Source organism: Rhea pennata, chromosome 6 (genome assembly GCF_028389875.1).
Source record: "Rhea pennata isolate bPtePen1 chromosome 6, bPtePen1.pri, whole genome shotgun sequence".
In the NCBI taxonomy this organism is placed as follows: domain Eukaryota; kingdom Metazoa; phylum Chordata; class Aves; order Rheiformes; family Rheidae; genus Rhea; species Rhea pennata.
The window spans coordinates 38,954,059-39,055,127 of NC_084668.1; the positions used below are offsets into that span (position 1 = coordinate 38,954,059).

The 101,069-nt window shown below is 42.4% G+C and overlaps 1 protein-coding gene across 1 annotated transcript; it reads right to left on the reverse strand.

Moving 5' to 3' along the window:
- Nucleotides 1–6,025: 6,025 nt before the first annotated feature.
- Nucleotides 6,026–94,423, reverse strand: ABCA12 (ATP binding cassette subfamily A member 12). The gene is made up of 54 exons (XM_062578362.1): nt 94,355–94,423; nt 90,040–90,133; nt 75,647–75,794; nt 72,910–72,998; nt 71,409–71,518; nt 70,430–70,615; nt 69,455–69,633; nt 66,385–66,497; nt 65,527–65,623; nt 61,261–65,412; nt 60,502–60,617; nt 59,705–59,811; nt 57,978–58,231; nt 57,744–57,856; nt 57,136–57,260; nt 56,158–56,331; nt 55,077–55,241; nt 53,856–54,057; nt 53,148–53,287; nt 52,449–52,568; nt 51,191–51,281; nt 49,685–49,864; nt 47,905–48,220; nt 45,191–45,305; nt 43,520–43,849; nt 42,379–42,448; nt 42,147–42,281; nt 41,326–41,481; nt 40,345–40,522; nt 38,650–38,868; nt 37,811–38,007; nt 37,244–37,404; nt 34,773–34,997; nt 33,182–33,329; nt 31,591–31,843; nt 30,169–30,255; nt 28,876–28,969; nt 27,198–27,325; nt 26,009–26,096; nt 24,467–24,572; nt 20,836–20,890; nt 19,709–19,886; nt 17,663–17,778; nt 16,854–17,013; nt 15,147–15,415; nt 14,264–14,474; nt 12,483–12,592; nt 11,736–11,880; nt 11,177–11,311; nt 9,724–9,827; nt 9,342–9,434; nt 8,801–8,906; nt 7,972–8,109; nt 6,026–6,755 (listed from the first exon to the last, which is right to left on the reverse strand). Exons 1-54 carry the CDS (start codon nt 94,421–94,423, stop codon nt 6,636–6,638), a joined length of 11,970 nt encoding a protein of 3,989 aa, XP_062434346.1. The 3' UTR covers nt 6,026–6,635.
- Between the last annotated feature and the right edge of the window lie 6,646 nt (nt 94,424–101,069).

Below are 101,069 nucleotides of genomic sequence, written 5' to 3' on the forward strand. Positions count from 1 at the left end.
ATTTTTTTCCTGACTCCTTTCCTAGCAGGAGAAACACAAGAAAAAACACCATACACATCTCTGTATATTTATGGGGAAAAGTCCCCCTCCTTCTCCCCCCCCCCTTTTTTTTTAAGCAGGTAAGGATGGTTTTCATTCTGTGGAAATCCATACTAAATCCAAAGAAATCCATGCTAAATCCATATTAACACCAAAACGGTTCCTGTTGATTTATGTTGTTATAATAAATAAGAGCAGCTGCATACCACTTAGCTTGTGATTAATGATCCTTATTTACAGTGCGCTCGGTTCGGGCCTGCAGTTTACAATTACAAGCATCAAAGGAGAGTTCAGCTTTTCTTTCCTCCTGGATTTTGAGGCCACATCATCAATCCTGCCCGAGCAGCTTGGACGGCTGCATTTCAACTCGCAGATAGGATTTGCCCTAATGCCAGGAGCCGTGCGAGTGTGACCCCAGAGCCACAGGAGAGGGGGTTTTCTCCCCAAGTGGGGCACGTCCACGGGTGACCGAGTCCCATCACCCCATGGCTCGGTCCCCAGGGGCACCCCAAAATACAGGGAGGGCAGGAAGGGAGACGGCTTGTGAACATCTCCCCCAAAACCTGCCTCTGCCCCCTAAAAGTGCAGGGCAGACCAAAAAGGATTTTTTTGAGGAATGTTTTTTTTTTCCTTTTTTTTTTAAGGAAACACCATGTCCCTAATTAAAGCTAAAGTTTGCTAGCAAAACAGTGCAAAAGTAGCATGGTGAGTCTATAACGAGGACGGTCCAGGGCTGAAGGAGGCATCTGCGGCCGCAGGTTCCTGCGGGGGCTCGGCGCCACGTGAAGCACCAGCCTGCGAGTAAATGCTGCTTTTGGGATGCCGCCCTCCCCACGGACACTTGATAATTTCTAGGCAGGTGCTGAAGACTAATAATAATAATAATAATAACATTAAAAGGGGAACTCAGCCCAAACAATCACTCTCCTCCTTTTTTATTCCAAAACTGTCCCGCTGGCCCATTCCAGATGCGGCGCTGCCAGGGCCGGTTCCCGGAGCAGAACCGACTTGGTGACACTGCGCTCGGCTTTGCAGGAGTAGATGGGAACGATTATAACTGGTGTGCAACCTGATTAAGCCTGCAGACCCAATTTTGGTGTGGTTCGTTAACACCGAAGGTACTTAAAGGAGCACTGCAGAAGATGCGCATGAAGGTTTGTGAGACACGAGCTTCTAGGCACCTCTCGGTAGCAACCTGCAGACCCGGCCCGGAGCAGCGTGGTAGGATTAAAAGCCAAGCCTTGGGTTATCACACACCTTCTCCTTCTCCCAGGCTGTGAGGCAGTGGGCAAATGATTCCCCTTCAGCTTTGCTTTCTCTCTTTAGCAGTGTTTTAGCTAGGAGGCTTGCAGAGCAAGATGTGGACTCACTGCCCGTTGCAGGGTAGACTTAAGTAGGTTTTGTGCTACAGCTCCAAACCTGGTCTGTGCTCCTGACTCACCTCTGCTTGGTCTAGTCCAGCTGTTTTTGGGGAGTTTTTTAGGCCAGAAAAGCATCTGAAGCTCCTCCTACATCTGCATAACACCCAACAGCTGCTAGAGAGGGACAAGGATCACCTAAAACATCTGGGGCACAGCTCTCTAAGGGCAGTGGGAGCATAGCTTTTCATTTGCTCTGCTGATTTATTCCAGATGAGGCCCTGGCCTATAGCAAAACAAATAGTACCACTTTGCTGCAGAACTATTAGTCCTGTTGGGTTGGGCTGGGTTGAGTGGAGTTGAGCTGAGCTGGGTTGGGTTGGATTTGGAGCGGATTGGTTTTAAACTGGATCGGATTTGGATTTGGTTTGCGGCCGCATCCCCCAGCATGGTGCCCGCCTGGTGATGCAGCAAAGCCCCAGGGCCCCAGGTGCTGCCAGCTCAGGGTAAACTTCTGCAATCGGCCTGGCAACTCTTTCAGCATGGTGAGCCCCTCTGGAAGGGCTAACGTTTCCTTTAGCTAGAAAGCAGCTTCTGCTCTAATGAGGCCCTAAAAGATGCTCTAACTTGCTGAATTTCACCCTGGGTGTCTCCAGGCCTGCCTGGTTTGGTCACCAGTTTGTTTGTGCCTTGGAAGATGCAGCAAATGGGAGGGTTGTTGCCTCCAACCACCATAAGACCCAGATGTGGGCGCAGCAGTATAGCCCAGAAAGCGTTAAATCTTGCTGATCAGGCTCTTGACGTGCTTTGGCTGCCCGCTGCGAAGCCCACGTCCTGCGGGGCTGCGCAACGGCTGTGCTAAAGCCAATGCTGCGTGACCCATTGCATAGGTGGCTGCGGGCGCCAGAGCCAGCGACCCCGTGGGAGACCCACCGCTTATTTCCCTCGTCTGGCAGCATGTGCCCTCCGAGCTGCCCTCACCAGCAAAGCCCTGCTTCCGAAAATCCCCTCGTTTCCAAAGATCACTTAAAGCAGCAATTGCGCCCTGCGCCCAGGGGTGTTGGAAGGCACCAGCGGGACCCCTCGGGTTCCCCCACGTTTTGGGGTGTTTCCTGGAGGCAGGCGAGCCGATGGGAGCAAGGTCTGGCCTGAAACGGGCTCTGCTCCCCGGGTGCCTCCGGCTGCCAGTGCAGGCACACAAACAGCACGAGGAGTGAAGTCGGCAGTGAGTCAGCGCCGGGCGCCTTCCATACTAATGTTGTTCTTGCTGTCTCAGAGCCATCTTCCTCGTTTCCACCCTCTCCCCGAACAACTAAATTAATTAGAGCAGGTTTTTCTTTTTTAATTTAAATACTGTTGTAGCATAGTAATCTGGCAACTCACTTTTGATGCTCCCCACTGCTTCCTTTCTCTGCCGCTCTCCCCTCTAATGCGCTGCTGATATTTCATTATAGCTATGCAAGATCACAGTTGTCAGCTGCAAAATAAATAAATAAATAAATAAAAGCACGCTACGTGCTGCTCCCATCCAACCACCACTTTTTTTTTAAAATTTCACTAGCTTACAGAAAACATTTGCCCTATGAAGTGCGGGAGCTTACATTTTTCTCTGCTGGTAAAAAAAAGACAAAAGAAAAAAAAACTTGCAACAACTTCAGTGAAACTGTACAAATTCCAGGAGGCTCGGACCCCAACCTGAGCCTCTCTTCTCTTTCCTTGGGCATGTTTGTTTGATCTAAGCTCCGTACTTTTTTTACAGCTTTCTTAAATTAAGCTCAACTGAGGTCCATGCACTTCCAGTTAACATGCACAGACTGCACGATCCCTCCAACAGCGTCTGCCCAGTGCCGCAGCTGCCTATTGCCTTGAGCACGTTGTTAGGATGGCTCCAGTGAGATTGTACTAGAGAACTGGAGTGAAAAGCTTGTTTTCCCACCGGACCGCAGCATTCGTGCCATGCCTGCAGAGAGCTGATGCGTGCGGGCAAGCCAAGTGCACCTCCGGCCTTTCCAATGAGCTTAGCTCCCTGCTCGGGGACTGACACGCGGAGCTGTGTTGGTGGTCGGGTGACTTGGAGGACTCTGGGTGGACGTACGTTGGACGCTAGGACATGCTGAGGTTTGCATTTACGCCTCCTAAAAATCCCACTGTGAAACTGCTTCATCCTGCAACCCTCTTTGAGGCCAGCACGTCCTCCCACCTCTGATTCTGCCCGTACATCGGCAGTGCGAGGATTGCTGCAAGCCCCGAACACGGGGCAGCGTCCCTGCCCACCCCCTGATGCGTAAAGGCTAGTCGTAGTTCTAGCAGTCGGTTTCTTGGTACGTGCTATTCCCAGCTGGCCCTGGAGGCAGAGCGCAGCCTCCTCCGGGAAGACGGAGGGGAGGCTGAGAAACCTGGCGCAGGCTCTCTAAGGCAGCGTTCAAGGTCCTGGAAGCAGGGCTGGGGCATGTCCTACCTCAGAAAAGGACGTGCTGAACTATAAGGCTCTGCAGGGAGTAGAGACGTTTGTGATATGCCAAAAAGATAATACAGCCTCTGGTGGTATCTGTTGCATACAACGCACTTGCCAGATGCGTCAGTCCTCTAAATGGTTGTAACTACTTCTCCATGGGTTTCAATTAAATTCCCTTAAGTATGTAAACTTTTGCTTGTTTGGACCAATATCTACAGACTTGATTGCAATAACAGATGTTTTATTTTTACCTGCAAGTATAAATGGAGAGCATATATCATGGCCATGACACGTTTTGTACGGAGCAGATGTTTCTATTAATGCTACAATTGGGTGGAAATTCAGAGGATGCTTTTGCTTTTTTTAAAAAAAAATTAATTTTACCCAATTAAACTACAACTTGAAGTGTTCCAATGAACCATTTCCTGTCTTTTGATTAGTAGACTCTAAAGAGACAAAAGAATAGCTTTGTATCACAGTTCCCCTCAATTAAATGTAAAGTACATCTGGACAGAGTCTGAAGATCCATCTTTCACTGGCAGTTGCAAAGCCATCGACATAATAAAATAATACTCTGATTGGTATTACAAGACTGCATTTAAATCATTGGCATTCATGCTCTGAGTCCTTTGCAGGGAGCACAAGCCCTCCATTAGAGGAAAGCTTAATTTTATACTGTGATCTGTTTCAAGATATTCAATGAAAATGAGAGAAAAAAGGAGCTTTTGCAGAGCTGGAGACATAATAATAGAAGCTATACTGAAAGTCTGGGCAGCGCTTTCAGTTACTTATAAATGGCAGCTGTCAAATGCATTCTGGAAAGCAGCTGAATTCCAGTTTTAATTACAGTCAGCAGGTTGAGGCATAATTCAACAGTTGGTAATACCTTCCACCTGTAACAAAACTCCTCCTGCTGAAGTTTACACCAAGATCACAGAGAAAACGTGACCTCCTTGCAGTAGCTCAACTCTGAACTTCTGAATCCCACTGTAAAGTCCTGAACACGCTTGGTATTTAAAGTACCTATTCCTGGCATGGTTATCTTGGTGAGCCTTAGCATCAAATGTGAACTGAACTAGTAAAGCTCCTTTGATGATGAGGGTGAGAAAGGCCTGCCTGTCATTGTAGCTTTCATCTAAAGTTTCCTTGGCTCAAATTAGCTTTGGAAAAAATAAATAAATAAATAAATAAAGCCTGCTCTGGTTGGAATTGCATATGGGAATCAAAAAATCAGTGTCACATGTGCCTTTCCAGGTCTCACGTAAGTGTGAACTGGCTTTATTAGCAGCTTCTCCTTTTACCAGCAACAGTAACTTTGTCGAACTCAAGACTAGGTTTGTTATGTGCTATAGATAGCTCTACATAGCCACATATACCAATATCTGAGACCAAAACTGAGTCCTTGAGGCCTTACACTGATAAAAATAAAGAGCAATATAAAACTCTCTTGTTTACTAACTCTTCTGGGAAAAAAAAGCAGGATGTGTATCCCACCAGTATGCTGCTCAACAGTAAGCAGTGATCTTATTTAGGCCAGTAGGCAGAGTCTTCAAAGAAAAAAAAGAAATCACACCTTATTACATGGGAAAACACAGCTACAGAGTTACAAGGGTGGTCAAGAGCCTGGGGTGGAGAATGAAGGGGTAGAGCCTCTTGGTAGAGGGAGGCTGAGCAGATATAAGGATTTTCCAAGGGAAACACTGCTCAGGGAGATAACACCTTTCAGAGCAAACTTCTTTATATAAGAGGTTTCCACAAATACACTTGCCTTGCACTATGCTTCCGCTGGAAGGCAGAGGCTCTGAACATCAGTCAAAAGGATGAAGAGAAGCCAGTTGGCAAAACAGCGTCCCTGGGTTGGTTGGGTCTCAGAAGCTCTGTCCTTGTCTGCTCCAGCCTGCGCTATGGCCCGGGACTAGCCAGTCTGCCACAAGGAGACTGACTGGCAGTCAAAGAACAGGACACTGCATTTGCGAACGACAGATTAGTTCTCCAAGGTCAAATGCTCTCTTGAGGTATTACTGAACTGAGGTACCAAATGCCAGCAACTGTCTGGAACTTCAGGGGCTTATTCCAGGAATTGCATAGAGCTGGTATAAACTAAAGGAACAAACCAAAACAACTGAGAGCACCAATTTTAAAATAATTATATTTATACTGACAAAACCCACATGTACGGATAAGTTTTATGTCATTACCAAAGGTGGCCCCCACCAACGGCATATGCAACTCAGTACGTAACACCTACATCCTCACAACACCCCTGTGAGGTAGGGCAGCAACAGGAACCCTATTCTACTGGTGGATAAGTCAAAACTGACCGACTTTCTCACGGTTAGCCAGCAAGTCCGTCACCAAGCAAGGAGCAGAGTGTGGGTTTTCAGAGAAGGCAACTGTGGCGCTACCTTTGTCAAACACCCTGCACTGTCAACAGCTCTTCTGCTCCATCACGCCCATTCCTACTGCAAGCAAACAGTCGCCAGCAGTAAGAGCAGGTGATTTAAAGTAAGTCCTCACAGGCATAAAAGCAATCCTAAAATAAAAACTAGGAGGAAAAAAAAGAACCTGTGGAAAGACCAATCCAATTTGTAACCAAACGTCAATTTTAACTGTTTACCATGCTCCTAGTAACAAAATACGTGCATATCCAAAAGAAAAAGTACTTTAAGAAAACATGACTTTTTATTCCCATCATCCTAGAATCACCCAAATCAGGGCAGGAAGAACTCCCTGGGGTCATCACATCTATTCTCCAGCCTTTGATACCCTGTGGTTGGGTCCCTTCAATAGATGGAGCTTATGGTGCTGTCTTGGCTACTTGTGTCACAGCTGTCCGATGCCACATCGGGACCAGCATCCGCGCTGTCAGGATCTGCTTGTTCTTTAGCAAAGTTGATGAAAACCTGGAAGTTTAAAGGAAAATATTCAGCAGGTGACAGTCTAAAGAATTAATAATATAAATGAATAAAAGAGGGAGGGCTGTTCACTTGACTGTGAGCCTGGAGAGAGTTCTCAGAAATTAATTCATGCTGGAGTCTGGAATTACAAATGTTGGGCTTCTTTGGTCTAATGTAAATACATGAATGCATACTCCTATACCCTTATGTCTGCACTCAACTGAAGATAAACCTAGGGATGTGAAGTTAAAGGTCCTGTATAAAACCTTATTGTCCTGCAACTCATGTTTCAAAAGTATAGTGTGATATACTGCTGCATAGCAGTTTTTATTCACTGTATAATATATCTATATTCTTATTTTACACATCTATCTATATGTACTCAGCATCCACACTCACATATTATAGATACATATAATCACACAGTTTCCATTTGAACAGTATCTCACGAATGCACATTCTTTCTAGATCACTCTGTGACCACATTTCCACATATACAAACCTACACTGTCTTCTCAGAAAACATTACCTGGGGCTTCCTGCTGTATGTCTGCCTGTTTCTCTCACAACCCCAGCTCCCCAAACAATATTGAGGATCTCCTTACCCCCTCCTGCAGACCTCTGTTCAACAGTTCACAGCATTACAGGGCTACATTTTTGCTCCTATCTCTGGGACCGACCTAATGCTCCAAACAATGCTGCTCAACAGGATGCTTTCCCTTTCGGTAGTCTTTATAGTTGAGGTTTTTCCTAGAAAATTTTGACGCCAGTGGGAATGCTCTTCCAAGAGAAAATGGAAGGAGCATATCCACAAAGCTAAGTTTGAAGTAATGCTAAATGAACTTGCAATCCAAATACAGTACAAAAAAGAGAAAAAGCAGAAATTTTCCAGGATCAGTGGATGAAGTCTACTGTCAGGAAGCCTAGCACTGGGTGATCCACAATTCTGCCCTTCAGGAAACTGCTGAAACAACAGTTGCACAAACGTGCCAAAAGGAGGAGCAGATCCTTTACGCTACATGCAGTTTTCTACGTGCATTTTCCTAGCACCAGCACAGGCATCTGGAGGGAGTAGTACTGATAAAGTGCCCCCAGGAGGATTATGGATAGAAATCCCTTTCAAAATACAGTCTATTGTGTGCAACAGTCCATTACAGTAACCATCAGTCTGCTCCCCTGTTTACAGTTTCAAACGGATGGCCACACATCTTTAATTCCTTACCTCCTCTAATGTTGTCTGACTCACTGAGAAGTGCCTGATTTTGAAAGCTGCTTTGTTGGTTTCCAGAAGATCAAATATGTTTGCTACTCCTCCTGCAGAGACTGGTACGTGATACTCCACCATGTTGAAATGCCGATCCTGTGAGAGCAGGAATGAGGGGTAAAGTCAAGAGACTACCACCTATAAAGGTCAACAGAACTGATGGCTGTTTGGCTGAATATGAAAGTAAAAAGGAGGTGAATCATGGGAGAATGAAGGGAAGGAGGGAGAATTCCCTCCTTCTGGCTTCTAAAGGTGGAGAAAGTTGTTGTCCAGTATTGCCTAAGGTTTCCCCGTTGGGTCATTCTGTGCTTTTTGTAACTGTGGGATGATAAATAAGCCCCAGAGTCCGAAGCTTTAAGGAAGCCACAGCATTTCGAACTCCCAATCTGGTGTTTTGATTAATGCACGGAGTGGGTTATGGGACTGGGGTGATGGGTGGGATTCATGGCTCAGTTACTCTGGTTTTACACTGGTTCTGTTATCAGAAGCACTTGACCAACAAATTTCCCACTAAATATGAAGCGAATGTCCATGCAGCCCCGGGCTTCTTTGGAACCAGTCATAGGAACAGAAATTCACTTGGCTGAGATTAAGTCACCAAGGAACTCCGGTGCTCCAGCTCTCAGGCAGTGCTGCTGACAGGACTGTCAAGTATCTGTGTATGAATCCCTTACACTTTGAGAACATGGATCTATGTGTACAATATGTTACCAGCATCTTACAAGATACTCTTGGTTAACATGAAGAGACTGAGAGAGCATCCCTTGATTCCATTTGCCCTACTTACCTTCAGGCATGTATTTGGAAAGTGTGACTTCATGAACTGTGTCAGAGTCTCTGTGCTAACTGTGTTGCTATTTAAGTGCATCTTCACAGTGAATCCTCTTCCAAACCTAGAGGAGAAAATAAAATAAAACATGATAAACAGACAAACACAGCAGGAAAGAAAAACAGAGGAAATGGTTTGAGAGCTGCACACACTTGGGTGAGTCTAATCCAGGCAGAGCACAACATGAGTGGTGTCAGGGATTTTAGCTTGGGGTGGATCTTAATAAGGAACTGAGCTAACATGATACTAATAAAATTGAAGCTCAACCCCCCTACGTACTTTCCAGATTACTCTAAGTTGGAAAAAAGGCTGCACGTGAGCAGGAAACACATTATTTAACACAGAATTTCAAGGGTGTAGTACAAAAAACTGAAACAAAACAACGCTTTACTGTGATGCCTTATTAAAAAAGGCCTCATGAACTGAGCCCTCAAAGCTATCATGCGTCAGCAATTCTGTACGCCATTCAATAAAAGTGAAATAGGTACATTTTACTGACCTGCTCTTGATATGCTGCAGTGAGCCAATGCACTGAAAACTTCCGTTCACCATAATAGCCAGCCTGGTACAGAGGGCTTCACATTCTTCCATGCTGAAAAAACAACCGAGAAACTCTAGTAAGTCATTGCGAAGGTATAAAAAAAATATAATAATCAGAGAACGTTCCTGGTTTCCCATAAAGCATTAAGGTGTGGGTCTATGGGGGCACCTTAATAGTGTTGAGTTCCCAAACTCAGCCACAACAAAATCCCAGATCTGCCGAAGCTCAGTGCTCTGAAGCTCTGTGAGAAGCAGCGGGGAGTTTGAAGGATGGGCCTCTGCATACATCTGCATATACCTTGCAGACCCTGAAACCAGAGACAAAGCCATACCAGCCCTACCTGTGGGATGTGAGTATAACCGAGCATTTGTTCTGTACTTCCTCACTGATGATTTTCCAGAGGTGGCGTTTAGCATTTGGATCCATTCCAGAGCTTGGTTCATCCTGTAGGGAAAGACAGGACTGAAGGCAAACTTTCACACAAAATCTGATCTTCCTAACCCTCACATTCTTTCAGGACTCATCGTTATGTTATATTTGCTTGCAATGACCAATAATCAGCTTCCATTGGTACAGATCTGTGAGAAAGGCCCTATTCTTATTCACATTATGAGTTTGATCCCAGGATCCCTTCATGCAGAGGCAAGTCAGCCTGCCCAAGACCTCCTTCCCTACCGCCCTTTGGAGCTTCTCCACTCCCCTACTGACTACAGTGGTCACCAGGGTCCCAGCCTCAGATGGACTCCTTTGAGGATTTGTGGTAATGCCATGTAAGATCAACCCTGCTCTGCATTTTATACCACACTGTTTTAAATTCTCAATAAGCACTGCAGGTGCAATCTCAAATGAAAAATTTGACCGGCACATGGTTCCCACATGCACTTGCTTTGTGCATCTCTCATGCTGACGAAGCAAGTGAGACAATAAGCTAAAGATGAAAGACGGTATGTGATCCCCTATTTTTGCATTGATAAAACCGTTAGCCAATTTGAGTGCTAAATTGTTATTGTTGAGGATAACACACTATATTAGGCAGAAATAAAACAATCTGGGTTCTGGCAGTAGTCAATACCAAGGATATTTCCCCACCTTCCATTTTTATTGGGATTTTGTACGCAGCAAAACCAGCTAAAAGGCTGGTGTTTGTGGTCAGAAGCGAAGGCAGAAGTACTAGACTGGATGCAAGCTGAGGCAAGCGAGATCTGTACCTGCTAGGGATCAAACATAACGCTGAGAAACCTGGTCACATATCACTGTACCTATTCAAAACTCAGCAAGTGAAAAACTGCTTCAAAGGGAGTATTTTAGAAATGGCATACTTCACAAGAAGAACAGGGAAGAGAGGGCAGAGAGGGGACAGAGAGGACAGACAAATCTAGAAGATACTATTTTATGTTCTAATCTTGAGGGAAGTTGCTCTTTCACCTTCCTACAGGTTTGGAGTCTTGGATGCTGCTCTTCTGCAGAGACTGTGCAAAGCAGTCGAGAGCTCTTTGAATTTACAAGATCAAGAAACAAGCAGGAACTAGGAAAATTCAAATGGCAAATACAGAATCTCTTTTTGACCTCTAGAAGATACTAGTAGTAGCAGAGTCACCATTCTGTTAGGCCCCAAAGCAAGTTTTGGTGCATACTGGAATCTAAGCTTTACACTCACGCACGTTAGGCTAAGTGCAGGCATGTGAAGAGCTCCCTGTGGGCTGTTTCAGAGGAGGTTTCACCAGACTGTCAGAGTACCCTTGCCAGGTCAGAGTTAGGCTCATCTTTCACCCAACAAGTCCCCAATTTCTTACCAGCAGCAGAATTGACGGATTCCCAATGAGAGCCAGAGCGGTTGACAATTTTCTGTTGGTTCCGTAACTGCACATAGAGGTGACTCTGTCTTTGTAGGCCATCAGATTTAGTCTGTGGAGAAGCTGGAGTACAATCTATGGGAGAAAGTATTGATTTTGAAATAGTGCCCATGAATAAATTACCAGGTGGACGCTTATTACAAAACTTTTTGCAATCTTTTGTTCTACTCCACCATTTAGGAGCTGGCTCAGGGAACTTGTAAATGCAGCACCTGCAATCCTGCTTCCTTTGAAGTTTTTCCATGGTTTCTACAAATCTGCTTTTAATGTCAGACCATTAAGCAATATCAAACTCACTGTGTGCCATACCCCGACTCCACAGTACAGGGGAGATCTACTTCACACAACACCCATCTGGCTGCTGAGCAAGAGCACCCCAAGCTAGGATTTCAAATTTTGCCAGCATTGTACTTTACTTTTTATTAAAGGACTTACTAATTCAAAGTAAAAGCTCCCCACAACTGAAGTGTGCCTTCAGTTAAGCCCCAGTGTTACTCACTCCTTTGATCTCTCTCTCGGGGATGCCATGAAGCCTAGCATAGTAATACATGTGCTCTTCCACCGTCAGTAGGTCATCCAAGGCATCCTCTTGAGGACAGTATCCAAAGAGAGACCAGTGTGCCTCACCAATGTCATTCAAGGACCTGTGTAAGGAAGTTGGCAAGTCATTTTAGACGCACTGAATTGCCAATGCCTTCTGTGAAACAGACGGCAGAGAGAAAGACATGCCCCTTCTTCCTTCTCTCCTTCCCCAACTCTTGAAAGAAAACGTGAAGACCGCTGGCCTTTAGGCCCTCAGTTCTGCAACAGAACTGTGTTTGCAAGAGCAGTTAGCCATGCTGTCTGGTACCTAACTCTCCAATGACTTCCAGGACTTTAAATGGCACAGCTGCCACCAAGCCTACTCCATCCCAAAGAGCACTTTGGGATGAGTTCTACAGGTCTTCAAATACTAGCTCAGAAGCGTAATCATACTCAGCTAAGGATCTGATTCTGACCCTATTTGTAATAGAACAAATTAGAAAAAATACCTCCGAAAACAGCAGAGAGAGAATAGCAAAATACAAACCCCAGGGAAGCAACTCAAAGGGCCAGATTCCCTGCCTTGTTCCTTTTTCACTCCCCTTTTAAAATGTTTTATATTGTTCCAGACTCTACATTTCTTTTTCTTTGCCATTCAACCTTATAAACTGTTCTCCAGGCTGCTTTGCTCATGTGCCTTCCCTAGAAATCACATCCTCCATACCCAGAATGGTCCTGGACCCGCAACCTTCCACTGGAAGCTCCAATATCGCCTGTCAGCATCTTAAAGATGGTTGTCTTCCCAGCACCGTTCACACCAAGTAGGCCAAAGCACTGGGTTGCAGGAAAGAAACACAGAAATGTAACCACACTGTATTTATAACACAGAAGTATCCCTCTGAGACGAGTACTCAGTGCAACTTGTCACTTCTTTTCTCTGGGCCCTTGAGCAAGATGAATTAAACAAGAGGCAGAGATACTCAGAGCATACGAACATTACAACAGAGGTTGTTTATGGTGCAATATACTGCAGCTTATATTAGGACTGTTTGTTTAGTATGATGAAGGATCAAGGACGTGTCTCCAACAGAACCATTCCTTTTACTGCAAGATGCATTTTCATAGCAAGCCCATCTGACAGGCCAAATCCTGATCTAGTTTGTGCAAAGCCTCCCATTGACAGGAACAGAGCTATTCATAGGAGTGAGGGGAGTGAGGTTTGTCCTGTCATTGGTAAAACCTTAATGCAACACTAGATTTTCATCAAATAATCTCACTAATGCACTACATTAATGAGATTAAGAACTTGCTCCCTGTAGTATAGTTTAGTATCTCACGCTAAAATCCATGTTTTATTGCTAAGGTTGGAGACATGCAGCTCTGTGTTGCATGAGCAACCACCATTGTGCTGATAATTACTATCACTTTGATATCATTTATAGGGAGTGGTTGATCTAAAAATTGCATGCTGGGCCCAGTGCAGCTTTGATCCAAGGCTCTTTCCTACCGCGTGCGCAGGGCCCACGCACAAGGTATACTGCAGGGCCAGGGTGTCTGCTGACAGATGGAGTAGGATGCCCAAAATTCAACTGGAAGTGGGCTGACTTCTACAAGGAGTTGTAAGTCTCAGTGCCAGTTGTGGCCCTGAAAGACTCTCTGCCAGAAAAATCAGTGCCACATTCTCCATGCATGTGTGCTCTCCTCCTGCCTAGCACCCGATGTCCTTTCATAGGCTCAGTATCACAATGGAATCCAAGCAGTTGAAAAAAATCTGATACCAAGGCTGGTTTTCAAGCTTCCCCACAAGTTAGCTGCAAAGCCTGAGATAGGGCCTGGTTTCTAGAGGCTCTGAGAACTTTCCTCTGGGTCTCAGAGCTGCCCTGCGTGCGCCTGTCATTTCTTTTCTCATGGGTTAGTATTCTTACAGGTAATTGAACTGACATGGCCAAAGAATACTGCTGCTTTGAAGTCAGTTTTAATTCCTGATTCATGAAAGTGTCTGTCTATCTGAACTGATTAGACTTATCCTGATGGAGAAATGCAAGCAGATAAACCTTACTTGCTCCATTTCACACGCAGTTTAGTTTAACAGATCATTGCAACTGGACAAATACTGCTGTCTTCATTTACCGTATAGCAGTAGATTCCACAGTGACCTGCCATACACCCACCAGGTTAGGTGCTGGACAACCACAGCACAGACACACATTGCTCTAAGTATACCCTCACCACCGTCCCACTTGCTCTCTCTCTCTTTTTGGGGTATTCAGACTGTCATTTGGTGTCCTAAACCCACCAGGAGCCTTTGGTCACTACTGGGAATCAATGAATAAACAGTAAGTGCGAAGCAAAGGAATACAGAAGGAAGAGGTCAGTGCAAAACAAACTGTTAGAGTTGTGCTGGGGCTGAGGCAAGGACTGTGAGCGAAGGTAGCAGGACTCTGTGGATCTGTTCCAGTTTCCCTCCCTGGGGCAGGAGGCGCTGCAGCTTTCACCCTGGCTTACCTCTCCAGCAGGAATCCCAACGCTGATGTTTTTCACAGCCATGATGCGTTTGTGAGGGAGATGGTAGATCTTTGTGAGATTCTGGAGCTGCACCACATCAAAATCGGCTTTGCCAGACTCCACTCGGTTCCTCTCTGCCTGGACGTCCTCATCCTCATTGGCCACGGGTGGCGGAAGCGACGCTTTGCCATGCACTCTGTCAAACAGGCATCTAGGGGAAGGGCAGAGGGGCCCTTACCTTCTAGCAAGTGCAGCCAGTAATGGCCACACATGCTTGGGATACTAAGGAGCCTTCATGTGAAATCCCAGGGCATGCAAGTACACACAATGCAGGCAGTTTCAATTCTCTCTGATTATCTGCCTCATTAAGGGAGTTTAAAAACACTCATGTTCTCTTTCTACCTAAGCTTTTTCTGTTGTTCCGCAAATATGCTAAGATGGAACAGGTCCTGCCTTGCGGCAACGCTTGCAATGCAGATGACAGGACTGGTGATCAACAGCTCTGGTGACCAGCACTCCCTCCTCCCTGTGAGGGTCCCAGGTTGGGGGCAGGGGGAAGCAAACAGTGGCAAACAGTGACTCTCAGTGGACTTACTCCTCTTTCCAACTATCAATCCACTGAACCCAGAGTCCTGAAAGGAAACAACAGTTCAAGCCAGCAGGGACTACTGAGGGGCTCCAGTAACCTGTATCTCCATTAGTTCATACTCTAATGAGTGGTAGGTACTGGGACTGCTGTCAGAGAAAACTTACTCTGTGTTTGCAAAGTATCTTGACAACACATGGACTTCATTATTGACAATGAAGGTGTGAGAGCTCAAAATCAAACTACCGAGAACCACCTTAGTCTATTTTCACTGTGAGAATCCAGATGGCTACTTACTCTAATATATTACTCCAGACTTTCTGAATCATCCCGTCGTGAACGATGAGACGAATGGCAAAGAACACGGTGCCCTGGATAAACATGGCAAGCAGCTTGGATGTGGTCTTGTCCAGCTCAAAGGTTTTGTCAGGGTAGTCCACCCCATAGGCTTTTAAGAAGCCCAGCAGTGCCTGGTCCTGTGACAGTTCAATCAAGCCATAGCCAAAGCAAAATTGTGGGAACAGAAGGAACACATGCCTCAAGTTTTCGGCGAGGTCGTGCAAGCCCTAAAAAAGAGCAACACAGTCACTGCCATTTTTATTCATGGAATAAATTCATGGCTTTCATTGTGGGGCTGAAGTGTAACAATTACAATGGGATTTGCTAGTGTCTCAGAGCGAAGATAAATTGAGAGTAAAGAGCTCCGGAGACAGCTCATTTCACAGGTACAAGGTCAGGAAAAAAAAAAAAAAAAAAAAACAGGCAGCTCTGAGGCTGTGAACAGTTCACCCATAGCAAACAGCACCTAGTTCATGGGACTGCCCCTCACTGCTGTTCTGGCTGCGTTACCCAGTGCCCACAGCAGCCAGAAACCTGCCCAGGAGCTTGGGCTGAATATTGCCTGCTGAGCTGCACAGCTACATTGTGGCACTGTGCTTCCCTACAGCTAGTAGTGGTGACACCAGACTGCTGCAGAGCACTGCTCTCTGGAGGAGCACGGGCTGCTCCCCTAGTCCTGCTCCTCCATAGCCCAAGTCCTATCAGTTCTCTTTGGGCAACCATTTCCAGAAACACAGGAATTAGCTCTAATAGACACAGAAGTGCTTTTCCAGTTAATTCAAGACAAAACAGCCAAGTATGTGGTCTAGCAGTTATGAACTCTCTATGCAGGTATTTGGTACGTTTCTAACTAAAGTAGCACGGATTAGCATGCACAGCAAAACAGAGAGGCAATAAATTAGAATGGAGAGACTCTCTGCCACAGAGGCACAGAAGGATAGAAGAACATAACTGTACACTCTGAAATCCAGGGGTTCGTTCCACTATCAAGCTGGAAAGCAAATTCCAATCCAACTATTGTTTTATCAAGTAATTACCCTTTAAAAAAAAACAAAACCAAATACAAAACATACATTTCAGCCCACTGATTCCCAGGAAAATCTCTGTTTAAGAGATGGCTTGACTTCAGGGAAACATCAATGTCTCCAAGTCATTTTTCATCCTTGCAGGGAGAAGATGATTGCATTACAGATCTAGATGACAGACAGCTGGTGCTGTGCGTAACACAGAACACTTTAGACTTGGGGCAATGAAATCTAGTTGTCACTCTTCACAATTTGTGCTGCAAGAACTTAGCAACAGTTAAGCCCCCATCAACCCTGTATCAAGCACCCATACTCACTTCCTGACCTTCTCTGCTTGGCAAGCTTTTATTTTTTTCCCCTTTTATATACATACAATCTTCCCTATCTCAACATCACTTCTTCTCTAGCAGAGCAGATTTATACAGACAAGAAAATCTTATTTGCCCCACATTCTATCTATAGAGAATCCCCTTAAATCCCGAGACTAGCATCCTCTGCTTGGCCTGCCTCAAAAATCTTGAAACCAAGCACCTGATTCAAACCCACCAAACTCAACAAGACGACTCCTGTTGCTTTACTCAGTTACTGGTGGAGACTCCAAAGCATCAACTGAGGAACTGAAGCATCAGCAGACACCTACCTGGTCTGTGGCCTTTTCCTGGGAGAGCAGAAACACAACCGAGTGTGTAATGATGGTATTTATGCCAAAACACAAGTTGACACAGACATAAACGATGAATGCCATTCCTGTTTCTTTGAAGAACCCAGCCAGCAGGTACATCCACGAAAACGTTGCATATCTATAAATCATCAACAGTGCAGAGAATACTACAGTAACTCAAAGAGTAGCTGAAAACTAACAACTAAAGACAGCTCAGAAATCCTTACCTCAGACACTACATAAGCAGTGCTCTTTTAGCATGTTACTAGATTTTCATATTATAGGAGCTTAAGGGAGGAAAAATGGCTTCTAGTGGAAAAATTCCACTAGAATTTGGACAAAATGTTTATGATGTATGTTTTCAATGTGTAGTCCAGACTGAAAAGACAAGACAGACTGGGAGTACAGTATTCAAAGCCATAGAGAGAGTTTCGCTCAATTTTCCTGTTTCATCTAAATTTTTTACCCCTCTTTCTGATTTTGAAATGCTTCTGTATCCCAAACTTTGCAATAGTTCAATAAGCATGTGTTTACAGCCTGGACTGTCACTGTGACCTTGAATATTTTATACCCTCACTTAGAATTTGCTTTGAATAAAACAGGCATGACAACAGCAATTCACCTCACTGCTCCTTGAAGGAGCAACTGGTCACTTTTTCTCAAGTATATACAGAGCTATACAGAAACCAAGCCCATGTATTTCTCCTTAAGATTCCAAATCACAGCAGCCTGCAATACAGTTGCTCAATCTGCGCAACGATATTTAAATAACTAAGCTCCATACTCACCCAAACAGTAACAGCAGAAGAAATACAGCCAGTAAGTTATTGTTGTTGCAGAAAGCTGGTATCTGAAAGGCTGAAATAACTCCTATTGAGAGTCCAATAGGGACCATAAAAAGTACCTGTAAAATGATATTAAAAACATGTTATTAGGATGATAATTCTTAAATATTTTTCTACAGCTATACAGAAGCAGAAATGCCAGGTCTGAATTGCATCCCACAAGCGCTGTTTGGGTTTTCTAAGGGAAACCTAATGCAGGTGGGACCCCAGCCTTCCTCAAATTTTGTTAAGACTTGCATATGAATTCCCTTAAAGCCTGTTTGAATAGGCTAAGCTTCAACACTCAGGACTGTGGGCAGAAAGTGCCTTAAAAAAAAAAAAAAAAAAAAAGATGCAAATTAAAATACCCCTTTGGGTTTCTCTGTTAGCCTTGTGGTCAGACAACTTCATTGTGCCCTGTAAATCTGCTCTTTAGAACATTGTGTCAAGCCAGTGACCTACCAAACCTCTGCCTCGAGAGGTTCCTCTTTTCCCCAGCTTTGGGATTTCACAGAATTTACTGGCAGGGATTCACAGAGAAATATCAAGTTGCCGAGAGCACTGGATTAGTTTCAGCCTGCTGAATACTGATTGTGGCAAGGACTCTGGGGATTTTTCCACAGACAGATTTACAAATATGCAGTGCTAGAATGATGGCCCAGAACAGACATGCAGAAACAGTCCTGCTGCATCGCTGGGCTTCTGCAGAGTGACTTGGGGCTGCTTTGCCAAGCCAGTCAGCAGCTGCACTGCCTTCAGACCCCTTTCAGATTCCTTATGCAAAGCAGGAGGTATTTGTGCTGTTGCCCAACTATGCAACCTCCTATAAAGAGGCAGTTTAGGATATTTAGTGGGGAGTACCCCATTGCTAGGGCTGCTTTGTTAGCAGGCATTGGTGTTATTGTAACACCTAGAAGCCTAAGCTGTGCTGGGTGCTGTGCAGAAAGAGCAAGGTACTCACTTCCTAAAGATTTTTCAGTCCTCAGCTCTTATTGGATCAAACAAGGGCTGGCCACCTAAATGCCCTTGAAGACTTCATATTTTCAAGAACTGGTAACGTTACTGGGATTTTAGACACTAGCAGAAATGCACCAGTGGAAATTTGTAGGATATGTAGAGTCGATCGCCGTTACGGCATAGCTGGCGATGTCAAAGCTCGCAAGCAGAGATAGCCTGCACGTGCAGAACTCTAGCTAAGAGTGGGTTTGACATTGTGCACTGTAGGTAATTCATAAGACACAAAGCACTTCAGCCTACGGACACCATGCATATTTATCTTCATAGCCCAGCGATGCTTTGCAGCAGTGCTATTAACCCTCTTTATCATGAGGGAACTACAACTTCAGGGAGTATAACGGCATACCCACACCTCATCATGCAGCACTGTGCTAGGGAGCCCAACTATCTATAGGAACAAGGTGGTAAATCTATGCAGCGCAGTGCAGCGCTGTAGTAGGGAACTTGCTCAGGTCCTCGAAGACATATAGCTGCATTAGTAGCTTTCCTTGGCTTGGAAACTTTGACAATATAAAATCTTAAAGTGAGCATTCAACCTAGCCAAGGATTTTTTCCCAGTACAGGACTATCAGCTGTGAGCTCTTTGCCAATGTAGCACCCCGCATTCTCAGGATTTCCAAAACGGCTGTAGCCTCAAGCCTCAAATCCTTACCCAGACGCATAATGCCTGCATGAGAACTAATCCAGCCCTGCAAGCTAACAGAAAAGTAGCTAAAATTTAAATCAAGCTCTAGCCTGTTCTATGTTGCTTTCATACAAACGTGCTGAGTGTTTTGCATGTACTTGAGAGAGAAGGAATGCTTTGGCTTAGCAAAATCCAATCTTACGGTTCATATTTAATAGTCTTCAATGCCTTTGAGAACAATTACTACATAACACTCTTGAAAGTGATAAAACTAATAAGTCTAGGTAACCAACATTAAATAAAGAACCTTTTCCCCACCCAGCTACTGAATACCATTCTTGGTGCATTTAAGAATGTGAATTATTTACCAGGTCATAAACGAAGTTAGTCACCCAATAACTTGTCATTCCGATGCCTGAAATATGCTGCAGTTGTTTGGCTTTAGTTTGATGCTCTTTTACCACATACAGCACAAAACTGGCTGTTGTGATAGAGTAGCCAACCAGAACAGACATTGAAACTATGATATCAAGCAAACTGTTCAGCCTGGGGAGAAAAAGCAGAGAAAGATGTACATAGTGAGTCAAAGTGATAGATTTCCCTTAGTGCAAAGTCACTGTTCGGAGGTCACAAGCAAGAAGGTCCTGATTCTGCACCAGCATTTCTTGCTGAACATAGTGACCACTGATGGCAATGGGTACTATATTCGCCAGAGTAAGGCTATGAAGACGATTAGGGGACTGGAGCATCTCCCTTAGGGGAAAAGGCTGAGAGAGCTGGGCCTGTTCAGCCTGGAAAAAAGACGACTGAAAGTGCACATTATCAATGTACACAAACATCTTAAGACAGAGCGTCAAGGGGACGGGGCCGAACTCTTTTCAGTGGTGCCCAGCAACAGGACAAGAGGCAATAGGCACAAACACAGAAGTTCTGCCTGAACATGAGGAAAAACTTCTTTACTGTGAGGGTGACAGAGCACTGGAACAGGTTGCACAGAGAGGCTGTGAAGTCTCCTTCTCTGGAGATAGTCAAAACCTGCCTGGATGCGATCTTGTGCAATGTGCTCTAGGTGACCCTGCTTGAGCAGGACTAGATGATCTTCAGAGGTCCCTTCCAACCTCAACCATTCTGTGATCCTGTGATTATGCCTAACAAGAAGCACTGACAGCAGTGAGTCATAACATTGTAGCGTAATATTGATTAGAAAAGTCAAGAGAAAAAATTGTGTAATTATTATTGTTGTGGCCAAGTAGAACAACATGTGATGCTGTAACTGCGACCTTCAGATTTATATGTGATTCTGTGTAGCAATCCTAACAGGAATCTCTGTGGCATGAAGGATGCTACTCGTGGGTAGTGGGAATGAAGGGAGGAAACAGAACAGTTTCATCATTTAAAGGAAGTTATATAGTAATTTAGGTTGCTTATGATTTCCAGGAAGTAAGTTGCTTCTGTTGCATCTAAATAATTCAAGCATCAGTCAAATGAATCTTACATCACTTGTTCTTGACTCTGTCCTCCAGGATATGGGTGAGCTGATAAGAAAATACCTACAAAAAAGAAAAGAAAAAAAGAAAAAAATTAAAAGTGTGGCTAGCTTAAACTCCCCTTTACCAGTTCTTGCGATTGATAGTAGTATAGAAAGCTAAGGCTAGAGAAGAAAAGCATACAAAAAGCTGGGTTTTTTGCTCTGTCGTCTTGGTATGATCTTGGGCAGGATTGTGAGTGTCTCTACTAGGGCTCACTTTCCACATGCACCAAGTACCTGACTTCACTTAGGGGCTCAGCAGATCTGAAACCCAGACCCTAGCATCTGTCTGACTTTAAAGGCTACTCTGCTCACTTCAGTAAGAGCATTTCTATGCCTAAAATTAGGCGCATACACAGACTCACGTATTTCTCGTTGTATTCCTCAACACTGACTCATTCCAGATTGGTGAATATGTTTAAAGCTGCTGCCTGATGATCCTGCTGCATTTTATTAATTCCTTTATCCTAAGAAAGAAATCCTTCCCAAAGCCCTTCTCCACAACTATTATTTTCCTATTGTATATGCTTTTCTCAACATGGGCATCTGTCGAGATGTTAGCATAAAAGCAAGTAAACTTCAGGCAGTTTCATCTCAGTTTGGCAATGACTTAATTCTGAACAAGTCTTATGCAGCTAGAAAAAAACAAACAAACAAACAAACAAAAAAAAACTTTATCCAAAAGAATTACCTAAAATCCAGTTACTGGGCCCTTTAGCCTAGTGTGACATGCATGTCTTTTCCAAAAAGATCTTTTAAAAATGGGTTTGTATCAGTCATAAGCAGCAAGAGACAAAATGTTCTGCTCATGTGTGGACACCTCAGAAGATCTGCTTTAATTATTATTATTATTTTATTATTTTTTACAAAGGAGAACTTACAGCCCAAAATACAGTGGTATCATAGTTATCATTCACCACAGTGCATTTGCTTTGTTCAGAGGCAATTTGTGTCTACAAAAACAGTCTTGTAACAGTAAGAGGAACTTTGTGGGGCTCTCTTGGGCCAGTCCCAAGCTCCAGCAAAGCTCTGTGCAACTACAGCTCAGTCTCCAAACCTCTGCCATCTGAAAAAAAAGTTTTAGACTAAGATATCTATATGCCTAAAAATGAGGTTCTAAATCCATATTTAGGCACTCAAATAAATGCCTCCATTCTCAGAGAGAGACGGAGAACCTCTAGCTGCTATTAAATCAAAAAGATTTGCTAGAACACACCATCTCTGAAATTTGAGCTCCATACCGCCAGGTACATGACTTTCAGTAGTTATATGAGGCAGAAGAACTATTCTGAGCTATCTTCCCTAAGAACAAGCACTCCAACATATGGGTAGAAGGAGGAGACGGCAGGTTTATACTGAGCATATACATTTGAAAGAAAAGATTTCACATAAAATTCATTTTTGTGGGTGAACAACCACCTTGTTGTCAGTGAGCAAAATGGAATTAAAAACTCAGGCTGCCGATAAAGACATGCAACAGCCAGGAAATGTTTCCCTTCTCTAAAAAGGAGAGAGAAAAGGAGATACAGTCTGTCTAATCTGTTAATGCTTCACTATAAAGCCATTTTTCTTTACTGAAGCTTAGGCTAGAAGTCAAAATTTCCATTTCAATGCTTTCTCTTTTTTGTTGGTCAGGATTGAGAGAAGAAAAAGCACAATATACATAAGCCAAAAGCTATTATGATTTGCTTAGTGACAGGGTAAAAAGCTCTTTATGTGTTTTTTTTTTTTTAATATATATATATACGCAGTCTAAGTCAAACGTCTAAAGCAGGACTGGCACCTCTTTTAAACTGCTGAAATGACAACATACTTTTATCTGGCCATTTCAATGGTTCTTAAACTGTCATTTATTTGTCATAACAACAAACAGATCTAGCTGCCAGAAACATACCACACAGAACGTCTGTTCAATTGTATTTCAAAGTAGATTTACACTACCCTGGGGGAGCTATCCTCTTCCATTCACTTTATTTTCCCCATTCTATGGATGGGATCATTAGTGATAAGTGGAGAATTATCTGTCTGGTCATTTACTACTATTCATTTTTTTTCCAAAAAACACATAAGCAGTAGGACAGATGGAATAAAAAATGGTGCTATACTTTTTCACTGAAAATTGTTATTTTGCTGGTATAAAACTATCCCCAGGAAAACTTTCTGCCTGTTCACACAAGCTTTTTGCCTTTGCTCTCACTGCAGCATGTGCTGGGAATACAGAGACAGAGCAAACTTCACCGCTTAATAATTCAGGTGCTCTGGGACGTTTGTGCCGCTAGAAGTGCTCCGCTCGGGTCTGCTCTCTCCCCACAGGGGCAGAGGCTGCAGCTTTGCAATATGCTCTTCCAGCGCATACCAAAGAGTTTGACTGTTCTGACCTCAAGGGCATGCTGCAGATTTCAAGTGCATGAGCCAGTGGGTATTTCTGGACGGCGGTGAGGCGGAGGCACTGGTTTTGCTTGTTGTGAGCTAAGCTTGTTGGGAGAGGAGTTTCAGAGCATCAGTATGTGGAGGTGGGAAGAGAGACATGCTGTTTTGACTTTGTAATCAGCATTCTGCTGTGTCTTTAATTCATGGCATGACACGCAAAGCTTCAGACTAGATGCTTTATTCCATTATATTTAAATTCATATGCATCACTGGGGAAAAGCCTTATGAGCAAAGAGACCTTGTCACCTATTTCACTCGCACGTGGAACTGCAGCCAGCTCAGCTGAGTAGGACTAGGTATGACTAGGTATGGCTCAAAGGCCAGCATTCAAAGAAAATTTATCAGCAGAGCATTTCTGCACACAATCAGTAGTCCTGTCACAGCCCACAGATCTCTATATAAGATCTCTCAAAATGCCATCAACATAATTTTTTCCTCTCTTTGTACCCTCCTTCCACTGCTAGAGACGTATACATACACATAAATATTTGTGTCCACATTGCACCTTTAATGTAGTCTGAATGGCAGCCAGTGTGATAGGGTGCTCTGGTTTATCAGTGGGAATTTGGGTTGCTGCATCACATTAGTAAGGAGAAGCTACAAGAACTGATAACCCCAAACGGGCCAGCAACACTTTTTGGAGTCTGTGTATGTCATGTGTCAGAGGAAAAATATAGCTGAAAATTGTTTCTCACTTAATCTCACATTAATCTCCCTCATTCACATTCCAAACATATGCATACACACCTCCCGAGTTCCTCTCGGCAGAAGGGTGAAATACTAAAATTAACTAATCTAAACCACCCCCTGGAGATGACCTAAAGTAGTTTTTCTGTGCATAACTAATGGGCATGGCTTAAAAGGCAGCTATTCCAGTACAATGGTGAAAGGCAGCAAGACAAATAGCAACCGTCACCAACCGCGGGATAAAGAAAGTATTTCAGGTAGGAGCTACGGGCTTCCTTGTTGAGCTTCACTGAGTCTTTGAGGAAGATTTTATACGATTTATTAATGTTCTTCGATTGATGTTTTTAAAAACATCCATGTATTTGGGAACACAGAAATGGCCTCACTGAAGTCAAGATAAGCATTGTCACCTATCTCAAGAGTACCAAGATAATTTCTCCCCGTTGTGGGGAATATCTGCCCATGTAAAGGAGGCACCTACCATATCTGGAAGTCTCATTTTTTGGCAGGTTAGCTCGAAGAATGAAGTTGTTCAAGCTGTTCAGATAGGCTGGAAGGCTGTGATAGCCTTCTGGATTGTACCACACCTGCACACAATTGAGATATTAAAACAAATTGGGAGAGAAATCATTAGGGATAATATTTTGCTTTTTTGCTGCTTGCACAGAAGAATCTTTCCATAGTGGTTATGTAAAGTCATACACTCTACAAGTTTAAGTCCAAGTTTAAGCACCAAATGAGTATAAATGTACATTGCATTTTCAATATGAGTGGTTCCACCAGCTTCATTAAGACTTAATTCCTTTGCCTCTTGGGAGAGAAGAGAGAAATGCTAGCTGGATATGTACATAAAGCATACTGATACCTGGTTACTATGTATTGAATTGCTCATACCTTAGCAATATCAGGAGTGGAGACTTCCAAAAAAAAAGGCTAAAGCAGTTAAAGAACAAACTCCCCTTGAAAGCTGGTAAGAAGAGTTGCTTTAGGACAGAAAATAGCCATATAACATCAACATCCTCTTTGGTCAGCAACAACCATTCCCCTTACCGTGATGAATTTTCTTGCTTATGCCACAATAAAACTTGAGTACTGAAGGGGAAAATAGAACACAGGACATGCACTTTGCAGGGATTCTCCATCATCTACTTTGGGCACAACGCACAGGCCCTGCATCAAAGATGTAAATTATCTACCCAAGGACATCACAAGGCATGAGCTATTAAGGTTTGAGGCTTAAACACTGCCCGTAGAACTGCCTTTGCCTATTCCAAGCCCTCAGTGATTTTATTCTCATTGACATAGCAGAGCAAGCACTGCTAGGGGAAAAGAAGGCTGGAAGTTTGCCCTCCGTTCCAACACTATCGAGGTTCCTAGGTATAAATCTAACAAGCAGTAAGCTAATAGAAATAGCCTTCAAATCTAGAATGAGTCTAAGATGGGAGATGTGAAAACATCTGCAAACTGAGCACATGAGCTCTGTATGTTAGCAAAACAAACTCTGTGATTCCCTTCCAGTGGAGCCACCTCCGAAGAGAGCACTGGAACAGGAACCACAGGAACACTCCCATGGTAGTCAGGTTTTGCAATGAGATAACTGGATCTTGTCAACTCTCTTGCCTTTCCTGCTATTTCAGATTTCAGCCTTGGTGCTTTTAACACGGATATATTACAACATTTTCACTGAGCAGAAACAGAGAAACCAGTAAATCAGAATGTACAAGCCAGCTCTAGTTAATGTATATACGTTCCCTCATGAGAAAAAGATGCCACTAACGTACCTTTTCACTTCTCTATAATAAAGTTATAAGAGCAGAAAAATTGTTTCCTGCTAGCAAGAGCAGGCAAACCAATAAAGAAGAATGGGGAGAGGAAAGGAAATGACATGCAAGTCATCTCCTCCCTGCCAAGCTGCAGCTTTCAGAGGGATTCGTTTTTATCTCCTGAAATAGCTCTGTATCCACAGCACTCCTTCCTTGGTCCCATGTTTCTGTGCCACGATGAGCAGGAAGAGTTTAGTTACCTTAGTCAATGTCCTGTTGGGGGGCACAGGCCTGATATCAAACTGGAGATCAGCTGTCAAAGGCAGCCCAAAGCTCCAGCCACCATATCTAAGTGAAAACAAAGGAAAATGTGTTATTACCTTCACCTGGAAGTGTTAAAGCTTTGTCTGGTGTCAGTAAGCATTGGGCTCTTCTGAGGCATTCATGTAGTGCACGACACTGTCACCTCAATTGATCCTAGCTCAACTTAAAACAGACAATACAGAAGAAAAGAGCTTGTTGCAGTATGTGCTGTGAGACCCAGACAACACTACTGCAGGAGCCCTTTTGTGGGGAGAAAGGGAAATAAACTTGGCAACTCTGTCACAAACCTGTGCTGAGAGTCTCTATCTGAAAAACACTTCAGAGCCACATAGACTCCTAACCTGCTTGGCTACCGCGCTGGAATAAGAGGAGTGCATTTGCCCAGATGAGCAGCTTAGCTGAAATCAGTGGACAGATGAACACATTCTTTGACTGCCTTAATGGCAGGATTTTTCTGCCCCAGACACATTGTGCAGCAATCTGTAGCAGAGTCAGGACACTGATAGCTCTAGTTTTTCTTGCACCTCATGGCACAAGAAAACACTCAACTCCTAGCTTCACTGGAACGGAGGCACTTGAAGTGAAGCACACAGACTCTTCAGAGAATCAAACTTTGACAAAAATCTCTCCCTGAGGGTTTACTTCAGGACAGGCTGTGTCAGAGCTTCCTCTTTTTTAATATTTCTGAGCCAGACAAAGGCTTGTCTGCAGATCCAGCCATCAGCCTATCAGGTGACTGACAAGTTATCCCTAGGCTATCTCTGCTATGATGAAGCAGCGCACTTGCAAGAACCTTTACTGTAACTCTGTCATTGCAGTACATTTTATCTCCTTTGATCAGATTCACAAAAACCAAAAGCAGGGAGGCCCTTCTCTTCCCCCTCCCGCACTGTCACCTCTTAAAGCACAGCAGAGGCTGCTGTAATCTGGAGGAGAAAGAGGAGAGGGGAATAACACCCCCAATATTCACCCCCCCAATCCTTTTCTACTTCTAGCCATCAGTACTGCAAGACACAAACACAAAATAGCTGCTTAACTGAAATACCATACAATGGAATAATATGCACGAGAAGCTGCTGCCTCCAAAACAATTCAGAGGAGAGGGACTGGAGACTGGTGCTGTACCGTTTTTGCAGGAAGTCTTTGGTAGTTGCCAGAAGGTAGGTCTCCACATTGTGCCCAGTGAGGTTATAAAGCGCCCGTGTGGAGAAGGTTCTTCTGTGAGGGGGAGAAGAGTTCATCGATGGGCATGTCTGAGAGGAAACAAATGAACAAAATTGTTTGTGTCACTGTTTTAGTTAAAACTTGGTATTTCAGGACAAGATCGAGTGCAGGCAACGACTACACTCTGATCCTGGCACCGATTCCTACAGAAGCTAGTGATCTACAAATCAGGGTGCTAAGACAGCCAGCATGCATCCTTGTGCGCTGAACTGAACGTGTTTAGCAAGGTGCTTACACAGATATCTTGGCTCGAATCTACAGTTCTACTGACAACAGCGAGACCCTGAAATACGCTTTGCGCTAAGTAGGAAGATCTTTGCTGAATTCAGACCTGTCCTGTTCAGCAGCGCCTGAGAGCAACTGCACAGACAACAACAGAGGGCAGAACAGCTCACAGAGCAGCAGTCTCAAACTCTCATCTTCCATTAATCAACAACCACACTGTATGCTTTCGCTATATTGTCAGTCATTGGGAACATTACCCAGAGCCGCAGAGAAACCTTGGGTTAGTCCCAAATATGTAATTTAAGATGCTGAGGGTCAATCTTGCATCGACTGCTTCATAAGGTTGAAATGTCTTATCAGACAGCACGCTGGCTGCTCCTTTCAGCTCATACATAACAAAAACCCTAGCCTCCCCATCACGTATCTGTTCATAACTTTGCATCAGAATAGACAGAATAGCTTCTTTCATGCTGAGGAACACCTGCCTGTGCCTTCTGGAGGCGGGAATCAGCTTCAAATATTACCCTGACTTACTGGAAGAATGATGCCATACTTTTAATGATGTGAAATTAAGACTATGTCCAGAAAACTACATAAAATAGCTGCATTTTAGGGCATGAATACCAATATTCAACCAAGTACATGCTTTGTCTTACAAACAGCATCACATTGTGCCTTGGGTCTTATTTCCTACTGGAAAAAAGCTGAAGACTGGTGAACAGCACTGACGGGAGATCAGCTGGATTCCTAGAACAACATATTAAACTGTAAGGTCCTTAGGGCAGCATCTGCCTTTTCCTTAAGGGCATATAAAGACACTAAGCACAGCAAGGCCCATATCTGGTTCTGTATGTACCACTGTAATGCAAATTATTACTATTAATCATTCCTATTTATAATACTCAAAGTAAAAGCAGATGGACCTACACTTTGCTGTTTGCTCTTCAGAATTTAACTTTGTACAATAACAGCTGTGCTTTCATATAATGACAGTGCTGTATAAAATGCAATTTTCCTCTTGAGTATGTGCTCACCTCTGCTAAATGGGACAATCATACAACAGTCAAAAATACCATTAAACCTTCTCCCAAAGGGAACTAGGCATACAGATATATCAGCATGTGAATCTTCTGAGGATGACATTTCCCTCCTTCCTCCAAACTGATGCATCAATGCTTAGCCAGGCTTGTCTGCAGACAAGCCAGGTTACAAAACCAACAAGGCCATAAAAGAGACAGATCTGAACACCAGGGTTCTCCTTAGCATCGTGCCAGCCCACAAAATCACACACACCCTGTCAGGCCTCCCAATGTCCCGTGTTCATTCTGTCTCTTCTGAGTTTATTCAAAGTTACCTGGATGCCATCTGTGCAGTTGCAGGCAGAATACTTAGCTCTTTTGTTTCCATTGGTAATCCACTGGCCAAGCATGTCCTCCGTTAAACACCGTCTGAAAACGAGCACATTTTCCCCTGAGGTTCTCTATGTTCAGGTGTGCAAATGACACTAATGGCTGTCATGTTTAATGACAGCAAGGATGGCAGTGCATAGCTTAAGCAAAAGAGCAGACTTTTTTGTCAGCCCTGGGTGCTCCAGAAAACGCCCTTCCTACCATTGTGTTCAGCAGCTCCCAGCAGACAGCCTGCACTACTGCTCTCCATGTCTAGACTCCTTCTGTTGATCAGCAAGAACCAAGACACTGCCTAACTCCCACAGCAGAGAGCATGAGGAGTTAGCATGCAAGGGCCAAAATCATCTTACAGTTCAAAACTAGGGGCTACTCTCACAGAAGTAATTGGAGAGTCCTGTGATGGTTCAAGAGTCGTGTCTAGTCAGTATAATTATTTGTGTCCAGGTATGCAACGCACTTGGCCATGTCAGTCTGCCTGGGGTTTACTACTAACTACTTCAAAATTTATCTGCAGAGCTCTAGATGAGCCAGCCTTTATGGCACAGTTTTTAGATGCAGATAAAAACAGCTATGCTGGGAACATTATGGGTGGGTTCAGTGCTACAACTGAGATTACTGGCAAGGGAAGGATTGCATATGAGAATAGCCTGCTCTGGTCCTGGCATCCTGTCACCAAAGCTGCTCCTTTACTACTGTGAGTATTCAAGGAGCCCTCTTACAGTGGTAAAGACTTCTGCAGGCAAGAAAAATCACTGGTTTCAAGGAGCCGCAACTGTATAATTCCCAGCTTCAGTCTTAAAGCACAGTATAGTTTGCTGTCTTCAAAGATATTTAACAGTTTGCACTGGCAGATATGAGCCTTCTCTGCAAGCTAAGCAGGAGCCATGGAGACCTTTGGCAGGGCTGAGTTCTACTTCACACCAGCTGTGACTGTGCAGCTCCTGGTTCAGAACTGACTTGCATTCCCCCCAGCTCAGCCTGTGAGTACAGCAAATTTGTGCCTGCCTGCAAAAGGCCAGTTAGACAGCGCAACGAGCTGACTCTGGAATTTCCAAACATCTCAGGGTGATGCAAGTCCATCTGAAGAGAGGCTGAAGATTTTTTTCTCTGCATATAGCACCAACATATGAAAATTTTGTAGATTATCAAATATTGTTATTAAGGTCATATAGCTATTAATTTTAGGGCAGTTCCTCTTGCAGATCAGGAATTCAAATGGAAGACCAAGAACTACTTACGAGTTGCTTTCATTCATGCACGTGTTATCTGTTCCAGGGAAAGAAAGCATCGAAGCAACTAAAGCATTTGTGGTTTCATTAAAATTCCTAAGATATAGCAAAAGAAAAAAGAGAGAAAGAGAGAAACGTTAAAGGTACTTCACTGAGCAGAGAAAAACTGTGCCTGAATAAAACACGATTTATTTAGGATGCTAAATATTTATGTTAGGTGCAAACCCTGCAAACAATTTAAATACACGCAACACATTAAGGCAGTGACACAAGTTTAAAAGGACTGCTCTCTGTTTAGAGCTGCACACCTACTCCAGTGCTTTGCTGCTTCCAGAACTAAGCAAGATCTTGACCTTCTGCACAATCAAAATTCTGTTTCCAGTGACAACCACCTACTGCAATTTTCAGGACCATGAAGGACTAGCACTAGTTCCATTCTTGTCTCAATCAGCTCTCACATCTGTGAGGTCCATGCATTCTAGGTCATTCAAAAAGGTGTTTCTCCCTTCCAATTCAATCCAGCAATCACCCATCAAGAGAAATAGAGAACATGAGGAATAGAGGACTCAAAGAGACAAGTAGTTCTGGCTCCTCCTCCCATCTAGCCTTACTGGAGCAGAAAGGAATGAGCAGTCCTGGGGAAAAATGTCTTAGAGTGGACGTGCATGACTTGTAATGATGTTTAAGCTTAGCTTTATACTTGTGACTTAAAGCTGAGAACTACTGGAAAAAGACAGGATTTCATATCACGGAATCAGAATGATACAAATTATACTACTTTGGTAAATGCTTTTTTTAAGCACAATGAAATCATTCGGGGTGAAGTTTTAATGACACTGAAAAAGTGCAAGCCTTTCAAACGACTGCGTGCCCCGGACAAGCAAGGTCTGGGCAGGAGTGCATATCCTTTAAGGAGTGCATATCCTTTATTGGCAGAGGTGAGGGTGATGCAGACAGTTCATAATACAGACAGAATTTGGTCCCAGACTTTAATTTTGGAGCCAACTGATGTGGGCGCTTACATTCCTAATTAGAGGAAGAGATCACATATTTTTAAAAAATCCTTTTGGGGAAAAAATGGCTGTCACATAGCCAGAGGTCTCCAAAAGCAAACACAGTATTCTCACAAATTTCACAGTTCACTCCAACTGAGAGGTTGTTTTTCTAGGCGACCCTGCTTGAGCAGGGGGGTGGACTAGATGATTTCCAGAGGTCCCTTCCAACCTTAGCAATTCTATGATTCTGTAAAACTCTCTGATTGCTGGGCTGAGCAAAGCTGTCTTCCCAAGAAACTCACCAGGGACAAAATTTTATCATTTCAGGGTTATCTGCATAACGTTTTTCCACTGGATTTGCTTAGAAATAAGTCTGATGGTACAACTGGCTCTTTACAAACCAATTGGTACAACAATCAGAAAGAACATCACTCACTCGAAGAAGTCTGTCTGGTCAGATGTGCCATACAAGGACGGGGAAAGAATCAGTTCTGGATATTCAGTCTCTTTAGTTCTCACTGTCCCAAGTCCCATCGCAGCCATCACAAAGAGGACTGGGAGGATGACCTGAGCAATGAAGCCTCTGACATCCCGTCGAGTGTGGTGGAATCTCTTAAGGAACATAGCTGATGTTTTCTTGAGCAGCAATGGCAAACCCTTCAGGCTTTTTGATCTAATCAGGAGTTGATCTGGGTACAGAAGAAAAATGCATTTTGTCAAGGATCAGCACTTGTGAAATGCAAGGAACCAAAGCTAAGTTTAGCTTACTGCTCTCCTTTACAGATGGAAAATGAAAACCACAGAGTTGGAACATATGCAAGTGTGCTTCAATATCAGATGTAGGAGAGAACTCAGGTTTTGGCTCCAGAGTCATGTGCCCAAGTAACGTTAATTTTCTGCTTGATTTCAAATATGTGTGTGTAGCTTCTGTATGCTGACATCTTGCAAGAGGAACACAGACTTCCAGATGCTACAAGTCATGTACCTCCTACCTACCTAGATGTAGCTTACCAGGGAAACGTATTATTCTTTTATATTTGCAAACTGAAAATTCTCATCATTTAGAAAGCAGTTCCTCAGACACAAATCAATAACAGAATTCATTTTGAAACAAGAAAACAAGGCACATAAACTAATTGATCATTTGCATGGACAAAGTTGTGGCATACTAAAAACAGCCAAACCCTGTTTCTTTATGAAATATTCATCTATGTAACAGAACACGAAGCAAATCATCTTCAGTGCTCTCATTAGGGGAGGCATAAAACACTTCTCTACATATTTGAGCTACTGTTTATGGTGCTGCACATTTAAAGTGCAGGTCAGCTCTGAGAAGCAAGTATGAAAATACCTCTGCTGTCCCTGTGCTGCTTCCTTATCTATAAATGATATACTCATAAGTAAAAAATATGTTTCTACTCCATGAGAAAGAAGATGCACCCAGCTATTTGATCATTTTTAGGCAGTGTTACCTTCTGGAGCCCTCAAACCCTCAGAGACGCCAGTAAAGCTTGACACTCGTCTGAACACGATCTTACCCCACTTTCTGGCCCTTTGAGCTGCTGACCATACTGGAATGGCTGGGACAAAGCAAAAAACAGGGGAGAGGACCCAGCTCAGAGCTATGCTGCTTTTGCAGCAGACTAAGGGGATTCCACAAAGTTTCTCTCAAATCATGGTAATTGTATGGAATTAATCCTCTACATCAATTACAGCTATTATTTTCAGAGGTATACATTTGCTCTTTCACCCCACACTGTATTTGATTAGATTAAAACCTGAATGAATTAAAAGAGAGGCGGATGCAAACAGAAACCCTCTGTAATTTATTCTGTGATTTAGACTATTCCAAACCAGTGGATCTAACAACTGCCAAGCACTGTATTTTCATTGATTTATTGTCTCATGACTCCTGGTTGGGTGATACTTGGTCTTCAACAAAGAGGACAACGGAGTCTGAATCAGTGCATTTGTCACTGTTTGCATCTTGGTCAAATCTGGAACAAAACCTGGAGTTAAATTAGTACCGTCTCTTTCCGTGAAGGTATCCGAGCTCACAGACATTTTGTCACTGCCAGTTTGACCATTGGATCCAGGCAGCTGTTGGGACAATTTAGCACCTTCTTGGTGGTCCTGCTGGTCCTTCCCTAGTTCTTTTGTCAGATTGAGAAACACCTAGGGAGCAAGAAAACATAAGAGACGACTGGTCCAAACAACTCCATTTACTGAAATGATAATCAGAATCCACTCTCCTACACAATTCTGTGGCTTCTATTCCTACTCTGTAATGCAGTTGTTGGGGCAGTTGTTTCCTTTCTACTCTGACAGCAAAATGCACTTTATTTTCAGTATAAAATTTCTGTTAGAAGCAAACAGGGTCTTTAAACCTTTTGTCCCCGACCCTTCTCAACTCCTGTTTCCCTTTCCTCTGTTGCAGCTGTGGAAATCTAAACGTTTGCTGCTACCTTTGTGACTTACCTTAGCCTAATACCATTTCATACTGTGACTAATGAGTAGGAGTAAACCAAGCTAGATTTCAGCTCAGGCCCTCGATTATTACTTCTCACTGGGTGAGTGTAGGAGGAGTAGTTAACACATGACTCTCCCCACAAGTGGGTTTATCTCCCTGAGATATTTTTCTCCCTAGCCTCTGACAATCCTGACTGCTTCCACACTGTGGCTGAGTGCACTCATGAAGTTCAGCACATGGGAGAACACTGGCAAAGTGGCTAAGCATGCACAAAAGGCACCTGAGTTACACATAGCACGTACAATACAATTTGTGTTCTTGCATAAAACAGGCAAGAAATTCCAGGCAGAGTGTAGATACAGACTCCCTGCCTCCTTTTCTAGAAGACATGAACTGTGCTCATCACTGAAAGCTCCTTTTTTGTTTCTGGTGTAGTTAAAGGTTTGCATTTATTTGACAAGAGGTTTCCAGTGTTCAAAACAGTGTTTGCGGTAAGAAGGGATGCTTGATAGAATCAGTCACCTTAGACTCTGAACAAGCACAAGAATGAGTGTGGTCCTTATACCAGCATCTACCACTTTCCAAAGAATCGACTCTTTCCATTCTTCCACTGGGACAAACACTTCTAATTATAAGCAGAAGCAAGACAACCTTCTCAGACTGAGCAGCCAGCCAGCATGAATTACCTTGAGACACACCAAGTGACTTGTACAATACAGCACTCACACAGAAGTTTACCATTCAGACTGTTTGCTAACTCCCTCCCTGCTGATTGTGTTTGCAGATAAAACCCAAATTCTTGGAATTCAAACACAATACACATAGTACAATTCAAACAGAAATTCACCATTCCTCTCTTTCTGTAGTCTAACTCCAGCCTCTTATTTTCTGGGTAAAATACTGAAAAGCACTTAGCAAGGTGAGACAGGGTTACACTGGGCAGGAGTATACGTATGGGTTTATGTAAATATCTATGCATTCACACCATGTTTATAAATTAAGACAATGAACCAACCAAACTACATCTTCCCTGCCCAACTCTCACATCCAACGCATGGCACCATCTAGCCCAGGAAACAGAGTTACACAGTGCCATGAAGCCAATCTCCGCAGCGTTTCACTAAATTGAGTGGACCCAGAGCTCTTACCTCTTCCACGGTTGTGTTTGAAATCCCATAGCAACCAAGGTGGAGATCGTTCAGACTGGCATCAAGGGCTCTGAGAAGTGCCTGGTAGGCCCCAGAGACTGTCGACTTGAAGGGTGGAAGCACGTACACAAGCTCTCCACCAATATCTTCCTTGAGATAAGCCTCTGGGAGGTGTGACTGGATCAGGGAAGTCACTGCTGCTGTGTCACACTCCTCTATCACGTTCTGAAAAATGAGAAAAACACTCTGTGGTCACCAAGAGGGCCCTGAGGTTGAGCTTCCAAACACAGGACTCAACTGAAATTCTGTCTCACAGCATAACCATGTAGGTGAGCTCTCGGTCTAGGCATACAACACTTCAGTTTAAACATCAAGGAGAGAGAAAACTGGATTTATGACCCTTGAAGGAGACACAGGAGGTTTAATGTCAACTTGTGGTATAGACTTTCTCAGGCTCCACACTGCTAAGTAAAAGCTGAGTTCTGGAAACTTTGGGGACCATGCTGGATGCAGCTGGGGTCCATCCAGCCTTACACGTTTGTGGTTGAGCTCCTTCTGTCCAGAGATGTGCTGACACTGGGCTCCTTCTACCTGCTGAAAAGCTTATAGTAAGACAGAGAAAAAGCCTTGCTACAATAGAGAGCAGACACCCGCACTTGGCTGCAAGCACAAGCACACCCTTTTTCCCATTAAAAATGAGGCCTGCACATGGGTCCTTTTTATTTTTCTCCATCTATACTGCCAGCAATTTGGAAGAGAAGGTGATTTCTGTCTGTATCTGCACATAAGACCATGTGCTGGGTCTGCAAATGGTATCATAATAAATAAGATCAGAGTTCCCCCCCTCCCTGCATGTCGTAGAACACTTTGCCTCAGGTGATATAACACCTACAAACATTCCTACTGGCATTATTTCTCTGCACTCTTAGATATTCCTTGTGCCTTTAACCCTCAATGAGACCCTGTTCCTTCCTCACAAAGCAGCACACTGACATTTCTGCTTCCGGAGGGCCAAAGAGACTGGTGTGGTGGCCTTGCTGGAGAGCCTCCCTCTGCTTTGAGGGGAAGTGAGGGTGATAGGCTTTGCTGGCATTTCTCTGAGAAGCGCTGTTCACACATCCAGACCTTCAGTAATTCTTTGGTGCCTCTCTGTATATAACACAGCCACCTAGTTTCCGCTCCATCCTCAGACCTGCCACCCAGCTCCTGCTGACAGCCATATGTGCCTGCATCCTTTGACAAGCCCTAACGATCCCCCTCTGCAAATAAGCTGCTGAGAGCTCTAACTTCGCAGAATGTGGGTCTGTAAACCAAGCAAATCTCTACCTCTCCCCCAGCAGTGCCGGCTGCATTCACAGGACATCAAAAGGAAGCTATAGCCCAGTGGGAAGAGAGGACAAAAAGGACCATGTCACTCACCTGGCATGTGGCTCAGGTTCAGAGCTCTGCCTCATCTTTTAGAGCAATGCTCTGTGTAGAGGGGCTGAAGCTAAGTCTCCCAGCTTTGGGGGAATGCTCCGTATAGCCTATCTTTCTGAAGGAAACTTATTTATAAAAGGTGGGTGAAGACCAGCACACGGCAGGCAGAGCAAGACAAGGAGCAGAGCACATCCTAACCCTAATTAGGGTCTCAGTGGTTGGGCCTTATGAAAAAAGAACAGCCCAGAGAAACAGTCCAGCATACTCTTGAACCTCTGTGGCCAAAAAAAATTTCAACCAAAATTCTAAAAAACCTCCCACTGACTTTCACTTGGGCCTTCTCATGATACTGAGAGTCTCTCCTCTCACTAGTCACCCAAAACTAAGCACATGTGGGTGCTGCTGCCTCATTGTACCAGCCAGAGAAAGGCAATAAAGCTGCCAGTACTCATTTTTAGAGTTCTCTTTTCAGGACTTGTCTTACTGTCTAGAAACCAGAAAGCAAACCAACTGAGAAATAGCAGGCAAATGTTCCCAAAGGTTTTCTGTGCTTTTGGTAACCAAAAAGAGCAATGACACTCTTTTCCCCAGTCACTGCATTGGGTGAACATCTACCCAGTCCCTCAGTTCCTGCTCAGCCTTGAACTCTCATGCAGCAAACAGAGCCCATTTGCAGCCCACACTGCCTTTTTCTTGTCACAGCACACTGTTCCAAACCAGATTATTCTAGCCCTGGTCCAGACACTTTCATCCTGGAATGAAGTGGTCACATAGAGAAGTTATTCCATAAAAGTGAAATTATACTGGAACACCCATTCCACCACAGAATGCAAGGCTGAGACGAATCTTCTGTAACATGCTTTATGTCTATAGGACTCTATGACTTGGCTCTTTCCTTCCTGTCACTTGATTGACTAGACTTCCCACACAAGATATCTATCATAAAAACAAACATTTCTCTTCATATGAGCCTGAAAATTTAGGATGAACTCTGACATAAACCTTCATACACAAACTTCTATGCATTCTTACATAAACCTTCTTACACAAACCTTCTTTTTGGTGAGAGTCAGGTGGTATCCATCACCAAATGTTTCCTTGAGATAGAATGGTGACCCACAGCATTTGAGCCCTCCGTGCTCTAGGAAGGCAATTCGGTCACTCAGAACTTCTGCTTCATCCAAGTGATGTGTGGAGAGAATAATGGTTCTGCCTGGAAAACACAGAGCTGACGTTAGCCAGAGCAGAATAAATACACATAATGATGAGAAACAGATGAACGCTGCACTGAATTGGAAGACACAAAGTATCAGATAAAAATACACAGTATTCTTTTGGAATTAATAGTAAAACTGGATGAAAGGCAACAGCACAGAGAAACTGAAAGTCAGCATAATATAATCTGCCTATTATGGCAAACTTACTTTTCCAGTGACACTCTGAATTTACAAGAATCACCCAAGATTCCCTAGAGGAATCTGCAAAGTCCCAGTCCCCCACAGACAGTTCTCTGTGGTCTCAAAAACCCGGAGTTCAAAGTCACTGATGAAGACATCAAAAACTTTCAAAAGTGACACACCGTCTTTGCCACTGGGTGGCATCTTGTCTTATCACAGTACCTTTTTTATTCTTGGAGATAATTTCCCAAATACTCCTCCGAGAGCATGGATCCACCCCTGTGGTTGGTTCATCCAATATCACAACCCTTGATCCACCCAGGAGAGCAATAGCTATGGACAACTTCCTCTTCGTCCCTCCAGACAGGGAACCAGCTAGTTTATGACGATGGCCATATAGTCCAGTCTCCTTCAAAGTCCTTGAAAACAAAGGAAAAAAAATCCCAAAGGCTGCACTTCAAGAATCTTTTAAAAAAGTAGGGAATCTGAAAGCAGCAAACAACATAACTGCAGATGAAAAACTGCTCAGATGTGGACTGCTCTGCTAAATGGTAATAGAGCTGAGAGATGATTCATCCTGCAGCTCAGACACTGGGATTTTAATTTTAACATTTTTTAGGGTGTCTTCTGACAAGCCAAGGTTAAAGGCTCAACCCCATGAACCGAGAACATCAAAATCCAAATTCCCTGGGATGGTCTGGCTGCATCATGTCTTTGCAGAATCAATAAAGTTGGCATCAGAAAGACTGGTTAATTAAATCTCTTTCTGGGGAAAATTGTAGAGAAGCAAGGACTAGACCTGAGGCCCATAATTCATCTCCAAAGAATTGCCACAGAAGCTTGTCAGCCCCCTGGAGAAGAGACCTTGTTTTCTAACAGTCACAGATTTCAACACTCAATATAGTCCTCTAGTCAGGCCTCCTGCATTACTCTGACTTTAGGCTGGGCCAACAGCAGAGCTCAAAACCATGTATCTGAGCTTTGCAGTGGCAATAGCATGACCACACAATGAGTAATTCTGGTAGCCCTCTCCCTTCTCCAACCCTGCTATTTCCATATACCTCTTCACTTCTTGGTAGAGTTCCTCTTTACTCCAGTGAGGGACTTTGATGTACCCATAGAGCAGCAGGTGTTCCTTTGTGGTAAGGTAATTGAACAGCACATTGTGTTGCATACACACACCCATGTTTTTCCTGATAACTTCCTGGTCAGTCTTGATGTCTTTGCCATAGACAAAGATAGTCCCTGATGATGTAGGGAACAGTCCGGTCAAAATAGATCTGAAAGGGAAAAATAAATACGAAAGGAACTGAAAAAGGACAAAGTCGCAAGAAATCTTTCATGGTCTTGTACCCACCATCACTTGCAAAGTTTCCCTGCATAACCATCACGCTCCTTACAGCTTCTTCTGGTGTCTGTCAATGCTTTGGTAGAGTGGTGGCCAGCTAACATCAAAGGGCAATCTCCTCCACCTCTGTGAGGACGCAGTGGGAAGTACTGAGCTCAGACACTGAACTCTCGCTACTTTTAACATGTACTTTATCAGTCTCCCCCTTCCCAAGTCAGACATGGGATATGTGCAGTGGTCTTAGTACACATGAATCCCCTTGGCTTCCAATTTAGTCACTGGAAATTCATATAATACCAGCTACTCTTCATTCTTTGAGATTTGGCTGCAGTATCCAGACAGCTTTATGTTGCTAACCACATCAGAGCATGGAAATCCAATTTCACTGCCATTATTGTCAAGAAATGGGAGAGGACTTTCAGACAAGACACCTCATGGAGGGCAGCACTTTCATCTGGTTCAAGCAAATAATTACCTATCTAGCAATGCATAAGAGACCTGAGTCAAACGCCTTCTCTCCAGAATAACTACTTGCACAATATAGTTCATTTTTATTGCTGTCCTGTAGGGACTGAAGAGAGAAGATGCATCTCAGACTGCCCTTCACCTTCCCAGAGCTTTCCTCTCTTAGGACTTTTAACCATCATTAAAAAGAAAAGGAGCGGTGACTTGTGACCTTGCTCAGGATCTGAAGTCTGCATTAAGTTTCTAGAAGCCATTATACTCTTCTGTATAACAGCTTTGCCTACACTTTGCAAAGAGGGCAGGAGATGAATTTATAATTAGCTGAGATGAAGCACACACCTGTCTTAGTGTTTTTGGCTCTTCTGGAGCTTCTACTTATCAGCTTAATGTGGCTTTCCCAGCAATGCATATACCTATTTCACCTATCAGTGGTGAAATCAAGGTCTACAGGTCTGTTTTAGTGCTGTTATCTAACAATTCAAATAATAATTTATAAAAGGCAAGGCTGGAAAGACTGAAAGATCAACGGATTAACTCACTGTTCTCCTTGCCAAGCAAACAGGCATGTTTGTACAGCTGAAATATACCATTACTAAGTTTTCCTGTTAATATCACTTTGGTGTGTGCACAAGCTACTGACAGCTTTCCAAGCAACCTAACCCCAGGCACTAAAGCATCATAGAAGAGAATGCTGGAACAGTTGCTGTGCTGTGTATTACAGGAATCCTGCAGATTAAGCAGCATATTCCTAATCAGAAAAGGACACCTATTTCTAAAAGGAAGGCACTGCTTAGGTTGTGAAAGAGCAAGGTTAAACTACAGAAGAGATCTGGCCTAAGAAAGCATCTTAATCAGCCTCAAAAGACAGTGCAGCACCACTTGCTCTCTTGTTCACCCACCATGCCCTACCAGATAAAATAACCCTGCTCTAAAGGAGACATACATGGTCGTAGTTTTCCCAGCTCCATTGTGTCCCAGCAGGGAAGTGATATTCCCTTCATAGAAGTTCAGGTTGAGGTTCTCCACTGCAGCTTTAGATCCGTAAATCTTTGTTATGCCATGGAGGGAGACTCCTAAGGTGAGATCAGTGGGCTCCGGTTCCAGGTGAGGAGGGGGTGCACCTTCAACACCAAAGAGAAGGATCAGGGGACAGTTATTGAACTGAAACAGATGTTTGTGCTGCTTTTTTCATCTCAGAGATAATCAGGGCTTTTAAAAAATAAAACCTAGCAAAAGTGTATTTCAGCAGGGAATTTAGAGAACATTTTGTAGGATCTGTATCATTTTATGCTCTTCAGGATTTCTCCCTTTCACTCCTGCAACTTCTAATAACTCCTGACAATAAGCATTAATCACTTTCAGAAAGGTCTCATATTTAGATGTTTCAGGGCACCTAACTTAATCTCTGCTAAGCAAGCAAAGAAAAGCAGAGGGCATAAAGCAAAACTACTGATGCATTTTATGTTAGGTAGCTTCAGCAAGATCTTACCTGTGATCTCACAATATTTTACAGATTAAATATTTACAGAGATAAAAACAGAAGCACATATCCCTGTTCCCAAATGGAAACTTGTATTTGCTTGTACAAATAAAAGTGTATTTCTATACAAAGTACTGTAGTGTGAGATAGATATATTCAAGTAACTGCCCACCTAGAGCATACACATACACAAATTCACATACAACATCAGTACAGGATTTCCACACCAAATAGGAAGTAAAATTTAAAAGCTAAATCTCCTTTCAGATAAATAACAGCTTCAAAGCTTTCCTGTGCTACAAAATGAGAATCAACACAGGAATGTGCTTTCTGAGTGTGTCCACTGCACTAATGACTACAAATAAAATGGTGCCCCTTTGCACATTTGGATTCATTTACCCAAGACATAAGTTAGCATCGTTACCCCATCTAGCATTCACATACATATCTTATTGTTGAGGGTGGCTTCTTTCCTTAACACCAGCTTCGTGAAGAGAAGGGCTCTTCGTTTCTCATTCCAGAAGGGGATATAACCATTGTATTCAATCCAGTAAGATGGAAGCAACGGAAAATACCAGGGAGCAGCCATACCATATCTCCCTGCATTGAGAAGATGATCATATTCAAGTATCTGCTTCTACAGGACACACCACTATATGGGTATGCTCTAAAAAGATTTTCAGAGATCTCTCTCCTCTCTTGGTGTGCTCACGAACTACGGACGCTATTGACATAGTAGGACGCGTTAGCTGGTATATTATTCTGAGTAACTTCATAACTGGAGGGCTGGAGTACTTCACTCCAGAAGACTGCTGTGTGCCTGTGGACTACTTCATTAGATGGTGAAGAAAAGCAAAAGACAAATGTACTTCTCTTGCCCACAGCAGGAATTACTTTTTGAAATCAAATGATAAGTAATGCAACACAAAATCACTTGCCTGACAAATGCAGGCTAACATGCTCTGTTCTCATTTTCACCAACCATTTGCACACATCCTCCCTTGTCCTTGGTCCCAGTTTATTCAGGGGTCCCAACTACCCATGTGATAAGCAAGGGAACCTTAATGCTTCCCTGCTCTGCCCTGTTCCAGGATCCATTAATACTCTCAGATATCCACCAAGACATGCCCCTTTTGATCCAGAAATGGAGGCATCCTGTGTGTGCAGACTGCCTTACTGCCTTAATCCTGGAATCGGCCAGCGTTACATTCACTGTTTTCTACAGGAGACGGTACTGCACCTCCCTCAAAGCTTCACATCCTTACCTGGGAAAACATTCCTTATATACCATCCCAAAATAAAGTAAATGAAGGAGTCTATCAGGATGAGCCAGCACATCCAGCCAAAGGAAGTGTTATCTCCAATCATTGGTGATTTATACATGTTGTCCCACTGCAGACCTGGAAAAAGGAATTTAGAAACACAAATAGAATCCATGTTAATGAAACGTCACAATCATGATGGCTTAAAGCACAGTTTTATCTACGATAAACATACCTACACCTTGGGCCTCATATCGAGCAATGTATTGACTTGCATAACTGAACGCAGTTGGAGACAACAGGCTCTTTGGAATAAGAAAAAATGAAAACAAAGAGTTTATGAGTCAATCGCAAAGAGAAATCAAGATAGTCAACAACTAGATACCTCACTGACTTGATCCAAGAGCCAGAAATATTAATGAGATTTTTTTCCATTGGTCACTGTGAGCACTGGACTAGGTCGACACTTCCAGTGACTGGCTATCATGCTGTCCTGAGCAGCATTCCTTCCTTTTGTTTCCCATACTCAGGGCCCGACCTCCTTCCTCACACAGGACACTGATCTTCCATGAGAAAACATATACTGAGAGGTAAGGAACATGAGTAATTAGCTGCCTTAGGTAGAGTCACACAAATAGACGGTGAAGAGCTTAAAAGCAGAGCGGATCTGTTTTTGAGAAATTCAGCTTAGGTTTATGCAATTAAGTAGTGCTTGAGAATGATGTGACACGTGGCTAATAATTTTACTGCTTGCTTTAATGGGTGTCACTTCTTGAATTTGGTGAACTTAAAGGAAACAAATCTGGCTTCTGGAACCTAAGTATCTAGGTGACAGCTACATAATTTCTTTGACAAGAAATAATCTACCTGCTTCTACCTGTGGCAAGAGGCACGGCTTTACATCTCTTCATGGTTAGGAATTTGAGATACACTAACTAAAAGATGAGCAGAGCCAGCTATGAGAGAAATAGGCACTGCGCAGCCTTCGTTCACAGCCCTGCTACTTAGACCCCTTACCGAACACAGCCTTGCTGTTCACTGTGGCTGGAGCTAACCCATTTTGCTTTGTGACTGGCAAAGGCAAAGTACATAGCTCAAACTACTACGACTCGGCTGACAGGTTGGAATTAAAATGTCACAAGTATTGCTTTCAGTCATAGGACACAACTAATTCCAAGTTTGCCTCGAGCAGTCCCCCGACAACTTTCCTCTTGTCACATGTTGTAGCGTTTGTCAATGCCCACTAGTAGAGTTTAGAAAGGCACCAAACTCATGCGCATTTGTGATATAAGCCAGATCAGATATAAGCCTCACTTACGGAAGGTTAGTGTCCATTTTCACACATGTGATCCTTCTTACTGAAAAACAGAACTTACCAGTAGGCTCTTCACAGAGAAGCTCAAATGATTCTCAATGACAAGCAACACAATGAAGGGGAAGAAGGTGAGGATGTATACGAGACTGCCCACCAAGGCTGCTATGTTGGTGTTGTTGAAGAAAACACTGATGAAGTAGCTCATGGCTATGATGGAGAGGCTGTAGTCCATAAGGTACAGGAACAGGAGCGCAGTGTTTGTTTTTGGAAGGATGTCACCCACTTTCAGCACAATGATGAGGAAGGTGACAGTGATTAAAAGGAAGATAGTGCACTCTATGAACCAGGCGATGAAATGGCTGCTGGCATTAACGCCCATCATTTTCATGTACTGCACAGAGAAAGGAGAAAGAATGAACCACAAACAACTCCTTAAGGGATCTTTTTGCTGATATTGATCTGTTTCATTTTTCTCTTTTCAATGTCTCGACAGAGTATAAAATCAAAACATGCTCTTTCACATTTTGGCACACTGCCATCTTGCTAACCAGGGAGAAACCAAGCACTCACGTTTCTGGAACGCCCTATGTTTGCAAAACAGTCCACTGCAAAGGGTAAGACAGATGGGATCTACGAGTATGAACTGTTGCAGCCCCAAAGCCCCAAAGCAACTGCTACCTTAGATTTGTTGCTTTTTTAAAGCATTTTCCTTACTTTCAAAAACAGGACCATGGAACTGTGGGTGGCTAGAGCGTAAAAACTCTTTCTCAAAGCATCTTTAAAACAAAAACATTTAATCCTCCCCAAAAGACACTGATGGGCAAATTAGCATGGTTATAATGAAGCAACATTCATTTATATTATCTGATGAACAAGTTGATAAGACTCATGTAGAACTGTAAATTTATATTACAAAATCCCAAAGAAACAATAACTGCTGACATCTTGCTGTAGATTATTATACACCTAGAAGGACTACTGACACCCAGGTTCTTAGAGACCATGAAACTGGATTCCCAAAACTAGGGTAAGGGACTGTCAGCTAGTCCCTGGGGTTCATTCATTTTAATCTCATTACAGTTCATAGAGTGTCTTTTCTTCAGAATGTTTTTGGGTAAACCAGCATTTGTTTCCATGGTACCAGATGAAGAACAAATCTGCTCAAGCTTTTGTGGCTTGCTGAAGCTTAGTTCTGTAAAAGTTCTTTGCTGTTCATCTCTGTTGACTTTGTTCACAGTGAAAACCTGAATTAAGTAAATTCCCTTTGTCTCAATGTCATTTCTTTTCCAATAGGCAACCTGAATCAAGAACTCCATTTCAGAGGAGCTGATATAAGATGCAGCACCTTCTGAAATATTTAGTAATTTGAAGGATAGGAAATGAGTTCACTTTTCATATCTGCATCCCCACCAGGTATGATTCAAGATAGGTTTTTAGAGAGCCTTTTTTAATCTTCAGAAGCTTGTAATTTTGTGACATCCCAAAGTTTCTAGTATTCAGAACTAAAAAGTAACATTCTCACCACTTTAAGGGCAAATATCCTGCATTTTTACAGTTTTGAACTTGGTTACAATGTCAGAATTCAAGCAGTGCAGGTCAAACAATAGGTATTTAAAGTATCATTTTCCTTAATACTCATTTTGCTCCATTTAATACTGCACATGAGATGTACTACTCACTAATAAGGAAAATCTCTTTATAATTTTGCATGCCACAGAAAGCTTCAACGTACCTCATAAAGCCTCAGATCTTTCTCTTGAACAAGTGTTTTAACAAAATCAGCTATAAACAGTACCCAGGCAGCCATCAGAGCAAATGGAAGAGAGTAGGTCACGCTGGTTAAAAACCTGTAAAAGGCAAATGTAGGCTTCAGCTGAATACAAAATGTTCTGAGGATTAAGGATTTATACTGAATATATTTTTCAGAATAATACTTTGGCGCAGGAAAAGACATGCTTATATTTCAAAACACGGAATATAATTAATAATCATAAAAATGCTATTTTTCCATGAAACTCCTGACTGTTTCAATTTTTTTTTAATATTTATTTATTTAACCATAAGGATATTTCTAGCCAGATTCTGGAAGCAATTTTCCACAGAAGCATCACTAGCAGGAGCAGAAACTGCCACCAGCAGGAACATCTAACTCTGAAGGAGAGCATCCCTCTTTTTGAGAAGTCACAGCAGCCAGCCACAACTCTCAGCTCTGTCAATAATGGCCAAATTTTCTGACTAGCCATATAACTTGTTACTTGAGTTTGGATTTAGGCACTTCCCAGAAGAGAGACGTATCTGCCCCACTAACGCACAGGCAGGTGCTGCAGACCCAGGCCTGCAACGCGGTCTTCACAATTCTCTGCTCCTGGCTTTAATCAAAATCTTCCTTCCATGCCAAATGTGCTCAGAAAAAAAGAAGTAACAATGGCCAACAATAAAATCCTCCTTCTGTGACGGAAAGTGTGCTTTTATAGCAGGGGATTCACTTCATTGTGTCTATAGGGCTCATGCTTTCCTCCTTTATTTCTAGACCTGGCTTTAAACAAATATCAGTGTTATTCCTGGGAAAAGTTTAATGTACAGTAACAGTAAAAAAAATGAACTTTAGAGTTTCATAATTTTCTCCCTGAAAAACTGAAAATTTCCCCCAAAGCAGTGCTTTCAGGAAAGGCTTCTGTACAATGAGCCCATATTTATAACAAACAGTAAAAAGGCATTTCAGAACTCTACTTTTTCTTTCTTTTTTGGCGGGGGGGCTAACACCTTGTGCATGATCTCCAGGCTATTAAAAATTCAGCATTTCCCCACACCTTCTGTACAGTGGTGTACAGACTTCTCTCCATTTCCCTAGAGGGAACTATGCGACAACAATCAATACATATTCATTTTATAATGATTTCTCCTGGATGCAATTCCAAAGCCTTTAGGTATTTTAATAATTGAGCAAACTCATGTCCCTCTGAACCTGGGGAGGGAATCCCAAAGGCAAGCTGTTCTTTGGCAGCCTAACAACAGGAAAGGGAGCAGATAACCCTGTACTAACCCTGCCCCCCAGCAGCCGTTCAATCACGGTCTAGAAGTATCTCACAACAATAACCCATATCTTTGCTGCAAGAAGTTGATGTTTCCTTTGAATGCTTACTGCCTGTGTACTTACAGGAACAAATAAGTGGCGGGCACTTTGCATGCAGTTACCTTAACAGGAGATTATAGATCCCTAGCTCCCCTAAGTGACAAGGCAATACAAGGTTAATGCATGTCCTACAGCTCCCACCGTCCTTCAGCTCACGCCGGAGAGATGCAGGCTTTTCAGTAGGAAAAGCTCCTGGTTTAGTCTGCACTCTTGGTCTAAGCGAGAAATCTGTACTGTCAGTCATGGCATGACCATCTCCCCTGCCACTAATATTTGCTGAACATCCTTCACTGCTTTGTAATGGACATGAAATTCCTTCCTTGTGCGTTTTCCACCCACTTCAGTCACCAGCTGCGGTCAGGGTAGTAACTCCGAGGAAGTACCACGCTGCCAGGTTTCCAATGCCAACCAAAATTGTCTTGCCAGAGGGGCAGGTCCTCAGCTGTGAGAAATTGGCTTCTCTGCATTGCATTTGGCAGAGTTACAGTTTATACTAGCTGCAGATCTGGCTCAAGATGAGTGGAAATGAAGATAATCCAAAACTTTTTGATCCGTTTTATCATTCAAAACTTATTCTGGTCCACAAACCGCTAACACTGCAGTGCTCTATATAATAGGCTGTTAACCCTGACAACTCAGTGCATCAAAAGCTCCTCTGTCTTCCTTCATTATTGTGGAGATGAATGGTACAATTTCCTCTTCCCTCTTACTATTTTTAACATATCTGTGAGAGAGATGCTTGCATTGAGAACTATTCACTATGCACTGAATACTAGCCAGAATTGCTGAAATGAATAACAAACATGACAGCTAGATAGCAAAATTGAAGAATGGAGCTCATAAACTTAGGGACTCTTTTTTTGCCCTCAAAATACATTTTCTTATTCTGTTGTAGCGCCTGTGTGTAAACATGTGCAGAACAAGCCAACAGTCATATCCTTTAACACAAGCCCTACCAATTCAAATCTCAGTTCCACTGCATGTGAAACAGGGACAGCACATTTCACCTGCTGTAGAGCTTGAAGTTATTATGACAATTCAGGTACATACAGAGCATTGAAAATACAAGACTGGGGAAAGTAATTAGATGACATTAATACCAGAGTGCAAAACTCCCTCTTTTCTGACCCTTGGAAAATCCCCAAAAGAAACTTTTGATTTCTGTCCCATGAGAATACAGTGTAAAGGAAATCAGTGCAACAGGTGAACTCCAGTCAGGTCAGATGAACTAACACAAAACACAAAGATTAAAAAAAAAAAAAACAAAAACAAAAAAAAAACAAAACAAAAAAAAAAACCACACATAAACTTACATATCCTTATTATAGCAGGGGTAAGGCATGGCCTGGACTTGAACAGCTACATCATCTGGACTCTTCCCAGTCTGTAATTCAATAATAGCTCTTTCAATGCTGTCCTGGATATAGATGAACGCCCGGCTGTAAATCTGGCTCTGTGAGGTTGAATTGTGCGGGCCCACTGTCCAAATGCGCTCCCTTATTCTGTTGGTAGTTTGAGTAATCCTGCTGCTCATCCGGATGGTGTAATTGAGCATAGGAGGGAGAGCCAGAGCCCCACGAACAGCATGCTGATGGGTGCGATGACTTGAAGGCAGCTTGAAAATGATACCTTAGAAAAGAAAGGGAAAACGCTTTCCTTCACTCAGAGCAAATAGCAGGTGAGCAGTACACACAGATACATAAAAACTTCTATTTTCTATTAGTCTTTTATACAACAGTCCCTTCACCTAGTTTCTCTGCTACACAAGAAATACTCAGACAGGTAGGCTGCTTATGGTCACTACTGAGGGTCTGGAAGCAGAAAGCACACATCATTGCAGCCACTTGTACTTTCAATATGACTGATGATCCTGAATGCTAAATACTCCCCCAGAGCTTAAAATGCTTTTCCCATCAAGTATTCAGAAAAAACAAAGGCTCTCAAAATAACCAGCTGTGTTCAGAAAAATCTTAGTGTTAACACAGACTGTCATATCTATTGTGTATGTCACTCAGCATGTGCACTGTTTGTAAATGCACCCAAACGTTCTCTATCAACAGATCTTGCATAGCAATGCTTTAACCTAAAAACACAGACATTGTTTTAAAGAAGGTCATGTTCATGGCCTATATTTTTCTGCACAAAAGATCTCCTACAAAGCTGAGAAATGTCTTAGAATCTAAAAGCTTGGTAAGTTCCTGTTAGGCAATGGCATGCGGTAAAAATAGTCTGATTGACAGGTTACCTTTTTGTTTTAAAATGCCTATTTGAAGAGAGGTAATGCCATAGAGGTTTCTCTTTCCAGAATATTTCGCATAATTATTCCACATATAAACTATGAAACTGAATGGAGGACAAACACAGAGGAAACTTGTCTTTTCCCACTGAAGCATTATTATTATCATGGTCTGATGTTTGTAGAAAAGTTTATGTCAATACTTCAAATATGAGATGTAAAACCAAACAGGTCAAGGGATTTGTAAGTAAATCCTAACTGAGAAGATATTGTGTATTTTTTTTAAATTAAGCTAGGTGTTTATCATTCAAATTTAGATAATCTCCTTTCTTGCCCCCATCTCATTCTGTGGTTTAACTCGAAGCTTCAATCCACTCCTACAAATGTTAAGGCTGTGACCATGAAGAGACACTGCAGTATTGATGCGTTTGGCTGGAAAATCTAAAGAGTTTAATATCTTCTAACAGAGTGGACGGCCTTGTATCTTTCTTGAGTAAAAGACTTTCTTTTCCTTTATAGGGTAGCCAGAGGGAAGGCAGCTTTGTCATGAAGATCTACCAGGGGAACTGAAACTTTGTTCAGCTGAGAACTAACCTGGAGAACAGACAAGCCTACCAAAGGCTTTCTATACGAATAGTGAAGGTATAAAAACACGTAGGTTTAAAAAGGAGAGTGTAAAACAGTGCCATGAGGAAGTTTGAGTGTGCTGCTACCACATCCACTGGGTAAAAACCCCACTGTTGCATGGTTGGAGCCATGACCACAACAGTCACTGATGGAAAGTCAAATCTGTTGCACTGGACTCTCACTCTGTAGGCTAATTCTAATCAACAGGGAAATTCAAGACTGTCACGTACTTGCAAAAAGCTCATTCCTCAGAAAGAGCTCTTTGGCCACCATTTCCATTTCCTCTACGTTTTTGGCTGCTTGAATGCGATTAAATGAGACACAGGAGGACACATTCACAGCAAGAGTAGCTAATGTATTCAGCTGACTGACAATGTCAGCGTTGTTCTGTAATTCCAGCCGAATATTATCTGTAATAAAAATAAAAATCAGTAGCATCACCACACACAACAGAAGAAGCATCAAATCATTTCGCTCTTTACACAAAATGACACCAGGAAGGAAGAAAAAGCATCACAGTAAACATTAAGTGTAAAATAACATTGCTGCACTTAACAGGGCAATGAAGGCATGTTGTTGACCCAATTTTTATGTTAATCACTTGTAATATACTCGTGAGTTTGCCCTTGGGAAAATGCCAGCAATGAAATGTGACAGCCATCCCAAATCAGAAGTCGCTACTAACCTGCTGGGTTTTTAGACTCGCGTGTGATGCTCGCCATTCATTCTACATCTAATGGCTTTTGATGTAATCAGCACATCTGCTATCTACTCTGTCTCAGGGGAGAACGTGCTTTTTTCCAAGCACGTCAACCAAAAGTTAGGTCTGTTGTGCTGATGTGTGTACTAAACCTGATAATGCAGTTTAATAAAGATACTGGTGTTTCCTGTCTGTTTTAAAAAGTGACTGCATAATGCAGTGTAACTAATACGGAACAGCTGCTGCAGGAACGATGATTTTACTGGGAGCGCAGACAGAGGTACTACTCGTGAGATGACTAATACGCAGGGTTCACTGTAAACAGTAGGTTGATATCCTTTAGACTGTAATGGACTAAAGCCACCCCTGGCTTATGCTGAGTTTTCCTTGCACAAGCTAAATTTGTGTTACAGCTATGACCATCCACTGAAAAAACAGGAAGGGGCTACACAGCCAGCTAGGAGGGGCTGTGATCACTGTGCTGCACACTAACATGGTACATCCCCCCTCTGTTAGCTGACGACTCTCAACGCAGATCAGGAACTCACTGTGAATGACCATGCAAGACTTCTGAAGAACAACAAATCCTGGCAGAGCATCTTACCAATGTCCTTGACTTGATCAGCCTGGGTTCTTTTATTTTATTCCTTCCTTTTCTGTTCTGGGAGACTTTCAAGCTAAACCCTGATGGTGATGTGAGTTCTCTACATTTCCCATCAGAGTCCTAGGAAGCTCATTTAAAGTTGTAATTATGGCTAAACAGTGTCCTCCAGTGGCCACAATCAGCTGCAGAGATTCCCATCCTGCTATTCCTGCAGTGTTCCCAAGCAACTTCCCTTCAAACAGGCCCTTTGCTTTCTGGGAGACTTTGCCCATAGACTACTAGGTTTTTAAATGACAGCTGAGATTGCCTTGTGTTAAAGATCAGACACCGGCCAGAGGAAGAGCGGTACCAGAGGATGGATGCAATATGGTGACTCTGGAACTGCCAGGCCTTTAGTACAAACAGGAGGGCAGGATACATGGAACAACTTACCCAACTCATTTATTTGACTCAGAAGTTCAACTGCATCCAAATCCACCATTAGCTTGATAAAAACCTGCACAAAGGGATTCTGCAGGGCATTCTATCAACAAGTAAAGAAGGAAAGCATCAGTTTAACCACAAACTCTGTGAGCTTACTCAGTGTATTTCTAAAATAGACTTGCTTCCTTCACAGAGCATTTGTACAACCTCCTCTTACTCCTTTCTTGACCTTCCACTTTTCACTCTGTATGGCATGATGGGGAAATGTTAGCAATGAAAAGGTCTTACAAAACCCTGTGAGTCCAAGCTACTGTTTTCTTGGAATCAACAGAGGACACCTACTGACACCTCTAGGCATTAGACTTCCACGGAAAAATTTTGGGCCTGAAATCTTAGTAAATGTCACTTCTGTTTGTTTTAGAGTCCTGTGAATACAGGCAGAATGCAATGGATGGAGTCCAACGTGTAGCTTAGGAGACCAGCTGTCACATTTTTGTTTGAATTGTACATTATTCCACAAAAAAGTGCAGTCAGCAGAGAGTATTTCATTTCATTTTTACATACTCCACCCTGGATTTTCTCACTGTTCCATGGATATTGCAATGCACTCTAGCCACTGAAATTAACTTATAATGTTTTAGGGTTCCAGAGATCTCATTTCTATAAAAAGCCACAATAGTTTTGTAAGAAAAGGAGACAATTTTTACAGTTTTGGAGAACACAAAACAAGTATATGAAACACTACAGCATTACTGCTTTCTGCATCCAAGCAAAGACAGGCTCCTTAGGAGGGGAAAGGGAAATTCTATTTAGATTCACTGAGGTACAAAGACATCTTCTAGTTCTTATGTGTGTACCCAGAACTACATGCTTATTATAGATACTTTTTCATTTTCTGAAAAAGTCATTTCTTGTCTGGTCTCGGCTGGCTGGATCACTCCATCAAGCAGAAAGTTAATTTACAAACTGCAGAGTGTTCCCCACTCATCTTAGCCTTCCAGCAGGCCTCAGCATGGCCAAAGTGTCAGGGAGCATATTATAGACAATCATTTCAGAAAGAGCATTTGCATGGCAGGGTGCTTTGGGAGTATTTTTATTAAGAAAACAGGCAGGCATGGCTGGGAACTGAAAGACAGAAACCTGAGAATGGCTTCCCTAGTAGAGTAAGGTCTCCCTGGACACACTGGAACCCCAATTTATTTCAGTGAAGAAATCACCCTCCCAAATCACTCTTGCAAGAGGCACAATGGAGATGAAACCCTCATACCTTGATAATCGGAACTGTTTGGTTCAATTTAGTCAGTGAATTCATGATGACAGGAGACTTGTCCAGCCACTCCTGGGACTTCAGGGATAGGTCAGCCATCTGCTTCAAGGTTGTATTAGACTACAAAAGAAACCCGTAACGCCACATAAGGATCCATTTAGTCATTGTCTTAAAGCTTTTTTTTTAAAAAAAATAAAAGGCCCAAGACCAAATTTGGGTTCTTTAGGATTTTTCTTAGCATCCTATCGCTGTTTGGCTAAATACCACCTTAGCACATGTTGAAATTGGATGTAAAGCTCATATGCAATGTCTAGAGCACAGAGCATGTCTTGTATGCCAGCTTTCCTTCTATCATTATCCTGCTTGCCAGCAAGTGCTGGTTAGCATTTGTCCTAGGAGACATCTTTCTATTATTGCCTGAAAATACTGGGGTGAAACTTCATGAACTGAAGGGCTTAAGAAAATCATATCATAGATATAAGACCAACAGCAATTGTTTGGCAGCAAGATTTATATAAAGACAAAGGCTGGAATAAAGGATGGAACAGCAGTGGAACTAGGAAAAAAAATACTTTGATTAATACTCCAAATAGGCAGAAAATAGACTTTGCTTCTCAAAAAAAAAGCCAGCCTGTGTTGGACACAAACTAAAATCCCTTTGAGTAGGCATATCCTGGTGAACTATAAACAAAGTCATACCTTCTCCATGATTGCTCGAGTTTCTGGAGTATCTGGTGTATAAAGGATCTTCCCAAGCACCATTGGTTTTAAGAAAGACCAAATTAAAGCTCCAGTAGGGGTCTTGACCAAGTCCAGGTAAAAGGATAAACAGAATGGTGCTGCAAGGGGAGAAAAATCAAACAAATTGTCCAGAGCACAAGTAGACCAGACACAAGAAAGCTACCAGCGTGTTCTTTCCGTCTGCTCAGTTTGTTGCTGTGTCCAAATTACTTCAGAGCTCTTTTCTAAGACTCCCGTGTCTTGACAAAAGTAATCCACCATCATCTCCTGTTGCTGAATCCAAAGCAACAGGAGTCTCACTGTTTAAGCTAAGATTCTCTCCTTGAAGGTTAAATTGAGTTTTTGTGAACTCAGAGGAGCCAATAATGTCAGTGCAGTCAGAAAAACTATAAATCAAGAAAAAGCAGTGACCTGTCAAGCCCTAAAACCAAATCATCAGCAACTGGGAAATACTGCACCATCAAGTACTGTTCCTCTACAGATGCTGTTTTCCTTTTAACTTTTACGAAAATAAGCCACCAATAAACAGAGCAGTGCAGATTCTCAGCTAGCGTAAATCACCGGCTCTCCAGAAGCATTTTGGGAAACAACTTACTGCTGAACCTCTCTGGAAACATTTTGGTTTAGCTCTAAAATATCTTTGCTTCAAGGTAAAGCCAAGCTTACTGGAATCATGAGGAATGCCATATTTCCTCATCTTCTTTTGGACATGGGCATCCTCCACGGAAGAACTGTTGCCTACAGGGTCTTCAAAATCAGGAAGCAAAGACTCAAAAAACAGGGGTGTGATTTCCTGGTTGCAGAGAACTTTTGACATGGACTTAAATGTGCCTTGCGTTATCCCAAAGTTGTTTGATTTCAGTAAGGTCTGCAGAAGACAGAAAAAAAAATGCCAATGAATCCTATATGTTAAAAGCATCCCATTCTGAGGGGAAAGAAGGATGGCAGAATTAGAGAATTCTAATTCTTACTAGAATTAGACAGCAGGTATTAAACATTTTTATAGATTTATTTTCTTCTCTCTACAAAACAAGGGGCTTTCCTTGGAAAGCCTGAAACTATCTGCATATTTTTTTGTACCCTTACTGGAATACATGAACATAAAATGTGCCCTTACGGCTAACCTCTCCTATAACAGATGTGGGAAATTTACTTCAAGGCATGAGATACAATGCAGAAATTGCTTGTAATGCGTGTAATGAAGGTGCCTGGCAACACTTATGCATCCTGGGTTACAAAAGAGAGTTTATCACATAGATGTGCACATCCCTTATCCCCATGCAGTCCATGACTACATATGGTCCTGCTATGACTGGGCAAAGTGATTACCAGTGCTACCTGGGCTGCCATTCACTGCAGATCAGAGGAGGGGATCCAGAACTGGATGAATTTAGTAAAACCTTTCGAACAGGTAACAGCTGTCAGAACAGGACTAGGCTCATATTGAATGGTCTGGGCAGTGCTGAGGGTGCCCAAAACCTGACCTGATCTAGTTTATGCCTAAGCTGGGGCTGATTTTTGCTGTTGACTTGAATGGCTTTGGATAGCCTTTAATAGGCAGTTCAGTTCTCCAGTTGTTTCCATCTGTCCCCTTCCACTGCACCTGTACATTTTCTCGAAAGCCAACCCTGTTTCGAGACAGTTGTTCATCCCCCTGTCCCTTAACCATGTCAGGCACATGACCATTGCACTGCTCCAAATCAAAACATGCACCAGAAGGGAACATGAGAGTTTGGCAGAAACTCTTCTTAGGACACTGCTGCTTTAAAATAGATTTTGATTCAGTAACCTATAATTTAAGGCACCTGCAGCTTCTAGAATAAGAGATTTCTGTGCAAACAGTTCCAAAAGTGTATTCTCTCCAAAACAAATGCACACTACACATACCTTAGTCAGAGGCACATTTCTAGACTGTCGGAGCTTTTTGAGTGAATGAATAGCTTGTAGCAATGGATGCATGCCAGATTCTACCTGGTGTCTGAAGTATTTTATTTCTGTCAGAAGGCCTAACATCTTGTCCACAGGTTTCTGAAGATCCTTAGGGAAAAACATCTACAAACAACACCAAGGAAATCAATTACGATTAGCAGGAATCTCTGTGTGCACATACACAGACACCCATATTCTTGTGTTGATTCTAAGGCAGAGATTGTGGCTTTTCCAAACAGCTAGGAGGCTTAGAGAACAGAAGTCCCACAGGAAATGAGTAAGATTCGTATTTCTAAATCCTCAAGTGCTTTCGCAAACCCCTTCTCTGAATATTACATAGTCTCAATAGAGCATCTTTCCAAACACCTACAATTGGGAAACGTTCATCAGAAATTGGCTCAGATACAATCCGAGTCTCTTAAAGGTAGTATATTGTACAACATAAAGGTCAGACACTACAAGTGGTTTTTGAGTCAAATTCATTGGCATTCTCATTTAATAATCTGTTTTCCCCAGGACCTCCTCTGTAGCATTTTAAAACATGCATTGAATATGTACTTCTTAGTGAATGTATTTTGGTATGTCACTTATGTAGTTATACATGTGGGGTATTTGAATCATGTAACTACCTGGCAGTGACAACTGGGTTAGGGAAATCTATTTTTCTGGACTTGCTTCAGGGCTTTTCTTTTCAAATGATTAAAAAAAATAGCCCAGTGTTTTATTTTGGGGAAGCCTGAACCCAGCTGGGAATGTTCGAGAGGTTGTGACAGCATATAAATGATACTAGCACAGAGGGAGACATTTAGAGCAAGTCCAGTGCCTTTAAATAAGGTCTGCTGGTTTACAGCAGCTGGGATCTTCATTTATATCCACACTGTTACAACACAGATATCCAATAAAAAATACTGCATTAGCAAAGCCTGATCTTTGGCTTGTGTAAATCAGCATAGCTTCTGGCCACCGCAATATTTTATGACCTTTCAGTCACTACATGCAGCAAGGACTACAGAAAGTAGTCTACAAACTCAGCACTAACCTTGTATAGGAAATTGTAAATGTCTAAGTGTCGCAAGAGAGTGACTCCCAGGATGTATGTCTTACGTGTCCTTTCTGAAAGGGAGAGACTGCAGAACTCCTCTGCTACTGTTTGCAGCTGTGGGTCAGCAGGATGGCCAGTACAAGACTCTAGCTGGAGGATCAGAGAAATGAGCTATGGAAGAAAAGGAAGAAAAGATTTGTTAGGGGCCAGACTGCTTCAGTATGCACAGATTAATCTTGTCTTGCTGCTGCTCTTTCCAGAATGTCCTATTTCAGCCAGAAAATGTCTACCCATTACTCCTGCTTCAAGGAGCAAATCTTAAGGATTGTACTTCTATGTCAGCTTGCACATCAGTAAAGGCTTTTCCTGTTGACTGACATGTGCAATTTCCTATTGACTGATGCATGCAAAGTTTGGAAAAGCATGTGCTGTTTGGGGCTTGGTCCAGACTAGGTGTTTGGGAAGAGGAAAAGCATCTGGAGCTCTGCTGGCACACAAGGCTGAGAAAACTAAACCCATCTCTCATTACAGAGATCTGTGTCCTGGGAGGCTGTTTTTGGATCCCCGACTGCTCTCATGAATCCCGGTTAGAATTGTGCTTTTCCATCTGGACTGCAACAAATCCTTATCACTGAGGACCCCACTTAGTCCTCATTAGTCTGTTACAGTGAACTGTGCCCTTGCCACGGATCTGAGCAATCGCTCACCAAGCAGTGCGTGGCTGCTTACCAGCTACTGGTGACAGTCAAACCATATGGCTCTCAGTCTGCAGCAGCTGAACTGACATTAGTGACTTCTACTCCATACCTGATGGCCACTTTAACACACACTGCTGTCTGTCCCTGTGGGATCATACTCCTCTGTCTTCTGTCATGTGTTCTGTGATCTGCTCAGCTGTATTCACCAACAAATCATGGATTTAACAGTCAGAGGTAAAATCAAGAGGACCTTCCACCAGAATGACAGTGAACTTACCTGAGTGCTGTTTTCTGGCAGAGATGCTTCCAAGAGAGCATCAATGCTGGCTGTGGACATTCCTGTTGTGTTTCTGAGATCCTCTTTGAGCCGGTCCACATTTTTAAACATTTCTCTTAACTTTTCTGTAAAGCAAATAAAAACCCCCTAATTTATATTACAGTTTTCTCCAGACATGCAGCAGTCTGAAGCACAGAGGACTTTGTGTTTAAGCCAACTTTGCTCAATGTTACACCCAGGGGCATAGCTCCCACTACGCCTAGACCTGTCACCTTGAGGTCACAGTGGACGATTTGACTGTAAAACCTAGCACTTAAGACTGCAAACTTTTTAATCGGCAGGAATGTACAGCACTTCCATCCTTTACCCAAGTTAAAGGCTTTCATCACATAGGGAGTTTCTGGGCAATGTAGAAAACAACAGGCAGTCTAGAATTGGCTCTAGAATTATTCTAAATCCCAAGGAAATCCAAAGGAAACAGTGTACGCTTATTTCATCAAGACAGCTTTTTCCTGACAGTTAAATGAGTCCTAGGATTGCCAGCAGAAATTATAGTATTAGTGATGATGTTCATAAACCAACATTGTAAAGTAAATATGGGAAACTACCTTGTTCACTATTATCTCTTAAATTCTCAGTGATGTTCAGCATGGAATTCAAAGTAGTCATATACTGAGGAATATCTTGAAAGAAAGCAATCTCTGGTACATTTTCTTGAAACCTAAATTGGAAGACAACAATAACAAACAAGAAGTAAAAGGGGGAATATGAAAAGAAGGCAAGAAGCCTTTCAATCATTTCATAAACAGAGTATTTCGGAAGCATAACTCAGAGAACCTCACCACTTTATTTGCGACTGGATGTTTGTGGCATCCCCAATTAGAATATCTCGAAGCTCTTGGGAGACTCTTCTATGATTCAGTACATTGGTCACAATTTGATTGCTAAGTTCAATAGTGCGGTGGAGCTGCTCATGAGATTGACTCTGTTCACACAGTTCTTCAAAGCTAACATTAGGGAGATGGCAAATGTGCTGTATTGACTTAAAACTCCTGTAGTCACAAAGAAGTGTTGTCAGATCCCAGAGGTGAGATATCTTTAAATGAGATTTTGAAAAGGAAGAGAAATAAACAGAAACAGTCATATGATAGCATTATAAAGGGCAAGTTTTTAATAGCTGCTCCTTTGCATTTTTCATTAGGATTAAGTATTTTTATGTATTTAGTTCTTTCAGAACAAGGTTCTGAAGGTCTCAGATAGAACAGTTCACAGCAACTATTTCTGCAAGAGTTTGTGGCAGACCTGGTTACATAACATTGCGCAGGATACAACAAACCTTGCAAGCCTTACCGTACCATTTCCTCTGTTTAATGCACAAACACAGTAATACCCAACTTGGACTCACCTGTTGACCAATTAATCTTCCCAGCAACCACACAAATCTACCCTGTGCAACAGATTCAGCCTATTGGGCACCATATGGTCTTACCTACTACAGTAGATGAAAAGGAGTTGGCTATAAGTCAGGACTTCCACCTCTGGCAGCCTGCTGTGTATAACTGCAATCCTTTGCCTACTTTTCATACCCAGACTTCCCTCTCATCTGTCATCACTATTTAGATTTTCAGTCTTTCATGGCAAGAATAGTCTTCTGCTTGCTGCCTACAAGTACACGGCATACTGAGACTCGTGGTATTACTGCTATGGAAATATTAAGCAGCAACAGCAAGGCAAGCCAATGCCTTTAAAAGACAGGTCTGAATGAGAGAAGTAGAATACTATAGGGTTAAATATATATACTCTATATGGAGGAATGGTGTAAGCAGCATTTTATCCAAACAAGGCATTGCTAAATCCAAAGCTGATGGAAAAAATCCATGAATGAGTACTGCTTAGGTGCTTAATATCAGATACTGTCACAGTATTTTCAGGTATCTACTGCTAAGGGAGCATGCCAGGGAACATGGACTTTGGCCACGCTGCAGTTGGTGTAGCTCAGTAGGCATAGTGGTAACTGACTTAGTGGTACTTTTGGTACTGCCAGTTCCACTAATTTTCAACATGCCAGAGGTATCTAACTGCTGTTTGTGCCTTTGAAAACTCCTCCCTACATATTTCTCAAAGGAAGCTAGGCAGCTAGGAAATGGTACTATCAGCCTCAGCTCTGCAAGGTGTTTTGCTAACTCTAAACCTACTAAATTTCAAAGCTACTGGTGTACTGATTTATGAGGAACATGCTGCCACTGGCAATCTGTGCTCATGCTTTTGGGATGTATGACAGAAAATAGAAGCCATTCTATAAAAAAGGCTGGGAGGACAGGACTACCTCTACCTTCTCTGAAACCTGGGGGAACACAGGGTAGGGGCTGGTATAGGAGACAAGTTTCTCAGCCTAGATTAATGGCAACCTTTAAGTACAGGCAGCAGACACAAAACAGATTTTCAGTCCTGCCTTCTATCAGCTGTTTTTCTAAAACATCATTTTCCATATCTGTTTTCCAAAACCTCCACTGCATATTTGTGTGTCACTGTGGGATGTCCTTCAAGTCAGCATTTTAAGCAGGCTCACTTTTAGCTTCAGGAGTTCTGGTATAGATGAATGTTTCTCAACAGTAATATTTTGCATGAAAGGGTCCTTTTTCAAATGAGTTTGCTTCAAAAGCAGTGTGATGTTTTCTGTGGGAGTTAAAAAAAAAAAAAAAGATAATTTAGACAAAACCCACCAAATTTGCAGAAACCTCACACATGGCAATGTCTGCACTTTGTCTCTGAGGTCTACTGAGCATATCTATTTTCCACCATATTCACATGGCTCTGGACCTAGAAAATCACACTCAGAGACCTGGATTGTAAACTTTTGATTCTGTCTGAGCTCTGCTCCCATGAAGAAATCTACCCCACACTAAAAACAGGACTTGTGACTATGCCTGACCCTTCAGACACATTCAGTATCTCTGTGAGCAGAAAAACCTCTCCAATTTTACAATCAGCATATACAATGAACATCTATGTGAAATATGTTAACTCTCAAAATAACTGCTGTCATCTTAAGGGCACATAAAACTGTGAAGGGAATATAGGTTTCTATTTTTAAGGATTCTTTATCTGAGTGTCAGCAAACTGTCATCACATAGCAATGAGTACACATGTTTTTTGGACATAGTTGGATAGAAAATTTATATCCATAATGTGACATAACTCAAACAAAAAGGAACTTGCCTTCCTGAGGCCTCACAGCTCCAGTTAATTTCAAGCAAGTGAAAATATGTGGCACCTTTCTTTCCCATCATTAGATAAAACACTTTGAAAGACAAGCACAACCACACTCCAGCTAAGGTCCCACTACATTAATGAAATCATGATTACCTGTCAATTTGCTGTCTTCAATTTCAGTGGCATTTATTAAACACATCAGGTAAGGATTGTAGCTGTTATTCACTGTCACCTGTAAGATGGTGTTTTCAAATTCTAAAAACAGAAATCTGAAAAATAAGATGGAGCTTAAATGAGATTCTCTTTCAGAAACAGACATATTACTGTGTGACCTGTCAGCTACATAGATGCTGCTCCTTGGCAGTTGTAAATAAAAAATCCAGATAAAGCCATGTGTCTCATGACATTTCCTAAGTGGGTACCCTCCCAATTTTATCAATTACTTTTTTTGTTATCACCCCAGTTGTCATTCACTCTCAAACCATACAGATAAGAAAACAGGTTTGAAAGGTTCACTTTAGATGAGATACAGTTGTAAAGTCATACCTTTGTGAGATTGAGGAAAAAAAACTAAAGAGTCATACCACAACGAAGGGCCTTCCAAAGAGCTTACCACTGGTGTAACCTGGCTTCCAGTGGGGCGTACTGCCTAAAGGACCTCACTTCTGCTGTGAGCTCAGACGGACCAACACTGAGCATTTTTTAATTCTGAAGCCACAGAACGGAATAGGCAGATAAGATAAATTTCTTGTCCAGGTCTAGCACGGGTTGAAGCAAAGGAATCCTAAATTATGGTGTTAGATTTCAGGCTAGAATTGCTCCACTGGAAGAAGTTAAAATACTCTCCCTGCCAGAAGTAAATGGTAATCACTACACATAATTGCAGTTATGATATACAAAAACCAAACTCACCGTGTGATCAAACTGGTTGGAGACAGGATTTGGTCACTTTGAGTCCAAGGTAGGGTCTTGTTGAACAGGGTTTCTGCCCTAACCATGAAGTGATGAGCGACAGTGTCGATCACACTGTCAAAAGCAGTTTTGCTGGAGAGAGAAGCTGAGTTGGAACCTATATTCAATTCATTTAGCAGCTCAGAGGATTTCAGGCTCTTGAGAATGGAGCGACTGGCTTCTACGATTTCTAGAACTGATACATCGTTGGCAGGACTGTTCACCATTGCTTCCAACAGCTTCACGTAAGAAGCCACTTCTGTTAGATTCCACTTGGTGTTTAGCACACTGTCATCCACATCCCAGATGCTGGAAAAATATCTCCTTTCAGTGAGATTGAAGGCACTCTGGAGTCTCTGCAGCAAGCCATTCACGTGGAGTTCATTCTGTGCCGTACTGAAGAGTATGGACAAGCTATCCCAGTCTGCAGGGCTGCCAGAGAAATTCAGAGAATTCAAGCCCGTTTCGTTTAGCATGAAAGGAACAAGGATGTTCAAAAGCTGCGATGGAAGCACGTCACCCACGTCCTGCAGAACGGGAATAGGGCAGGATGCATTACTCAACAGCAGCCCCTCCGTGAGGGCAGTCAGAGCTTTCATCTTCTCCTGTATCCAAGAGCTATGGAGCTCAGAGACAAGGTCTAACTTTGAAAGGAAACTCAGAGAAAACTGCAAAGACTGGACAATGCACGACAGCTCCTTGGAAAAACTTTCACTGCTGTTCTTGAAGACAACATCAAACTCTGGCGACAGCCTCAGGTTCATTATGGCTAGCTGAAACATTTTTGTAAAGGTTTCATTGTGCTTTGTTCCTCTCTCCACGTCCATGGAAGCAAAGAGGGGCTCGCAGCGGCTCCTTGCCAGGGACTCGCTTAGAGTGGCATTTTCAAACAGCATCTGAAGTGCTATGTGGAGAACGTCTTGAGCAGAGCAGTTTTCGGGTGTCTTGTAATCGCTGTTGTTATTACCAAAGAAAGGAATCAAGGCCAAATGCAAGAAGTCCCAAATTTTTGCCTCTAATGAAGTATTGTGCTGTAAGGAAGACTCATTGAACTCCTTTTGCAGTAGCCAATGCGAAAAATAATGGATAATGTTCATTTTTTCTTCCAGTGTTTTGTTTAAGTTGGTATTAGGAAGGATTTTCATTCCTACTTTCCATATTTCAAACAGCCTCTGGGTATATTTACTATAAAAATTAAGTAATAGATTGATAGCTTTGAACTCACTGATATTATAACTTTTCTGGAGATCTTTTAAAAAGAATATACTCCTTTGTATAGCTTGTGAATATATGGAGATGTTGGCTCCTCTGGAATCTTCTTCACCATACACCTCAAATATGGCAGATAAAAAATTTATCAGCTGCTTAATTTCTTCACTGAAAGGAAGATTGGAATCATTTTTCATGGTTTTCAACCGATTTTGCAGTATGCCTAGAAGTGATTGGGAAGTGAGACTGTCCATGCTGCCCCAGTCCATGGACTGGAGTATTTCAGCAATCTGCCAGAAATGAAGAAGTTCATTTCCCTTGCTTCCGTAAGAGGAACTCTGGAGACCCTGCATTAGTTTAGATAAAGAAGAGATCAGCAGATGATGATCACTGGTGTTCACTTTTGCCATGGCCGCAAGAAGCTGCTCAAGGACCAAAAGCTGTTCTGCAAAGTTTTCAGAGTTTATGGGGGTCAACAAGAAATCAGAAAATAATGATGGCACTTCATTTGTGCTGAGATAATTCTGTACATCTTCAAGTGGGACTGCATGAAGTGCTAACATTTTGATAATCTCCCATGTTTTCTCTGTATTAAAATGAGTCCTATTTAAAATGATCTGATTCCAAATTGCTACAGCCATAGTTAGAACATCTTGGTTTTCTTTCCCATAGGGATTAGGATAGAACAATCTTCCACCAGCAATCTCATACAGTGGGGCAATTTCTTGGAATATTCTTTCCAAGTCCACTGTGCTGTTTGCAGCAGAAGTTAAATTGAAAAGGAGTTTTAATGAAGTATATGAATCCTTCAGATCTGACAATTTCATTCCTCCACTAGTATTATGAAGGATTTGAAATACTTCTGTTTTCCTGGGAGCTACCCCAATGTCAACAAGGATTAGAGCTTTATTCATAATTTCCAGGAGTCTCACGTATTCATCTACTTCTGTTAAGTTCCATTTGGTAGTCAACACATTGCCAGTGGCATTCCACAGCTGGGAGAAATGTCTCCATTCAGACTGATCAGAAGCATTTCCACGCATCTGTAGCGGTTCATATATACTACTGTTCCAAATGGAAAAAGCCGGTAACAGATGGGAAACCTGAGGCAGCCTATGCCAGTCTGCAGGACTGCCAGAGAAATTCAGAGAATTCAAGCCCGTTTCGTTTAGCATGAAAGGAACAAGGATGTTCAAAAGCTGCGATGGAAGCACGTCACCCACGTCCTGCAGAACGGGAATAGGGCAGGATGCATTACTCAACAGCAGCCCCTCCGTGAGGGCAGTCAGAGCTTTCATCTTCTCCTGTATCCAAGAGCTATGGAGCTCAGAGACAAGGTCTAACTTTGAAAGGAAACTCAGAGAAAACTGCAAAGACTGGACAATGCACGACAGCTCCTTGGAAAAACTTTCACTGCTGTTCTTGAAGACAACATCAAACTCTGGCGACAGCCTCAGGTTCATTATGGCTAGCTGAAACATTTTTGTAAAGGTTTCATTGTGCTTTGTTCCTCTCTCCACGTCCATGGAAGCAAAGAAGGGCTCGCAGCGGCTCCTCGCCAGGGACTCGCTTAGAGTGGCATTTTCAAACAGCATCTGAAGTGCTATGTGGAGAACGTCTTGAGCAGAGCAGTTTTCGGGTGTCTTGTAATCGCTGTTGTTATTACCAAAGAAAGGAATCAAGGCCAAATGCAAGAAGTCCCAAATTTTTGCCTCTAATGAAGTATTGTGCTGTAAGGAAGACTCATTGAACTCCTGCAGTAGAAGACGTGTTATATTATAGACAGGGTTAGCTTTTTCTCCACTGGAATCTTCACTTGCAATTGTAAAATGAAGGATTTTCATACCTAACCTCAGTAGCTCAGACAAGCTGTCAAAGGTTTGATTGTCAAAATTAAAGAACATATCTATAGATTCTAATTTACTGACATTATAGTGCAACTGTAAGTCTTTTAATACGTACAAGGTCTTTTGTATGGCTTGAGTGACCAGTGAGATATTGGCTACTTCAGAGTTTTCTCCAAACTCTTTAAACACGGCTGTTACAAATTCTGACAGTCGATCTATTTGTTCACTGAGGAAACTATTTGAATTATTATTCAGTTTATGTAAATGGCTGTTTAGTACGTCTAAAAATTGCCCATAAGCTATTATGCCTGTGATATTCCAGTTCATTGATCTCAGTTTTTCCCCAATGCGCCAGTAGACATTCAACTCATCCCACCGGGCTTCACCCATGGAGCTTTGTACTTTCCGCATCAGTTCAAACACAGGCATCAGTAGGTACTGATAGCCTACGTTTGTATTTGTCATTAAAAAAAACATCTTCTGGAGAGCTAGGAGTTGGTCTGGAAAGTTTTTGTAGGACACAGGTTTAAGCAAATAGTCAGAAAACAAAGATGGTATTTCTTGCATTTCATTTAAATGATCTCTTAAATCTTCCAAAAATGGTGGCATGTTAGTGGAGAATAACATTTTGAGAGTATCCTTAGTTTGCTCTGTACTAAAATTAGAATTATTTAACAAATCTGGATTCCAAACCATTGCAGCTAATTTTAAAGCACTCTGAATTTCTTGCCATTGAGTCATTGTATTGAAAATGGAAGTCCCATTAAAATCGCTCGGTAATTGCAGTGAGGTGAAGTTATAGATTTCATCAATTATTTCCTTATTATATTGTTCCTTTAATTTATAATCACGATGTGGATTCATTCCCAGTTCAAGAATTGCATATAGTTTCTGTAATGTTTCATTCTTTAAATTTCTGAATAGATTTAAGCTTTTTAATTCACTTCTATTTATTTTTTTCTCAAAGTCTTTTAGAGACTTTTGTATGGCTTCTAAATCATTTGAATTAATGGACCTCTTGGAATCTTTTCCATCAATCTCTGGTAACTTTAATTTTCTAGGGGGGAAAAAAAAGCATTTTAGAGAATACAAAATCAGTGCAAGTGACTTAGAGCAAAGATCACAGATTTGAATTATACTGTTAGTAATATCCCTTCATATAGCATCTTACCTCAGAACTTCCTCCATATCAGATACTAAAGTCTGATTGTCTTTCCAGTTAACAAAGAGATTACAAATTTCTCTGGTCACCAAATCTTTTTCTTTACCTACATGAAATATTTAAAAAAATAAGAATATCAGTTTGGAAACTGAAAGGAATGACGTGACAAAACTGTCATTGAAAACCTGCATGTCTGAAGTTAGGCTCCTAGGACAGGACATAAGATCATGGTTAGAAACTTGCTGCTCTTTGGGGGTGTAACTCTCCAGAGCCTTCAGTAGGAAATCAGGATGCTACCTGCTGCTGTAGAAATGATTTTGCATCCCAGGAACAGCTCAGTGCCCCTACCATCTGGGTGCTAATGGAGTTGTTCTTTTGCTTTAATTTTGTTTTAATTTACCAATCTGTCCTTATAATCTTTACACGTTGCACCTTTGCAGTTGGAGACTGATGTCTAGGGTTCTGCCTTTGCTGTAAGCTGAAGGGGGTAAGTAGAATAACTAACTTTGATATACGTAGCCTGCTGTGCAGCTTCAGTCCCTACTGTGAGGCCGTCAGGCGAGCTCAACAGAACCTACAACTGGAGGCTGCTTTTGACAGACACAAAAAAAAAAAAAAAAAAAAAAAAAAAAGCACCACTGAGACTGCAACTCACATTAATTCACTGGCTAGTGACAAAATCATGCTTTTTATTTCTCCATTTGAAATGAGGTATTTTACTCACGTTTGTTAAAATTTGAAAGGAGAATCTACTATGCCCAGCCATGAACAATATGGAGTCAGTATGATTACTCATTAACTTGCAGCTTGCTTCTCCTCAGCACCACACGTTTTCAGAACAGGTATGACTATGCAGAGGAATCTTACCTTGCTCCGAGCAGTTCAAGGAAAATAGAGGATCTGTAACCCTGTTTTGAACAGTTCTGAATCTATCTTCAGTCACAAACAATGCAGAGACATTTTGAGCTGCCAGCACAATACTAAAGGGGGGAAAAAAACAATGAAAATAAATCGTGGTTCCGGGTTTACGAGAGGAAATAAAACAAATGTTCAAGTAGGAAGTGGTTGGAGTGCAGCCTATCATTCTTAAAATATCTGACAGACAAGATATTATCCCACTCTTAATTATTTGTTTGCTCTTGCACAAACCACAAACACAAAGGGTTCTGAAGGAAAGCCATGGTGGTAATATTGGCAGAAGCATATGTGTTGTACTCATGCAATATAGTTACTCAAAGGTTCATGCAAAACCTAGGTGTCATTTAAACCATCAAAATGGGGCTTAGAAAACACCCAAGTGATGTGCCATCCTGGTGATTCATTCCTGGGGCTGAACCTCCTCCTAAAAGAAACCAAGCAGCAGAGCAGACAAGGCTCCAGGGAGAGCAGGGATCTCTAGGACACAAGATCTGTGGACGGAATAAGCAATCACAAATAACTGTTACTATTTCAGATTCCCCTTCTTTCTTCTTTTGTATCGTAATATCCAGGCTGACAGGGAGGCAAGGGATGTTTTTCAATCTTAGAAAAGAAGAAGCTGATTATCTGGCTTACTGTATCAGGTTATTGAAAAGTTCGTGGAGATTATTATTCTCTTTTGTTTCTGCTATATAAAAAGAAGCTCTTCACTGTAGATATAGGGTCACCATGAAATGCACAGTCCCTTGCCTGCCTGAAGTTCTGCACGTGATACACAAAGCACCTAGCTGAGCTGATGTCAGCAGCAGGAGTAAATACATAGTGATTTGTGGGAACAGACTGCTGGTAAGAACAGAGCACTAAGGATCTCTTTTCTCCACATTTAACATAATGTCTCCATGCAGATTTTATGGACTCAGTGCTCACCAGTTTCATTCAGCAGAGGCGCTTGTTAGCTAGAGTCTCAGAGAGGGAAGAAGCTGCTGTTACAAACCATACACATTTAGCTAAGCAATGGCACAACCAGGGAGAAAGGAGGCATATGCTTGTCAGAAGTGGATGCAAATTATACAGACCAGAAGGTAACAAACATGGAAACAAATGTTGCTGTTGCCCTTCTATTTCAGTCTCTCTAGGACTTTTGCAGATACATGCTTTAGAGAGCAAGCCCAGCTTACAAGCTTATCAGCTTAAATTTATTTTATCATCATCTTAAATTTATTTTAAAGCAACTAACAACAGCATTTGTGAGTTCTGCCTGTAAATCAGGCTTGCGTGAGTAATAAAATTTGCTCCTAAACTTTTTGTAGAAGTCATGACTTTGAAATCACTATTGTGCTGCAGTGTTCCCACTTATTACATGGTTAATATGGATGTCACAGTGAGCAAAAGTTCTTTTCTTCTGCATCTTTGTTTTACTACTAAAAAAAAATCTATCTGCAGTATTTCTTTAGGAGGTCAGTACTGTCTCTGTAAAAGACACAGCCTGGCTAGCTGAGATGTGATTTTGTAAGCATCATTAAAAATACTGTTTGTGCAATCTCTTTGCAATAACTGTTTACTCATGTGTTTACGCTGCCACATGCTAGGCAAAAAAGCACTGCAGCTCTGGTGAGGAAATTCTCCGTGGCTATTTGTTGTGCCTATGATAACTTGCCCAGCTCTGCAGCTGAAGAGTAAAGCAGAGCAATAGAGTAAATATTAATTCTTCCTGGGCAGTCAAACAGTGCGAGTTTTCAGGCTTGATTCTACAAGCCAGTGAACGTGGACGAATGCGATAATTCTGTGACTGAAATGGTAGAAGGGACAAAACAAAATCAAAATTCTTGCCACATTGATACTGACTTCTTTAAGAATAGGAACATCAGATATCACAAATCTTTTTCTCAGTGCAGGATGGCAAATTACCTAGATACTAACAGTATGGGTTTTAAATGCCTTAGCAACATGCCAATGATGAAAAGTGAGTTCCTCCAAGCCTGGTTGTAATCAGAGTGGCAAAGCTTCTACAACCACTTCTTGCACCTTTGTCCAACTGCTTGTTAAGGCCTTCTTTTAGCAAAAAAAAAAAAAAAAAAGAAAGAAAAAAAAAGAAAAAAAGAAGAAAAAAAGGAAAAAGTTGATGTCTAGTTTTCCTCCATGTATTGTAATAAGTGGACTATCCAGAATAATTTCTGGCACCTTAAATCATAGAGTCAATAGACGATTCAGGACAGATTCATCCAATCTCCTAGGTAACTCAAGTCTTTCAGAGAACAGTGAGAATTTAACTCAATTATAGACTAAGAGAGGGAGTTTACAAGGCTAAGCCCTCTGTAGAAGAGCTTTCACTATCCTAGCTGCAAATATATATCAAATATTTCAGCACAGTCAATTAGTTCAGAGCTCAGCCAGCTACATTTTTCATAAAAACACTGAGCAAGAACGTAACTGGTATTTTCTTCTCCTTAAAGTCGCACATATTCAAAGCCCCATATGCTAAGAACTAGAGTCTCTCTCTTCTCTGCTTTCTTGGGACAAATTTAAAAGGATAAAAAGGCTGTAAACCAGGTAATAAATTTCTTTTAAAGTGAATTTCTGGCTCCCCTACAAATACTTGAGGTGTTCAAAGTAACTTGAATTTGGCTGTGAGGTTTTCTGGAAGGAAGTGGTCAGCTGCTGTCTTTGGCAGAACAATTATCCAACAAGGAGGCCTCTTCTTCAACCAAAGGCAAGGGCTGCTGCCCGTCAGCCTTCCAACCTGCACACACACAAGACAATGCCTCAAAGTAGCCTAGAAGACATTTAAAGGCTCACAGCGAAGCTCCTGTTTTAAAAGCGACAAAAGAGTCACTGAAAGACAAAATGCTGCTCATTGTAGAGACCTTCAGAGAGACATTAGTATGGAGCTGTACCACCTAACAAGTCATATTTTTCAGCTAACATCTTTCCTGCTGATGAGAGCTGACCTGTCTTCCGTGTTCGATACACAAACCCATCAGGCTTTCAGTGTCCCTCCTGGCATTTTCTGCCTTCTTACCTGCTTGCATTCTGAAGGTAATCAAGTATGTCTTGCAGCTGCATGCTGTCCTGAAACACCTCTGGAGCCAACAAAAGAAGATGCCACAAAGAGGTGTCATTCTGCACTTCAGAGATGAGCAATAGAAACGAGACCATTTCATTGACAAACACTGCCTGGTATTGGGGGTTGAATCGCACCTTAAAAAAATAACAACATAAGAAATTATTTAAGCATAAGAGCCCTCGTTGCCAATGAGTCTTTCCAGGTTTTTCAGCCTGCACTGCACTTGCACACAATCCAATAAACAATAGGTTCAAAGGACTCTAGTGACAGACGATAACGGACAGAGCGACTTGCTTTACCTTCACATTCTAGATGGCTGTAAAATAAACTTTTTGTATAGATAAGCCCTAAGATTCAAAACATCCTCAGTAGTTTAAAGATTCTGAATATAAGAAAAATGAGTATCAGCCCTCATCCTGGCAAAAAAAGCAGCATTGCTTTTAAAGGATCCATTTGCTTTAATTATATAGCTCTCCAAAGAGAAGTATTGCTCCAGTCGTGAGTCGCTGGATCAGACACAGGAATTATTTGATGAAGTTATACCGCTGATGTAATACAGGGAGAAATTTATTGCCTCCCCTAGCTTTAAATATTCTTATTTATGCCACATTCTCACACTGTTCTATCTACTTGTCACTGCAGGAAGGCAAATAAAGGAGAGAAAAAAAATAGGCATGGCAAGGAACACTCAATGGACACTAGCTGATGTCTGGCTATCCCTGACCTTTCTCAAGAGCTATTTGCTCAATTCTAAGGTGTTTGGGTTAATCTCATTCACAAGAATTAGCTCAGCCTCATAAGAACTTTGGTGTAGAAATTAGTTACTCCTAGTCATACGAGGTCACATTCCACCTCCCCAAATCTGCCATAAAGTGTGGGAACTATCACAGTCAATATCTGCAGATGTTAGGAAAGATCCCAGATACCCACCTGAGACAGCTGATTTCTGAACTCTTGGGTAAATGATTCTAAAAGAGACAAGTTGGTAAAGCAGAATGTCCTATGGATACTGGCTGCCATCTTCCCTTCAGTGAGACCAGGACGTGTTGTATAGCGTGACAAGACCTCACATAGAATGACTTTGAGATTTGCTGCCGTTGAATATTGGGTCTGACTCTAAAAGAAAGACAACGTTAGATGCTAGCTTTAAAATAATATTCTGTCTGGGATGGTTTTAAATATAGTGATGAGACACTTTTAAGGGATAGTAGTGACATCTAAAAAACACCATCCTTACCTCAGCACATACAGAATTTTAAGAGGTGAACAACATCACTGAAATCCCTGAAATGCCTCATGTGTAAAGAGAAATGTGTATGTAATTGTAGGTGTTAAAATGAAAACAAGCATATTTCAGATATTTGTTAATCTACCCATTAGTGGCAAACACTCCTAGCATACTAGTGTCCATTATATGTTACAAAGGAGTTGTTCCTACAGTTATTCAATTACCTATGCAATAAATACACAGTGCCTCTGATATCACTCCATGAGCACTGTGGGCAAATAATGAATTCAATGGCAAAGCCTGTAACATCACATCTTTAATTTCACATGAGAGAAAATGTGCTCTAAACATTCTGGAATAGCTCGCCGCCTTAACTTACAGACAAGTTTTGAGCAAAATATCCCAGTATTTGATCATTCATAGTATCATGTCTCCAAGTGTCTGGTATATCTGGTTTCTGCTTAGAGGATAATAAATTCACCATGGTGCTTAAAAGCCTGCCTATAACAATGGTTTTCTTCTTCTCCAAATAAAGCACAATATAGGGGATACAGGAGAGAATAATAGAGGAGATCCTAAAGCCATAAAAGCTGCATGTGGGTACTACGGGCTCTTTTAACTCTTTAAATGTGACAAAACATAAATGCTCAGACACAGCTATTAGGCAAATTCAGATATTACCTTTCCAAAATGGAGGATTCTGTTGAACGTGTTGATGCTGGACGTCAAGTTGGATGGTGATGAAATATTCTGAAAGGTGCTTTCTCCAAGAGATACCAAATCCCCAAATGCTGCAATATTAAGTTTGAAACATTAGATTTTACTTGATGATTTTTAACCTCTTTGCTACATCATACCATTACACAAGATAGCTAACTGACTACAGCTTTGGGTATGCCATCATTAACCTGTCTCCAAAGGCACAGCCAACAGCATCCTGTAATTACCTACTTAAGGTTTTTTTCTGATGTAATCAAATCTTGGATTAAACTATTTCTGTAACTTTTTAAAATCAAAGGCATTTAACTATCTGGTTGTAGTTAAACAATTTCTCCAGTCCTGCAACTCCTCCATGCTAGGAGAAACATTGGCAGTCTTGCTCGAGTAGACAGCCCTGCAAAGGAGCGCTCTCCAGGTGTCTTTGGCATTGGGGTGGGGAGGGGCACTTGTCATTCAGAAACAGCCCCAACACAGACTCAGAGCACTGCTGCCCGCTATGCACAGAGGCAACACTGCCAGGTCCCCAGCTGACACACACCAAAGCCAACGTTCGCACTGAGTCATATTCTCAGAACAACGCAGCTCACTGGAACCAAAGGAGCTATGCCAGTTTGCACCAGCTGAGACTATGATTTTTTCTTCTTTCAAATAAGAGGCATAACTGAGTTCCTTCTGGACCATCCATGTCCACCAAAATAAGCAAGCTAGTCACTGCTTTTTTTTTTTTTTTTTTTTTTCATTCCTCGGCTTTGACCCTTTCACATGCTGTCTTTCTCTGCCCAAACACCGAAGAGCGACTGCACTGGCAGGAATGCTAATTGAAACAGTGAATGGCTCGGGCAGAACAGTCACAGAATGCAAATTTGTAATCCTTCATTTGATTGTGAGCTCCCTGGAGAAATGACTATCCGTCATGAGGGCTTGCGGACAGTACTAGCCATTACCATCAATAAATAATAACTGTAATGATTTTCCAAAAATTTAAGTCTGAAAGCTCCTTCAGGAAAAAGAAACACATCAGAGAACACCACCAACAATAAATATCCACTGTGGTACAGAAGACGACTTATTTTCTCGATAATTGTGAATAAGAAATACATCTGAAAAAAATAATAAGCTGTTTATGGACAATTTGTGGGCAATAAAAAGGCAACATTCCATAAATAGCCAGGTCTTTAATTAACGTCCAAACAGTCTGTGATCTCATATCGCTCCTGTGAAGCACAGCACTTTAATCCCAGTTTCTTGGCCAAATTCCAGGTCTTTTTTTACAGACAGCTACTTGTAATTATTCTCAAGAATTTATACTAATGCCATGGACATGGTCACGTGTCTGTGAAGAACACACAAATCATTTTAGAAGTGCTCGAAGAATCGCATCTCTGTCCAGACAGCTTCAAAGGATCAGCCTTTGAAAGCCTTTAAAAGATCAGCCTTCTGCAAGCAGCACTGAATAACCTACCCAACGCAGTGTTCTTGCTTTTAGGAACCTCAGCACTCTGTAATGATGGGTGGCTGTCCTTGCCCACATTAGTTGATCTCCTCCGCTTACTGGGGAAAAAAAAAAGGGTGAGAGGGAGAAAAAATAAAGAGACTTTTAATAACTCAGAATTTCTTACGATGAAGCCTGTGTTCAACTACTACGTGACTCAGGATGGGTCTACAGCAGGATTTCAGAAGTGGTGTATTGAAATCTGACTTGGCCAGAAATTTGGTTTCTTCTACAGGACTGCTGTGCATTTGGGGGTAAAGCACTGCAGTGCTCTCAGATACTAAAGAGATGGAGAGGACTGCATTCATGCCTGATGCCTCTCCAGTGACAAACCTTTCAACCCACCAGAGACAGGTAAGGTTTGATAAATGTGTATGTCGTGTAATCTTAAACAAATTCCCAGTTCTGCAAAGACCATCTCATTTTATCAGGTCATATTCTGTCCTCCACTGACACAGGCTCAGCAAAAAAAACAGTGCAGATCTTCAAGGCACTGTTAAGGATAATCTGGCTGAGCAGAGAGGTCTTGACATAAACTGAGACTGCTCTATGCTAGAACAGCAGGCTGCGTGCCTGTACTGAGAAATCCTTTAAGACATCAGCACTTTACTTCATCCTTCCCAAACATTTCACTTCAAGGGAACAGTAAGGATGGAAGATGTTGCTTTTGTGCTAAGTTTTTGTACTTCAGTTCCTTTCTATTCAGGGAAATCTAAAATGGCCACATTTTGCACTCCTCAGTACATGCTTCTGGGAAATAGAACCAAAGATGAGAATCTTGCCCATTTTCTCTGCTGACCACTGATAAGAAACAATTTTAGGACATGTTAAAAATTGTTTAATAAGAGCTTCCGTGATTTGCACAATGGGGGAATAAAATACTGTGTTATTAGCTGAATATTGCAAACTCTATAATACTATGCATTAATGTCTCCAGATGATAAAAGGTAACAGATAAAATATTTTACATTTATGATAAATTCACCCTGGCTGGTTCTGCTCATGTAAGAGAGTTGAGTCTATTCACATTGGCTTCTGGAGCCTTCTCTTGCCCAGCCAGCCTTCTGCAGAGGTTTTATACTCTGCTGTACCCTGCTACATAGGATACAGCACAAGATCTCCAGCCTTAGCACTAGAAGTTTGATCTGGTTACTTAAACGCAGCTTCTTTTTCTTTTAGAATACAACATATTTTTAAGACTACCATTGACCTTGTAAGTGTACATATATTCACATAGTTGTGTGATACTTTACATAGCTAACTTCTAGCATCAGCAGTGGTCATGATGCTTATTAATGAATCATATGACTTGAGTTATAATTTAGAAAAACTCTTTGATTTTTCAGCCATCAAAAACAGTTATTTCCAAAGCAGCTGCATGCAAACCAGAAGCAGAAAGCAAGGAAGATTTACAGCCATTGAAGTCCATGGAAGACTTCCAGCTTTAGCACTGAAGGTTCCCATTTCTTCATTTCAAGGCCCCAAATTAACATGCCCAGGGAAAACAATGACAATGAGTAAGCGACTGAAGAGCTAGGAATCCAGGGATCCAGTCTCTGTATGGCTCTGCTCTCTTCTGCTGTGTGATCCTGAATTTGGTTAGGATTCAACTTGCATAAATTTAGTCATCCATACATTTAGTCATCTAGGTTCCTTCTAACCCACAGAGACTTAACGACTATCAACTTGCCCCAAGAAATACCAGTCCCTTTGCATAGACTAAAACGGAATCACCAACCCAGGCTCCCTCCATCCTGTCTGATGGGCTCTCAGGCTTGTGGCCTAGCTGAAGCCCTTCAGATTCAAAGTCTGGCCGAGAAGGATTCTGAGGCTCTGAAATAGCCACTCTGGAGCAGCCTCCCATCTGAAAGCAAGGATGAGGAACCTGGGATCTTGACTGTGACATACCAAGATCTTCAGTTCTCTAACAACCAGCCAGGCCTTAGAGCACCATGTTCCCCAGTGGCCTGCCAGAGTCAGGCAGCCAGGATGCAGAGGCACTCCTGGCTGGCATGTCTCAGAGTAAATGTTACTTGGCTTCCACTGGAACATCACTTAGATTGAAATGCATCCACTAAACATTTTAATTTCAAAAAAAAAAGCATTCCAGCAAAAAATTCCCAACCAGCTCCACTCTGTAAACCTACAGTTACTGCTCTCAGGAGCATGTTTCTTCATTTTCATTTGCCTCTATGTTATATCTTCTCTAGCAGAGAAGATCCCCATTTCTCCCATTTTGGCTGGGGTCTGAATGCTTTACTAAAAGAGCAGTTGCTCCAGCATAAATGTATCTCTAAAGCAAGAGCTGTTTGCGGACATTTGCCACGTCTAACCAAAGTGTCCCGAACCAATAGCCATGGGCAGCACACTGGGCTGCTCTCAGTGCAGCTTTACTGACGGATGCTCCTAAAGATCTGACTCCTAATCATGCAAAGAAGTATCTTCACTCTGATTTGAGAAGTCTGGTTCTTCAGAAGCATCTTGCTTGGGGAATAAAAACCTCTTCTAAAGAGCCTGACTCATAGCTATCCTTAACACAAACATTTTTAAAGCATCCAGTGTTGTGCCCCATATTCTCATTTTTAAGTGCTCAAGTATCTGAGACCACTCTGTTGAGGAAAAAACACACATACATGGCTGCTCCCTCCATATCAAAGCAAGTCTTACTCTACAGCTTGTAATACCAGAATCATTCAGATTCCCTTACAGTCTGAGAGATGAGATGCCATTAAGTCTCGGCAGCAGATCTTCTGGTGTATACGGTGTTCCTTTACATCTGGCATCTGAATCACAAAGCACAGTTTGCAGGAATGGGAAGAAGCCTGCACTAGGAAGGTTTCGGGGTGCAAGATAACCTGGAGGAAGAGAGAGAAGAAAGAAAATGCCATTATTGTGATATGGATGTGTGTTCTGTTGCCACACATTTCTATCAGTATGTGTTATTTTCTTCTTCCAAGGCATAGGTTTGATTCTCAGTTTCACTGAGGTTCCTTTACTCCATCCCTGCAGCATCAGTTCCCAAATTCCAACAGAAGGCCCCAACACTGACAGAGCCATGAAAGGGTACTTAATAAAGTATCAGGTCATTTATTTGTAAGAAGATACTTGTCAGTCTCAAAGCAACAGCAGACATCTTTACTAAAATGGATGGAAACAGGCAGGAAATGACAAAAGCATCCTAAGATTTACATGTCCTATTTTGTTTATTTTTTAATTGGATGCATGGCCAGACTAACCTGAAGCACCAAAATTTGGTTGGACCATCCTCTGTGCAAAGCCACAAGCTTCAGTTTCAAGCTAGGCTATTAAAACAGGACTCAGCTTTTACCACAGGAAGGGCAATGGAACCATCATCAGACGACCTTCTTTGCTGAAAAGTTTATGCAGATCTGCCCAGGGAAGGGAGAGGCGCAATCTGTCACCGCTCCCCCTGTGTCTCCTGCCATCACAGAGCGGCTCCAGTGCCATCTGCTTGGTGACCTATGGTGCTGGCAGCCAGCACTAAGGGGTGAGATGTATGTCCCTGTCTCCAATTTCTGGAAGGAGAGGGAAGACTTGAGCAATTAGACTTCAGTGTTTCCTGTGCCACTTGCCCTGTGCTGCTTACCACCCGTCAGAGAGTTCACTTTCTGCTCTTCCTCTCAGTGACAAACACTAATAAATCTTGAAGCTCTTTCACTGGATCACAGCAACATGTTATTTAAAATAATCATTTGGAAAATTACCTGGTAAAGGATGTGGTTATTATTTCTACTATGGAAAGGAGCCAGAGATTCGAAAAGCCTGCAGGCAGCCTTGGGATAATTGATTACCTTGCTGCTCAGTCTCCACAGATGACCTATGACTCTAGCCCTTGCACAGCTTTACCTCTAACCCCTCCAAATGAGACGATACTACATTTGCACTACATTTATTAATTACAGCAGTGGTCAAAAATTAGACATTCCCAAAGGCAGCAGCAGTGTTATGTGGAGGATATGGCTGTTGGTAAACCAGTTATGAAATCGTAAATGAGAGAGACTTCCTGACTTTCTTGAGCTTTCCTCAGCATGGGCAGTCACAAGGGTGTGCACAACCGTGTTGGTTGCCAGACATGAAAGGGGATGTTCAAGCCTCCAGTCGCAGAGCTCTGGGTCAAGCTGCAAATGCTGATGGTTTAGTGTGGGAGGTTCACACTACCTCAGGCAAGGTAACAACTTGGCACACGGTGCTCCTGAGACCTGGAAGAGTCAAAGGCACCCATATTGGGCATCTTTGATTCCTTTGTACATCAGCAGAGAATTACCCCAGAAAGTTAAAGTATGAACCCCACTAGAGGAGATGTCTAGAGCTCTGTCTACACTAGGCTGTTGGAAGCTCCCCCAACAGCTTTTGCATCCTCCAGGCCACCTGAGTTACATGACAGGTCAAGCCAGCTCCCAGTAATCATGGAGGAACAAGGATTGCAAAAGATCTCTCTTGTCCCTACAGGCACTCCTTCCGGTGCTCAGGCCAAAGAACAAGCCATGTGCCACACGAAAGTTTTCGGAGTGTAATTAGTCCACCGCCCATGAGAGAAATTTCAGACTAGCACACTTGAATCTGGAAGCAGCCTTTTGTAAATATCCCCTGCCATGTCTCAGACCATTGCCTTTTGAGATCACCAATTACAACCCTGCAAAATCACTTTTTGCACATACTGGCGTTTTTCTCTCATCTTCGTTCTGATCTTCAGTACTCTCATTTCCACAAAGGAAAGGGATTCACCTCCCAATTCAAACACGCACATCACAGACTTCACTTTATCAGCATCTCTATCAAAACGCAACTTCAAAGACCTAAAAAGCCATCGGGTTCAGGACAGAGAGCATAACCACAAGGAAGCAAAACAGGTAAGAACTAAGAACTGGGAAGGAAAGGGCTACACCCTCTACCGCTATCAACATCCACCAGTGACAACCAGGGCCAGCAACCTATCGTAGGCCTCACTTTAGTCTGCACGAAGAGGTTCCTCTCAGTCCCAGTATTCTCCTGTCTTTGTCACAAACAACGTTCATACAGGGAAAGAGTGTCTCCAGGGGGCACATAAACATATGGCAGATACATACAATACCTCTAAAATGTGAGGTAAACAGCCGGGCAGCTGGGACTTGCCCAGCAGCCTCTTAACGGCCACTTACTGGGAGGACCAGGGTTTGGTGGCTTTTAAAGCTTGGGTCTCTCAGGAGACCTACAGACCTACAGCTGTGTTACCGCTGAGCATGAGGGAAGAGAAAAGCACAGGATAGGGAGCTCAGGGAGCATCGCTGTTCTTTGGAGAGATGCAAGATATTAACAGAGAGAATTATGCAAGGGATCCTGCTGGATCCAGGGCAGGGGAAGGCACTTCCTTGAGATAAGCAGCAATGACAAACGTTAAAATTGGACTCAAAAGGGCAGTACATTGAACCAAGAACAATTACACAATCTGTTTCTGTATCACAAGCAAGGGGTATGGTGTAACACAGTGATTAACTTTTTTTTTTTTTTTTAGTAGGTAGGCAAAAGATTAAGAGCAGGCTGAAAAATAAAGGGAACAAGAATTTATGAACTTCACGGTACTGTGAAGGAAAAAAAACCTGAAGTTGGAAGTGCTTCTGCTCATCGTGGCAACATGATGCCTGTGAAGACATCAGTGGACCAACACAACTGAGATACTCAGTGAAGCTGTGCCAATTCGCATCAGATGTTGAGCAGTGTGCTGGCACTTGATTACAACCATGGAGCCTGAGCCATCACTGAGTCACTGCAGTTCTGCACTGAAATAACTCCACAATGTTCTTGGCACAAAAGCAGTGGTGATGACAGAGTGGACTTTTCTGGAAGAGGCCTCAACTCTAATAGCAACTAGAGAATTAAGAAAGTTTTAAAAAAGACCACGACACAAAAATCCACAACGTGTGGGCCAAATTCTCATTTGGTGTAAATTAGATCTATGCTGATTCTTAACCCTGGATATATAGCCAAAATGTGCTCTGGTCTGTGTCAAGAACACAAATCTAATATGGGTTTATCCTCCAGGATGAGATGGATTGTTGCCTTGACTCCGCTGCCTGCATTGATGAAATCTCTACTGACTATAAAGTCAGAAACAGGCAGCCCTCCCGCCAATACTAATAGATGGGAGAGGAGGCCATGTCCAGAGAACACCTTGGCTCTGGTGTGGCTCCTTCAGTACCATGAACTTGCTAAGCTTTTCCCTCTGTGAGGAACAGATGCAAATACCTTTGGAGGATCTCATTACACTGACTGACATGTCCGAATCTAAATGAAACATGTTCACCTTGCCACATTGATTTGGTTGCTTTCACCACGCTGGGGTTTCAGGCATTCTAATCAGCTGAGTCTAACCATTCATTTCAAGGAATTGAGGACTTCAATGGATCGCAGGCAAGGCACAATGAATGCAGCCCTTAATACAATTCACTTCAAACCGAGATCAGTGAGGCTGCCTGTGCCAAGAGAGGCAACACTGAGAGCATAACAGCCATTATTATCCACACCAGGGCAAAGGAAACTAAATACATCTAGCATTTTCAGGTTATTGCTTCCTGTATTTCTTATCACTCCTCTGCATGAAACAAGGGAGTATGACTTACAAAGATAGGAGCATATCCACATCTGGTATCAGTTATACACTAGTTTAAATCAGCTAAGGCTCTCCCAGGTAAACTATTAACCAGCTCACTTCAGTCTCCTTATTACCTTCCTTCTCCTCAATTATCCAGTCTCAGCTCTGCTGCTCTGATGTGCACTAACTATATTGCAGCTTCATCATTTGAACATACAAATCCCATTAAATGTAATGGAACTACACACACCATTTCTTTTGTTTTCAAGATAGCATATATGCATTCCTTCTCTCTTTAGCATCCACACTATACTTCTAGTTTCAGGGCTTCCATCTAGCTCTGCCATTCATTCTGCAAAGCCAAACAAAAAATCTATATTCCATCCTATTCACAAAGGTACAGGATTTCCGTTATGAGTGGCTACTTCTTAAATAAAGGCACACGAACCAGATTTTCTTCCTCCTTTATCAATAATAAAAGCTTTGCTGAGGATTCGTATTTTCTACCTACCCATAGTTTAGCGTCCTATCATCACTTTCTGGCCAGGAGAAAGTTTCTCGTGTCTTTCAGAGCTCCCATACTGCATATACCTTACCCATTAAATCCTTCCATATTCTTGCCCTAGTTCATAAAAAATCCATACAAATTTCAAATCTCCCATCTGGTGAATTAAAGGCATTTATGGATAAATGCCCATAAATAGAAAGTACTGTGTTTAACTAAAAATGCATTCCATCATTGCTAAATCACAGGAAGGAGGACTCATCTGGACAAAAAAAAAAAAAAAGATAGCCAAAACCAGTATGATAGAAAAACAAATAAAATCATGACAGTACTGAAAAGGGTGAGTAAATAATTGTCCCTCGTAAAACAGGGACAAAAAGACCAACGAAATCATGAGGTAGCAGGCAAAAGGCAAAAAGCACCTTTTCTCACAAGTGTCAAAATACTGTGGAGCTCAGTGTCACAGGCTGTATGTATGCTGAAAAGTATACATTCATTTAAAAAAAGAATTAGACAAATTCACAGCAGATACATTTGTCAGTGACTATTAAATATGACCACCTGCATTCTACTTCTTCAGCTTCTGGTTCAAGAAACCTTAAACCCTCAATCCCTTGAGAATTATTCTAGTGGAGAAGTGTGCTTGATGTTCCAGTGTGTTTTCTCTCTCATGCAACCCTAAGCAGTACCAGGCAGTCTAATCCCGAAAGGCAACTCTGACTGTTCATGAATTGTGATTTATATTCATCTAAGAAACCACAAAATATAAAATGAAAATATTTAGTACTACAGTGACTCCTCCTTCCAGCTTCCTAAGCAAAGCATTGGACTAAAACACAGGAAGTTCTGCCTAAATCTAAGGAAGAACTTCTTTACTGAGAGTGTGTCAGAGCACTGGAACAGGCTGCCCAGAGAGGTTGTGGAGTCTCCTTCTCTGGAGATGCACAGAATCAGATCCAGGTGGGTTTTGAGTAATATGCTTTAGGTGACCTTGCTTGAGCAGGGGTGTTGGACTAGATGATCTTCAGAGGTCCCTTCCAATCTCAACCATTCTGTGATTTTCTGACTACATTGTCTATATAGAACTTCTCAATTCCTTCCAAGTCTTTCCCACAATAGTACAGCATTGCTTGAAACTTTATTCCTTGGTCCTGTTACAAATCCAGAGTCAAAAAGACAAAGAACATGACTGATTCATGGCACTAATGACTGAAATTGTTTGCCATCTGCATGCAGTTGCCAATTTCCAGCTTTCTTTGCATTCAAACTTTACAACTCACACTGCCTATCTTTCGTAGAAAGCATTACAATGTGCTACGGCTATGGATAACTAAAAAACTGGATTTGATAATTGTATCTATGGGGTAAAATTAATTCTGAAGTAGGATATTTCTTACACATACAGAGAATGACCCAAAAAGCTGGTCGGCCTATCCCTTTATTTATGAAAGGACAATATTTAATTGTTGTTGCACTTGTATTGCCGTGATGTTGTAAGAAATATTCACGTGCTCTGAAAATTAAGTCTGACCCTGAAGACTAAGAAAGGCACCTACACATGCCTGGTTACCTAGAAATGAAATCTTTAGTGGAAGCAAGAACAGGAAGCAAACACCAGCTAAGCCTTTCCTCTTCCTTTTTCACACCTGTAAGATCAGCACCAGCAGCAGTCCCACAGCTGTTGCAGAAATAGGGTGAGGACAGTAGGTGCCACAGTTTCAGGCAGTACAGCCCATATCCTATTCAGCGTGTTGAAAGCCCACAGCACAGTAGTGATTAGTCTTACTGATTTTAATGGGATTACTCAGGCTTCGTGTTAAACACATACTTAACTTAAGAGCTATGCTGGATCAGAGCTAATGGTTTGTCCTTCCACTCCCATCACCTGTTGGACAGGCTGCACTGGAAGAAGAGATTCCCCCTGAGCTTACCCTGAAGTTGCAAGACACCCAATACCCTTTGGATCTATCCTAGCACAGTCATTTTTGTTCCTCTAGGAGCCCCCACCACTGTTGTATGTTAGGGCAGACCCATGTCACAGGGTAGGACACAGTAAACTCCAGTCCACACGGTGCAACACACTACTCTGTGAATGTAACAGTACAGGTCTGGACAGTATGCAACACAGGGAAAACTGTCAGCTGGGCTTATTGGCTTGGACCCAGCACCACCAGTAATTACAATGATCTGGCACCAGCCCATGTATTGCTGCGCCTGAAGCGTGCGCACTCCCAATCTGCCCTTCTATTATGCTTAAGCTCTGTTACCCTTTACCTTCTTTCCTCCTCTTTCCCTCAACACAAAGCTGTGTTTTCTTTCATTTTCCCCACGCAAATAATTACGTAACGTACTGTAAAAGATGCTGCGAATACCTATTACACATACACCAGCACACAGTGATCTGTGCTATATCACCTACCCTGATTTGCAAGTCATACACTCCTATTTTTCAAAATGAAAGCTTAGCAGGACTCTGGATAAACATCAGCCCAGGCTTCGATTCAACCTGCCAGAAGCTCAGTCCAACAAGGTGAGCTTAAAGAGTCTAAGTTTTTTGTCATTACAGTAATGGTACCCTTCTTCTCCTGAGTATCTCAGTAACACAGTCTCCTCAACTGTTTGCCTATAACAGAGGGATCTAAGTAACAGACAAGGCACTACCCAGCTCCTCCCAGTGTTGGTGGTCTCAGTGGAGGAAGCATTTCATATTGCCTAATTCTTCCCTCTAGTATTTCAGGCTCTGCAAAAAAGATTAGCCCAGAGTAGATAGCATGCTTACTTCCACGCTTATTAGGACTAGGCAAGCCAGTTTTGCTCGCCCACAAACCTTCATCCTTCACCTCCTTATTTAATAAATTAAAAATCAGCACCTGAATCAGAATGCATTGGGTTCACATACTGATTAGAGATAACAAAAAGCAGAAAAACTGCTTAAAATTTGCAAAGGAGTGAGAGAAAACAACAGGTTTAAAGGGAGGAGAAAAAAACCCAAACCAAACAAAGAACAAGGGAGGGGAGATGGAAATTTTTCAAGAGATACTATGAATTCAGGTCAAGACAGGGAAACGACAGAGCTAACGTCTACACGGTGAGGCAGAGCTGATGGAGTGGGAACAGCATGACGGCGATCATACTGGAAGTTGATTGCCTTGTGGAGAGACATGCCAGTGACTGCAGCACAAACACACCACGAGAGAAACACCAGGTCTTCTCTAAGCAGTATTTAATGCAGACAAGGCTATCCAGGTCTTGTTGCAGGAAAGCCAGCTTGCTCTTATTTATACGAGTAGGAGGCACTGCAGCCACAAACAGAACCTAAACTGAATCTGAATAGAGTCAAAACATTTCCCAGCTAGAAGCAGGAACCTAAAAAGCCTAAATTCATATCTAGACTCTGGAGAAACTGCACAAAGCTGTGTTTATTAAACCAATATCTTTCAGTCCTGGGTGGCTCCAGGTAGTCACTGCTGTCCATATTTATAAACAAAAGCAACCTCCTTGTCGTAAACACAGACACCAACAACTGCTTACTTTAGTGCAAGCTGAACTGCTCAGCACCTCTGAAAAAACAATTCTGGGGTTTTAAGTCCCTGCATATGGATTCAGATGCCTTGTTTGAGGAAGACGATTAGAATTAAGTGACTTCCCCAAGGCCCCGTTGTAATTCAGGAGGGAAGAAAAAATCCTGGGAACTCAAGCAGCTCCTGTCTCCAATTCTTAACATCCTTCAGTCACACCTTTTAAGATGGAGAAGCCTGAAGAAGGAAATGGAGGTGGGGAAAGATACACAAAATGGAAAGCACCAGAAACATCACAGGGCTCTGTACAGTCTGTGGGTCTTGGAACTAAATGGAAGCCTGAGTAAGTCACAGGGACCTGCACAGCTGCTTATATATGTAAGGAGGCCAATGTGTATTTTTTTGTTCTAGCAAATGTGGAGAATAATTCATACCCCGTTCTGCAATGTTTCTGTGAAACAGTGTTATAGGGCAATCTGCTCCCTAGCACAAGGGCTGCACAGCAAGACGAAATAAAACAAAATGCACACAAAGCAAATACACTTAAGGAGGGATCTGAAGAGATTATTTTGCTAATCATAGTGTACTCAAATAAAGACAAAATTTGGTTTTGAAGAAAGAGGAGCAAACTGACCAAAAAGAAGGGGAGGAAAATAAAAATAGCAGTGGAAAGGAAAAGGAGGAGTGGAGCTGCTGCACTGCAGGCAAATTGCGAGGAAGAGCTGGGAATCTGATGAGTACTTGTCTGTATATGGAGTAGGTTGAACCCTCAGGGAGGATTGTACCTCGCATAAATACCCATGACTTATCCAAATACAGCTAAGCCACCATCTCGACTCCCTGTAATTAGCATGGGAACCTATTAATTTATCCATACTGCTGGGCAAAGAGATGAGCTCAAGTCTTTCCAAATCTGAAGCAAATTCCTTTAAAACACAAGCATCTTTTCAGAGCTTTCTCATTGCCAGCATGGTATCTCAGAGGAAGGCAGTTGTGTGGCCCACCTTGCTCTCTGCCCTCTGTTCACACATGTCCCTCTGACAGCCACAGCCATCATTTACCTGGAGAAATAATCCAGCTTAAGGTCTTCGGCTGTTTACTGGGTGTGAGGGTTTCTGCATTAAAACAACATACAGGGATTTACGCAGGACGCTGTCAGAGCTAAAAGCAGTTCGAGCTCCTGAGCCCCTACAGGACTCAACTTGTGCTGATCCACGGGCAGAAGCCCATGAATATCTACCGGTACACTGCTACAGCAGCCAGTGGGGCAAACAGAGACTGTATGTGGGTGGTAGAGACAGAGGGTATCAGGCACCGCCTGCCACACTCTTGGCAGAGCAGACACCTTGTGCCTGTCACAACCAGACACCTTGCTGTTAGAAGCATGGAAACGGGGCACAGAGCATAGCTGACACACCTGAGCTACATCTCTCCTCTGAGCAGCCGGGAGCTACCTGGCAGCCGCACAGGGCACTCTCCTTAGCGTGGGGCTACAATGTGGAAACGGCCTTTAACAACCAAGGCTGCAACAGATGGGAACCTATGGATCAGCTGCTGGCAGAAGAATGTTATCTGCAACAGATGTGACTATGTTCAGAGAGCTGGGGAGCTGCTGTGCTAACAGAAGCAATGGCTTGGAAAAGCATGTTTGTCCAACGAGCACTAGGGTAATGTACCACGTTAGAAGGTCCCTAGTAGGCACCCTGATACCACCTGTATTGATCTTTGTCTAAATTTTATACAGCTTCCCACCTCTTCTTCCAGTATTGCCCTGGCCAGGGTAACTTGTGCCGCAGTTACCTCTAATATATAATAGCGCCCAGCACAGAAGTCACAGGGAAGCTTCCTTTGCAGATACAATAAGCCACAGCCTGATTCAGACTGATCTTTCCAACCAGTTCTGGACCTGCTGAAGTCCTAGCTGCCAACCACTGCAAGACTGAATGGGCTACACCTCACAGATCGCCCTCCTATTCTGCACCCTCTCCCAGGAACACTCTAGTCAAGAATACAAGCAGGGTATGAGTACCTGCTCCCAGGGTTGTACAATGCAGCACTGTCTCAAAACTAGACCTAAACAACTGTGCTGGTACTGGAAAGGGGTCTAGTGCTTAATTACCCTAGTATTCCTCCAGTCTAAGATATTTTGCAAAGAGCAGCCTTGTGGAGTACTTTACTAGTGAGTCTAACACAAGCATCTCTGATTAAATGTAATACACCATGCAGACATCTCCATGTGAGTAATAAAATCTAGTTGAAAATTCTGGGCAGGAGGTGGAGGGTAAGATGTGCTTTGCTGAGAAGAGTTCAGACAAGGAATTCCCTGGCAGAAAGAATTTATTATATTTTGAGATTTGAGCTAAGGGCACATTGTTAGGACTCCCTTTCTACGATGAAGGAAGAACATCCATGAATGAGGCATGGCTTTTGCAGTCCACCATCTAGCACAGTCTGTTGGAAAGCCAAGGGGAGCAGAGCCTTGGGCCTAACAGGACAGCAATGCTTCCACCTCATCTTCGACATGGCACTAAAGAGCCGGGTGGCAGGACAAGCTGACAACTAACCACACCCAGGAGAACTTCTATGGAGAGTAAGGATAAGGTCAAACTGACAGAAGGGGAAAGGAGGAGTACCGAAAAGGAAGAAAGCGGGCGGGGAGGGTGTGACAAGGTGTGACAGTGCTAGTTAGAGCAAAGAGTGTAATTGGGCTTCTCTGTAGACTGAGTAGGTTGAGCCCTGAGGGCCTGATTGTATCTCATGCACATTTCCCATACCTCGCAAAAACCCATAGTGATGAAAAGGGATTTTTGTCCCTACTCACTGTAGAAAACAGGGTGATGAAGACACAAAAGACTGGAAGATACCATCAAACCCCATTCATTGGCTTCTACTCCATAACTTCCTACTCCAAATGCACACCATAAAACACATCCCAGTATCTTCTAGCAAATATAAGAGCTATAATAAAGAGGTCAAAAGCTACAACTGTGATAGGCACAATGGGATCGGTAGTTTGTTCAGTGAGACTCTCAGATGATAACAGGAACTGGGTCTGCAGAGATGGACAAATCTCTTTTCTCATCTCCCCTGCCAATATTCTCTACTGACCTCAAAATACATCAAACAGAACCCTGGGAGAAAGAAGAGAGATTTTTTTTTCCTCACTTAGATAAGAGAATTTTTTTTCCCCCTACTTAGACATTGGATGTCTTTTAGTGAAGGAAATTATATCAGATGGATTCCAGCTCTTTGTTTTTCTGCAGTTCTCAGTTTTCTTGTGAGCATCCTCTTGACTAGAGATGTTTATTTGACAAGTCACTAGCCTTTGGAGTTCAGTCCAGCACTAGTTCCCCTTGCATTAGGTGCTACACAAACGTATTGCAAAGTAAGCAACATTCAGAAGGAGAGCTCACCACTTATTCATTCTCAAATGATATTTGTTAGATATTTTCTCCAAATAATCCTCAGTCTATTAGATGCCTATTAGACAACCTTCAGAAGAACTTACTATATCAAATTTGAGGAGTTGGTTTTAATTGGGCAAATCATGTATTTCCCCGCATTTTGTGGCCTTGAATACATGAGATAAGCATGAGATAAGGTTTTCTGCAAGGTTACCTCTAAGGCTTCAAAATTCAGCATCTGAATTTCTATTTTTGTGCCATTGATTCGGTGCTTCGTGACTTTACTGTCTACCTGCAATGATCTCTTGATAGCAGCAGAACTGGAAAGAGCTGCTTGCCACTATTTAACAATTGTGTCCTTCAAGGTAGGTACTGGATTAACAATAACTGGATTAGCAGAGAATGGATTTTATTCCTGTTCATTACAAACAAAAAACACCCTCCTGTAACAGTTTTTAGATATGTTCCCCCTTCTCTCTCTTTTTCATCTATCAGAAAAGTAATTTCCCCAAAATTTCTCTTTTGATTTTCAAGCTGAAAGATGATACATTTTTCAGCTGTCAATAAAAGAAGGTATTTTTTCAAGTAAATGTTCTTATTTAACTAGAAAAGCCACAGAAATTGGCTGTTCTATATTCCAGTTAATAAACTCCTCCACTCTCTCGATCTTCTTTGATGGTCTCTAAAAATCCGGATCACATGAGTACACTACAATCATTAATGTATTTTCCAGCACAAAATCTCTTTGTGATAGACAGTTGCTATCATCCTGTTTCTGAGACAGACAGACACACATACACACACAGACTTGCCCCAAAACACAAATAATTTATGAAGGGAAGAGGAATAAGTCCCAAAATCCTGTCCAACATTTCCCTTTCCTGTAAAGCACAATTGATTAAACTAGCTGCTGTCCCTAGGAACATTCCTTCCAATCTATTAATTCAAAGATGCAATCATCCAGATCAGACGATGCTCCAAATAAATATACATACAAATTAACAGCCATGTACAGTAAAATAATAAACATTTTACCATTCAGCTGGCTCTCTTGACATTCATCTTATCTGATTTATTGGGAACAGGAAGTACAATTGATGGAGCAGCGTGGGAGGACCGCCATTTCCACACTTGGCAGAATCTGGGGTTTTCACAAAGTACATGTCCAGTCTTGCCTGCTCCAACTGGCTCAAGAGAACTGGGCAGAGCACAAATTATATAGCATGCCTAAAGAGGTCTTTTGCAGACAGCAGGTGGGGCTGGGGTTAAAAGACCACCCTAACACACCAAAAATGTTTTTCTTCATTAGAGATTTCCTGTGATACTTTCTCAAAGTTCCTTACCCTGATTTCAACCCTGTCAATAAAATGAGGTACAAAAATCTTCAGTCAGACTAGGCTGCAAGCTCTCTGGATGAAGGCTATATCTAACGGCATAGCTAGTGATCGTCACAACATGGCTCTTTCTCATGCATAGTATATAAAAGACGTAATTTTTTCTCCCTTCAACTTCAGTATCACACTCAAATGTTAGGGAAATGCCATAATTAGGGCTGTCCTCTACTTAAAGAGGCATTCTTTTTGCCCAGGGAATCACACATGTCAGTAAGTACCGAGTTATTCATTTCCAGTGCACATATATGCCATCTAAGCTACAGGTACAGATCTCTCAGTGACCCCATTTTACACATCTGATGGCTACAGACACCGGAAGGCAACTACTTCGGCTCAATGCTGTCATCTCTCCCCCCGTATCAATCTCCTTTCCTCAAATATAAAAATCCAACGCTGCCCATAACAGGGCTTTGTTCTTGTCAACCTAGGCCAGCCTGATGCTGGTCATCCATGCTAGTGTCTCTCCTGTGAACTGGGTGCTGTAAATCTTCAGGGCAATTTTCAAAGGTGTATTCCTATCCTATGTTGGGAAGTTATAACTGTCGAGATCTGAATTTTAATGGCTCTCTGGCCAGCTTTGTGCTGAACCATGTGGATGTGATTCAGCAGCTCATAGGTGCAACACAAAGAAATAAAAATCTCACACAACTTTCAGAGTCTCTCTGCAAAGGCAAAGCCAAGGAACCCCTCTAAGGGGCTGACAGCAAAGAGGGTGCAGCTCCATGACTGATTTCTCGCAGCACAAAGGTAACCTATTGCTGAAAAGAGGAGCCAGCCCTTCCACCCAGTCCTCTCCTTTCCCATGAGCCAGTACTGGCATCTGTGAGGCCACACAGAGAGAAGAATCAAGGGACTGATCCAACCATAATTAATATGCAAAAAGGGAAAAGTTTCCAATTCGATAAAAATTTCTTTGCTCTGTTGCAGCATATTGACTTCATGAACAAACATGGCCACAGCTGTGGACATAGCAGGACTGTTTCTTCTAGTGGAAGCAGAGGCTCGATAAATCAGTGCAGATTTTTTGGAGCATATTCAAGTGGACCCAGGCTCTGAGTTCCTCTGAGGCAAGACTTGCAAGTGAAAAAAAAAAAAACTTGTGCAGCTTCTTCCCCCCGTTTGACCACCACTATTCACCCACCCAAGAAAGAGCTGGCATTTCACTTGCAAGTACAGGCTCACGCAACACCATTAGGTCACAGCAACTGAACAAATTACCACTCTTCAACAGACCCTTAGTAGTAGCTGCCTGAACAGGCACTCTTTGTCTCGGGCAAACAGAAAGTAAAACCTTTCATGATAACCAAACTCACTGATCTTACCTCACCTTCATAACCCTACTTGATGTCTGTATCCTTATTCATTTTACTGAACAGGATCTCCTCAAACTGCTCTCTTGTCCCTTAATTTATCTTCCTCTTCTGCTGTCAACAGCAGCATCTGAGTGCATCTTGATGAGACATTTCTGCAAAGTTGTTCTCTAATTATGAAACTAATTTGAAAGAAACAAATAGAAACAACCTCAGAGCAACACAGGCATTTTATTTACAGCATGCTGTATCCCAGGAAATTTCTGCTGAAAACTACAAAGAACCAAATTTGTAACAGTAACAAAACATATCAAATTAGCATATCAGTCACTGAAATGAGAACTAAACCCCGAAGACATAAAAATAACCCAGTTACTTACAGTTTGGCTGTGGCTCTGGAGGAAATTTGAGACGGATAATGGCCAAAATTATGAAAACAATCACAGGCCAGGAAATTAAAATGAACGACCATACCTATAAAATAGCAATGAAAGTATACTGGTTACATTTGTTGTATTGATGTGTTCCAAAATTTGTCTGGAATGTAAAAGTACTACCCTGAATGAGTTATAAGATGCATTGTAAATAAAGCCTGTCTTGGTACACATGCTGTTAAAAACCAGGTATTATTATGCAGAAAGAAAACTACCTAAGTTTGTAAGAGCAAATAACAAGCATGAAAACAACACAAACTTTCCTATGTTTCAGGTTGGCTGATAATTCTCAGGGACAATGTTTACACAGCTTTGTCCAACTTTGAGACACTGCTATGTAATAAGCATGCTGAAAAGTACAAGAATTCTTGAGGTATTGACTGCAAGATATGACATCTAAAGTAGAAAGGTTGATTTGACTGCCAGGGTAATATGGCACTGCTCCAACAATGGCTTAAAGATTACTTTTATTTGATATATTATACTCAAAAAAACAAAGTGATTGACATAGAAATGACAATTTCACATCATTTTTTCCCCAGTGTTCCACCATTCTTCACAAACACTAGTTCAACCTACAGTAATACTAGCAGAATGGCTAAAAGGAAGAGATTCATAGCATTCACTTAGAAACTGAGCTCACATGGAGGAAGAGGTTTATGCAGTCATGTATCCAGTCAGTGGTAGAGGTCACATTTGAACCCCAGCCACCAGAACCCCTTGTAAGAGCTCCTGACCAGAGCAACCTATTGCCTTAAGATGTCTGCCACCTTTACATTTCCAAATTGTAGCAGTCTGTGTAGATGAGCTGAGAGGAAGGGAAGGCAATGTAAAACTAGCCTCCTATGCTTGAAAAAGTATGAAGATTTATTCAGCTCTTGTCTCTGGCATGAGCGCTGACCATTTCAATGGATGAGATTGAAGAAAATGCAGTGTAATAAAGTGATCTGGGTAAAAGGCCCAAGATCAGTCTTAAAAGCGCAAGCCTTCAAGTTTTGTAAGGTAGGAAAAGGCAACTTTTCATGTACTCAATTGCTTCTGCCCTGGTTGGCTAGTTTGCTACTGTGCTTACTAGATTAGAGTTTTCCATCCATCAGTAGTTAAGCTCAAACTACCTGCTGTTGCAAAATTGCTGTGTTATCTTCATGGCAATTTTTGAAACTGCAAAGATGTCTGTCTTCAAAATCATCCAATTTTCATCGTGATTTTTTTTTTCAGATCAGCACATATTACCAAATACTGTTTTTCCTGTGGTAATTCCAAACCCATAACACTGTTTTCATTTTCTTTAACACTTACTGGCATGTAAAAACAAACAGACAAATAAATCGTGGAAAGCAATTCAGCTTAAAGATAGTTGTTCTATAGCAACTCAATCCCTATCATCTCTGATGAGATGACACTCAGCTACACCAAGTGGAAGCAAGATTTTATTCCCCAAAACAGAGAACTGACAGAAGTCAAACCACAAGTCACCTCCCAACACATTCCTTTCCCTCCAGAGAGGGCACTCCTATAATTTCAACATTCAGCAACATTTTAGCTTCTACAGACAGCACTATTTCTGTCTTTTAATCATGCTGCCATTTATAATGAGATTCATCATTGAAGCAAGCCCTTTTTTCTTTATCATTTCTTTGTGTCACATGCTTCCCCTATAATCAATCCCCAAACACGCTGTTTAACTCAGATTAACTCACATGCATACATTATTATTAACATATCCTCCTTGCTTAGGACCATGTAGGCTAAAGTAAAATTATGGGGTAACAGCAAAGAAACTGATATTAGTCAGAGGCTATCTAAAGGAAGGGCAAGAGATCTGTCATTTGTTGGGGGAGAGAAATGAATAAATTCTGGTTGTCTCTACTCAGAAAAATCTTTGTACCTCCCAGTTTGGAGCTAAAATGATGCTTCTATACTCATTCTCCAGACAGCAGTTCTCTTTAAAATCTCTATGCCTTGACTTAACTGGGTTTAACAGTAGCTAGAAGCATCAGTTGCAACACTACAGTGTTCTCACTGACCTAGGCATTTCTAGTTAACAGAAAAGAGTCAACCACACACCAGCCAAATTAACGGCAGATAGAACATCTTGACATGAATGGAGCTATAACCACTGTGAATTTGGCTCTTGGGACATTAAGCACTGTGCTGTGGTACACACTGCATAACCCTTTGGTTGCTGGATATTTCACTGCTAAAAGTAGATTTAATTGCTCGGCTCTCACTTCGCTCATCATCCCCTGAATGCAGATACCTTTTGCCTCTCTCCCACCCCCCTTTAATTAACCAAGCTGCCTAGGAGTGATAGATAGAAAGCAGTAAAAGAGGCACTAATTTCCCCAGTTCCCCTTCACAGATAGGCTAAACCTTGCTCCCTAGAAGGCTGCAACCTAAATTCACAACTATTCCCTCTTCAGCAGGAATTGTACTGAAGCACTCTCTGGCCATGGGCACAGAGCCTCTGCTCATTTCAACACACACTGACAGTCAAGCAAGCAGTGGCTCTCCCCATGCTGCACAGGTAAAGGCAGTCTCTTTACGGGCTCTGCAAAGAGAGCACATGGAGGGAAAAAAAAGTGTAAAGCAAAACACAGAATCAGATGTGTTTCCCAGCCCTGGGGAGACTGATAAACTGAGCAAGAACTATGGGAAAGCACTTCAGTCCCTGGGAGAAGACAGAAGCTGACTTGTCAGACCATGCTGCGACACACCAAACAACCCCAGTGAGAGCAGCCACCACCAGCACTCACAGGTTACCTTTATTTGTCAAGAACTGAGGAGCACAACTGAACACTTCTCTTGCAGAACAAATACACTAAAGAAACTATCTAAAAGCCAGATCCATCAGTGAAATAACATTACACAGATAAACTGCAAGCAGCAAGGAGAGAGAAATCAGGATGTGCTGGGGAGTAGAGTTCTGGATTTATTTTACACCCTCTTCAAACTGAGCAAGATCTCTAATTTGTGAAAAGGGAAGGAAAGAGAGCAAGGTTGGAGGGAAATGCCTGCCATAAACAATCAGTGATGGCCAAATTTTTATTTTGACATTTCAGTTCCACAGAATTGACCTTTCCACTCTACAGGAAACCAAGAGAATTAAACCGAGTGAGAGCGTACGATCAAAACTAAAGACAGAAACTAAAGGAGACATGAGCTTTCTGCTTTTAACAAGGTTATTTGGATTGCTCTTGAGAAATAAGAGTGAATTTGCTGGTCGTGACCCTCGGGTTCCTCTGGATCTCAGCAAAAATCTCCTGTATCCTTCACAGCAGCCACTGACTTGACTCAGCTCTAAGGCATACAGCATGTCTGCAGCTCCCGCAGAGGATCACAAGGAACAAGGTATCTCTCAGAATCAAGTTCCAGATCCAAGAGAGGCAGGAAAGACCAGGCAACAGAGGATCTTGCAAAAGCATGCAGTGATTAGAGGCCTCTCCCTCCCTCTATGGCCACTTTTTTTCCATCTGTCACCATTTTCTGCACCTGCCAATATTTCCCATCCAAACAAAGACAGTTTAAAAACATTGCATTTGGATTACGAGCAAGAGATGAGTTGCGATACAAGTCCATTAATTGCAGCGTGATTCTGCTGAAATTACAGCACAGTTGTGTAGAAACCACTTTCAGACAAAACTACTGGGCAGACACTGCCCGGACATGCAATGCTACCCAAAGGAGCATTTGCTCTCTGATGCTGCTGGAGTTCAGATTGCTCTCTGGACATCACTGGTGATGGTTTATCTTTGCAAAAAAATACCTTTTGGGGTGTTTGATTTGCAGCACACTGGACTGCACTGGAAAACTGCTCTTCACTTCCATCTCTCTGATACAAACATTTTTAGTTTGTCCATCCTACACAAATCTCTATACAAGAACACCCTCCTCCACCCTCAAACTGTAGGGACTCCCTGGAGGCTTTACATAGACTGCCAGGTCTGCTCCCATGGGAACAGATTCAGGACTGCAGCCTTAACTTAAGTCTGCCCATGTGTGTTTGCATGGACCACTGCCCTGAGAAAGTATCAGGGCAGGTACTCAGTCTGCACCCTAGAGCCAGTATAAACGAGCTCCAACACAAAACACATCTCCTCTTCCATGTCATTCCCTTCCTTTCCTTTCTGCCTCCGTCACCGGCCTTCAAAAGCCTTTTTATTTTAATACAGTGATCTTCCTCCCCTGCAGTGCCCCTGTAGGTCCTCAGCCCCTGCAATTTCCAGGTCCCCCTCCTCTACCACTTGATTTTCACACTCACCGGCTGCCTCTTGACACTCAGCCAGTTCTTCCACAACAGGATCCTCAGGTGCTGAGAGAGTGCAGCCATCCTTGGCTGACCCAACCAAAAGCAAATAGGTTACGTATTCTTCCTCCTTAGGCTTTGGAGGCAAAAGTGGAGGCTCTAACCCAGAGGAGCATCCAGTGTCCGGTATCCAAGCCCTTGCCTCTTCCCCACAGCATATCTCTGAAGCAGCTACCTCATCCACTTGTGGCTGCTGCACTCTCTGTAACTATAGCTCTTGTCCTCACAGCAATAGCTCCTAGCAAATTCAACAGGTTATTCTTCTGCAGGCAGGCAGGCAGATGCAGCAGCCTGCCACCACTTGTGTTAATTATAATATCCAGCCTCTCCTGGCTGCTCTTTGTTCAAGCCCTAACCGATAAAATGGATAGCATTCCAAAAAGATGCTTCTGCTTAAACAGAAGGTGAGGCATGCCTCCTCCTCCCCATGATGAAACTACCTATCTGCCCACACACCGCTTCTGCTGGAGAGGTGTCATCAACAGTGAAGAGTTAGGCCACTCGCCAGGCCAGTCTGACTTCCCCGAGTTCACAGGGAATGGCTGGGATGAAAAAGAAAGTATTGACAGCCACAGCATGCATCTTCCTGGCCCTGCTGAAGTGGAACTCGCTTTTTTTTAATACTTTTGAGTGTCTCAGTGAAACCAACCCATCCACGGAAATTTAATGAAAGAGTTAAGACACATAAATTAAAATCACAGGGACTTACCCAATTGCTTTGCTTCTTGCATCTTCCCTTTCTCTCCAAGGAGATCAATCCTGCAGTTATAACTGTCTGAATTCGATGTAACGCATCAAATCAAGTAGGAATGAGACTGCAAGATTAGGTCCCACATAAAGGCTTCGGAGCACTGCTGTGATTTGAACACTGTTTTTCTTGTTATTGAGTTTTTCAGGCTAGTAGCAAGATAGTTGGAAAATCACCTGGAGATCAAAGGAGAGAATAAACTGCAAGTACAGGGGGAAGTACAGACGGCAGTGGACTGCACATAGCATCAAGGAGCATAACAGATCTGAGATTTCAAACCAGAGGAGTTCCTGATGAGCTCCCGCTCAGCCATTAGAGCTCTGGTCCCACCCAGGAGAGGACAACACATGGCTTAGTACTCCATTTGCTAACACTGAGGGCACCCTCAAAATCAGTATGCTTTTGTTACGGACTAGGTGTTAGGAAACCATCGGGCAATTCAGTGCAACTCCTCTGCAATGGTCAGAGACCAGTCAGGAATTAAGGCTTTCAATTAAAACCCAATTTGTATGTTACACTTGCGTGTTTGGGTAAAATGAGATCAGCGTGTTTTGTTTTTACAAGAGCACTAAGGGATTGAAACAAAATGGCATTTTTCAAGTCATTTCTCTAGCACAGGAACTGAAGGGCAACAGTATGCACCCCTTAGAGAGAACTGTGTCCAGTGTTGCATGCGGACAGTGCCCACTGTCATTCACTGAAGGGAGGCTTGCCACAGGAGCGCAGATACAAACGCCCCCAGGGAGAGGCGCTATCAGTGCAAAGGTGGCACAAGTTAAGATGCTACTGTGCACTTTTTCAGTTTTTCATGATGAAGAGTCAGGGCTTCAGCCAGATTAACGACATCATAAAAAGCACCTGCTTCAAGAACAAACATATTTTTCACTGGAAAAAACAGAAAGCAAAAGGAAAATACTGAACTTTTGACCAAAAATGGTTTAGAGCACTCTCACTTAAGGATTAAAATATCTGCATGGAGTAGTTTCACAGCTAAATGTTAAGGTTTAAGTGATTTAATTTCTTCAGTGCACAAATACAATTTTCTAAGAGAAATAAAATACATTTCTGACCAGTGATTCATTAAATATTTTGATGAGCCTCCCTAATTTTTTTTTTTTTTTTTTTTTTTATAAATCTAGTTATTTAGGACTCTCTCCCTTACTTAGATAAACACTTTGTGAGACTACATACAGGTGTGCCCTGTGGCTTAGTTTCCATCTATTTGCAGTAATGTCACTCTCCCAGAGGAGAAGTCAATTTTGGGGAATGGGAGATCCTGCAAGAGAGAAAAAAAAGAATGTTACTGCTCCTCTCCCTCTAGGGGTGGCTGAACTCCTACCAGGACCTTTGCTTTACTAGTGCTCCCATCACCAGCCTCACATTAGGAATGTATTTAAATTATCTTCTGCTCTCCAATATTGAACAAAACTCTGCTTATTTATGAAAGCTCTGGAACTGTTTTTCATGGTAAAATGACTCATCAGGTTGCAATTACAAAAGCTCCAATTACCCTTGATCATTCCTCGTGGTTTTTATTCCCATTACAGGAAGCATTACATGGGCTGACCCATTTTCTGTATCTCATAGCTGTTTGGTGCACTATACTACGATGAAGGAAGAGCGTGGCAGTACGGGTCCCTGCCAGCAGAGGAAAGTCATGCCTACCAATTACTCTTCTGGTTCCAACAACTTGAGACAAGATACACTACAGCCTAAACCAGTATATGAAACTAGATTCGAGCAAACACAGCAGTACTACCAATAAATACCCTGAAAGGCAAGGGTTACTTTCAACACCTAACATCCAGCTTTGGGACATTTAATGTCAAATCCTAACACATAACAAAACCCTATCCAGTAGCAGGCTACCCATGTCATTTTAGCTAAATGAGCTAAAATGAGCCTAACAGATTTCCCTGGTATAATTTTGATAGTGACTGGGAAGAAATCCAAGCATTTTTAACTTTCCAGTTCTACATTCACATTCCTTCCATTAAATATCCTTAGGAGAAAGCGATGTCTCTTGGGCCTGAGTCCAGAACAAGCACTGCTCCTCAGAACACTGTTCTAGTTTAGTTACATGTAAGTGGTATAGCAGGCTTCATTTTGCTTGATCCAAACACGATTTGCAAATTTGATTCACTTCTTCAGGACTGAAAAGAACCTCCCAAAATAGATAATTCTGCGGGGGGGGGGGGGGGGGGAAGGGAGGGGTAGAAGAGAAGAAATATGATTTCACCATTCAGTACTTTGCCAAGGTCTTTTGAGGCAAGCATCTGATTGCTTCTTTTTGTTATTCAGTCAAACAACTGTTTCAAAAGAACACTGTGATTTGGATAATAATTTTCCCAAGCAAATGCACATCCTTACTTCCTTTGTGAACCTAGTCAACAACCATTCCCCTTGGGAGGTACCCAAATGGTAATTTGTTCAAATTCACTACTATAAAACCAGAATAACTCAATGTCAACTGTTCTCAGAGTGCCTGCACTCAACTCCCCAAGCATCATACTGTTCCAGCTTGAGCACACAAGATGAGAACTTTATTAAGCCACTGTATCTTTTTGTTTTCCAATTCTTTTACATGACAATTCCTGCAGATGGCATAGGAAGCTATGCAACTATATGGCCACTTGTGGACCATGTGACCAGAGTTGGACAGATGTCTCAGAGAAAGTGCAAATGTGCATACAGAAAGAGAGGAAGAGGATGCAAGCGCTAAGCTCTCCTTCTCCCAGTAAATCCTCACTTGCTTTATTCAATGTATGAAGAATTAAGTTTCACCTCTTCCATGCTGAGGTGCAGATTGTTGGTTCAGGTCACAGGGAAGAAAAGCAGAGCCTGCTCCTGTCAGCATGGAGCTGAAGGAACCCTCACAGGAGCTCTGAAATGTGACTTCATCTATTACAGGTCTTTAGAGAGCTGGATCATCGTTTATACTACAGTGGTGGCTATAGCCCACACCACCACCATGCTAGGGGCTGCAGAGTTGAGGGCAAAAAGACTCCCCCCTGCACAAAGAATTCACAAACTCCGAGTCCTTTCCTTGGGATGTTCATTCAGAAGTGAATAAATTCAGCTTCCTAGGTTTGCCTATTTACCTCTCAGAGTGAAAACTTGGGGAAGACAGAATTGGGAAGAGAAGAGATCAAAGTCAATGACTGAATGATCTGCAAGAGTATTGCAAACATGCTTGAAGTATGGGGTCCTACTGTATCAGGGCCAGAGTGCTCAGTATCCTGATACTGAACATCTGAGTGTGCCACAGGCAGCAGCACCATGCAACACCAAAAGTGCAGGGTCTCCCTTCAGATTTAATTCACTGGAAGAATGAGAAGAAATAGTCAGTCTCATAATCAATGTTTCACTAGTTACTTCGTCAAAACAGTAGGTCAGCAAAACAGTAATCGAACAGCCCCATACACAGCTGTCTTATTAACACTCTTGGCTTGCCTTTTACAGGCAGGGGGGTGGTTGGAAAAAATCTGACAGGGCAGAATATTTGCCCCCTTAAAATCAGCACTATGGAAAAAAAAAAAGTTCTGTTGGCAACATGGAGAAAAAAAAAATAAAACACCAATCTTGCAGTGTTTGTGCATTCTGCCATTAAACCATAGCAGATCCAGAGGTACACGGGTGAACAGCGGTTAGGTGCCCCAAGAAGTGATCACAATAGCAGTGAGTGAAGAAGTATAACCAGATTAACTACCATGCCAGAAAAACACACACAAAGCAGAATGAACTGGAAGAGGAGAGATGGGGTAATGCTGTGACTCAGCAAGATGCAAGATTCTGAATTTGGTACTATCCTCTTACAAAGCTTGCAATGCCTTTAGTTACCAAACTTAGCTCAGTAGCAAGGCAGGACCCTGCAGACTCCTCATTGTTTGCGTAGCTTAGCACCAACCAAATGTCTGACTGTCTCTCTGTGGAAAGCTCAGAGATGTGTGCAGACTTCAGCTGTGATCCCCTGTGCACAAACCAAGCCAGACCGAGGACTACTGAGAGCATGTGCCTTTGACCCCACAATTCTATCTGCAAGCTGCTGGGCACTCGCAACCAATGCTAAGCAGACCTACCTGCTCACTTACATGTCTTGTTAGACTCCACTCTTTGCCAATGTCATATACATTTGGTATACACTACAAACGACAAGTGTCACCATTTCTACCAAAATAGAGACAGAGGCAGAGCAACAAGAAAAGCACTCACGCAATGAGAACTGCACTGATGATCTCTAGCTCCAGGCCCCGAGGCAGCTGTTCATTTTCACACACTAGCCCTCTATCAAAGGGCAGGCCTTCAAACAGAGATTTGGAGAGATCCTCTGAAACCAGAACGCTAGGAATCAGAGTGCCCTTGTAGCACTAAGAAAGGCAAAAGTTAAGTCTACAGTCAGCTTAAAACACTGCCTTGCTCACAGACAGGAGAAGCAGTTGCCTGAGGATTTGACAGCATTAGGCAATACAGTGCACAGTACTGGATGATGCTGAAAGGGCGTAGGAGTCTTGCACTAACCAGAACATGACTTGCTAAATGGGGGCTGGGGGGAGAAGGCTTGTGTTGACCAGCATGCTCAACAGCTCAATGCCCACAGCATTCCTCAGTGCATGACGACACATACTCTCTGGGTAGCTCCAAATTCCTTCCAAAGGCACAGCAGAGCCTGGAAATGTACATTTCCCCATTTTCCTGGGTGCTTAACTGAACAGGCACAGTTTTTAGAGGCTTGTTCAGCATTTTTGAAAAATACAAACAAAAACAGATTCTTTAGAAAACCTTGTAACATGGATGCAGCAGTATTTTTAGCCAGTATGGGAATGCAGGTGTCTAACATCACCATAAAGCATTCTGCCACTAACAGACATTTCCAAAATGTTTTGGTGATTGTTTTCTGTTCTTAACTGACATTTGCAAGACAGTCCCTCTTAGAAACAATTTGCTCTCCACTAACCCACAAGCATCAGCTGGCTCTGAAATCCAAGGATGCTGTCACACAGTACCCAATTCAGAGAGTTCAAGGAGAACTGCACTGATGACTTTCCAAATATTATCCACAGCCCTTGGATAATAAATGCTCATTGCCACAGAGCAGCCCTCAAACCAAGAGAAAGTTTGGGGATAGTCTTAAACCAAAGCAGTTAAGCACAGAAATCAGAATGTCGGAGCTTTCTGCAAGTGAACTGCAGGCAACCCCAGTCTGAAAACTTTGGGGACAGGATTTTCAAAAGAGTTCATCGCTGGTCCTTTCCTCTTACATCAACAACTTCTGTGGGAACAAATTTAGGCCAATACTGAGCAGGTAGGGAAATGCAACTTTCAGCTGTAAAGTCATGGTTCAAAAGGATAGCGCAGAGTTACCAGCCAGCCGTTTACCCTACTCAACTTCATCTACATCTGGTGCTAGCAAAGCTACAGCTACATGAATCACTTCCCACCACACCCAGCAGCTGAGGTCTTTACTTATGAGATGTCCTCACACATCCACCTTGCCATGGGCTGCTCACAGGTTCCACACTGCGTTCCATTTCAACCAATTACAAAATGCTTGCAATACCATCTACATAGGGCTGGCTGCATCAGGAATGAAGGTTAGTCATAAAAGAGCTATGGGCACAAGTAATGGACACAAGTAATGGACAGTGAAAGCAATCATTCCTGCCAGATCCCAGCAGCCATCAATAACCTTAGTTTAGTCTCTCCCCAGTACAATAAAAGTTCACCAGCAGAGCCATACACCTCTTCCCTTTCACTCTCACCTCTATCAAATAAGCCTGGCAACAAATAACTCTTCAACATGTGTATCCAAGCCCATCCCACTAATTTAGGCACTATTGTGCTCTGACAGGTATATGTAATAACTCCTTTATTGATCACATTCTCACAATCCTTATTCTTGGAGCTAGAGTCTAGGTCACATTC

Excerpts from the sequence above, each read along its gene's own strand:
- ABCA12 (XM_062578362.1), bottom strand. The coding sequence starts at position 94,423 with ATGGCTGCACTCTCTCAGCACCTGAGGATCCTGTTGTGGAAGAACTGG. Across the intron at positions 34,998-37,243 it reads TGACTCTCACCAAAAAGAAG|AACGTGATAGAGGAGTGTGA; the intron begins GTTTGTGTAAGA and ends CTCATTTTTCAG. Across the intron at positions 33,330-34,772 it reads CAAACACAACCGTGGAAGAG|GTGTTTCTCAATCTGACAAA; the intron begins GTAAGAGCTCTG and ends CTTGCTCCCTAG.